The sequence below is a fragment of the Camelus bactrianus genome, chromosome 2 (assembly GCF_048773025.1).
Source record: "Camelus bactrianus isolate YW-2024 breed Bactrian camel chromosome 2, ASM4877302v1, whole genome shotgun sequence".
Taxonomy (NCBI): domain Eukaryota; kingdom Metazoa; phylum Chordata; class Mammalia; order Artiodactyla; family Camelidae; genus Camelus; species Camelus bactrianus.
The window spans coordinates 58,303,636-58,447,814 of NC_133540.1; the positions used below are offsets into that span (position 1 = coordinate 58,303,636).

Here is a 144,179-nt window from a genome sequence, read left to right on the forward strand (position 1 = left end):
CTGTGCTAGAAAAAATAAAGGATAGGAAGCTAATATTTATTAAGATAAGTGTTCTATTCTCAATACCTCAGTTAATTATGAAAACAAATCTATGAAATAGGTACTGCTATTCCCATTTTACAGATGAGGAAACTGTGTTGCTAAGAGATTAATTAATTTGCCTAAGATCACCTAACTAGGAACCAGTAAAACTGAATTTAAATCTGGGATTGTTTGCCCTCCAAAGATTTTTCTCTTAACCACAATATACTGTGTTTCTACTCATTAACCCAAACCAATATATAATACTACCCAACTCATTCTGTGATGGTTTCAACTCAGAAACAACCACCTCTAAGTAACACAGATGTGCTAACTACTACATACAGAATGATACTATGTCAGTAGAAAGCTTAAAATATATAAGAAGAGATAAGTCATGTAAGCATATAACTGGAACCTAAGTTAGAAGTCAGTCAGCACCTTAGGAGTCTTATAAAGTACCTGGGACTTTCAGAAAAGAGTGAGCATACTTCTGGTTAGGAGGATTAAGACATCACGTTTGAGATTCCTTTTGATTTTGACTTTGAAAGATGGGCAGGGTTTTAAGAGAAGTGAAGGGAGAGCATTTCAGGCAGAGCAAAAAGCACAACAAAGACTTAATAGTAGCTGTGTGAGTTTGGTGAACCAAGAAAAATCCAGTCTGGGGAAGTGGTGAAAGATAAGGCTGGCAAACGGAACTGTGGCTAGAATGTGGCAGTCATTGAAAGCTAGACTAAAAAGTTTGGAGTTCATTGTGTAGGCCCTGAGCAGATGGAAGTGAGGTTTTTGAGTAGCATAGTAAATGGATAGATGCTGTGCTTTAGTGACTTAATGTGGTGAGGATGTGTAACCAAATTGCCACAAGAATTAAACTAAAAGTTTTAAATTGGTGCATGATAGAGAGAAAAGAGGAAATAGAGCTGAGAAAGTTGGGAAAAAAAAAAAACTACACTGGATGAGTTTAGGGAAAGGGCAAATTCATACAAACTTCAAGTTTTTGAATAATAAACTTCCGTTATTCTGACTGAATGATGCGGCCATTAGCAGAAATATGGAAATGCTATTCATTTTGAAGAGTAATTTCTTAAATTGGGTGAACAAGAAAAGGAATCACGGCAAGAAAGACAGTGAGAAATACAGTTTTGGAATTGCAACATCGGCAAGGCCAGATTTTCCAGATACAAAATTCCCCCATTGATGCGTTCAACCAAGACTGATTTTACTGAGAGGGCAAGTTGATGGCAACCTGTTATGATTTGTAAGGCAGCCCAAAGTTTGTCAAAACTTTTATTTGTTAGCCGTATCAGAAAATCCGCACCATAAGATGTCTTAAGATGGATTCAGGCATCAACAACAAAAGGTTCCTAAGTATCATTAGATTGCCCAACTTCTTTAAGAAAAAAAAAGTCAAACTTTCATAGAGATTGAAAAAGATTCCCGTCTTGGAATGCTGGGGGCAGGCTTTGGTGGGGTATTGGTACAGGCAAGAGGAGCTGGGTACCAAGAAACTTGGGGGGGGGGGGAAATTCATGATCTCTCAATAATTTAGTAAACAATTCACCCATTAAAAATATTTTTGAAGGATCAACCAGGCATAGGGCATCTTGCTAAGTCCAATGGGAGAAAACAACAGCAATGACAAAAAAAACAAAAACAAAAACAAAAACAAAAAACCTGTTTCTATTCTTATGTGGTTCGGTGAGCAAAGATAATGAATTTATCTTATCTCATAATTTGGTTACTGGCTGATATTTTGTGTACAGCCCTAGCAAATAAGTTACATGTTTCCAGATTAGAAAATTCAAAGCATTATAACCTTTTGTACTCATTTGTGAGGGTTTTGTCTGTCTAATTCATCCGTCTTTCAAAATGCACTAGAGTTCCTGGTAAAGTTGGAGCTGCCCATTGTTCAGTGCACTATATCATCATGGTGCGTGGGAGAACTGGACTCTTATTTATGTTGGACAGAAAATTAACTTAATGTATGTGCTATTTCTGTAATGGTGCAGGTGAGGATATATGTACTTACTTTATCAACTTTAAATGTATAAATAGACCTAGAGACACAAGTGTATAGCAAGATTTTTATCAACACATTGCATTTTTAAAATTCCATAGCATAGCATACTTATCAACAATTCAAAGCTGGGGAGTATTGTTGATATGAGAGTTAAAATTCAAAAACATCTGAATAGGTTGAAATAAAGAATTGAAACTACAATTGGAATTTAATGTTCAATATGGGTAATTTTTATGTTTAAAAAAATCAGTAAATACCAAAAGTGATGAAGTTGGCTTAATAGATTAAAATTAAATTATCAGGGATTTTAGTGGATGTAGTAGCCAGCCTTCACGATTTATTCCAGGTTCCTATAATTCACATCTTGTAGCCCCCTTTCACGATGAATAAGTTTGATCTATGTCACTAATAGGCTTTGTGGAAATAATGATGTGTGCTTCCAAGGCTGGGGCATAAAAGATATGGCAGCTTCTGCTGTACTTCTTTTGGATCACTTTCTCTGGGGGAGAAGTAGCTGCCATGAGGACACTCAGGCTGCCCTATGAAGAAATCCATGTGGTAAGGAACTGAGGCTGCCTGCCAACAGCCAGTAGGAACTTTCCAGCCATGTGAAAGAACATCTCTGAAGCAGAACCTACAGCTTCAGTTAAACTTTCAGATGGCTACAACCTCAGCCACTCTCCTGAATCCAACCTCATGAAAGACCTTGAACTAGGACCACTCAGTTAAGCTGCCCCCAAATTCCTGACTCTGAGAAACTGAGATACTAAATGTTTATTGATGTTTTGAGGCACTAAATTTTGCAGTAATTTTATTGACACATTAGTAGATAATATATTTGGAAGTGGGCTGCTGCCATAACAAATCCTAAAAATGTGGGTAAGGCATTGGAATTAGGCAGTGGCAGAAACTAAAAGAATGTTGAAGACAGTATTAGTGGAAGTTGAAAATGTCTTGAACAGACTAATTATAAGCCTCATAGTCTCTGAAGAGGCTGCTGGTGAGGAAAACGTTACTGGAAACCGAGAAAAGGAGAACAGTTTTATGATGTTGGCAGAAGGTTGAGCAACACTGTCACCTGCAGTGATGTGGGACCTGAAAAATGTATCTAATAACATGAATGATCTAGTTAAGAGATTTTCAGTTAGAGTGTTAACGTTGCTGCTTGCTTTCTTCTTTCTGCTTATGGTCAAATGAGAAAGAGGTAAGATAAGCTAAAGGAAGGATTGTTAAACCAAAAAAAGCCAAGACTTGTTAGTCTTGGAAACTGCCAGCCTCTCGAGATGGGATACAATGCAAAAACAAAGAAATGGCTTCTGAGCAAAGATTAAATCCAGGTACTGTGAGACAAACATAGTATAAAAATGAAGCTGACACTATGACTGTACAGTCCTTTGTTAAGATTTGCTAAGGTTACAACTCAAGAGAGCTATTCAGTCGACATTAGGGCTTCTAGGAAGCTTAAGTGTACTGTCCTTCAGTCATCTTAGCAGAAATCCTACATAAATAAGGAATTATCTCAAACAGATTTGTAGGTGTGGCTTTTGTATAATGGAGTAAACCTTAGTAAGATTCACAGGAGACCCACAAAATTTTAAAGATTATTTTATTGTTAGAAACATCAGCAGCTTGGACTGAAAGGAACAGATATAGAACAAAAGGAAAAGAGGCCTTTGGACCTAAAGACTTCTATAGGCAGGAACCAGACTGAGAAAACTACACAGCTTTAAACCTAGACTACCTTCATGGAAAAATAAATTGACTCACAATGCAGACCAGGAGCTTAGAGGTCACAGTGAAGAGTCATGGAAAGCCATCCCCAAGAAGCAGCAGGAATAAGTTCCAGTGAAAGAACTTCCAGTATGTGCCTACCTGGACTACAGAATTACTATGGACCAGTGATTCCAGTATTCCTCTTGTTTTCTGCCCTTTGAAGAGGAACATCCATAGTGGTCATCCAATTCCTGCTCCACCATTGTCTGTTGAGTGTGTGTGGGGGTGGGGGGTGGGGGGTAGGCTGGGTTGGCAGTGAACAGATATCTTATCTCTAAAGAGATAAGGTCTTCACAGGTCTTCAGATTAAAGAACTATTCTCAAGGAGCTGTGCTCAAGGAACCACTCCCAGAAAGCTTCATCCACATCTAGGTCTGGTTGAGATGACAAGATTCTAGACTTTGAGATGGTGCTGTAATGGGATAAGATTTTTGGTGGCCTTGAGGCGGTATTAGTATAATTTACCTGTGGGAGGGAGACTAGTCAATGGTGGGGGTGGGTAGAGGATGGACTCCAGGGCCAACCTCCAACATGCCCCCAAATTATTCTTGCTTCCTGGGACTTACGCCCCTGTGTGGACCCTTCCCTCCCACACTGGATAGGGCTGACTAGTGCAGCCAACAGTATATTATGGAAATGACAATATATGGATTCCAAAACTAGGACGTAAAAGATTGTGGCTTCTGCCTTGCTCTCTCTTGGATCACTCACTCTGGGGGAAGTGAAGTATCATGTCATTTCATGAGGACACTCCAGCAGCCCTAAGGACAGGTCCATATGGTAAGGAACTGAGCCAGCATGAACTTGACTGCCATAAAAATGGACCAAAGTAGAAGCAGATCCTCCAGCCCCAGTCAAGCTTTCAGAGGACTGTAGATCTAGCTGAGATTTTAACTGTAACCTCCTGAGAGACACTAAACCGGGACTACCCAGCTAGGCTGCTCTCAAATTCCCAAGCCACAGAAATTTTGAAAAATAATAAATATTGTTGTTTTCAGCCACTAAATTTTGGGGTAATTTTTATGCAGCAACAGATAACTAAAACAATGGACTACAATCTCATTATGAGGCAATAGAATGAAATGCCTGCTTAAAAATATTATGTGCTTTTCGACTGTATCAGTGGAACAAAGTTCCACATCAACTACGGTAATAGTTTGTTTCTAGATATATCAATTTAAGATACTGTACACAGTTTGAGTAACATACTTTGAAAGGCATTGAAAACACACTGAGAGCACTAAAAGACTATCAGGATAGTAAAGACTTAACAAAATACAACATGGAGAGTACCTGAGAACAGCTGGTGATTTGTGCATGAGAACACCTGGTAATACACTGAGTAGACGTAGGGGTGATGTGACATCTGTACATGTATTTAGGGCATTAGCACGAGAAATATGTAATAGACATATCCTGCATGTTCTGTGTTCCTTCCAAGGGGAGAAAAAGAATGAAAGGCTAAAAGTCATAGAACAATAGACTTCAACACAGAGAAGCATTTTTTTGATGCTTCCAATTCTCTAAAAAAAGAAAAAGAAAAACTACACAGGAGGTACAAACTGCTATGTATAAAGTAAATAAGCTACAAGGATATGTTGTACAGCACAGGGAGTATAGCTAATATTTTATAAAGCTTAAATTTATAAACTTTACAACATCTATAAAAATATTGAATCACTGTGTTGTATAACTGAAACCAATATAATATTGTAAATCAACTATACTTCAATAAAACAAAACATAAATATACAAAGAAGATGAGTTGATGTCCTCATTCTTAAAAAATATCTCAGGAATTACTGCTAGGAAAATATTTACAATTATGAAAACAACATGCCTGTAATACTTTTATTTATTAGATAATTTTGTCCAATGTAATAATATTTCTTTAAACAGAAGTGTGAGAAGAAACTATACTCGTTTCCAATTGCCTCTGAAGTTATTAAAGAATCTTTTCTCAGTTTTACCATCTATAAATTACGATTAATATTTATATAAAACATATATGAATGTTATGCAAACATTGGCTTGTTATCTATTGTGCTTTGAAGATGAAGATTCTGATAATTGTGGAATACTTTAAAATATAGTTTCATTTCTCAAATTTATTAAGACAGGGATCATATGTTCACTGAATAATTCATATTAAGATACCAACCTTAAGTATGAAGTAAACATTTTTTTTGATGTTACACAGGCTCAGGGTCCGGTAAAAGCCCATTCTTAGCTTGCTGTTTAGGAAAATCTCATGTTCAAGATCTTTTCTTATCATTGATCCTCAAGGCTAAGCCTCCCAAGTTATTTTTCCATCATCGTTATTTTTATTTTATATTACCAGTATAGATTAAGTAGAAAAATATATAAGGCAAAGTGCTCATAAATATATCAACATTTGAACATGGATACTTGCCTTTCAAAATCTTAGTTAATATGCCAAGATTTTTAGATTGGAGTTCAAAGTTCTTAAGTTCTTTGCTTTATAACTGAGGGGGAATGTCTGCTTTTTTCACTTCTTACAAAATGTTTCTAGCCTATGAGCCTTACCAGTCCCTGGGATCCACTGGGATTAACATTTATGAACTGCAAATACACAAAAAGCAAAGGGCCAAGGCTTTCCAAATAGGTATAAATTTGCTTTTCTTGTGTAGTAAATGAGGTAATCTTAATTATCGTTAAGGAGAATGGAGCACACTCATTTTCTACATATATTGCAATTAAATTGTTTCTTTAAAAACTGAATTGGTTTGGGTTTAGAATCTGGAAAATGTGTTAGAAAGTATATTTCTGATAATTACAGGAGTTTCCACTTTTCATATTGGATGGCTATTTATGTGTGACAATGTTAAATATTTAAAATACTGAAAAATTAATGTATTTAGTTTCCATCTTTGAAAGGCTGAGGGCTTTTTAATTCTAAAGGCACTGTTAAGCTATGTTTGAAGATTTAGTTTTAAGGACATTATAGTCTAAACTAACTAAAATGTTGAATGTCTCTGAATATGGAGCATAATGTTTTACTGCTATGTACTTATTTCCTATAATGGAAGCTAACTTCATATAATTTTAAAAGAAAATAAAATTTAGAATGTAGAATAAATGGATTTCTATTTTCTCAATCATCTCTATAAATCATATGCCAGTATCAAAATATATTATTCTTATTGATATATAGAATATTTATGAAAGTTCAATATTCCTTTAAGTCATAGCTTAAAGTGAGTTTTCAGCATTTGACTTCAAAGAAAATTAATTTACCCTCAACTTACATAATCCTTGGCCCTAATATATTAATTATAGTTCTTCCTTTGTGGCTCTGATGTTTACACTTTAATTCACAGCAAGATAACATGTGAAATGACACTATCAGTGCAACAAAGGATATGCATCTTCATATTTTAGAATACAATTTCATGGAGACTTTGATACATTATTATAGTTCATTTCATCCTATGATTAACTTGGTGCATTATAACACTGTAGAAATAAATATACACTACTTAAATAGTGTAATGGGAAAAAGAGAGATTCAGTGTGGAATATACTGACCATTACCAGGGATTCATGGGTCACCTATCCTCTTTATTCATCTTTAAGTAAAAACAAGACCAAAACCATCAATTCAATAGCACAAGTGTTCAGATTACATTTCTTTAAAAAGGATTTTAGGGAAGAGTTTGGGGAATATCATTTGGAGAACATGTGGCCCATCCACATACAAATGAATAATAGTAACTACTTGACTTGGAGTTGCCAGAATTGACCATTCGTATACTGAACATGTCTCATATATTGGAAGACTCTAAAACTTTTCTTTAGCTCTGAGCTTTTCTGATGATTTCCTAGTGATTAAAAAAAGAAGAAGAAGAAATGCTACTCCTTTTAGTAAAGGATTTGAGAAAACTTTTTAAGTGCATAGGTTTTTTTAAACATAAATGTAATTAAATTATTGGGGAAATTTTATTTTTAAAACATCATTAAATTGTGAGCTAAATTGGATATCACTTCTTTGTATCCTCAGATCCTAACAGTATCCAACACCAGGTAGAAATTCACTAAGTATGTATTGAATGAATTATTTTACAAATAAAATAAAACTATCATTTAAAAACATTAGCACCTTGGTATTATTAAGTTTGGAATTAATTCAATAGTAACAACTCAGTTTATTTTGTTTTCAAAGGCCAAATCTATATCATTCAACATTAACATTTTATAGGTAACCAAAACTTAATATAGTTAGGCACAATTGTATAAATATCACTTATTAATTCCACATTCATTTTAAACTAATATGGAATTAATAAGTGTCTTTCTGGCTAAAAGCCCAAGTATGAAAAATAGGATGAATTGTTGAGGGTAAGTGACAAACAGGTAAAAAATAGAGATGTATAACAGAAATGTGAATAGGTCTGAACATCTCACATATTGCTAACTAGAATAAGCATCTTTACTTAATTGAATCTGGAGTTTATTTGCATTTGTACCAGACACTTGGAAACTAGCTACTGTTACTGTTACTGTTACTGGCTATTGTTGAACTTTTAATGGATCAGATGCTATGCCAATTTTAATAGGCGTAATTATTTTGTCTAAAAGTACGTGAAAATTAAAACAAAAAGGAAATGCTGACAGATGTTCAGCTAAATTATTACTACCTTGGACTTCATCTTGTGTTTTCAAGTTCTCTTTTCTCCTCAAAAGCTTTAAGAAAACCTCTAAACATCTTCACTGAGATCTGTTTCTTGAATTCTGCATACTTTTATTCTCAGATTATGTTACATGTCCAGATTCACTCTAGGACTGCTAAATATAGATAAGTAATACTAATTTACTAAAAAGAACTGCTCCCTCTAGTGAATTCATAGTATTACTTCACTTTTTGGCACTGCTGCGCTAAGTAATTTAATAAATGATACAAATAATGATGACTATTAGGTTGATGATAGTGGTCTGGCCTACTTTTGTGGTGTTAAATACTAATGTTTTCTGTGCTTGAATACAGGGAAGTTTCATAATGACTGATAAGAGCTGCTTGCTGGATATTTTAGAACACTACATTAAAAAACTCTGCATTTTAAAAATAATTTATTTCTAAAACTCTTTGGATTACTTTTGAAACACATTTGGTGCCAAGTCATTTTGAGGGCTATGATCGTTAAGCAAAGTAAAAAGAGGAAATTAAAACAATTGCCCTAATAGTCAAATTACGGTTGAAAGAAGTTTAACTGGAAATCTAATTCTATTAACTGGAAATCTAAATGCCTGTCTTTGCTCTGGTTACCATATACCTCAGACAAATTAGACATTATTAACATTATTCCACTCTACTAGTCAAAAATACTGAGCAACAAATGATATAGATACAAAAATATTTGAAATTCTTTGCAGTTATACTTAAATTTCTATTACAATACCTGCATATAAAGTAAAACAGTGGGACTGCTGTGAAAGGAAGAGCATGATTTCTCAATTTGTTAATGCAAGACCTAGCCTTCAGATGACTCATTCTAAATCACAGGAAGGAGAAATTAATATTGAGAAGTTGTCCAGGTGATTACATTTATACATCTAATTAATTTAAATGGGACAATAATAATAGAGCAAAACAAAAGGAAATCAGTCTGGAGACTCACTTTTCTTTTAAAGCACGATTCCATTTTCTGGGGAATTTGAATTATTTCTGTATTCGACTACTTTCCCGCAATAGGCAAAGCCTTTTTATAATGTAATTTCAGTTATTAAAGCAGATGGTATGGGTTACCAATCCTATCGAGTTAGCTTTTCTGAATCAGTAATAATAGAGTAACTCCAGCAAGTTTACGTAGCTTTCACCTTCCAAGTGCTTAGCAAATATTAATTCATCATTGCTGCACTCTCATGAGGAGGTAGGAATTTTTAATAAATAAAATATAATAAAATATATTCTAGATTAATTTATTTGAAGGCACCTGTGAAAGACAAGCAGAAAAACTAAAAAATTAAATGATTATATTAATTAGATGAAAGAAGGTAATATTGTTTTATGATTCACTCTCCCTTGGAGTCATTTCAGGAGGAGCTCGTGGGAGTAAGGGGCCTGTCAAGGTTTTAAAATTTTTGTTTCCACCCTCCTTTCTCAAATGAAGGAACAATTAGCAGCCTTGCCAGGGAGATGTGACTGAGTCCAGGCAAGGTGAGCCCAGGTCTCGCGAACCCGCGCGTCCAGCCCTTCCCCACTTCACGGGACCCCAACGAACAGAAGCCCCGCCCCCAACGCCGGGAGGCGCCCGCGGCCCCCTTGGTCGCTCACCTGCCAGGCGAGGCGGGGATCCCGGTCCGGCGAGCCCAGTTAGGTAGGTCCTGCCCAGGGTATCAGTCACCTCTGCCTTTTCCAGCGGCTTCCTTCGTTCCCTCCATGACCAAGCGCGCCACGTACTTGAGAAGCCCGGAGCTTCGTCCTGGACCTGCCGGCCTCTCTGCGCGCGCCTCTTGCTCCTTGCTTGGAGGTGGAGCGGGGCTCTGGCCTGGAGGAGGCCTGGGCCGGAGCCCGAGGCCCGCAGTCCTGCGGCGCGGGCTGGTGGACGGCGGACGGTGGGCAATGGAGGGGGTCCCGGCGGGCCGAGGTGCGGGGTCCGGGCCGGGTGTGCAGGCGCCGTGCGCGGGTCCGGCCTCACCTGCCTGCGCTCCTTGCGCGTCGCGACCCCCGCGCGGCCCGGCCGAGGAAGGAGCGGAGAAGGCGGGCGGCTGGGCCCCTGAGAGCAAGGAGGGTGTTCACACACCGGGAAGGCGCGCGAGGTTTGCGGCCTTCGCCACCCCACGCGCTCCCTCACGGTGGGGCCTGATTACAGGTCGAGGGAGGCGACGGTGTGTCAAAGGGCGCTTGGCCTCTCTCACAGAGTGACTTAGGTCTTACCCAGAGTCCGCACTTTGTGTCACAGCTCTCAGCGACTTTCCCAGTTCCCTGGCTCTGTCCTTTGTGGAAACTTTAAAACTGTCTGTTCCTGGACGTTGGTAAAGCTTTCTGGTTGTCTCTGCTGAGCGTTCTTTGCACCAGAGCAGCAGAGCTATCATTATAGGCAAACCTCACATCCCAGCACCACTCGATGAGTTTTATCCAAAGGTAACATCAGTGTTTTTGTGGCAATAATTGATGAAGAACATTTTACTTACTTACTTACTCACTCACTCACTCATTTAATTAATTTTCATAAGTAGTGAAAAATCAAGATTTTGGATGAATGTATTAGAATTTAGAGGAAGGAGAAAGACAGTGGTATAAAATCAGGATATGTTTATTCGGTATATTCCCAGCCTTTTTCTTGCACTGTCCATGAAAAGGGCCCCCTTTGAAAAGATGAAATGAGATTCAGGAAAGTTCACTGTTCCTTAGATGGAGAAGATATTTCGACTTTTCCTCAGAGTATTTCTGCTTTTCGTCACCCTTGATTTAGGGAGATAGAAAGGCTAAGTAAGAGTTGGACTTCATTTCATCAAACCTATCTGTCTTCATTTAGGTTTTGTCAGTCCTTTTATGACTTGCAATTAAACACTGCACCCCCATCTCTGGCCATGGTTCAGATAATAGCCCATTCAGCTATTAGCCTATCTCTGTCAACAAAGAATTTGAGATGGTTTTAAAAACTACGCATATAGAAAAGAATACAAATAAAATATAACTATTAAGAACCCTCAAGGTGGGGTGAAATTGTGCACAATTGCTAAAATTGATTAGCCAATTTGGCTCTAAGCTTCCCCAGGTTCCTTGAATGAAATGTACTTTCTGCTCAGAGCAAATAGTAAAAGAGCTAGAAGGCATTTTGGTTTCTACAAGGCCACTCTGTAAAATCCTTAACCTGCCACTAGAGGCTGCTCTTAATTCTCGATATGTGAGGTCTAATCTAGTGAAAAGAGCTCTTTTTCCAAACCAGTAAGGAACAGGAAATTACTTTGGAAATTGCATTGCTTTGCTATTCACATATTGATGTCTTTTTCCCACTAATAGTTCTTTCTTTTTTTAAAAAAATTATCATTATATATTTTTGGGTTCATATCAATTCTGTTTGATGTTTGGTTATTGGTATCCAAATAGAAGATAAAGGCACTCTTACCTTTGGCTTAAACGTTTGTATTTCAGCATGGTATGTAGGCCTGGGATGCTTTTGGTTGCTGTTACTGAATTTCTTTTTTTGCAGTTAGAAAGAAGACTCACTTTTTATTAAGACACAATTCATGACCAAAAATGCATTGTGTCTATCACTTGTCTTATTAACTGTTACAATGAATTAAATAGTTGTTCTCTTTTACCTGCTCTCTTTTTTAATAAAATAAGGAATATTCAGAAAGGGCTTTTCAGATAACCGAGATATAATTAAACTTCAAATAAGCAAAGGCTGAATGAGTACAAGGTGAAGATTTATGAAAAGTTCTAACAGCTGAGAGAGGCTTTATCCCTCATCAAAGGCATACTGTATTCAAAATATTTTAATTTCTGACAAGTGATATCTACCTCTTAAGTGTTGGATGGCAAAGTATTAATCTGCAACATGAGACTTAAAGTAAACATTCAGCTTTCTGCATAATGTGCAAGACCTGCCCTCTTTGACTTCCAGGTCTCATTGCAACTTGTAGAGGGTACAAATTTTAGCATCTGTTGAGCTCCTGCTATGTACCAATTACTGTGCGAGGTGTTTTATGTACAATTATCTCATTTTGTCCTAACAACAGTCTTATGAAGCAGGTATTAACACCTTTTAAAATGAGGAAATAGGCTTAGTGAGGTTAAAAGTAACTTGTTCAGGATCCAACAGCTATTAGGGGGTGAAGCTGAGATCAGATCTGGTCTGGCTGATGGCAAAGCCCATCCGCTTTCTAATTTATGAAACACTAAGTTTAGCGAAACAAGGGTACTATTAAGGAATAATTCATACATTTGATAAATAGTTCTTGAATGTTACTTTCATCAGCTAAATTCCATACTTATTCAGATTTCCTTAGTTTTTATCTATTGCCTTTTTTTATTAGTTTCAGGATCCCAACCAGAATACCATATTGCATTTAATCATTATATGTCCTTGAGGCTCCTCTTGGTTGTAATAAACTTCTCAGACTTCTGTTGTATTTGATGACTTTGACAGTTTTGAGTACTGGTCAGCTATTTTGTAGAATGTCCCTCAGTTGCAGTTTGCCTGATGTTTTTCTCATGATTAGACTGGGGTTATGGATTTAAGGGAGAGTGACCACAGAGGTGAAGTGCCATCTCATCACATCATACCACCATTATGATTTATCACTGATGTTGACGTGGAACACCTAGCTGAGGTAGTGTTTGTCAGGTTCTCTGCTTTAAAGTTGCTTTTTTTTTTTTCGCTCTTTCCATGCTGTACTCTTTGGAAGGAAGTCATTGTGCATAGCCCACACTTACGAAGGGGGAAGCTATGCTCCATGGCAAACAAGGTGGCTTAAACAACAGAAATTTGTTGTCTTGCAGTTTTGAAGGCTAAAGTCTGAAATCAAGGTGTCTGCAGGTTTGTCTGCTTCTGAGGGCTGTGGAGGAAAGATCTGTTCCAAGGCTCTCTCAGTGGCTTAGGTGGCTATCTTCACTTGACACTGTCCCTGGATTTGGGCCCACCCTGAAGATCTCACTTTAACTTGATTACCTCTCTAAAGACCCTGTCTCCAAAGAAAGTCACATCCTGAGAAGTGAGGGGCTAGGATTTCAATATATGAATTTTCCGGCGGACACAGTTCAACCCTCAGCACCCTCCTTCTTGGCATTCTCCTTCCCTGGCTTCCTTAGAGCTCTTTCTCTCATACATCTCTGACCACTCTTTCTCATCCTCTTTTTCTGGTTTCTCTTCCTTCATCTGCCCCTTCAGCGTTGCTGTTTCCCAGTATTCTGTGCTCCTTATTCCTGTTTTTCATTCCACATGCTACCCTTGGGGCTCCATGCTTGCACAAGTTTAACTGTCATAGATAGAGAGATGCCTCCAAAATCTATAGCTGAAAAACCTGTATCTCTTACATTTGTCAAAACTCATAGAATGTTATAGCACAAAAAATAAACATTAACATGTGCAAATTAGAAAGAAAATTATTTAGGATTTAGGATTTGTAATAAATTATATTTTGGGGATCACATTCTGTATTCGATCCAAGAGGAGCCTCAAGGACATCAAATGATTAAATGCAATATGGTATCCTAGAGGGGATCCTGAAACAAATTTAAAAAAAAAAGTCAATAGGCAAAAACTAAGGAAATCTGAATAAGCATGGAATTTAGCTGATGAAAGTAACATTCAAGAACTATTTATCAAATGTATGAATTATTCCTTAATAGTACCCTTGTTTCGCTAAACTTAGTGTTTCATAAATTAGAAAGCGGATGGGGTTTGCCATCAGCCAGACCAGAAATGATCTCAGCTTCACCCCCTAATAGCTGTTGGATCCTGAACAAGTTACTTTTAACCTCACTAAGCCTATTTCCTCATTTTAAAAGGTGTTAATACCTGCTTCATAAGACTGTTGTTAGGACAAAATGAGATAATTGTACATAAAACACCTCGCACAGTAATTGGCACATAGCAGGAGCTCAACAGATGCTAAAATTCATAACCTCTGCAAGTTTAGCTAAACTCTCAACAGTTTCCTTAATTGCCCATGGGATAAAGGCCTCAGGTTAACTTACCAGACTTCACAAATTCTGGACCCTATGACATCAGTTCAGGTTTGCCTTTCAGCATTGTGATCCTAGTCCCTTCCTCTTTTCTACATTATATCAACTTTATTAAAAATGCCAACCTTTTTTCCACCTTTGTTGTGTCCTTCTAACTACATGTTACTCATTCTTCAAGATAAAGTTTAACCCCTAATTCAGTTAGGACTTGGCCAACTCTTTAAATTACTGTTTAAGGCCAACTTTTACTATTAAAGTATCAATTGAAAACTAGTAATTTATTTCTGTTTACTAATATACATTTAAAGATGTATCTTCAGAGGCAAATAGTAGACAATTGGGAGTATTTCTAAATAATACTAGTCAGACAATCCTATTTTTATCTAAAAACTCCACTTAGTATGTGAGTTATCTGATGTGATTGAGTAAATATAGTTTTGTGCAGCCCTGGAGGGATTCCATATTGGTGTTGAGTTTCAGTCTATCAACAGTTTATATGCCTCCTTCCTCCTAGCTGAATTCTCAGCCAACTGGGAAACAAATAAATAGTTATTATGGATAAAGACTAGGCTGGAGGACATAGCTTAGGTGGGCAGTAATAATAATGAACCCAGAGAATTTGGTAGACTCACCACTCTGCCACAGCCCCCTGGGCAACTTCATGCCCCATGGGGAGCCTTTATTGCTATTTGCTTTATTTCTGAAAACAGATCAGAACATACACTCTCTGAACAGGTGGACTCCTAGAAGAGGAAAGTAGTGTGAATTGACCCAAGTATGCCCAGTTCCTGTTCCTAAATTTGAGGGGAGACATGAGTAAAGGGGCAGAGAAGGGTCAGTACTTTTGCTCTATTGGAAGGTAACTCCGCATTGAAGGACACATTTGAAGTTGGAGATAAATTCATTCCTAACATTTGGGGAGGAAGGAAAGGGATTCTTTCCAGAGACGTTTCCTGGGGACTCATCGCACTGCATCAGTATTCCGGAGAACTTCAAGAAAGAAACTTTCTCTTCTACCATCTCTAAACTAACCCAAAGATCACCCTAATTCTTGAATTACATTGTGGATAGCTACACTCTTGACTTAGTATTTATAATCTCCTGTTATTGACAATATTTGGTTTGAAAAAGACAGTATACTAAAACTAAGGCTGTATCTGTGAGGTGTATGAAATCAGAGCATCCACATTTGATCTTGTGTACTTAAATCTTATTCCTGTCGCTTCAAAATAGAGACCCTCTTTCCCCAACACCAAATGAAATTTGAAAATAAAAGTGTCCATGTAAGAAATCTAAGCATTGTAGTCAGAACCAGAATTTAGGATAGATTCTGGGACACAGTTACATGAAGCGTGAATTTAGTGAGTGAGATTAGAAGATTCCAGTTGACCACCAGGACTCCTCAGCTTTATAAATCAAGGCCAACTGCTCTAAATGTTGTAAATCTTATGTTGCTCTGTTTTATTCTCAATTTATGACTGCACATGTGATTTAAAAGTTTAAGCTAAACTTCGATAATTTATGTATAGTCATTAACTAATCTTAGCTGGATCTGGAGGGTAGCCTATCACTTTATATTTAAAAGAAAAAAAGCACAGCCCTTTACTCCTTTACTTACCCCAACTTATGCATGTGTTAACTTACCAAGGATTTTGTCTTAATTTTTTATAGCTTCCTTCTTAGTAAAATTCAAGTTTGGATTTTTCTGAAAAATCAGAGCATTGAATCTCCTTATTATCATGTTGTGGATTGATCTTTTAGGAAAAGCATACATTTATTTGAGTTTTCATTAATACTTAGACCTTTAATTCCGTGGGTAAGAATCAGTTACCACTCAGGGATAATCACTGTTACAATGTTGACATAGATGCTTCCAATTATAAATATGTCTTGAAGTGTTAATTACAAAGATGTATTAAATAAAGGTATAGATCTTATGATACTTTATCAAGAGTTCTTTTATTTTTTCCACTAAGAAGAGATGGCTAAGGAGGAAGCTTGGCAATGTTTTCTTTAAATCTTTTACAGGCTAAAACAACTGGAACTGTGCTCTACATCCTATAATTTTTGGACCTTAATAATCAGCCTATGTGTTAGGTAGATACAAAATTATTTTTATGGGAAAATCTTACCTTTGCACGATGGTTCTACTTTTGTAGTAGACTTCTATTCAGACACCTGCTTCCCAACTTTCATAAGAATATGTCAACATTTCCCTGAGTCAACCTAACTATTAAAGTAGCAAGAGAGAAAATCTGAACTCAGACTTACTACTATTTTGGTAAAACACCGAAACTCAGTTGAAAATAGTATTTTTGAGAGGTTATCTGGAGAATATAAACTCCATATCATTTCTCTAGAAATCCTAAAATTTAACATTAGATTAAGCCAGATGTCAATTAGCTGTATACTTGGACACTATTATTTTGGCTTTCTGTAGAATTGTTTTAATTGAGAATTGACTAGAATTTAGCAAGTCCTGACCTCAATAAGCACAGTTTTAGTGGAACAGTGGAGATTGAAAGCCCAATTAGAATGAGCTCAAGGGAGAAATTTTAGATGAGCCTAGACAATACTTTGTTTTGTTTTGCTTGTTTTTGTCTTTTATTCTCTGATAAAAATAACTGTGCCAGTTTCTAGCACAGATCTTGGACATAAATTCTCTATAATATTGGTTGAATGAATAAGTGAATATCTCTAGGTGTGTATAAGGATTTATTCAGGTACGTGCATAAGGATTTATCTAAAAGGGAGCCCTAATAGTGGAATTGCTAGATCTGATGGCATACACATTTAAAATCTGATAGTTTCTGTTAAATTCTCCTCTAAAAAAGCATAGACAACGCTTTAGAAAAATTTTGTGGTAACTAGAAGGAGAGATCTAGAAGGAGAAATAGGGTTGAGAGATTTTGGTTTTTTTTTTTTTTTAACTTTTTGAGAAATAATAGCATGAGTCTCTACTGATGCACAGAATCTAATAGAGAGAGGGTGTAGATTTTCTAGTACAGTGCTTTGCAAAGTTGAATAAAGATGAGACCTAGTGCGCTGGCCGTAGGAAGGAGCTCAGCCATAATGGTAGAGAAGGTAGAACATATGGGAATGAATGCTGGTATCTTACTCCTGTGTATGGGAACATCATCATTTATCTGACAAGTTTAGTAACTGGCAAAGGTTTTTCACTTTCAGGAGCTGTGCAGTGAAAATCCTTTCATCTTTGTACAGCATGTGAATGTTTTTATATAGTATCTACAGGATAAATCTCTAGAAATTGTATTGCTGGGTATAAGGAAAAGCAAATGTAAAATTGTAAAAAATGTTGCCAAATTCCCACTCAAAACACTATTTCAGTCCACACAGCTACCACCAGTGGTGAGAGGGCCATTCCCCCATCCCCTCACCAGTGGTGAATTTCACCAGTCTCTTGTGTTTTGGTTGATTTGGTAGGTGAAAAATTGTATCTCTATTTTGATTTTGTGTATTTTGGGGTATTCTCTTTCTCTCTCGTTTTTCAATTTCTGAGTGATTTTAAAAAAACATATTATTGAGGAGGGAGGATATAGCTCAAGTGGTAGAGCACATGCTTAGCATTCACAATGTCCTGGGTTCAATCCCCAGTACCCTCTCTAAAAATAAATAAATAAATAAACCTAATTACTTCCCCCTGGCAAAAAAAAAAAAAAAAAAAAAAAAGTAAACCAATTTAAAAAAAATCTTATTGACACATGATATACATACCATAACACTTACCCATTTAAAGTATACAGTTAATGATTTTCAAGATTCATCTATGTTTTATCATATATCAGAACTTCATTCCTTTTCCGTAATATTCCATTACAGGTATATACCACATTATAAAATCCATTCATAAATTGGTTTATTTCATTTTTGACTATTATGCATAATGCTGCTATCAACATTTGGATACAAGTTTTTGTGTGGTATATATTTTCATTTCTCTTGGATATATACCTAAGAGTAAAATTGCTGGGTCATACAGTAACTCTATGTCTAATATTTTGAAGAACTGCCAAACTATTTTCCAAAGCAGCTGCAGCATTTTAAATTCCCACTAGCAATGTATGAAGTTTCCAATTTCTCCATATCCTTGCCAACAGTTGTTATTGTCTGTCTTTTTTTATTATTACCATCCTGGTGGGTGTGAAGTGGTATCACATCATGGTTTTAATTTGCATTTCATAATGGCTTAAGATGTTGAGCATCTTTTCATGTGCTTATTGTGTATTTATGTATCTTTGGAGGGATGTCTTTAAATCATTTGCCCGTTTTTTTTAATGGGGTCATTTGTTTTTTTATTATTGAGTTGTCAGAGTTCTTTATATATTCTGCATGCCAGTCCCTAATCGTATATTTGATTTACAGATATTTTCTTCCGTATCATGGGTTGTCTTATCACTTTATTAATAGTATCATTTGTAACACTAAAGTTTTAAATTTTGACGTAGTCTAATTTATCTTATTTTTTCTTTTGTTGATTATGCTTTTAGTGTCATGTCTAAGAAATCATTGCTTAATCCAAGATCACAAAGACTTACTTGCATATTTTTTCCCTAGCAGTTTTGAAGTTTTAGCTTCTAGATCTGTGATGCTTTTTGAGTTAAATTTGTATATGGCATAAGAAAATGGTTCTTTTTTTTTTTTTGCTTGTGGAGCTCCACTTATCCTAGCACCATTTATTGAAAAGACTTTTTCTCCATTGAATTCTCTTGTCAAAAATCAAATGACCATATATGTAGGTATTTATTTCTGCACTCTCAGTTCTATCCCATTGATCTGTATGTCTATCTGTATGACAGTAACATTGTATTGATTACGGTCACTGTGTAGTAAGTTTTAAATTTGAGAAGTGTGAGTTCTATAACTTTGTTCTTATTTTGAAGATTCTTTTGGTTATTCTGTGTTACTTTCATTTCAGTATGAATTTTACGATCAGATTGTCGATTTCTGCAAAAGAAGCAAGGCGAGATTTCAAAGGCATCACGCTGAATCTGTAGATCAGTTTGAGGAGTATTGCCATTTTCACAATATTAAGTCCTCTAGTCTATGAACTGGAGATGTCCATCTATTTAGATCTTTAAATTTTTCCAACAGTGTTTTATAGTTTTAGGTCTATGAGTCTTAGACTTCTTTTAATTTCACTTCCTTATTTTTCATTACTAGTATATAAAAGTACAATTAATTTTTGTATATTGACCTTGTATCCTGCAACCTTGCTGAACTCATTTAGTGGTAATTGTGTGTGTGTGTGTGTGTGTGTGTGTGCGCATGTGTGTATATTTAGGATTTTCTATATGCAAGGTCATGTCATTTGATAATGGAGATCATTTTACTTTTTCCCTTTTCCAATCTGGTTGTCTTCTATTTCTTTTTCTTACCCAATTACCATTACAAGAAGCTGCACCTCAATGTTAAGTAAAGTTGCAAATGAGAACATTCTTGTCCTGTTGCTATTCTCAGGGGGAAGGCATTCAGTCTTTTACCTATACCTGTGATGTTAGCTGCTGGTGTTTCCTAGGTGCCCTTTATCAGGTTGAGGAAGTTCCCTTCTCTTCCTAAGCTTGTTGAATGTTTTATCATGAAAAGGTGCTGGATTTTGTCAAATGCTTCTTCTGCACTATAGGGATGACCATGTGGTTTTTGTCCTTATTCTGCCAACATGGTATGTCACAATGATTGATTTTCCACATATCAAAACATCCTTGTGTTCTTAGATAAATTCCACTTAGCACCTGGTCATTGTGTTTAATGATTTTTCTTTGTTGCTAGATTTGGTTTGCTAGTATTTTGTTGGGGATCTTTGTGTATATGTTCAAAAGGGAGGTTGACCTGTACTTTTGGGGATTTTTTTTCTTGTGATATCTTTGCCTGGTTTTGGTGTTTGAGTACTAATGACCTCACAGAATGAATTGAGAAGTATTCCCTTGTCTTCTATTTTTGCAAGTTTGTGAAGGATTGGTGCTTATTTTTCTTTAAATGTTTGGTAGAATTCACTAAGGAGCCATCTGCTCCTGGGCTTGGCTTTTTGGGAAGTTTTTTTTATTATTAAATCAACCTTTTTATTTGCTATAGGTCTATTCAGATTGTCTGTTTCTTCTTGAGTCAGTTTGATAGCTTGTTTTTTCTTGGAATTTGTTCATTTCATCTAACTCATTTAATTTGTTGACATATGGTTATGCATAGAGTTCTCTTTAATTCTTTTTTGTCTCTATAAGAGTGGTAGTGATGCCCCCTCATTCATTCCTGATTTTAGTTATTTAAGTCTGCTCACTTTTTTCTTGGTCAGTGTAGCTAAAGGTTTGTTAATTTTGTTGTTCTCTTCAAAGAACTAAGTTTTGTTTTATTGATTTCTTCTATTATTTTTCTATACTTCCTTTCATGTATTTCTTCTCTAACCTTTACTATTTCCTTTCCTCTAGTTGCTTTGCATTTAGTTCTTTTCCTAGTTTCTCAAAGTGGAAACTTAGGCTTGATTTGACAGCTTTCTTCTTTTTAATACACATGATCATATCTATGGATTTCCCTCTGAGAACTATTTTTGCTGCTTCTCATAACTTTTAGCCTGTTGTGTGTTTGCTTTCATTCATTTCAAGGTGTTTTCTAATTTCTCTTGTGATTTCTCATTTGATTCATTGGTTATTTAGGAATATGTTGTTTAATTTCTGTTTTCTTATGAATTCCCCAAATTTCCTTTTGTTTTTGATTTCTAATGTAATCACACTGTAGTTGGAGAACAAACTTTGAATGATTTCAATTCCTTTAAAATTACTGAGGCTTGTTTTATGTCTTAACATATGGTCAGTCCTGGAAAATCATTGCTTATTTATTTGAGAAAAATGTGTATTAAACCGTTATTGGATGTAGTGTTCTATACATTTGTTAGGAGCATTCTCTTTTAATAATGGTCATTTTTGATATAGGAAAGGAAATATTAGACTAAGAAAAATAAAAAGAGCAACACTTTGAGAGGAACACTGACTATGTAAATTACATGTATAGGAAATAAGGAAAGAATGAGTACTCCCTAAAAACTGTGTTGCTTTCATCCCTGCCTCTGGACCTTATCCCTTCTTAGATTATAAAATCATATTATTATAATTAGATAAGTATGTATCATTACAGAAAAATGCAAGCATTCAGGGGTACAGAATGAGGCTTTGGAGCTGGCAACCTTTTTCCTTCTCATAGAAAAGTAACACACTATAAATTTTTTCTTAATTAAATTGATACCTGTCATAAAAATTAAAACTCTCCCTGGGCATTTTAAAATACATAATATAATATGATATATGGTTGAGTTAACAAACTAATATACTTTAGACTAGGTGCTTTATTCTGTTTCATTAAAAAATATTTTTTTCTTCATGTAGTTTAGCTTCTTCCCTCAGTGTCTAGACTCAGTTTATCTGGGATGGGGGAGAAAACAGGGTTCTTTTAGTTGTTTTTCACACAATCTTGGAAGTTCAATGGTTGATTGCCTTTGTTTTGATGATAGTGAATATAACATTGCTCTCAGTTACTAGGGCTATCATTTAATTTTTTATCTCTCAGTTTTCAAATGAAGAAAAACAAATTGTCTGTTTTCCCCCATGGGAATATTAGAAAACAAATTAGAAAATTCCTTTCATTTACATGCTGATATGTGATGATAATTATGACAATTTTCTTATTGTCCCTTCCTTTTCAACTAAAGTGCACCCTTCCTTTTTCCTCCCCTCCCTTCTTCCTTCCCATTTCTCTTCCTTCTTCTGTCCTTGTTTCCTTTCTTCCATAATTTTTCCTTTTTTCTTCTATCCAGTAGCACTTTTTGACCCTTTCTATTAGTCTTAATTTATTTTTTGTAACATTCTCCGCTAGCTATAAAATTATTCCTGGGGGAAAGTGAAGGAACACTGTACTGAGGTTATTTTCATTGAAAGTGAGAGAAACTCAATATAAACCAGGTCAAATGTAGAGAATATTTATAGGCTCTTTTTTACTGTATCTCATAAGTTTTAGTGTGTTGTATTTTTGCTTTCATTCATCTCAAGGTATTTTCTAATTTTTCTTGTGATTTCTCCATTGACCTATTGGTTATGTAAGAGATGTTGTTTAATTTCTGCCTAACTATGAATTTCCCAAATTTCTTTTTTTTTTTTTTTATTCCTAACATAATTTTATTATGGTTGGAGAACACATCTCATATGATTTCAATTCCTTTAAATTTATTGAATTTAGATCTTGGAGATATCTATATACAGGCAGCTAGATTCAGGGGCTCAAATAATGTAGTTAGGATTCTGTATCCTTCTTTGCTCTACTTATTCCTGTTTGGCTTCTCTCCCTGTTGTAGTAAAATGGCCAAGAACAGCCCCAGGAATCTCCTAGCTTACACCTCCAGCAGGAAGGGACTTCTTTTCTCTAATATCCATGTGTCATAATCCCAGAATACATTAGTTCACTCTTCTTGGGTCAAGTGGTCACTCCTGAGCTGTGATCATGGGGATGGGGCACTATGGTGAAAAGGGTGGAAGGTGGGGGAAATGGCACTGTGATTTTTAGTTCTATCAAGATCACATGGAGTCCTAAAGACAAAAAAAAAAAATGTACTTTAAGAACCAATTTCATCTGTGAGTGAAAATATAAGGATCTTTTGGAATTAGTACTGCAAATTCTTGAATCTCGAAATAGAAGCAATTTTAAGGAGAGAAACGTCCTTGGCACCGTGGCAGAAAGAAAATTGCCGCCGTCTATTGCAGAGAACACAGGCTTCCTCATGAACCAGTACTAGTCTGTGATTTAGTTTAGTGAGGCTCCAAAGAGAGAAGACAACTTATACCTTTATTGAGATATGGTTCACATACCATAAATTTCACCATTTTAAAGTATTGCAATTCAGTGGGTTTTAGTACAGTCACAAAGTTGTGCAACCATCACCATTATCCAATTTTAGAACTTTCTTATCACTTCAAAAATAAATCATTAACAGTCACTTTTCATACCCCCTTCCCAAGCCCCTGGCAACCACTTATTTACTTCCTATCTCTATAGATTTGCCTATTCAGGACATTTTATATAAAAAGAATTATACAATGTGTGGCTTTTTGTGACTCACTTCTTTCATTTAATATAATGTTTTCAAGGTTCCTCTGTGTTAAAATACACATCATTACATCATTCCTTTTTATGATCAAATAATATTCCATCGTGCTGTTTTACAGCCTTTTGTTTATCCATTCATCAGTTAATGGACATTTGGGTTATTTCTACTTTTTGGTTGTTATGAATAATGATTCTATGAACATTCATGTATAAGTTTTGTGTAAAATTTATCTTCAGTTCTCTTGGATGTATTACTAGGAGTGGAATTGCTGAATCATTTGGTAACTGTACATTTGAGGCACTGGAGAAGTCAATTTGGATGGTTTATCAATAGTGCATTCTAATATGCCTGCGTATTTCAACACAAAGGAAAACACACTGCTCCAGCTTTTTTTTTTCCCATTTACCATGGGGAATAATCTGTTCTAAATGCTTGCTTATTATAATTTCTCCCATATTCTAAAAATTGTGAGGGCTGGGGTGGACTCTCTGAGGGCCAATCCAGTCTGTCAGTCTGTACCAAGCAAAGGACCAGCTTTGAGCTTTTTTATGAGGACAATGGGCAGAAAGGAATGCAAATGGAAATACAAGTCAAAACAAAATCAGTAGTTTCACTCTGTATCATTCAGGGGTCAGTTCAGGAAATGCAGTAGATATTTCAAGTAGAAAAAGATTTAACACAGGGAATTAGGCACTTAGATATCATTTGAAGGGCTGGAGGAATAGCAATTAGAGAGTCAGTGCAGGGCTTCTGGTTTTAGGTTGCATATCGTCACCTTTCTGATCTAAAGATCAGACTCTGCTAATATCATCCAGAAGTGAGGAAACTGTAAGTGTCACAGGAGAGCTTCCCTGCACCACAGAGATGGTAAAAACAGGGTTGTGGAGTTCAGAAGCTGCCAACTCATATCTACCCTAGAAGCTGCTTTCCTCTGCATTGAAAAGGAAGAACAGTCTCTTCTCTCTTTTCCTTCCAATGCACATCTTTTTGAAGTACATATCGTTGGCAGAACCTAAATGGTGTGGACGCCAGGAAGTGCAGTTTTTTAGCATCCCAGCCCTGCAATATCAGAGGGTTGGGACAGAGAAGATGGTAGAAATGGTGGCCCAGTGACAATAAACAGTGTCTAGCACATCTTTAAATCAGACAATCTAAGTTACCATTTGACAATAAACATTTCATTTATGTTAAGTGGCAAATAATATGTAAGAGCTCTTGGCTTAAAATATAGTCAGTTGCTGAAGTTACCTTCTCACATTTTCCTTGCCCCACTTGTCTCATGCTACTCCATTACCTCCTTGACTCAATTTTTCTTCCAATTGTCTTCTAAATCCATTCTTGAATCTAGGACAACCAATACCTAAACAAGGTTTGTCATAAAACACATACTTTGTAAATATTAGTTATTTAAATGTATGCATGAATGAGTACCTTATCCAGTCTTCTCTGCATTATTACTCCTTTCCCCAAACTTCTTTTCTCTCTCAAAGGTCCTTCAATTTCTGTAATTTCAAATGGAATTGCTTTAAGTCAGCAGCATTCTCCTCACCTATTTTTTAGGGTGGCTGAAGAGTGCCTGCAGTATCTATTCGCATTTAAGGAGAGGCATTGATTCTCAACTGTCCTCCTAGAGGACATTTGGCCATGTGTGGAGACATTTGCAGTTGGGGAAGTACACTGGCAACTAGAGAAGAGAGGCCAGGGATACTGCTGAACATTCTACCATGTGCAGGCTCTCCCTCCACAAAAAGTATTAACAGGCCCCAAAAATTAATAGTGCTGAGGTTGAGAAACCCTGAGTTAGGGTACAGGAGAAGGAGGGAAAAGGGAAAAGAAATTGAATGCAAAAGGAGGGCAGGAGTAAAGTTGAGATCCAACAAGGTTTGGCAAACTTTTTCTGTAAAGGACCCAGAAAGTAAATATTTTAGACTTTGAGGGCCATAAGACCTCTATTGCAACCACTCAATGCTGCTGTTGTAGCTTCAAAGTAGCTATAATCAACGTGTAAATGAATGTGAGTGTCGCTGTTCCAATATAATTTTCTTTAATTGGAGACACTGACTTTGGATTTTATGTAATTTTCACATGCCATGAACTATTGTTCTTTTGATTTTTTTTCCAACCATTTAAAATTATAAAAAGTATTTTTAGCTGCAAGTCTTACAAAGATAAGCAGGGAGAATTTCACTGGCCCCTGATAGATAAAGAAGGAAGGGAAAGAACTGGAAATAAATAACTGCAGTAGAGCACCACGTTAGTTTGGTGTTTATATTACACAGGTTAGGCTAGATCATGCTGAAGTAACAGACAGCCTCAAAATCTCGGTGATACAATAACAAAGGACATTTCTCACTCACAGTGCAGGCGCAGTGTATGCTGGCTACATTCTCCTCCATGTTGTTTTCATTCTGGAATTCTGGCTAATAGAGCAGCCCCTATCTGGAACATTGCTGGATCCAATGGCAGAAGAAAAGTGGAGAACATTGCAACCCACGTGCTGACTCTGCACATTTCTGCCTGAAATCGACACACATCACTTCACTCATGTTTCACCAGCCAAAGGAAGTCACATACTCATGCTAGACTTCAGTGTGGTGAGATAATGGAATTCTTTCCAGGAAGGGGCAGTGACTATTTAGGAACAATAACATAGTCTAAAACATTGCCTGTCCTTAGTGGTTTCAATAGCTTAAGTTTGGTTATTCCTGAACCCAACTTTATTTTATTCTCCAAACTGGTGGCTACTAGGAGATATCATAATGGTAAAAATAATAACATCTAATGTTTATTGAGTGACTATTATTTCCCATATATGCATCCTTTACATTCATTTTTTGCGTTTAATCCTCATAACAACCCATTAAGGTAGTGATTATTTTTATCCCCATCTAATAGATGAGGAAACTGAACAATAGAGAGATTAAAGGCAAGTAGTTGAAATTCAAACCCAGATCACTTTAATTTTAAAACACATTTCTGCTCTAATACAGTAGTTGAAAACATAGGTTCTGGTGACAAGCTGGTTAGGTTCAAGTCCTGGCTTATGCCAGATGCTATTTTTATGGCTTTGGCAAGTTCTGTGACTTCTCTGTCTCAGTTTCTCCGTCTGTAAAATAGAGATAATAACAGTACCTGCCTCATGGGGTTTTTGTAAAGTTTAAGTACCGAAATTGATATATGTGGAGTGCTTGTGTTTAGTACAGGGCTTGGTATAAAAAGGGGGTTGCTATTATTATTGTTTGGCAATGTTTTAGAAAACTCCATTGGTAATCCTGCTCTCCTCCCTTCTGCTCCTTGTTTATTCTCAACTCCATTTGAGAATTACTGTTCTAGATTTTTGTTTCCACCTTATGTTTATCTATTTTTGGACTAACACTTCACCAACATGGAGGGTAAACTGTAGGAATACCATTGCCTTCAACCCGGTTGTGTATCTGTGCTTCCCAGAACTTCCCTGCCTGTCACTTTTATGTTCATAGTTTATTATTTAAACTCCTAGTTTATATTGATGTAGATGCATAGCAATGATCTGGAATACAGGAATAGACTGCCTAGAGGGAAGGCATTAATTATTTTGGCCCTGCTTCTTGCTACATGACTTTACTGATCATTTCTTCCAGTTAATTCTTTAAAGGTGATGGTTTACTGTGGTTTAATTCTGGAGACAGCATGCTGAATTTTTTCCCTTAAAAATCATGACACAACCAAGCATGCACAGTAGTAAACTGTTCTTGGCATAGATCTATCTATTGGTCATCAGCCTTTTAAACACCAGATACTGTTTGAAAGGGCCTGATAGGCTAGTGGAGTTATAACAAAGTGTGCACAGCTCTTTTTCACATTCATTCCCAGTTTTAGTGCTAAAGTGGAATGAAATGGAGTGACTTGTAGGCAAGTTGAAATCTGTTTTATTTACCATCCCCCTCAAACTTACATTTTTCTTTTAAGAATTTATTTATTACAAAAAGCAGGAGGATAAGCCATCCCACTTCCTTATTTGTCCACTTGAAACAATACATAGACTTCAAGTGCTGGTTTTGATTGTGGTTAATTTGAAGTTAGGGTATTAAAACCCATGAGGATAGTGGGTTTTCCTGATGATTTATGGTGTTAATGTATATTTTCTTCTGAAGTAATTCAAAAATAACATTTTAAAAGCTTTAGTCTGAAAATTTCTTCTTTTTAAAATCTTTTTTCCCCTCGGTCTACATTTAAATTTGCCTTTTTGGCTATGTGGATTGAGAAGTGATTAAGAGACAGCATTAGGAAAGTTTACAAAATTTTGGAGTCCTTGATTAGGGCACATTTTTTGTAAAGTCAAAGCTAAGATTTTGATTGTTCCCATGTGCTTTAATTATTTTCAAACCAATCTTAAATTATCTTATACTTCTGAAAGTCCCAAATAATTTTAGATTTTCTAGAGACAGCGGATTGGAGCATAGTTTCATTTATCATCTTTTATTCCTACTGGACTCATATTGTGGATCCACTAGGCGTCAAGTGCCATATTAAACATACTCTTGCCACCAGCTTCTACAGAATTGATGTCTTTAATCAAGTCACGAATATAAATTTGACCAGTGCTTTTCTGCCTGGATTAGGATCTAAGGGTTTATACAAAAAGTTATATATAAGAAGATATATCCTCAGGTATGCAGAGTCATGTTGGCGACATCCATAGGTTTCCTCATTTTCACACTTAGATGTCTCTGTTAGTTCATAGCTAAATTCTAATTCCATTTAGTTTTATGGAATAATCAGCTTTCTCCCTTTCCTGACCAGTTTCCAATTATTTAGCCTTTTTCCTCTAAAATCCATGGAGCAGAGTTAAGCACTATCTTCTCCCTAATTTCATAGCTTATTTGAAGGAGCTTTGTAGGGAATGGAGCACCATGACAGAGTACCAACCATGAAAAAGGCTAGGTTCTTGAATCTTATTTGCTTCCTGCTAAATTATTTGGAGAATGCTACAGTCATTATTTTTCGAGAGTAAAGTGACACTGGGAAACAATGTGGTTTTTTTAAGGTAATCATTCAGATTTATTTTAAAAAGGAGAGGAGAATTCTTTTGTTGGTTTTTATAAGAACAAAGGCAACAGTCAGGCATTTCTTTGGCTAATTCATGCAATCCTTGAGTAAAATTTAAGCCCAGGTTACTTTGATAGGATTTAAAGGAGTAAAATATATGTGAATGCAATGATATTAAATCTTTGTAATTCTGAATAATAAAATAAAGATTAAGATGGTAATATTGGTCCCTCAAGTACTGGTATTTAAACTTTAAAAATCAATCAAGAGAGAAGATTAAGTGGTGTTTCTTTGGTACTAAAAATGTAAAGCTAAGACCAAATTGTTCTATTTTCACAGATTTAAGATACAAAGAATGATATTTAAAGACATTAAAATGGCTATTAAATTCTCTTCAGTTTGTAAAGAATTTCCTATGAAGTACATTTAGAAGAAATCCCTGAGTACATTAACTACTCAATTGGTATCTTCCTTCATAAACAAAGAGGAACAATTTAACAGCTTTGCAAGACATATAAACATAGTACTTAGCAAAAGCAGTGTCTATGGATAAGACTTTCTTCATAGTGCTTGTGAATTAGGCCACCACATATTTAATAGGAGAAACAATAGATTCACAAAATTAAAATATGACATTTGAAACACATTAACCATTCAAGATAAATCAAAAAACCAATCTCTTATGGTGTCTCTGTTTTGCTTTAGCCACTCGATATTGTTTTTCACTGTTTCCAGCACTTGCTCCCTAGGTTTTTCTCCTGCTCCAGCTTCTGGATATCTTTCAAAAAAGCTCTTTATCTGTAAAAGAGAAGGAAATAATTAAGAATGTAATTTTAAGCCCAATTATTCTTCAAGAATTTTATTTACGCTCTGGATTTGTTTCCTTCTTCCCAGGAAATTCAGTATCACGGCACAACATGGAGATATATCTTCTGGTGCATCATTTAGCCCATCTCTCAGATTAGCAATCATCACTCACAGCTTTTGGCCACCTGGCAGCACGCTAATCAAGCAAAAGAGGCCCTGACATATTGGGGAAGGAGAGCAGCACACTGGTGGCCAGTATGCCCTGTCTGCTTCTGTTGTTTTCTCCGTTTTCTGCATGTTCCCCAATGTGTTCCCTGGAAACTCTGGTCTGTGGAATGAAGGCTTTGCTTAGCCTTTCACTTCATGAGTCTGCAGTATTTTCATATATTTTCAGTTCACTTATTAAGGACTCATGAAAAAAACCTCTGTTAAACTTGGTTCTGTTTTAGCTCTTCCCTCCGCAACCCTCCCCCAAACTCAACTATAGTAGCATTTGCTTTTTACAAAAATAAGATTTTGTTTCTTAACACACAGAAGAATGTTAATATTCCAATATCTAATACACAGATGTTGAAAATTCATGCAGTATCTATTTGTCCAACATTAATGAACATTCTCCCATTCCCTTGGGAATTGAGATATTAGAAATCTGAAAGATTTGGGTTTAGTTTTGAAATTCCAAAATTATGAATTCTGAAAGGAATTAAACCTTGACTAGCCTATTCTGGAGTTACATTTACCAGAAAAGGGGAGACTTAAGCATTCATATTTTGGTAAACTGAATGGTCTTGTGGCCTCACCTTTCTCAGCTTTTGAACTTTGTTTCTTGGTTATTTGAGTTTTTTTTCAGTTTAGAAAAAAAATAGGTGTACATTTCATTAGGGATAAGAATTATTTCTTTCTCCTTGTCTTCTGGGATCTTAATAGAGACAATACCATTTCTATTTGAAAAAAAATTCTCTTCCTTCCTAGACAAGCATAGAGGAATTTATGTTCATACCTGCCAGAGCTGTAGTTCAGTGTTGAATGGCTCTGCTATCGTGACAATCCGGCCAAGGTTTCTGTCATTGATTGTATATCTGAAGAGAAATTTAGGGGAGTAAAAGGGAATATAAGTGCCCAGAACTTTAAATCATTTTTCTAGATGCAGACATTCCTTTTTATTGCGCAGGGTTTTTGTTTGTTTGTTTGTTTTTAAGTAATTTTCAAAGAAAGGAAAACACAGGAAGTAAAGTATCTAATTTAATTCTATTCAGGAGAAATTCTCAGCAAATTCTACACTTATTTTTGTAGACAGATCCACACCACTTTCCCAGATATGGTAGACTGCTTATTGTATTCCTCAAATCTGTTCTCCTTTTTCTCCTGCACACATGAGAACCCCACTCAGATTACATTTCTCAGCCTTCCTCATAGCTAGATGCAGCCAGGTGACCCAGTTACTATCAGTGGAACATGAACAGAAGTGAGTTCTGCCTCTTGCTTAAATAAAGGGAAATTGCTTGGCTTGGACTTCTTGTTTTCTTTCTCCCCTTCCTCCAAGCTTCAACCTCACAGATAGAATACAATCCTAGGCCGCATGGAGCAGAATTACCCTAACAGCTTAGAATGTTCACTTCAGGAGACTAACCTGAGTGAAGAAATAATTACATATGTCCTTTAAGCTGCTGCATTTCTTTCTTTCTGTTACAGCAGAATAGCTTCATCACCTTTATTGTAAAGGTACAGAAATTTGAATATAGGGTATTTATTCTGTTTTCAAAAAGCTTTATTAGCTACCTGCATTTTTGGAGTTATACTATGTGAGCCTGGCAAGCAAAGACACTTGAAGCTAAGTGCAAAGATAGCACTTTAGAGATGATATTCTATTCCTGTCCCTTTTGGATTTTCTCTCTTAAAGAGCAAGAATCAGAAATTTCCATATAGACCAAAATACAAATGATTGTAATACAGACAAAAACTTCATCCTGACTAATCACAGTGTAAGGAAAACAACCACAAGAATTACGTATAAACCTTACTGTTGGAATGTTGGAGAAGGATAAAAGAAAATATATCAGTATATAAAGAGGTAAACAAAACAGTAGGAGAAATTTTACATTTAAAACTTATTACATAAAAGCAGAAATCATGAAGATAAAACCCAATAAAGTCTGTTGCAGACACATTAAAAATTTTATTCTAAAAACAGTGCCATAAAATTAAAAGTCAAAATTTATTATTTTGTTGTAAAAAGAGCAAATATGTTCCCTATATAAAGAACCCTTATAGATTGGCAACAGGGAGAAATATGCCAACATGAAGTTAGCAAAGGAATGAATCAGCAGTTTGCAAAAGAAATACAAAGAGAAAATGTACCAGTTGAAACAGGAAATGTTCTAATAGTTATCCATGATTTCAGTGTTCTAGATGCAATACTTACTCTTATCACACATACCATTGAATTTAAATCCATTTTGTTTTTTATCTTTCTTCTCTTGGAAGTCTAAGGCAAGCTGTTACCCTTTACTTACTGGCATCAGTCATTATCCACAATATAATTCTCTCAGGCATCTATACTCAACACTGCCTCTGTAATGTCTGTACCTCCTTACCTCTGACTTAGCCATCTAAAGCTCCCCAACCTCTCAGGCCCTCCACCCAGCCCTCTGGAACTACTCCTTTACAGGGAATACTCCTACTCATTTGGAGAATGTTTATTTCCCCACATCCTCCATAGCATCAGGTCAGAAAGGGAGGTGGTGTGGTCATGCTCCTCATTGTGGATTCCAAATCATTATTCCTCCACTCTCTTTAAGAACCTCTGTTCCTTCAGGTTATTTCCCCTCACCTCATTTATGATACATGTTGGCACTTGGCTCCTGGTGGTCTGCTCTACTCCAGGCCATGATTTCAAGGTCCACATTGGTGGTGATATATACAGCTTAACTTCTTAGTTTCTTGACCTCCTCAATTCCAATGATATTTCTCCATTCTACCTCAGCCACCAATTCCCATGGTCATACCTTGTGATTATCCATAAATACTCTGCCTCTAAGATGATTAATTTGTGCATGCTCCATGATATAATTTCCCTTTCAGTTTCCACTATGGCCATTTTTTGACTTTATCTGGATTTCTGGCCCCCTTACCATCCCTACCCCTACTTTTTCCGGAATCATCAGCTCTTCCCTTTTCGTTCACTTACTTCTTTCTATAGTTTAGATTCCATGGTCTGTCATTGTCAGTAACATTTTTTCCTAAGCCCTAAAAACTCCTTTATATTTTAATAATTTGTGTCTCACAAAACTCCAGCTCAGAATTAAATCAACTGCCCATTTCCACTGTTTGTACCAGGTGGACTCGTTCTGTCAAGGGAGGTCACCCAACTTTCCCCATATTGTTTCACTATCAGTTTATGGATATCAGTCATAAAAGGGCCCTCTGCATTGACAAGCCTACAGTACCCTAGCGAACTCACTCTCTTCCTCTTTGAATGCTTTTTAAAAATGTTTTCACTCTCTTACAGCTTCCAAACATTCCCCCTCTTCCCTCCATCCCTACAAAAATAACCCTGCCTTCTAATTCAGAGAGAAAATGTATAGTAGCTCCTACATCTTTTAGCTTACAGACATACACATGTACCTGTTTTCCTCCTATCGTCTGTGCTTTGGTTCCTGTTTCTCCCCTGCTTTCTCAAAAATTTTGTTTTTTAAAAAATCTTTTTTTCTGTCTTACACATTAAATCTCTCATTCATCACTGGATCTTTTTCATCAGCTTCTAAGTATATTAAACATATTAAAATATCTTCCATAAAGAAATGGAAAAATAATCCTCTGCCTTGATCTGGCATCACTCTTAATATTCTTCTTCTCACTTCCTCATCCATAGTGAAACTCTTCAAGAGACTTCTCTATTTTTCTTGTTTCCATCGTCTCACTGCTTACTGATATATTGATTTGCTTAAATTTGAGTTCTGCTTCCCATCACTCCACTGAAAAACTCTTTTTAGAGTTACCAGTAGTTGTTATGCTGATAAATTTTTTAAATGGGCATTTTTTTAAGTCTTGGATTTAATCAAAACTTAAGCAGCATTTGACAGGGGACTGTAACTTCCTTGAAACCATCTCCATTTTAACATCTCAAAAGAGACTCAAAGGCATCCTATGTAGCAAACTGGACTCATTGTTCTCTTTCTATAAACCTTATGTTTTCTAGAAATCTAGATATTAGAAGTCACTTTGCTTGTCTCCCATTTCTAATCTACCAGGTTCTGAATGTTGCTCTTATCTCTTCATCTTCACCATCACATCCATAGTCCAATCTACCACTGTTTTGTGGGACTACTCCAATAGCTCTCTAATTGCTTTCCCCAGATTCACTCTGGCCATCATCTAAGTTTGTACTTTACCACCAGAGCTTTCTTTTTGATGTAAAATTGATTATTTTACTTTATTACTTAAATCCTGTAGTGACTAATAATTGCTCTTAGAACAAAAGCCCAAATCTTGATGTGACCCTGAAAAGCTTGGTCCTTATCTTTCCTCTTTTCTGATAGTAGGCATTCAGCCAGGAATGTTTCACCTACTGTTCATCTAATTCACTCCTGCCTGTCCTTCAGAATTCAGCTCAGTCATCACTCGCTTAGGGACGCCCTTAACCTCCAACTTCTCTTGACTTGGTTAGTTTCTGCATTACTCTTTCAGTGCCCTGAACCTCTTCTATGTGTAGTTATTATAGCTTTAAGTATACATGTATTTGTGTGACTATTTACTTAATATTGATGTCCATAACTAAACACTAAGGACACTGAGGACAGAGAATCAGATCTGATTTACCTTGAATACTATTGTATGTTCACTGCCAAGTGCTGTGCCCAGCACATAGTAGATGCTCCACAATATTTACTGGATGAAAGAATTATAATTTAAAATGACATATCAGTTTTCATGTAAGGATGTTTTTTAAATGACAGCACCGAGTATTGGCAAGGGGTGGAAAAATAGGCAAAATTAACAGCAAATTTTTTTTCTGGGTGATAGTTTTGCAACATTTATCAGAAAAAATGAACACATCCTTTAACATAGCTGTATTTTAGTATTATTTGTATCCTAAGGAAATTGTCAAGGTCATTCAAAGAGATTCAGTTTCAAAGTTATTCATCAATACATTATTTATGCAGTGGAAAGTTTGAAACAATTTTATTATCCAACAGATGGAGATCAGCTAAATAAAGTAAGATATATCTATACATCGAAATATGACTGAGCATTAAAAATAACATTGAAGAAGTATACTTAAAGATATGAAAAGATATCCACAAGATACAATACAGGATGACGTGGAAAAAAAAAACCAGTTATAAAAACATATGCCTAATATGATTGCATTTCTGTAAATAAATAAACAGCCATAGAAAAATAACCCAAGGGAAAACAGCAGTGAGACAATAGGAATTATTTTTAGGTTGTGGAATTATAGGTGACTTTTGTATCCTTATTTTTGCTTATCTGCATTTTGTACAAAACAGTACATACCCATTTTATAATAAGAAAATGGAGGCTTTAAAGAAGGAAATCATACTAAGTTTCTGTAATGATACTCTATAGATTCAAAGAAAATCTGTTGTAACAGGTAAGAAAGCAATTTTTCCAGTGACTTTCTATAATTCCTATAATATTCCTCCTCTATTTTGTTCTTTGTGACTAAAAATTAAAGAATATATGTAGAAACTAGCAATGAATATACTGAACACAAACTACAACTGCCTGTATAAATACTAGAAATATAAAAACAAAATATATTCATCCCAAGAAACCAATATCATATAAAGTATACCATTTAAGAGGAAATATGCTGTATATTTATCAGACTGATTACTTCTAAAACTAAAATAAGGATTTAATTATATCTTAAATATTTTGAAAAGTAATTATATAAAATTATCTTCTTGAACTTAGTATTTACCTACTATTATGTTATCCAAAAGAAATGATTTTGATGCACACAAAACTTTTAAGTTCTCATTAAATTATTTTGTTTATGAGGTAGTGTTAAATGATTTCAATCGTATCCCATTGACTTAATTTTTCATTCATAGTCATAAATTAAAATCAGACTTTATCACACCACACTATACTGGCTTATCAAGTTCACAGTTTCATGGAAGAGTTTACCGGAATAAATAAAAGCAAATAATAATTTCTGAAGTATCTTTGGAGCTTTGTGGTGAAGTCTCAAACTAGAAAGGACATTAGTGGTGTGGCCATCTGCTATCATAAAAATCACATAACAAAAGCTTTATATAAAATCATGCTTACTTATTTTAGGATGACAATAAATTTTTCAGAAACAGAGGCAGTAAAACCACTCATTCTGAAGTCTGGAAAATGTTTAAGAGTGTGGAAATATTTGGAAAGTGCTTGGCTCATTTCTGTTTAATTTGTCATATCCAATTTTAATGGGGAAATGATATTTGTTCAAACTGACCATAATAGTGGGCGTTTTTTTGTGTCTGATATGTGGTTAGTATGTCATTTTATGTTTGAGTCTATTTGAAATGATACCTCATGAGAATTAGATCATTAGGCTCTGAAGAAATATTAAAAGCCTTGGGAGAGGGTTTTGGAACTAGTACTTGAAATAGCTTATCAATTATTTTTCTTGAAAAAAATTTAGTATTCGTTCTAATAGGTTAATTTAAGGCCAGCAATTCATGACTTTCATGACAATGTAACATCTGTTTTTCCTAATTCTTAATTTTTTAAAAAGTATAACAATGAACTAATTTTTAAAAATGAAACGTGAATTGTTTGAAGTAAATCACACCAGGGTTACTCAAGTAGGCCTTGAGAAGTATTCTGTTTAATAAACAATAAGGAAATGCTCATTTTATTACACAAAACAGAACATTATTTACTTATATTTTCACAATAATTTTGTAGTAAGCATTGTTATTCATCTATATAGGTTTCTTGCTGCATATACTAAAAAAGTTTTATAGTCTTCAATTAAAACAAAATATACAGTACATAACATTAGACATACATCTTTCAAAATCTTTCGTACTACCTTGCATAATGCGAACTATTATCTCCAAATAACAACATGTTCTCAATAGGTAGATTTAATTCTAAACTAAACATTTTATTGAAACAATTATAAACAGATGAACAAAACAACATATATATACACCACACACACACACACACACACACACACACACAAGCATGCCAATCAATCTTCATAGATTGACTCAATCATTGCAAGAATAGAAGAGGCAAAAATTTATCACAAATAAGAAAAAGCAATGTAGGGTGTCTTGGTTGAGAGTTAGAGATATAATCTGGATCTCAGAAGGATAAGAAATGTGAATGAACATAAAGGCACACTGGTGAATTGTAGGGTAGAAAATAGAGTAGAAATAAAAGTTTTCTTTGCAGTTAGTATTTCTGATAAGGTGGTCATTATCTAGTAGGCAGTGCTGATGGGGAGATAGGAGAGATGAGAAGGAGATGACAGAAGCCATTTCCTGGTGTGTGGATTACAGGTGGTATAGGTCTTTGGTCAATGTTTACACATTTATTTGGGACATATAATTTATATTCTATTTTATACTTTGTCAAAGAAATACCTTTTTAATGGAAATAAGCAGTAAATTTAGAGGATCAGGGCCAAGAGTAGCAATATTTCTTCTGTACGGGGCTGAAGAAGTAAGAAATTTAGGAAAGCATCTCTTAAGCTAATTTGCTCATCTCTTGTCCTTGCTATTTCTCATTTTAAAACTGCCATTGCCTGGGAAATACAATTCCCTTTAAAGAAAGTTTCAGAATATTTAAAGTTTAATTATCTGGTTAAGGGAAGTAAAAGTTATTATCTATATAAACTCAGTAAGATATAGGGTTCTAATGTGAATCCAGGTCCAGAAGTTCTTATTTAATTTTCATTAAAAATTAATTGAGAATGAAACATGTACCTGGTATTATGCTAGGTGCTAGCACATTAAACAGAATTATATTAATTTGTTTTAACCAAATGAAAAATAATGTGATTTAGGCATCTTTCCAGATTTCAGAATTCTATAGGTCAGTTGGAAACATTACTTTCCAGAAAAGGAATTATGCCTAAAATTAACTAGTGTATTGCTTCCCTGGAAGGATAATACCCTGATCCTTTACCTCTGGTAATATGCCATTTCAAATATTGTAAAGATGTCAGAGAAAGTACAGAAAAGAGAAAAAGGAAGAATTTATAGATGATATCAAGGAGAATAACAAACCATTATTTGATCATCCCACCTGTTGACTAGATATTCCCAGTTGAGCTGTATCCAATTCCAAGCCATAGTCTTCCCATAGCTGTTGTATGAGATATATCGAATGACTGTAAACACATCCTGAGTTTTAATAAGATTTGAGTCCTTGAGCAAATCCAAATACCTAAGAGAAGCCAATCAGAAAAATAATTCAAAATAAACTTTTAATGTTCACCCTTTGCTAAATTCCAATAGGACACAGCTTTCATTTCAGTAATTCAATTCTTGAGTCACCAACTGACAAAATTAAGACAAATGATAGACCACAATTTAATATTTTCTAAAATATTTAACTTTTTTTAAAGAACAACCTATGATTTTGAGGACTAGTGAAATGTAAACTATAGAAACATTAAAAATTAAATTATTTTGGAAGTACTAAAGACAATTTAAAACCTACAATTTTAACTATTAATTTTCAAAAAATTATTTGTATTTATTGCATAGAAGTAGTTCATCCATTTACCTGTGATCCCATTAAACTAAAAAAAAGGAACCAGTAAATTAAAGGAAAGTACTTATACTCATATTTATATGGGGTAACAGTTAAGTTTTATTTGCTGTTCCCTAGATTGGAAAAAACAACTTTCTAATGTAGTCTATATGATTAGATTAATTGGCTAAAATTATAGTATAATGCAAATAAGTCCAAGATAAATTAAGTAATAAAATCAATAGATTTTTATTAAATTTATGGCATGGCTGTACCAAGAGGGAATATCTCAATATACTCTAGACCATTAGACTTTCAGAAACTGCACTAGAGTGGGCTCCTGAATTTTGTACAATTTATCTTTTATCCTCTAGTTCACAAGAATCTTAGTAAGGCATCTCAGTACTGGCTAATTTTCTCACCATATACAATCAGCACAGTGCCATCAAAGTAATGGATCAATTATGATGTTTTGTGGAATGTTGAGATGATCAAATTCTTTACAGACTATCTTAGGGCAGAGAGGAGAATTGGAATATAGCTCTGAGGCAAGATGGTGAAAGTGTATTGTTGACCCTGCTAAGTAAAAGCAAATTGCTTCTGGTAGTTCTTTCAAACTGGTTACTGCATTGTAATTTACTATTTATATTCTGCCTTTCCCATAAACCTATAAGTTTCTCAAAGATATATATCATTATTACTTATTTTTATTCCTACAATCGATAGACATAGAAAGGACATCATAAGTTTTGGTTAAATGAATGAAGTAAGTAACTCAGATACCATAACTAAGCAAAAAATGCATAAGGCAAAAGCTAGTTGATTTGGGGCATAGTTGTGGAGTGGGAGAAGATTCATAGATAGGCTTCAAGCAGTCTTTGTACCTTCTGAGTGGAATGTAAATACCTTTGTGTGTGTGTGTGTATGCATGTTGTGACAGATACTCCTTCTCTGCTGACAGAGACTAGTTTTGTTCTGGGCTTGGATCAAGATATTCTTGATCCTAGGGAAGGGAGACTCTTACCCCCGCCTCAGAGTATCATGATTGGCTCAAATCAGTCAAAGGAATTCAAGTTCACCCTAGTTGGCAAATGATCAAGTGGTCAGCCCAGACTATAACCCAGAATGATCCAGGGTGACCCAGTTCTGGATTATGAGAGGAAGTGGAGATAACTGACCTCTTAGCATGAAAGGCAGAACCTTATGAGGAGGAACTCTTTTGCTCCAGTCCTTCCATTGAACATATTTATGTGAAGACAAGATGTTTGGAGCTCTGGAAGACCTAAGACATCCAAGCATGTTGAGGATGGCAGAAAAGAAAGAGAAAGAGCCTAGGTCCTAGAAGAAAATGTGAACCATTGTGCACAACTGGAAACTACCTACTTCCAGAATTTTTTCATTTGCAATTATATGTCTTTATTGTTTAAGCCACTCTTACATGCATATTTTGTTTCTTGCTAGACAAATAATTTTAAAATAGATTTTATTGGAAACATATCATACTTTAATTAGCATCTTAAAGAGACTGAGACCTATAATCAAATACCATTCATATAATTTTTTAAAAAGCTCCAACTTACCTTGACAAAAGAGTAACATTCTTCACGGATGCTAATCCATATAGTAGCTTTTCTTTTTCTTGAGCTAATGAAGTTTTCTCGTATTGCTCAAGAGTGTAGTTCCATGAAGTCTCATTGCCAGAGTTCTGCATTCCATACCGATATACCAGAAGCCTGAGGTTTACAGGAAGACTAGAAGAAGAAGTGGTGTTTCAGAGATTTTAACTCCTCATTTCTCAGTTTAAAGTCTTCTAGAAATGAAAAAATGATGAACAGTCACCTTAAAGTCCCAGTTAGCCACTTCTGAAATAACTGGGAAGCATTGTTCAAGGCATCACTGTCTCCCATCTTGCATGCAAGCCCTAACACAGAGGCACGGAGTAACCTAAGATAACAAACAGAGAGCTGGGGCCTTAAGCACTTTTCAACATGTCTTAACACAAACACTAAATGAATATTAATTTTAAAAAGGTAAAAAATAACTTTGTGATATGGTCTCCAGTGTCATCCCATCCCAGAGAATCTGCAGTGGGCTTCACTTGATCTCGGAAGTATTTCTGAAATAAAAGCACCATGCACAATGAGTAATAATATACTATTTATTAAGTCTCCTGTTTATTATAATCTATAGCTCACCGTTGTAATATTTTCCCCTACAAGTTTAGAGAACTTTGGGCCTGTCCTTAGGCAAGGGATGTATTCAGTTCTTATCACATTGCAATTTTACTTTATTTCTAAAGATAAAAACATCCTGGATCACTCCCTAATGGTTTATAGAGCTTTGGGTAAGCCCCTTTTAACCTCCACTTCTTAGTTAACATTTGTAATAAACAGAAAAACATCTGACATACTTGCTGCACTAAGGAAGATTGCTCAGGTATTGATGAAATAATACTAACTAGTATTTGTATATTGCCTTTGGACTTACAGAGGACATTTATATTATATGATCCTCACTATCACATTACCATAGGCAGCCAAGTGCTGATGTTATGTACAAAGGAAATAAAGACTCACAAATATGAAACCATTTGTCCCAAATTCTTTTGTAAAGAAAGTGGAAGAACTAGAAATTGGAATCCAGAATTTGTTTAAAATTACAAATGTCCTGCCAAAGTGCTACAGAAGTCACAAAGCCAAGAAAAATATTTAGGATGACTATCTTATAATAAAATCTCAATGTACAATTAACAGCAGTAAGAATACAGAAAAATGGTGTTACATTTTGATAAGAATAAATTCATTTTAACAGATAAATCAATTTAAAATAGGATCTAGTTCATATCTGTGGTCTAAAATGTTATCTATTTTAAGTAAAATATGAGTTAATTGTATTCTTTCGAACACTAAAATACACCTTAAAGTGGTATATTGAACCAGAAATACTGATACATTTTAAGTTGAAAAAAAATAGCATCTCTTTGGTTTAATGAGTCAAGTCATTGTAATTTCCTTTTAATTCACTTGGAAGGCAAGATATGCTTTTGTATCTCCCAGGAGCTCCCTTTCAGAAAACTTTCCTGCTAATGGCTAAACATCTACTTTCATAAGATATGGCATTAACCGTACCTCAATCATAGGGTATATCTCTCTATCATCTTCAAACATGCTAATGATATAGGTTACAGCTGAAATGACTCGCTCCCATGGTAAAAAGTCTTCTTCCATTTTGAGATACTTGGTCAAGTTCAGAGCCTCCTTATAATTTAGAAGTTGAGCTCTAAGAAATTAAAAAAAAAAAAAAAAAAGCCCACAGTTAATTAAAAACCATAGACTAGTTTCCTTTGACTGTAAGTACTAATATAGGGATTGTAGACTTCAGTGTTAATGAGAATCCTCCCATTAAACAATTAAGAAAACACATTACTGTTGAGGCCCAATCAAAGAGGTCTGTTCACAATGATGTATTAGTGCTTTTGTACATTCAGTAGTAAAAGGGAAGACAGAACATTAAGGTGTGCATTTGAAAAATTGCTAAGGCAAAATTTCAGATAAAAGCCATTTAGCTGTATGGTTAGTATTGACAAGTAGAAACTTAAATTTTAGGTTCACAAGCTCATTATAATATACAAATGCACCATTATAAGTGTATCTTACTGATTTTTTTACATTTGATATGAATAAGAAATATAAAGTTTTCATGAATGCTTAAAACATTCGAATTGAACTTGTGTTCCCCATGAAAACATCTTTTTTATACATTTCCCAGTAATATTGATAAATAAAAATGGATTTTGTTCCTCAAAAATGAAGTTACTACTAACACTTCAAAGTTTAAAGAATCCAATTTCTTCTTCCTTAGAAAAGATTCTAGAACCTTTTGAAATGATGTTCTCAGAAAAATCTGCTATTCCTCAGAATTGAGCCGGGGTTTCGGAAAGAATCTTAGATGGGAATCTTGTCTTTCCAAATTACATTTTGAAAGTTTGAAATAAAGTAAGACCTTTAAGTTACTGAATTAGCAATACTGATGCATTGAGTGCTGTTCTGTTTGAAGTCATTTTGTGAATGAAGAATGATGTAATTATATCTTGACTTCTCTCCCAGCAATTGATTAGAGGATGAACTGGTATTGGAGAGAGAAATAAGAATAAACACCTTTGGCATCATATGATTTGTACTAATGTGACATGATACAGAGTTTGTTTTTAGTTCAGAGAGCTGATTTCTTCTATTTTCTCAATTCCTGATCTTATTTAGAAGGATTTCTATTTTGGAGCATTCGGCCTCCCTTAATAAGAATATAAATAATATATTGAGAAATGTAGTGTCTTATTCAGAGTGTTTATTGAGTGAAAAATTATAGAATTTTGTGCTGGCATTTGAAACTTGAGAATTTTCTAATTTTAATGATTCTCTATTTTCCTGGATGGATAGAACAGCAACTGTCCAGTCAGTGTTTTCTTAGGATACTTATGAAGAATAGCTGTTGCTCTGAAGATCAGATTAGTGAAGAGGCTAATGAAAGTTTAGAAAGAATGACAGATAATTTGGTCAGAACCCAAGTGGGCTGCACATTTATGGTAGGTGAAAAGATTAGAAGGAACAGGTATTGGTTATAAGGGACAAAGAATTGGCTAAGTGAGGTAGCATAAGTAGAAGTAAGGAAGTAATCCAGTGATCCAAAGGTTAGGGTACCTGATGAACCACTATGTATTTAACTGTTGAAAGATCAGTATCCTACCCTTCTTTTTCCAACACACTTGATGGTTATGTAATCGTTCCACTTTGGTACCACTTGTTTTCTTTAAGTCTGAGTCACATGATCAGAATACTGGACTGGGAGTGAATTTTTGCTGGTTATTATAGAGACAATATTTTGAGAATTAAGTGGATGCACTTTTCATTTCCCACAAATAGTGTTACTCTGTAGCCCCAACCCACTGCTCAGTGGTACTGGACACTTCTGAGGAAGAGCAGTATCGTTTAGAATCATGATTCTCAAGTTTGAGCATAAATCAGCAACACCTGGAAAGTCTGTTAATCACATAACCTTGAACCCCATCCTTAGAGATTCCGTGTCAGCAGGTCTGGAATAGGACCTAAGAATTTGCATTTCTCTCAAGTTACTAAGCAGAACAAAGACATCTATAGTGCCCTTCCCAGATCCCCTTGCCATGCTGTGTTGGCTCACAGCTGCGCCTTCTTCAGAGAGTAGCCCTTGACCAAATACATCCATCTTGCTTAAAAGGTTATGCAACCTCCACCCCTGGCCGTTAGTTGTCTGATTAAGGAACGCGATTGCCAGCCTACTTCCCTCAAGTTCCGTGGATGGCTTCCTAGTGGAATCTGGCAATGCTGGACTCCAGCTGAGACCATGTTGTTGCTCAGCTTTTTCCTTCTGTTCCATGTCCCATCCTGCTTCTCACACTTCCTGTCTCATGAGAGTACTCTCTCAACAAACCACACATACAGCAACCTCCATTTTGGACTCTGCTTAGATGGAACTCAACCTAAGACAGTATTCTTTCTCAGCTTTGAGTCCCGAACTCCATTTGTTAAGTCCATAGACAAATATCTGCTCTGAAAGCGAGGCTTGGTTGAGAATTTTCCTTATTCAGAAATCTTCCATTTATAGTAACAGTCCAGCTGGAGGGACTTAAATCCTAGAATTGTCCTATAATCCATAGTGTAGAGAGGATGGAGGCTATAACTTAAAGCAAGTTCCCACAAAACTCTATGAAGAAGAAAACAAAAGAGGTCCTATGTGGGAATTCTTGCTCCCCTATCTTGAGCTGAGACATCCAAAAAGTTAGCGCATCTTAAAGCAAAAGGGTTATTTTTGCTTTCCTGGTGTGACCTGGAAAGACTGCACAGTCCTTATCAAAGAAGCCTGAGTTAAGCATAGTGTCTTATCAAACATGGCTTTTGAATGGGACATTAGAAATGGTTGAGAGAGGCGGCTAGGTGGATGGAACTGACCCCATGGTCTCACGTTCTTCAGCAAAGCCTCCAGGTGGTATGGAGAGTGTTGAAAAGTTCCCTTGTGTCTGGTTTCTTGATGTTAAGTTGCTAATTAAATTCAGATTTCTGGCTTAAAACAGTCTCCTTGCAATGAACTAGGTCCATTTTGGAGTCTTCTCCCATTCCTCTACTTCTCCCTTCTTTTAAAAGGCAGTCCACAAGGGGATAGGAAAAGTTGCTTATTCAGTTCTGCATCGTGCTCTGGTCAGATCCATAAACACCTATAAAATGGTAAATCTGGTGTGCCTAGAGGTCTATGATCGTGGTGTGGCTGATGTTCACTTGCTGCTCTTTATTCCAGCCCTGGCCCTCACCTTCGGTATCACTGGAGCTACTGCTCCTTGAAGCCTTGCCGATGGTCTGTTTGGACAGTTAGCATAGGTGACCTTTTAAGCCATCTTCTCTGCCATTCCCCCCTCACTCAGAGACTCCTGCCCCTATCCATAGGCTTGCTAGCCAGCACTCTCTGCTTTCCTTTATGTTATTCCTCACCCTTCTCCTGGCTTTGGCACACAGTGGGCTGCAGAGCACAATATAAGCTATTGAAAAGGAGAAAAACTACTGTAACAGGTGAACAAAAAGGTTTTTTTCAGTCTTAGTTCTGGCGAGGCCCCCAAACCAGGAGCCTTGGCAAACACTCCAAAGTGCAGGCCCTCCAACCAAATCAGGACTAACATGGTCAGGAACAGGATTTTGTGGCCCCTGGCTGATAACCCACCACCAGCCTATTAAAAAGATTGGAGAGGCTGACGGGGAGAGGAAGACATTTTAGAAGAGGGCTTTTGGAGACCACTGTCAGGGTACTGTGACAGCTCTCCTCTCGTGGGACAGTGGGTGGAGGGGTGTAGGATGCTTTTTCTTTCACATCAAGCCTAGAAAGGGGGCTTTAATGGGACCACTTGAAGAGTTTTGTCTGTGTTGTATCCTGGAGCTTGGGGGCACAATGGTCTGGCGTCTGATACCCCAAGAAATCTAAAGGATGAAAGACTATGGCTGGCTGCTGCCCTGACCTCAGAATAAAGAGACAGGACTGCATGAGGTAGTCCATCCTTCCAGACTTTATCAGGGAAAGAATATATGAATACTTCCTATGGACCAGATATGGTTCAAAGGTTTTCACTTCCTCACTTCAAAGAGACTGCAGGAGAAAGATCCTTGGCAATGGAATGGGTGATGGCCCATAAACCGTGAAAGCATCACACAAGGAAAAGAATCCGTGCTAAACATCTACAAAGTTCAGAGAGGGCCAAAAGTAGACAGCATGTCAGGATCTTTCTTCCCCTCACCTGCCCTCCTGGCCTTAACACTCTGGAGGAATCAGAGGCAGCACAGCAAGAAGTACAAGTTCCACACAGCAAAAGGGAAAGGAAATCAAGCACTTTGCTCCCCTTGCAGGTGGCTGGCCTGAAACTAGCCTGAGCCAGGGGCTGGGAGAAACTTTAAAGGAAGCTGTAAACTTTGAGGGTTTTACCAGGGAGGGCATATAATTGAACTGAGACTGCTTGGGGGACTCAAAATGACTGGATGAATTTTTACTCCTTATCTTCAACAAATGTGCCCAGCTGGATACTCCATCCCGGGCAGTAAGAGTACCATCTCCTCAAGTTTGGGGACAGGGGAATCAAGAATATATTTATTTTTAGATCTGTCCTTTTAGTCTTGCTGATGAAACATAATAGTTACATTTCTTTTTGAATAACAGAGTAGAACTGTGTAAATTCTGATTCAACCACAGGCACTTACCTATCTAACTACATTTCTGCTTTGTTTCCCCCCCAACTAACACAGGTGAGGTCTGTTTCTCTCTGAGTCCCTTTCCCCCAACTTAAGAAGTTGCTGAAGGGAACTAGGTGATAACTTAATAGCTCAGGTGATACTGCAGGTGACAGCTCAGGTATTTTCTGGATTGGTTGCTGTGTGATGTTACATGTGCTTTGGTTTTCGGATTTGTTGCATTTTCTTCCTTTCTGAAGCTCTTCAAAATTTTATAAGTCTATGACCAACGGGCTGAGCAAATGCGAGCAAGTCATTAAATTGTGTGAGTTATCTGCTGTATACACAGTTCCTCAGAGAAAGCTTTTCAAGAGGTTTTCACTTCTTAAAGCAAAAGAACTGTCTGCCATTGTGTTTTGATGGAAATTAAACTATAAAAATATTACAGCTCTGTGTAATTTCTAACATCCAAGATGCTAATCTTTGGAAAAGGTCATGATGCATTCGCAGGAGATTTTCCCACCCCCTGCCCCCAAATCTAAATGGTCCTTTTATGCTTTAAAATTATTGATCATCTTATTTTACCACTTAATTTCCCGTATCTACACAGTTCCAGGTACAGAGTAGGTGCTCAGTAAATATTTCTTAAATGAATGATTGATAAACTAATATAATGAAATAAAATCTGTTATATATGCAGGAGATTAAATTTGGAGATTCGCTAAAAAGAATCAGGTTGTCTATTACCTACAAGGGGAATCTAGATTACAAACTCAGAAGAGCTTTTCTAAATGGTTCTTTGATGCTACTAATCAATGGTAGCATGCATTCTGGACAATTAATACAATCTATTGAGCACTTCCTAATGCCAGACAATGTTTTGAGTCCTCTATGTGCATTGTCTCAGTTGTTCCTCACAAGAGTCTTATAAGGTCATCTCCATTTTCCTAATAAGGAAATTGAAGCAGAGAGAGGTTAAGACACTTTCTCAAGGTTATACAGAACCAGGATTTTAACCTGGTTCAGGAGCCTGTCTTTTAACCCTATACATTCTCTCCTTAAAAAAATGTCACAAAGGTTTTCTGACTTCCCGTATAGTATGCAGGGAGTCTTTGTAAAAGGGTTCTCCCATGCCACTAGTGCTGTCAAACCATCCCTCCAGCCATGTATTCAGCTCATGTTTAGTGAGCGTCTACTGGGGGCCAAGCACAGTTAGGAGCTGGGGATAAAGGGAATAGGAACACGATCTGGGTGTCTGCCCTCACAAACTTTACAGTTTGGTGGGTGAGATGCATAGTTAATAAGCAATGACAATATGGTGTTTATGAAAAATACTGGGGTTCATACAAGGGACACCTAACCCAGACAGAGGGGCCATGAGGCTTCCTGAGGAAGAAGCATCTCATTCTTGGTACTTTACTTGTGTCTAACGTGAGGCCACTACAAAGCCAGCAGAGCAAGTCAGCTGTGTCCTTAGCTCCTACAAAGGTGCCAGAAATTCAGAAAATACCTGTTGAATTACTGGTGTTAGACTACTGGGGAAAAAAAGGGAAACTCAAAGGCCTATGGTTACTACTCTTACGTTACCCCAATTTGTGTTGATTATTTTTTCAAAGTGCAGGTTATGTTTTTGTTTTTGTTTTGTTTTTTTCCTAAGTGTAGGTTACCTTCAGGCCATGAGGAAAGAAGTCAAATTTCCTAAAGGGTACCTTAATTCTTGATCAGTCCTAGAATGCCGTGTCTCATTTTTCTTACCCCAATGATCTGAACCAGATTTGACAACTCTAGCTGTAAAATCTTAGAATGGGCTTGGATTCACAGAACTGAGTTAATGAAACATATAGTTTGTTTTTTTATTAAATCAAATTATGAAGGTGTACTTTTGAGCATTTGCCAGTGCCACTCTTAATTAGTTCAAGGACTGATTAGACAAACCCTACTAAAAGTCAGTCCCTAGAGTAGGTGAGTTTTTGTGCATGTTAAGAACTGGTATCAGTGTTTTAGCTATGAGGCTCATATTAGTTTTAAGAAAGTTAATGGAAAGAATAATGTCATAAATTGAGGCTTTGGCTATTTCAAACTATAATAGTTAAACTTTGTTGTAACTCATTTTAAAAAACGACTTATTACAAAATCCACAGTATTTTGAACGACGTAATCTCATTCCAAAACCCACCTTGCCAAGGCAAAAGCATCATCAATAAGACCTGCACGATCAGCAGAAGAAAATTCCTGGAAAGAGGGAGAAAAAGAGGTAAGAAACAAAACGTGTTGAAAATTAATATCATTAAGATTCTGTTCCTAAAACAAAAATAAAACAACTCACAACCATTGCTACTCTTACCTGGTGGTTGTTGGAAAGATTGATAGCTATCCGTTCCCAAGTTGGTACTTCATAATTTACACGATAAAACCCAATATGATCTGGGTTTATTTTGAGAAAAGCGTTTCTACTAGGATTAGGAGAGTTCAAAGCGATTCCTGTGGTAGTAAATAAACACTAATGAGAAACATGTTTGCACATACTGTAAGCACAGAGAAATTAGACCCAGAGGGTAAGGAAAGAAAGAATAGAAAAGAAATATTAGCTCAAGGAGTCAAGTTTGATTTGGATCCAAAGCTCCAAAGCCTAATTCTTATTTAGTTGCCTAACTTTAACATGTCACTGAGAAAGCAATAAGTAATGTAAATAAGTGTCCTTTAATTTGTGACTTATACTTCTTACTGGCAGAAGCTTGTCCTATGGATGAAATAATTCTGTGCTTGTCAGTCCTTCAATAAATAAAAGAAAACAATGCTTAAATACAGAGAAGTCCGTGCCTTCTGGGGTTAATCCATATATTCTTAATCATGATGGATTAATTACCCAAAGAATGTTCACTGGGGCAGCCTGGGGAGGGGATAAAAATGTAAACATTTAAAAGAATACTTTGTTTATTAAAATCAACATTCAAATTGATGGAAATGGCGATTGCTAAGCAGAACAATGATTTGAGAGTCAGTAACCCTTTTAAAATGTCAAGAAGGCTTGCAATAGAACTAAAATCCAAACACAACATTCTTGATTTTGTAGTCCATTTCATCCTTGTTCCCCCAAATTTATCTTTGTAAAGTTTTTTATTTCCTTATTTCAACTGATTGCATCAATGTTTTTTTCATCAGTGGATTTACCAAATTAGCTTTCTTTCTAAAGAGGCATTCAGAATGTACATAGGACTCTAGTACATAGATTTTGGAAGCTCATCATTAAAGGAACAAAGACTTATGTTTTAAGTAAAAGCTACTCCCTTAAAATAACAGCTATTCTCTGATATGACCAGTATTTGTTGGCATTACTCCTGTACTTTTTAACTCATATACTCTTTTGTTTGCGTGGACAATGTACAATTTGAATAATGGTATGGGAAAACTTAGTGTATTAAAATAATTCCAAATAGTTTAATGTAATGACAGTGTGGGAAGTGATATTGGTAAATAGGAGATGAGGCTGGAATTAAAAATGGGGCTTCAGTGTGAAGAGCCACATGCTGTGTTAAGAAGTCCATCTTCTATAGGCACATGAAAAAGTGCTCAACATCACTAATTATCAGAGAAATGCAAATCAAAACTACAATGAATTATCACCTCATACCAGTCAGAATGACTATCATTCAAAAGTCTGCAAACAATAAATGCTGGAGACGGTAGAGAAAAGGGAACCTTCCTACACTGCTGGTGGGGATGTAGTTTGGTGAAGCTGTTGTGGAAAACAGTATGGAGATTCCTCAAAAAACTAAAAATAGACTTACCATATGATCCAGCAATCCCACTCCTGGGCATATATCCAAAGGGAACTTTAATTCAAAAAGATACACGCACCCCAGTGTTCACAACAGCACTATTTGTGATAGCCAACACATGGAAACAATCTAAATGTCAATCTGCAGATGACTGGATAAAGAAGTTGTGGTATATTTATACAATGGAATACTACTCAGCCATAAAAAATAATAAAATAATGCCATTTGCAGCATGGATGGACCTGGAGATTGTCATTCTAAGTGAAGTAAGTCAGAAAGAGAAATAAAAATATCATATGATATCACTTATATGTGGAATCAAAAAAAGACAAATGAACTTATTTACAAAACAGAAACAGACTCACAGACATAGAAAACAAACATGGTTACAGGGGTGGAGGGGAAAAGGGATGGAAAGGGATAAATTGGGAGTTCAAGATTTGCAGATACTAACTGCTATATATAAAATAGATAAGCATCAAGTTTATGCTGTACAGCACAGGGAACTATATTCACTATCTTGTAGTAACCTATAATGGAAAGATATGAAAACAAATATATGTATGTATATGTATGTCTAAACTATTGTGCTGTACACTAGAAATTGACACAACATTGTAAACTGACTATACTTCAATAAAAAAAAAAAAGAAGTCTATCTTCTGAGAGATGGTAGAAATAGAGGAGATTTTTAAGCAGAGAAATACTATTCTCAAGCCTGTTTCTAGAAAGATAATTTTGATGGTGGTGTGGGGGATATATTAGAAGGAGATTGTAGAGAGTGCTGTAATAATCTAGGGCAAGAGAGAATGAGGATTTACACTAATGTGGAGAAGATGAAAATAGAAAGAAAGTGATATATTCAAGAGACACATCACCAGTAAAATCAACACCATCCTTTTTCTGACTTGATGTGAACGGTTAGAGGAGGGGAACATAGCTTGCATGATTGGATGAGTAATGGTGTTGCCATTGCAGAATAGAGGAAGATGATTCAGTTTGGGAGGAAAGATGATTTAAATTTTGGAAGTGTTCACAAGGTTTGGAAGATATCCAGGACACAGTAGTTTTTCATAATATATGAGTAAACTCTTCAACAAGACAATAAGTTTCTTTAGGAACTTTCAGAGTAGGTTCTTGACAAATTGTAAACCTTTGCCTCACTCATGTAGTATTTATCTTTCTTTGTCATTCTCCCATGGACAAGTTGTTGAAAGGAAGCTAATCTTTTGGCAGCCATACACTTTGAATGTTTGTATCAGGAGGAGAGCCTCTTGCTAAGTACGGAGCCATATGTTACAGGAGAAAGAGCATGAACTTTTGAGTCTGACAGATCTAGGATACAATCCTTGCTCTATGACTTACTAGCTGTGTGATCTTGGCCAAATCACTTGACCTCTCTGTATCGCAGTTCACCATTAGGGAAATAGGGATAAAAATCCCTCACAGGGCTGTTGTGAAGATTAAATAAGATAACATAGGTAAAGTGTTGGTCACATAGTTATGTGTCCAACAGATGGTAGCTATCTCCATTATTATGAAAGGGGATATGCCTTCAGTTCTATAAATAGCAAAGCAAATATAAATAACATTGAGAAGTTCCTGGCAATCCATCTAAATACTGCAGTATTTTAGTGTGCTTTATATATACCTAGTTAAGCCTGTCTAGAGTTACTGTGATTTTTCTCACTTTATAGATAAGGAAGCTGAGATCCAGGAAGTCAGTAGTTACTGGACTTTCCAAGTTCATGCTACTCTCAGAACAGTTGTCAACAACAAAATGCTGTTGGGTTGTTTAGTTACACAGTGAAGTAAGTAGGACTAAAATACTGATGCCTGTTCCAGGTGGCACATAGAAGTAAGGGTGTATGTTGCTTTCTGTTTTTCCATTTACTATTAAGTTTTTTTCAGTTTATAACAGTAGTGTATGTTCTTTATGATTCCAAATATGTATTTGGAATATACAAAAAGAGCATGGTGAAGAATATAAAAATTACTCGCCACCAGTTGATGCTGTTTTTATCTTTCTCTCTGTGTGCGTGTGTGCGTGTATCTTACATATATATGCACATACAAACACACAAAGCATATAGTGGAACCTTAGTGTTTTAATGGTTAGTAATCCTTTTCATTTGAAATTATATTATAAACACCTTGCAATTTCACTATATTTATATATATGAAGATATAGATTTAGTGGCCACATAGTACTCTACCAGTTGATAAATTGTTTTGTGTTTCTTGCTAGTTTTATGCATAAAAGCGGTGAATGAAGAAAGTATTAATTATTGTGTTAGTAATAATCATCGAGTCTTATCTAAATCTCAGCAAGTGGCCTAGAGAATCTCCCTGAAAAAAAGGTGGAAGGTTAATATGTAGTATATAATAAGCAGGAATCTGGGAAAAATGCAGTGTGATTTATGATGGATTATCATTGGCAGTGGTTGAGCTGATAGTGAAGATCTGTCAGTGTGTCCCTAGTCTGCCTAGGGAAGCAGGTGCCCAGCTGAGCTGGTACATGTGTTACAGATGATTTGATAGGTCTACTCTTATAGAGAACAGTGTTATGTGGAGAGACCTGTTGGTTATTTACCATACTGTTCCCTTTTCTTCCTGAGTACACAACTAAACTATATTTACTAGCCTCCCTTGCAGTTAGGTGGCAACATATGATTGACAACTGGACATAAAATGTAGGTAGAAATAGTAGATACACTTCTAGGACTGGTCCTTCCTCTGTCTTCTGGTCAGATGCAAAAGATCCAGTAGAGGAATCCAAGATTGGGGGGGGGGGCAGGGTGAAGCCATAAGAAGGAAGAAGACAGGAATTCTAAGTCATTATTTAGGGGTGAGCTACCTAGGAGAGAAGGCAGGTCAGGAACCCCTGCATTGGATTGTTGCATGAATAAGAAACTTTTATTGCATCTACTACTAATAGCCTCTAAATGGAATCTACTATGAACAGACTCCCCTGGCTAATGCAGTATACAAAGCTATCACAGCTTGATGACATCTCTAAAATAACTGACCTACCTTAACTCTCTCTTTACCCTTATTAAATAAACTTTCTTCCTGGAAGAGATACCTAATTAGCAGAAGTGAGTATTCTGATTCACCTTGGCCAGTATGTTTTTATTTGTGTAAGTTAACCAATTAGCATTCTTAGATGTTTGGTTTGTGTGAATAAGTCTTCCAAGACTTGGTTGACCAGGGATGAACTGATCAAAATGAGCTTCTGAATCTGCAAAACTGAATCCATAATGATCCAATCAAAATCCAAATATTCCATGAGACTCAGGAGACTGAAGAAAGTCTCTCCCTCTCTCTCTTTCTCATTGCTATTAAGTTCAAAAATACTTGCTCATCATTATTTTGATATGAAATATTTAAATATAACTATCATCAAGCTTTAGTAGTATCTTATTTATATGATAGTTAGAATCTGGTTATCTAAACCGTCTAGAATGCATCCTCAAATCTGAAAGAGTTAAAACAGTCATCACATAGTCTATACCACCTCCTAAGCCCTAAACCCTCTTTTCGACCCTATGTGCTTAGAAATTGCTATTTTAAAATATTATGTTTTAGCAACATTGGTTATCTGATAGCATGCAATACTCTACAAGTCTTCTAAATGTTAGAAAGCAGCAGATTAAAAGCAAAAAGGTGGTATACCACTAAATGTAGATGCACTGACAATAGCCAAAATAGTAGCTGGTATTAAAAGATAGAGACATCACTATATACAGGCAACCTCCAGAAGCACAGCAGTCTGCAGGCAGAAAAGCCTTCATTAAGCAAGGACTTAGAACTCTCAGTAAGTCTTAGGATGTACACGGCACCTTGTTGGGAGCAGGGTGAGCAGAGGACAAGGAGACTGATGTACAGTTTGTGTCTTCAAGGGGCTTATAATTTACTTAAAAATAAATATGCATATGCATGAGCATATGAATCTTAAATAACCATGATGCTGCTTAAAGTCTATGGAATTATACTAGGAATAAGGATTGGTGAAACTACTAGCATAAAATATACTATCCAGAGTCTGAGGAGAGATTATCCAGGGTGGGTTAGAATAGCCAGAGAAGCATCTGAGATAGCGGTCCTCTTCTTTTGTTATAAAGTACTTGCTTAATTGTTTTCATGTCTAAAATATCATGTGCAACACAGATGTAAATAAAAGACCTTAGGGGAAGTCCCGCTATTGCCTGGGAAATTTCTAACTGATGAATCACCAAAGAAACAGAGAGAAGGGAGTTAGGGCTGGTAACCTGAGCTGATTGCCCATTCAGTACACTCAGGACGTGCTGGTAATCTGTGCTCTGAGCTAGGAGCTGAAGATCTCCCCAAACAGGAAACAGGAACTTATTGCATAGCCTAAAAATGGAGCAGGCACTTTGAAGTAAGAGGAGATGTCTAGTTTGCTTCTGGCTAAGTGACCAGTCATGAATCTGAAGTTGAAGATAAAGATAGGTTTGTCATCAAAGCTCTGTGGACATTAGAACCTCCTCATTCATTGATTCATTCAGTAAACAGTTACTATGTACTTTCTGGAACTATGGAACAACCACAAAACAACCACAAAATTAAGCCCCATTTCCTCAAGGAATATTCTATGGGGAGGAGAGAGACAGATAAAGTCAATAGTTATAGCAAAAAAAAAAATGTATTAAAAGTGATGACAGAGGGGTAGAGAGTTGCTATGAGAGCCCTCTGCTTCTGAAATCTATTTTACGAAGCACTTGAATAAGCTTTAGTTATCTGGGAAATTTATTTTTATGGAAACATCATTTCATGAAACTGCTGGGTAGATTGTGTTAGTGTACATAAATTGTTCATGCTCTTAAATTTGTAAACAACAAATCAAGCAGCTTTCCAGACATTCCTCCAACCCTCAATTAACCAATGGTGACCAATGGGGAAAATATGTACTAATATTTAAACCAAATCCACTGAAAACCTCTCAAGGGAATCCCAGCCTCATTATGCCTTTTACCAGTACGATTGCACATTTTTAAGTGTCCTTTTTTTTGGTCTTCTCTGTTTTCCTAAGAAAACAACCAGAAGACAGATCACAAAAGATGGAGCTTAATACTCAAACACAAAGTTATCCCATATAAAATATTAAGACAAAAGGGCATTGATCTAGGAATTCTAGAAGAATTCAGGAGAATTGCTGACCACATCAATTAAAGTTAGCATAAATGAGTAAGAGAAAGTTTCGTTGTAAAAGCAACAGAAAGGAGTCTTACCTAGACAATAACAAAGCTGAGAGAGTTTATAGTGAAATTAAAAACCACAAAATAATTTATAATAAAAGTAAAAAAAAAAAACAAAGCTGAAAAAACCCTGCTGGATCCACATAAAAACTTGAACACACTTGAACACAAATATTTATAGCAGCATTATTCATAACAGCCAAAAGGTAGAAACAATCCACATGCCCATCAGCTGATGAATAGATAAACGAAAGGCGGTATGTCAATATGGTGTGAATATCATTTGACAATAAAAAGCAATTAAGTACTGAAACAAGCTATGGCATGGATGAACTTGAAAACACAGCCCAAATGAAGAAGCCAGTCACAAGATGTACATGTATCATTCCATTTATATGAAATGTCCAGAGTAGTCAAATCTTTGCTGACAGAAAGTAGATTAGTGGTTGCTTAGGGCTGGGGGTGTAGGAGAAGAGAGCAGTTGACAGCTAAAGAGGATGGAGTTTCCTTTTGAGGTGATTGAAATGCTCTAAAATTGACTGTGGTGATGGTTACACATATTTGTGAATCTAATAAAAAATCACTGGATTGTACATTTTAATTGGGGGATTTGCATAGTATGCAAGTTATACATCAATAAAGCCATTTTTAGAAAACAATCTACTGGAAATAGAGTAAAAATTTACTTGCCAGAGGAAATTAATTACTATTTTAGAATATTTTGCAGGAGCAAATGAGCATATGTAAATAAAGGATAGGTGATATGCTTTTATCCCTGAGAAGCCACGAGTGAACGTCCATGCCAAGTGCTGTTCTGAAACCAGGTCTTGGTGGGACAGGTCGAAGAAGAGTCTCTTTTGTGTTAGATAAATGATTTTGAAACACAAAACAAAGACAATAGCAAAAGTATAAAAAGCAGGATTCTTCTGAGGCAGTTGCTAAAACCTGCCTTAATAATTATTTTTTCAGTGATCTGTAGTAAAGAGCATGTGATAAAGTCTCCTTCTTTTTATATAACTCTAAAATTTTTCAAGAAAGGAAAAGACAAATCAGTGGAGATGGAATACAGAAATATATTTCCAGTTGATTTAAGTAAGCTGAACAGTCACAGCTGAATTTTAACACAGGCAAGTTACAAGTAATTTGTTCAGGGAAGTGGATGGATGGAAGCCTACAGACATATATAGAGTGCCTTGAGCTCCCAGTGACAACTTACAACTTAGAAAAGGTAATTTGGAGTCATTAAAGTTTCTGATGTCTTGCTGATTTGAAAAATTGATAGCTTTAATTTAATGACAGCTTTTAAAAAACCAGGCTTGTCACATAACATTTTAAGAAATTCAATGGCTTAATTATCTGATATTTAAAAAAAAAGAAAGGAATAAAAAAGGAACAAAAGAAGGGAGGAAAGGGGAAGAGGGGAAAGAAAGGAAAAAAATTTATACATTAATCTTCCAATGATTGGATATATGACTCTTCTCCTATGGATATGGGTATTTATTATTGTGTCAGTCATGGTAAATCACTAAAAAGAGTTTCTTAAGGTAGAAAAGTTCTCATTATATTGTAGATAAAGATTTGGACTCATCAATAAATTATTTAAGAGGTTTCTTTTAGCTGAAATTTACATCATTAGTTAACAGATTTATTGTTGTTTCTTTATGCTTGTATTCGTTTAATGTGGTGCATTAATTCAAAGAAGAAGTAAGTCAATTGATGATATTTACCTCCTGTTTCTGACCTATTATAGAATGTAGTCCTTGATGCATTATCTTCAGTCCATTTAACTGGAATATTCCATGTGTAACTAAAGTTTTTTAGAAAGAAAAATTTTAGCTTTTATTACTAAAAAATGAAAATATTTCCAAAGAAAAAATAATTAAAAAGCAATAGAAAAGCATATTTTTCTCATAAGTGGTTGTCCAGTGTATAGTATATAACTAATACAATTAATACAGTATTCTTTTGTGATAAAGTAGGGTACATAATTGCTTTCAATTTCTATAAATCTCTAAAATTTGGAAATTTGTATCAAAAAATTAGCTAAGGATGAAAAAGATTATTTCAATAAAATGCCTCGAAGCTTTGGAATAAAGATACTGCACAAATATAACACATTATAAAATAAAATCGAGCAGTTACACACATGCTTGCACACACTCTAATATGCTGTAGTTTCTGTCAAAAAACAAAGCATTTTTAGAATTCAGAAGACAATCTTAAAATGCTGTGAAGGACATAACACATTTAGAAATCATGTTGAAATGACACTACCACCATCATCCCTTAAATCTCGTGCTCTTTAAAAATCTCCTATTTAGGACCATGTGAACTAGCGTGGTGTAAAGAAAATTCATCAGGCAAGCAGGTTTCAGGGGCTTCTAGTGTTCACTTCAGCCGCTTAGTATTTTCTTGTGGTGCAGGGGGAGGAGTTTGGCTTTGTGTCTTGATACAATATATACTTAACATTGTAGTCTTAAAAGCTCATAAAAGAGGTCTTAAATGTCTTTTTGATTGTTCTCACATCGTAGCTCATCAGTCAGAAAATACAGGAGATCTAAAGAGAGGATGAATCTGTGTTTGGGTTTCAACTCAAAGCTGGCCTTGTTTTTCTTCATCTGTGACCATTCAAGTCCCTAACAGAATGGGAGAATAATATTTCTCCTTTTCAAGATATAATAAAATTGATGTAATTCAGGAAGAATATATATTTGCCATCTACATGAAAGAAGTAATCCTTTGTTTTATAACTACTAAAATGTTTTTATAAATTGAGCTTTTACTAGCTCTCTTGGAGGATTTTATTGCAGTGGAATGTTTTTGGCTGTAAGTTTCATAGACCCAATACATAAACTGTTCATTGGCTCCTATAGGAGACATTCTCAGTACTCCATCCTTATCTGCTTGAATCTCTGTCATTTCTGTGCATCCCAGATTCCAATGTGCTTTCCCTGCCAACAGCCAGCACCTTGGTCTTTTTATCAGAGGACTGCCCTCTGGCTGCCTGAGTAAGGAAATCCAGAAGTTTATGGAAATTTGTATCCTTGGGTGCAGCCCTCGGCCAGTGATAGGTGAGCATGAGAATGTTCTTTGCCCCATCTCCCAAGACCTCTGTGTAGCACTGTCTCCCTTCCCTTCAGGGTAGTTAACCCCAGACAGGACCTGCTTGGTGTTGCACCTTGGCTGCTTGATGTCCCACTGCCCAACCCCCTACCAGCCTTTCCGAGAAGCACCTCCTAATGAGTCATTTTCACTTGAATGATCACCTCAGGGTCTGCTTATAGTGAAGCCAACCTAAGAACCATCATCCCTTGTAGCTTCTCAACAGACAGAAAAACAAGCTTTTTTTTTTTTTTTTGTAAGTCACATCCTACCTACAGGTTTCATTCTCTTACTGCTCTGCTGATTTGGTGTCACCGTGTAGACTAGCATCTCACTCCTCCTCATCTTTCCCCAGTGTCCACCTGGCTGAAGCAGCAGAGCATGCAGTGTCTGGATGCCCTATGTGCACAGTCAGGATTTCACATTTCCACTGTCTCCTCTGATGCCTGGTCTCCGGGACTAGGCTGTGCCTGAAAGTAGGCATAAGATATACTACTAAGGTTGTGTGAAAAATACTACTCTGACATCTGTAAGAGTATGGTGAGATGAAAACAGATAGAGGGTTGAGGCTATTTCACTTGACAGTTTTGGAATCACTTACAGGAGCTAATCTAATCTGAGCAAAATAATAGATCTGAGAGTACAAAAGAAATGGAAATTATGTAAATGAAATGATAGAGTTTCTTATATGTTATCAAAAATTCAAGAGTATCAGATTCATTTTTTAAAGGTATAATTCACTTTTTAAATATCTTACCATATAACAGTTTGTGGCAGTATAAATATGGCCAATCTAATTTTCACTAAGGAAACTGACTTTGGTTGCCCCAAGATAACACAGCTACTCCCATTCTTCACCCTTTTATTTTGAGTGGACTGCCAAAGACATGCAAGATTGTCCCATAGAGAATTCCCCCTGATGGAGATGTCAGACTGGCCCATTTCTAAGAGGTGGTTGAGGCCATACTGTTAAAACAGTAGTTTACACATGTGTGGGCCATTTAGATTATAAAAAGTTTTTGGTCAGTAAAAATTTCCTAATCATGGAATATTTAAGCAGTGAGAAAAGAAGAGGCCATTCAGTTTACCGTACAATTGAACCTTGTGTACCAGACAGGAATATATCTGAACAGACAGCAGGTGAACACTGAGATTGGAGAAAAAGCTAATTCCTTACTGGGGGCATTAAGGCATATATTATGATCTAACTTTTTAATCAATTGAAAAATAAGGAGGTGTCACTTTTGATATAATGTCTTTTTCTCTCTTATTTGTTCAGGATCTACTATAGATTTTTATGAAATGTTCTCAACAGAAAAGCCCATGTTTTCTGGGTTTATTTTCCTATGCATATATAATGTGTAACTTTTTTTTACCAAAAAATGGAACAAGTAGATTGAAAATGATAAATGATCACTAAAAATCATGCATCTATGAATCTAAATTTTAGAAAAACTATCTGAAGGTTGAAACTAAAAAAATTAGAGAAAAGTGTAAATATTAATATAGTACCATGTTCTGAATCTTAATTAATGCACTTTAAAGATTTATTATAATTTTAAAAGTGATTTTAGATCTGATGATATGTTTAAGTTCCCTTGGTAATAAAATCTTTTGTTTGTGTGGAAAGGAATCCATAACCAAGGAACAGTTCTTAAAAATCCAATCAAACCAGTTTAAAAATGGTGTTGGTTGTGTCTTTGGTTTAAGTCAGTGCATATGTATGACAGAAGGGAAAACCACTGTGAAGCTTTCTTAATGGAAGTTTGTTTCTCAAGGAGGAAATATATTTTTTAAAATTGCAGTGTCCAAAGACTATTAAATAGCAGTATTAAATATGGCCAATCTGATTTACTAGATCATAAGAGTAACTGTAAAAAAAAAGTTTAACAGAATGATCTCAGAAATTACTATGTGATTTTTGTAATTGAATTATCACCTGATAACGAATCAGTTCCATGTTTCAAATCACATACTATGAAAAGCAAAGAGTGAAAAACAAAGAAGTTTTCTCCATCATAATCTTTCCTCTCCAAAATAAAGAAAAGATAAAGAAGGATATACAGATACTCCCTGATTGATCTCATTTGATCTAAGAACTCAAGTTTTCTTTTGTTTTGGCAAGAACTATTAATTTTCAGAACTTGCCTCACAGCAAGATTCCCAGTTTCTCTGAATTTTATTTACTGTGGGAGAGCTGAGTGTCTAAGGTTTCCAGGAGGAGAAACTGGTCACGGTTTCAACAAGGTGAGCACCACGGGCTTTCTTGATGCTTCTCCAGTTCAGGTGCCCACTAGTATCTTGGAAGCAGCCAATTTAATAATTCTGAGTGCTCTTCATTTTTGATACCTTCGACAGAAAGTGTTTTGGCAGTCCGAATTTTTGTTAGTGTGAGTGTGTTCCCAAAGCCCTGAATTGGAAGCCAGAAAAGAGGTTCTATTCCTGCAGCATGGAGTACGTGTCGTAAAATGGGTTTATAAATCTATAAAGATCTTTCAGGTCTCTAGAAGTATTGCTATGATCCCTATAGAACAAGATGAGAACCATACTCTGAAAGGAGATGGTCCTCTGCAAATTCGTCCTATTGTATTCCCAGCACATTATTATTTAATTGGAAATTTTAGCTCCACCCAATCTTTGGAATATTGAACACCTGCCTCCAGCCCACAGTCACTCTCCTAGTGCAGACCCCCATCAACTCCACCATCTCTCACATGCGCCACTTGCTACAGTAGCATCCTAACTGTCCTCCCAGCTTCCACTCTTGTCCCACCTGATCTGTCTGCCATAGTGCAGCCAGAGGGGAACTTGGAAAAATGCATACTGATCCTGCCAGTTCTCTCCTTAACATCCTTGAATTTGCACACACAGTTGTTCAAAGTCTTTAGCATGGTCTTCATGCCTGGCCCCTGCCTTCCTCTCTGAGTTCATCTCCCGTCACTTTCCCCAGTGCTCTCTGTTATCCAGTTCATGGAGCCAGATTGCCTGCATTCAAACCAAGGATTCATCACTTACACTCTGTGCCTTGAATAAGTGACTTAATCATTTTCTGCCTAAATTTCTCCATTATAATAAAATACTCTAAAGTACTTAAAATAGTGCTAGCTACTTAATAAATGCTCAATAAGTATTGCCTATTATATGTAGAATGCTTCTTTTAAACTTTAGGGCCTTCATACCTGCTGCCGTTTCTGTTTCGACAATCCGGACAGTCATCCCCTACATCAGTTTATTCAGCTTAAATATCACTTCCTCAAGTAAGAAAGTCTTCCTCCCTACTCTGCGCACCTCCTGCCCTACCAATTAATTCAGGCTCAGCCTATCAGTGGACACATATAGCAGGACAGAATAATTACTCTGAAACTTCCAAATGGAAACTTGTTTTGCAAGAGAACAATGTTTTTAAACTTTAATATCCAAAGGCTCTAGTGGTATTAAAATTAGCCAGTCTGATTTGCTAGCACGTAAGACAATAACCATAAAAGAACCCATTTGTGGTTATTAAACACTTCCTGAGGTACCTTTTCCACAGCCTATGAGTCTCCTTCCTCACGTTACTCTAATTGATACTGAATAATTGATCTTGTGATGATTTATATATAAGTGACTACGAGGTAAATGAGACAATGAGACCATTGAAAAAGAGAGAAAGAGGGTGAAGGGTCTTTTCAGTGGAAATCAGGAGGCAGAAATTAGATGCTGGAGTGTGGTAGGTACAAAATCCTCTCCAACCGAACCAAGTGTTAAGAAGTTGAAAGACAATAAAAATCGGTATGAGTGACACCAGAATGATGTCCAGGGGACCAGTGATGCACTATGTTTCTCCCGTTTAGCCAGGATGCAGTCTAGGAGCGGGGCTGAGCTGTGTAACAGGGGTCTGAGATGACATCCACCCAGGTTACTGTGGCCAAGCCCAGGGGCCAGGAGTCCTGAGATCCTGATTTTGTTCTCTTCATTTGGGAGCAGCTGACATGCCAGGAATGTGTACAAAAACAACAGTTTAGTTATAGGGATGGTGATAGTATTAATACTCCTGTACAAGGGTATTCATACAGTGTGATAACACTGGCTATGTTGCACATGTTTTGCCAGTTTTTACAATATTTGAAATGCTCTTTAAAATCTGGCAAATTAGGGGAAATGACATTGGATTTGTAATTTCAATTGAAATTCTTAGAGTCCCTTAACTCAGTAGTCATGTTCAAATGTCTACAAAAGCCTGAATTTGTGAAGTTAAAGGTTTGAATGTGTTGAAAATGCCCAAGAAATTTGACATGCTGTATTTATGAATTTTAATTTGTTAGATTCATACAAACGTATAAGAAAGTATTTTTAAAAATTAGATTTGTGAATCTGTGTATTTAGGTGTTTGTATTTTGAAATTATAAATGGAATTTAATTAAGTTTTAAGTAGTGATGTTCTTAATGATATATGCAAAAGAATTTGATTGAGTTTGTAATTGATGTTTAAAAGTTCAGGAGAATTTCATTTGAGCATTGCAAATAAAAACATGGTTAATCAAAAACCTGAAAAACTGCTGTTGAAAAGCCACAGTCCCCTCCACCCTTCCCACAGGCCAGCTTCTCTCTCAAAATATCCCCTTTTAAATGCTTCTGGTTTTAGTTCTTCTGATGTCTAATTCTGTAACTCTAATATACCGCTGTATTTTTTTAGATAGTATTTCTAAACTCAACCATGAGAGGGTGATTTAGTTTATTAACACTATTTTCTCTTCCATTCCCCCTTTAAAAATCAAATTTTGATATAGTACTATTAGACTTTCTATAGGTTACAATTATTCCTTCGAATAATATACTCATACTATCATTTCTTGCTTTATAAATTTTAGTATTGCTAGTCTCTCCTAACTGTAAAATGAGGGTATCCTGTGCAGTGCTGGTAAATGCTTAACAGCTGGCTCTCAGGGAGGGTAGGGGTGGGAGGTGGAACGTAGTATTTGCTGATTCCCATTAAGTCACATCGTAACCAATTTCAAACTACCAGCATGATGTCACTGAGTTGGGATTAGAGCCGCTGAATCAGTATCCTGACACTTGTCTTCCACCTTTTCTTCCTCTTCTACGTCCTTTCTTCTGTCAGCTATTTTTTCTTGATAAGACTGTTTATGTTTACAATCTACTCGGCCACCATAACAGAAGTTTTACATATGTTATCCATTGGTTGATTATAAAAGGTAAAAGACAGTAAGTAACATTTACAAAATTATACTATATACATATTGTTGGCTAAGAAGTGTGTTGGAGTTATTTCCTTCTCTATGGTCTGATTTCATGGCCCTTACGTCACTTAAATAAAATTTTGCAATAACACACTAACATAAGGGTCAAATGGACTCCTTTTTCTTATACTTTATCAATGACATAAAATCACTCTACCTGCTTCCTATCTTTGGATCACAGTTTTTTATAAACAGCTTTAATTTTGTTTTTTTCGTATTTTCTTCTGTGTAGTTGACCAAACTTCACCACCTCCTCAAGTTTTCCCATCTTCCCAGTCATACTCTCTTCCTCACGGCACCGTGAGCCCGCTGGATCGCTTTTGGTCTGTGTTTCCTTTCAGGCTCTCCTAGGTTGGATGCACTGTTTTCCTGGATCTCATGTCTTCCTCTTTTTTGATTTACTCCTATTTTTTCTCTTCCTCCTGCAGTCCCCTTGGAGTGCAGCCTCAGTAACTTTCTAAGCACTGCTGTGTGGAATGCATATTCTGGAGCTGCGTATCAGAAAATGTCTTTACTGTGCTTTTGTATTTGGTTTAGGGAACTGGGTAGAGAATTGGAGACTGAAAATATGCTTTGCATCTACATTCTAGATGATTGCTCCATTTTCTTCTTGTGTTCAGGGTTGTTGTGGAGAAATCTAATGCCACACTAACTCCTGTGTGCTTGTTTTCTGAAATGTCATGAGGATGTAGCTCGGTATGTGGGGTTTTTTTCCTTTTTGTACTGTGTAGTCAGTGAGCCTTTTAATCCGAATCCTTATGTCCTTTATTCTTTGATATATTTTACTCCTTAAGTTTCTCTGTTTTCTTTTCTGAGAGACTTCTATTAGTTGGGTGCTAGATCTTCCACATTTGTCTTCTTTCATATTTACCAGTTTTGTGTGTTTTTGTCCTGTATTTTTAGAGAATTTCCCAAATTTATTTCTTGTTGGTCTATTAATTTTTTTGACAACCAAAAATTTAACCTTTTAGGGCTCTTTTACATTTTCAGTTTGTCCTTTCAGAGACATTCTGCTCTTCGTTAATGAGTATAATAGCTTCTTTGACCTCTGAATATATTTCATAAATTTATTTTTATTTCAATTATTTTTCTTATAGAGACAAGTTTTTTGTTTGTTCATGTGAGATTTTGCTTTTTATGCTTTTAGATTTTTTCATGTGTCTTGTGATCCCTGACTGTTCATTCGCATATGAGAAAGAAGGACTGAATTGATTATTCTTGTTGTCTTGTATGTAACCTCTGTACTGTTGAGAAGGGAAGCATATTTTTGAAACCGACTTCTCTGCTGAACAGGAAGTCTGACTAGGGGCTCTGTGCCTGTGTGAGGGGAGCTGGCAGCTCCAGCCCATCCATCCTACAAACGCCATAAGGAGGAAAGCTGTACTCTGGGTGTCCCAACCAAATGGAAATCCTTAGCTCTTCTCCACTGTTTCAGTCGATTTCTTTAGGAAAAAAAGCCCTCTGGATTTTTGCCTTGAGTCATTGCCAGACTTCTGAGAGCTCTGTGCAGAGGAAAGAATGGCTGTTGATGAAGGGAAGTGGGGAGTGAGGGGTCTGCCTGCCACAACTGTCCTGAGTCCAGACTTCAAATTAATTGCCCTGTTTCCCCCCTCACTTCTCGCTCCTGCCTTCTACTCTGAGTGCTGACACCGAGCCCAGAGCCTGTCTAGGAATAGGGAAAATCAGCTTCCACCTCTGCTTAAGTTCCTTTCTAACTGACTGCATGTTCCTCAGTTTGTTTTCTGTCTATCTTCCTCCCTCTGCTTTTCATCTTCTAGAATTCTATGATGCATGTAGCCCTTTCTCTCTATTTTCTTTACTTTTATGAGTTTCTTTCTTTTAGTACTTCTATTTCCTTATTTGGTGATTTCTGGGAAGGATAGGACTGGCGTGTATGTGCTCCATCCACCATTTGGAACCTGGAGAAAACTGAGTTATTTCTGGATGCCTTTGTTTCTCTAAAGACACTATGCTTTTTAGTCAGGTGCTAAAGGGCAAGGTATAAGTGAATGGCCAGTATTTCCGTAAAATTTCTGCCTTTCTCTTGAAATGCATTATAGATCCTTACCCAAAAACTGAATATGGCTCGGAAGCATTGGCTTTTGAGTCCAACAGAAAGCGTTTCTGTGTGATAGTCCTCGTGTTTTCCACATTAAGTACAGGATAACCCATCTGATTGGTCCAGGTGTCCATTACTTCTTTCACTGGTAGGTTACTTGCCTAAGATTTTTTTAATGGATAATGATTAAACAACAAATAAGGGGGAAATAAAAGGATAGAATAATCAGATAAAGAAATGATTGGTAAGTCATTTGTTAATTAAAGAAACATTTTGAGGATATACTCCTCCTTACCTCTTCAAGTGCTTCCCAAAAATCTGAAGTTCTTGCATTCTTAAATTCGTGTTTTTTCAAATAATTCTGTATGTGAAAGATAACAAGTATTTCAGAAGTCAGTGTTTGTTTTTCCCATACTTCCACAACATGAGCTGAACCTTTCAACATATTTCGCTATATTAATGTATAATATAGCGACTGTAGGTAGAAAGAAAATCAAATGATACACTGTATGCAAAACATTTTATAACCTACAAAAACACTGTACAAACAATGATTTATTTGGAAAGCATAAGGACATTTTTTCTTATTAATGAGATACTTTATTCTTTTTTAAGTAATGGAATTATAAACAGAAGACTTTATAATTTATGAGTTTAATTTTTTCAGGACAGGCAATGTAAGATACTTAAGTACAGTCAAATGATTAGCAAACAGCCAACAGTCCATAACACTTTTGATCCACTAGGAGAAGAGACTGTAATTCCATGATTCTCAATTTGTGGTGTTAACCTGTCCACCACTGGCTCATCCCCTACCTTCATTTAGACCAGTGGTGTTTCCTTATCTCAGACATCAGATGACCCCATCGCACAGGAGCGATTGAGGTGATATGTAAAGATAAAACCCGTGAGCGTGGCTCTAAGCCAGGGCTTAGCAACCTTTTTCTGTAAAAAGCTGTACAGTAAAGATCTGAAGTGTCGTGGGCCATGTAGTCTCTGTCGTAGCTACTCAGCTGCCCCTCCATAGCACAAACGCAGCCAAATGAATCAGCGTGTCTGTCTTCCAATCAAGGGTTACTTCTGCACACTGCTATTTGAATTCCATACAACTTTCACCTGTCATAAAATCTTCTTTTGATTTTTTTCCAACTGTTCAAAAATGTAGAAGCGATTTTGTTTGCAGGCCTTAGGATAATGGGTGGTGGGTGGGATTTGACCCTCAAGCATGAGTAGTTTCAGACTCCTGCTCTAAATAAATGAATATACAGCCTTTTGAATAACAGTAATCATGATCATGATGATGATGATAGATAAATTGGGGAAATTATTCACTTTAAAGAGTAAGTCTTCATTCTTCAAATATTTTAGAAATATAAAATTTTAACAAGAAGTCTCCCCCTTTTGTCAAGTCTGGTCACAAAATGTCTCTATATAGGAGTTTTCAGGTATAATGTGATATATATCTCCAGAGAAAATTCTCAGTCTTCTCCTAATCTCTTAAGTGCACACTACTTGGGGTTCTCCAGGAAAACTACCAAAATTCCTGCTGTACATTCCTCTGTTATGCTCCAGAATTGTCCTACTTAAAATGTGGAGGTCTTTAATAGAAATAGAACCTTCTTATGTGTTCTTTGAACCTTCAAAGAAAGTAACCAGTGGTTGACTTTGCACATATCATTTTCACTGTAAGTTGCTATAATTTTCAGGAGGTGCTGTACCTAAGTTACACTATTTTCTAAATTCCTCTTCTTTTCAGGCATAGAGAGATAAAACAATATTAGCAGGAGTGCTCCAAGATGCCTGGGAGAGGGTTGAGGCCAGTTTGTAATGCTGCCTTCATATTTGTTCTTTTGTTGGGTTCACTGCTCAGCGCTGCCACTGGAGGGCAGGCGAAGGAAGGGAGAAGAGATGAAAGGCACATGTTCTATGTCAAATCTAGACATTCATTCCAGAGTTTTGCACAGATCATTCATTCCATCTCAGTAAAATAATTGGATTCTTGGAATAGTAATAATTTTAATCATAGCTACTTGTTAGTGATAATTTCTAATTAATGTATCTTCTTAAAATTAATTTAGAGGTTTCCTTGTATATTCACAATATCTTGTACTTACAAACATGCAATCTTGGAACTGGAAGGGAACTTAAATACTATTTTATACAACCCCCACATTTTAGGGGTGAAGGAAACTGGTGCCTAAAGAGGGTAAGAGATTTGCCTGAGATTACTGTGAAGAGACTTCTGAATCCAGGATCAGTTTGTGTGGTTTTCCACACTGTTATTATTGTTACTGTTTTTTAAATTACAGCTTCTTGCTTCTCCTGAGGTAGAGGCTCATATAAACAGTATATTCAAAGGTACTATTTTTATTTTGTCTATATTAGTGCATTTGAATATTCTGTATTAAGAAATTTCCTTCTTCACCTTGAATAATCACAATGTAGTCACTCCAGTCAAAAGTTCATGATAACCTAGGTCCCCCAGTAATAGTCCCTCATTAGTTGGTATCAGTGAGGACAAATGGAAAAGAACAATGCTTCTATTACTAGTATCTCAGGAAGGGAAAGGACATTTTCCAGCCTAGCCATTCCTGTCTTTTCAGGAATACTACTGATACTAGGAGAAAAAGAAAGGATGGATATATTTCTCAGCTTCTATTTCGTGGCCAGCATTGTTATCAATACGCCATTTTCTAATATGCTTTTTAAGTACAATCACAGACTGAAAGATTTTCTAATTGATGGGTTTGCTCTTATTTCCCTACATTCTGCACCTACTTGGCTGCCTGAGGTTTGGGGGAAGGTGATGAACATGAAAGGGAACAGACAATTGGCCACCCCCAGAGTTAATGCCACACCACTTGAGCTAACTGTCACTTTTGATAGAAAGTTAGTATTTACAAGGGAAAATATCTTGAACAATGTCACACATTGTGGGATTTAGGGGAGCAATCATTGCATGATGATGAATCAAGGAGGGGTATATTGTATTCATTTGCAAATATATGAAGGAATGCTCCACTTGGTGTGAGAGCTTATTGAGTGTGCCCTATGTGCCCTATGATCATATGCTATTTGCAGATATTAGCTAGTGTTTGAAGTTTGGAGGCAAATAATGAGAGTTTCAGTGTCTTTTTGTGAATGAATTCCATAGCACTGTAATGGTATGAAAATTAATATCTATTCATTCTAATTCAGTTTCTAGCACCATCTGTAGTCACAGTTAGGTTGAAGGAAGACAGTTTAACTTGAGAAATGTTAGTTTTAGACAGGACTGGGTTTTTAATTAATTATACCACAGATACTGGGCTAAATGAAATGGGAGAGTATTACTGAATTATTAGAATAGATATTCATTTTTAAAGACTCTTTTGGTACTTCTCAAAAAAAGTTCATATGAAAAATGATTTAATCTGAAGTCAGCTTTGAAGACTCCAAGAATGTATTATTCATCAGTTTAACTTAGAATGAAAACTGTGAAAAGGATATTTTAACTTAATTTTTAAAAAGGAATTGTCTTTGTTTATTTTTGTATTCTGTGTTATTTATTGTAAACTATTCACTCACTCATTCTTTCACTGCAGAAGTATTTTATAGCTCTTCTAACATCTGTAACGCATGCTACTAGGCACTAGAGTATATGCAAAGATACAGAAGGCACAGTTCCTCACTAAAGGTGCTTTCATTTAGAGAAGATATGACATTTGAGTTTGAAGCTGATGGAAAGTTTACAGGATATTCTAATGTACATGTAAGAGCAAGCACATAGCTTCTTCCTTTCTACCTAATGTCAACACAGAATATTTTATTAATGGACAAAAGGAGTAAAATGGACTGATATGTTCCCTGAATATTTCCTAAATCCTGGTCTTATTTCTTACTTTAATAGTCGCCTAGGAATTTAAGTATTTGGTAAAAGGGGACTGTTCCCTTTTAAAGGTATCACAGAGAGTACTAATTGCCACATAAGAAGACCTGATGGTCATTAGAGCTTTAGGAATGATGGGCAGGCATTGTCTCGGGGAAATCACATCCAAAGAAAGTACTGGTACCCTTTGGGAAAGCTAGCAGGGCACTGCTCTGACCTGCTTTCTATTTTATGGGCTGGACACTATCAACACTACTTTGCCTACCTACCTGTCACAGCAGGGAGGATGGAGATGGAAGGGAAAGAGTAGGAAGACAGTTCCATCTTTAGGCTGCAAAAGGGCCAACCTGCAGGCAGGACAGTTACAGGGACACAAGGTAGCAATGGTGCTAATATAAAACCCTGAGAGAATTGGCTTAGGTTTTGCTAGAAGGACAACAGTGGAGCTGCAACATCCACTGGAGGAATAAGCTTAAGTCGGCTGTGTGAAATGCTTTAAGAAATTGATTGTTATTCTGTCCCCAAAAGGAAGCAGGCCCTCTTTACTACTGACTTTATCATAATAGAAATGTTTATAGTAACCATTTTCAAATCCAATAATATAGAAAAAGTCATTTTACAAACTGTAAGGGAAAACCTTTATGGATAAATTTGAATTTTATATTATAGTGCTATGGACTGAATTGCATTCCCCTGAAATTCACACATTGGAGTCCTAACCCCCAGTGTGATGGTGTTTGGAGATGAGGCCTTTGGGAGGCATTTAGGTTCAGATGAGGTCAGGAGGGTGGGAACCTCACAGTGGGATCAGTGCCTTTATGAAAAGAGGCACCAAAAGGTTCTCTCTCTCTCTGTCTCTCTCTCTCTGCCGTGTGAGGACACAGCAAAAAGGGGGCGAACCTGCCAGCACATTGGTCTCAGACTCCTCAGCCTCCAGGACACTGAGAAAATTTCTTTCTGTTGTGTATGCTACTGAGTCTGTAGTATCTTGTTATGGCAGCCCGAGCTAATATAAATGTAAAGGGCATCCTAAAATAAGTAATGTTGACCTTCTCCATGAAACTTCTGCTAAATGGCAATTACAGATACAGTGTAGGTACTAGGCTGGATGTGAAATCACCTTTTTGTGCCTTGCTGTATTGTCTATTCCTGAGTAAGGAAAGTAAAAGTAAAAAGGGAATTGGCCTTAATTGATCACATATCTTAACATTCATGAGCCACATATCAGTGTAGTTTACTTCCAATACCATTAAAAGTAGTAAATCATACCTGACATCCTTTCTGAAATTTCTCTGGTGTTATCCAGTCTTCAAGCATTCTCAGAATGGAAGCTCCCTGTGATGGAAAAGTATGGCAAGTTAAACTAAAAGGATGCATAAGAAACAAATAACAGTGATCACTATTGTGGCTAGGTTTTCATGATCGTATTTCTGGGATAATTTTTTCAAGATGATTCTGCTAAGTTACACAGTATTGCTCGTGATTTTAGGATGAAAATACCACTTGGCATACTCCCTGTATCTATGCTCCTAAAATAACTAAAAGATAAGGAGAAATTGATAAAATGGCCATCATTTCCGTAACTTGAGGTTCAAATGATTACTGCACTTCACAAAACTAACCAGTAGATGGAGCCTTCCTAATGAAAGAGAAACGAAAAAGTTTTAGAAAAATCATGTTCTTTGATGAACGAGGAAAGCAATTTCAGGATAAAATTCTGTCTACTTCTTAAGTATATTTCAATACTTTTGAAAAAGAATTATATTTAACAATGGGAAATAGACAACTGAGGAATTAATCTGGGCAAATAGTTTAATATAGATACACAATTTAGACATAAAATCTTTTTGTTCAAACGTGGTTTATCTCATTTGGTTTTATTTAGTCTGAAGAACCTGATGAATATCTCTGCTCTCTATTGGCTTTTCACATGTTATAATTCTAAAATGCACTGTTTATAAATTTTAAAATCAACTTTCAAGTTACTGACCACAAAAACATTGCTTCCCCATTTAAGGTCACAATTTTTACTGTAATTTATTAAGTATAAGTTTTTTTCTTGTTCCGAGTAGAAGGCTAAAGGTTGAGAAACATGTATTTATTTCTGACCTAATGCCTGAAACCCAGAAAGGAAGACACTGATTTAATAAATATAAATGTCTCCATGTGAATTATTAGAATATACTATAAGTAGATTAGACATTTTCATTTTAACAGGAAGATAAAAAGAATCATTAACAATGTAAAAGAAAAATGAATAAAGGAATCCTGGAAAGCCAAAAATATGATACTATTAATGTCAAATACTAATATATAGAAGGCCTTTTTACTCAAGCCAATTTTATCTAGTATTCATTTTAATAATTATAATATTTCATCTTAAATAAAACTTAGGTAACATCCACATCAACAAAATGTATTAGTTTGCAGTTTGAACAACTTAACGTAGTGGGTAAATCATGAGGGGCTGAGGTGGAAAATTGACTAAAATATGTTGCATACAGGTGTGGAATAAATATGTTTAGAGGAGAAACTACAGGAGAAGTTGTGGGAGAAAATGGGTAACATAAAGCTTTGGGCCACTATGGATTTTCAGCAACTTTTCATAAAATTTTAATGTATTAAAAATGCCCCATCACAAGATGCTAACAAAATCATCTTTAAATCTTAAATAAAAATGGATGAAAGTAATTCCTTCAAACAGAGTTGCATTCAAATGCTTGCTGGAAGCATTCTGCTAGAAAAGGTGGCCATATGTATGGTATTTCTTATTGACGACAGGGCATAAAAAGATTTACTGTCTTTTAAAAAAAATCAAGTAATTTTAAATTGGATGCTTAACATGTAAATGTTCAGTTGTCAGAATGAGAGCCGTTATAAACAAAAGTGAAAAGACAGATTTTTAGAAATCCGATTCAGAATTCTGTGACAAACTATTGAATACTCAGCACTTGGAATAAGTTCTACACTGTCTCTCTAAGTCCATTAGCATAGTCTAGCTGTTCTTACCATTTTTAGGCATTTACTGAGAGAAAAGCCACCAAACAGGAAGAATTCAAAACAGTGTCATATTTCCCCCACCTTGCTATAAGAAATCCCATCAAAAACAGATGTGATTTCAGCAGGAGTTGACACAGTGACAACAACTGGGTGTGAAGATATCAAAGAGTCATCCTCTTGTACAGGTAATACATCTTCAAGTAACATCTGGTCACGCTGAAATGACAGAATGAACCCAAGAGATTCAGCACTTACTTTATACTGGTGTATATGTCAAATTATCATTTTTATAATACAAACTGGTGGGAAAATAAACATAAATGACTCATATTAGTTAAAACAAGGATTTAGATGTTAAAATCAATCCTATTTTGCACTGATTGGACTACACTGATTCTGTTCTCTTCTATCTGGCAGGCCAAGAAGACACAAGCATGTATAAATTCTGTTTCTGCTAATTCTATGTGACTTTCAAACATGTGCCAAACTTTCCAAGCCCTGTTTCCATATCTATGCAACAGGCATGATTGTGCCACCTCACAGATTTGTCTGAGAATTAAGTGAGGAGGCATGTTGATTTGCCAAAAATTGATGCTTTAGTGGTCTTTTTCTGTCAACTAATCATTAGAATTTGGATAATTCATAATTGACTGAAGAAAACATTAGCTTTTGCTTTAGTTCTAACAATTACCTTCTAATTCCAGTCCTAAGTTTTCTCGGCAAAATGGTGTGGTGGAGAGGTTTAGCTCTCTAGTCAGACTTCCTAGATCCAAAGCTCATTTTCTCCACTTTCTAGACATGCAAGTTTAAGTAATTTCCCTCACTCATTAAATAGGTGTAATGATGGCATCTACTTTCTAAAAATGTGCAGAGGATTTAATGAGATGATGCATGATAAGCATTTGACATAGTACCTGGCATAGAGGGAAAACCTAACACAGTAGCTGCTATTAGTTTGATTCTTGATCAGTTAGATTCTGAAATCTAGCTCTATTAAATCACTACTAATAAAAAATCAAAAGCTTTATTGGTCTTACTTAATCAAAAATATTTCCAAGAAGTAGCATGCTGTATTAGTTTACAGTTTCCAATGTTGTGAATTGGAAAGTACAGTAAGCAAGGTACTATTGACAGGTGATGACTGTCAATCAAGGTAATTTTCACTTGGATTTTAATTTTGGGGCCCCTGAAATGTTTAGGTAAGAAGAAAGAATCTTGTTCTCAATGTCAGGAAATTTGACTCTCATCTTGGTTGTGCTTCCAATTGTCTATGTGACTATGGAAAATCATATTACCTTCCTGGGCATCAGATTTTTCACCTGAAAAAAATTTTCACACCACTAGTGTGGTACTTATCCAGCTTTCTTGCAATGTATGTTTGTTTCTCTGTCCCCTCCACCACTAGACCCTAAATTGGGAACTTCTGTAAGGACAGGAAGTGTGTTTTATTCAGTTTTGGGTCCTCCGTAATGTTCACTGAATGAAGAATGAATGAACGGATGGAGAATGAATGAGTTGGATCATGTGATTAAATTTCACTTAAGATCTGAAAGCTAAATTCTTCTGATATTTAATTGGTGTTTTTGAAACACTAAAAATTGAATGTCAAAATATTACATATTATATTATGTATAATATAACAATATTGAAGTGTTATAACTTCTTATAATATCGATATAAGAAGGGTTACTTTATGGAAAATAAAGGACAAAATAATTTTCATTTATATGAATTTAATTTCAGAAATTATGAAGTCAGCAATTTTCAACATAGATGAATAGTCCTCAACTAGGGGAAGCTTTGTGCCGCAGGTAACATCTGGAAATATGTGGAGACATTATTGGTTTCACAACTGGGATGGAGGGTTACTGGCCTCTAGTAGACAGAGGCCAGAGATGCTGCTAAGTGTCCTACCATGCACAGGGCAGCCCCCACAGCAAAGAATTAGCTGGCCCAAATAATAGTTCCATCCTTGAAAAACCCTGAAACATTTATTTTCTGCTTTTTTTTTTCCTGGTTTTTAAATGATCTTAAATTCTCCTTGGTTTATTACCTTTGTTTAGGTATTACTGGGGATATTTAAAGTTTTAGGAAGGCCTCATGTAGATTACTTTTTAAAGAAGCAATTTTTGCAAATTAAATTTTTCACTTTTTGAAGCAGGTTGTGAAAACTACAAGGGCTTCAAGCATCTAATATTCTTCTCTTTTTTAAGTTTTTTTGTTTGTTTAGGAAAGTAATTTTTTATTTGGAAAGGATTGCAGTGATTGACATAGGAATGTATTGTTTTAAAAATATTAAGTATTTGATTCTCCCTCCCCTATATATCTTCAAGAGCTAGAATTTTAAAAATTAAATATATATATATAAAATCTTTTTTAAAAGAAGACATTTGGATTGTTAGCTCTTGAAGCTGCTAACACTCTTCTTATTCTGTCCAGTAGAGGGCAGTACTCTGTATAGTACACGACCTTCTGTAAGACTGCTTAACATATCCACACACTTATTTTATATAAACACACTAATGAGAATACTTAAAAAATCTAAATACAAATAAAAACAGATGTAGCTTTGGGGAAAAATGTCTGTAGAGTTCATAGAAGCCTCTGTTCTAGGCCCCTCAGGGACACATGCTATAATAATAGAAATTACATGTACGTTTTGGGAGCTTTTAAGCTTACAGGGTGGAGAATAATATTCTTCTTTCATAGAGGAGAGGACTGACTCAGAGAGGATATGCAACTTGCTCAAGGTCACATTTCCTGTAAAGCATCTCAGAAATGATGTGTCCAGGATCTGAACCTGAGTCTAACTACTGAATTTGTGTGCTAACCTCTTTACCAAATCATTTCAGCAACCTGTCTAAGGTAAGTCATCTGTAAAATTAGGCTTAGACATTTTTCAAAGGCTTAGCACTACAGGTACTTTCTTGAACACAGAGTTGGCATTATCTAAGCTAGATATTTTTCTGCCTTGGCACATGTTCTTGAATGACTCTACCCACGGTATTTTCAGATCCTGGTGGTCAGTTGCCCTCTAGGGCCTGAGCAGAGGCTCTAAGCAAGATGTAGTTCAGCAGAGCCAGCTGGCTCCACCTTGTTCTCCCAGTGGAATTCCCAATTCATCACTGCATTTGGCCCTGACCTCAGGGCCATTGTCATAGTCCAAAGGCTTCAACCTGCTTGGCATGAGGAAAACAGATTTGGAACTTATATGTTTAGGGCTCACCATTTGCCACTCTTTTTCTGCATGTTCTACTCCCAGGAACTCAAAGAAGGAAGCAAATCCTTCATTTAGCCACAAGTCGTCCCACCATTCCATGGTCACAATATTTCCAAACCACTGAAATTATAAGCAATAAAGAGATAGTTAAATTCTCATGCCTTTGGTAGAGAGACCTAAATAATTTCAGAAGATTCATTTGTTCATATAAATTTTGTCACTTGACCCAGAAGAGGCAGGCTTCATACTTAGCATTTATTTCTTGTTTTATATCCCTAGTTTTTAAAGGATCTTAAATTCTCCTTAGTTTACTGCCTTTATTTAGGCATTTCTGGGAATATTTAAAGTTCTAGGAAGGCCTCATGTATTTACTAAAGGCAAAACAATGTGTCTTAAAAGTTTCTTTAAGACGAAGTGTTTATTAATTTCAATTATTCCTTTGGTCTTAAGCCACTTTTTAAAACAAGCTAAGTTGATGCTAAGGTTCTATACCTGATGCACAAGTTCATGGGCAACAACAGTGGCCACCCTCTGTTGGTTTGATGAGGCTGATTCCTCAGGGTCATAGAGCAGGTTCGTTTCTCTGTATGTGATGAGTCCCCAGTTCTCCATAGCTCCAGTGCCAAAATCTGGAATAGCGATTTTATCTATGGAAAAAGAGAGTCCGGTGAGAAACATTCTTTCCATGTGTTCATAATGTTTCTTACCAAATTAAGTTCTTTGGATGAATGTATTTTAAAAAGGCTAAAAATAATTTCTTAGAGTAAAAAACAATCATCTATTTGTGTAAACTTTTCAGTCTTAATGAACTCAAAATTTCCATGGAACTTTTCCTGTTGGCTCCAGGTATCAATGTGTCTTTTATTTTTTAAGAAGGATATTAATGGCAATGCTCTTTTCAAGTCCTCTATAGTTCTATGTCTTTTGTTCCTTTATGTATTTCATTTTTATTTGCTTTTTCCCCCATGACTTTCACTTTGATAACACCGAGCTTCTGTTTGGGGGGATATGCTGTAAAAAGGACTGAGAAAATGGAACACTTAGAAGTGTAGAGTTTCCAAGCATATGGAAATATATTTCGATCCAAGGATACAGATTACTAGAGAATACAAAATTCCACTTTTCCCTAATTCTGTACAATTTGAGGTCAACCTGATTCCCTACTAATTAAATACTTACCATCCACCGTATGTCTGTATTAAATTAGCTGGATCAACGTGGAATTGACTATATTCTCTCTAAATTCCCTTTCATTTCTGAAGTGTTGAATTCTATCTAGACATTCTATTCCTTATTTTTGCTGGGACCTATAATCTTACACAGAGTATCTGACAGGAAGAGGCAGTGCTGATCAGTTCTGTATTAAATCCCCAGACAGAAAAGGTTGAGATTGATCAGTGGGCACAACACAGCTTCTCCAGTTAATGAACTATGATAAGGATGGAATTACTTTAATTACATACAATTTAAATGAGGCACATATATGAAAATAAATTAAATTTTCATCTAAAATTTAAGAAAAGATCCTTTCTCGTTAAAATAAAAATTCTTAAAGCTTTTTATAAAAGAACGAAAATGGATACATCTTAAATGGAGGTAAAAATTACAGCAGTTTCCTTTTAGTGTTATTTTCATTCTTAGATTTGGTTATTTTGTCATGAGAATACCACTTAAAGGTTGGAGAACTATTCTCCCGAAGGGCCAGTATTTTCCATAATGTTACAGTGTCACATGTACCTAACTCATGAACAAAAGGAATTTTTTGTAACCTCATTTCCCTGTGAGTATTGACATTATAATTAATTAGCTCTAGTGCTTTTAATTTTGGGGCGGTGTAATATATACAGAAGTCAATTGTCAGGATAGTCTAAGATAAAGTCAATTCTGAAAGGGTTGAAAATGTAGATGAAAGTATAAAGAAAAAGAAGGAATGGGGAGAAAGAGGAAGAAAAGAGAAGAGAGAAATACATTTGTGAGATTTCCACATCCCAGGTTATCCTGAGTGGTACAAGAGAAATAAAGAGAAAAAAAGACTTTCTAATTAATGCGCTCAACATTTTATTAAATTATTCCGACTTTGGTGAAAAGTTGTTTCCCCTCCTGTCTCCTTCCCAAGTATGTGTTAAGCAATTTTTTTTTTTTTAAATGTAGCATCCAGAAAGTTACCTGGTCACAGCCATTGCCATGTAGAGAGTTTGGTATTCCAGTTGCTTTGCACTGGTAATTTATTAAAGTAAGGAGAGAAACAGAAATAGAGAAGTCAACTATTGTTTGGTTTGTTTTCTGGTTGCCTTCATTTCATCCCTACAGACATCTCTTTGGGCTTTACATTTAAAGTCTTTGCTAAAACCACTTTTGCTAATGATAGGAGTATTGTATCCACACCATTGTGATTATAGCACTATTTTTATTTTAAAAAGAAAACATGTTCCACTCCCTCCTCAATGTTGGAAGAAATATTTATGGAAGGAGCACCAGTGTTTCATTTTAACTGCTGGAGAATCTAGAATTTGTGTGCAATAGTGGAAAGACTGGAAATACATGGCACTCTGACAGCATTATTTATCAGCTCACTGATGGTAGGGAGGCAGTGTAAGCTATTGGGATGGGTACTGATTTTGAAATCAACTGATTCTAGGTTGCTGTTTATGGCTCCATCATTACTGATGTCTGCAGTTTTACATATATACTTACATCTTTATTTGAAAGTAAAATACTATACATTTATTGGGTAAAAACAGAGTATAGATGTTATTTTTGGAGGAATCCAGAATGGATCTTTCAGCATCTAATAAGTATTAGGCACATAGTACAGGCATATAATAAAAAGAATAAGAGATGACCATTAACTAAGGATGCTAAAACTGGAGAAAGTGAGTTAACCTGGATGAAAACAAAGGCAATATTAAATATAAGAAAATTAAAAAATGGTTCTCACCTAATTTAGGAAGAGAATATTCCATAGCAAAGTAGTCTTCAAAATAATCAAACACACTTTTAGTTATATTTGCAGCATATTCAGCTGTGTGTTTTTGCTCTGGCTGGACATATATAGTGAGCTATTTAAAAAAAACACACACACACAAAAATCCAGTGAAAATTCTTCATCTGATAAAACACAAAAAATATGACACATGACATAGTGGAAAGAAGGTGGACTTTGGAGCCAGATAAGTCTAATTGGAATTCCAGTTCTACGTGGTCTTGGACAAATTGCTTCGCATCTCTGAGACTCATGTGTAAAGGAAAAGAATACTGCATAACTCACTGAGTAATTTCAATGACTAGAAATAATGTAAGACATAATGGCTGGCATAGTGTCTGATATATTTTTAAGTGTTATTACCTTTTTTTCTATTTAGAACATATATTGTCTTCTTAATATTTATGTTTCTATCTACATATCTATCTCTGTGTAATTTATCTTTGAGGAAATAAAGCATGTGATTTTTCACATCTAAAAGGGCCCTTAGACACATGTTTTCCACTTGTGCTTTTTTATCCATTGCTACCCAAAGTACCCTTTTGATATGAAACTATTCTACTTCAGAGTCTAAAATACAATGATTCAAAATTTTCCTGAGAGGGAAGCATCTTGATAAGCTACACCTTGATAACCTACAGCTCCAAGTCTCTAGGATTTATTTTATGCCATGACATAATTTATAAATCAAAGCAAGTACAGACTTTTTACCTCCCAATTCTAAGCATGTACAACCCAGAATAACCAACACAACAATGAAGGAGAAAAATAAAGTTGGAGGACTGATACTACTTGACTTCAAGACCTACTGAAAGCTAGAGTAATTAAGACAATGTGATATTAACAGAAGAATAAGCAAATAGGTCAATTCAAGACAATAGGAAGCCCAGAAATGGACCCACATAGAGTCACTGATCTTTGACAAAGGAGTAAAGGCAATACAGTGGAGCAAAGATAGTCTTTTCAACAAATGGTGCTAGAACAACTGAACATCCATGTGTAAAAATAATGAATCTAGACCCAGAGCTCACACCCTTCAGAAAAATTAACTCAAAATTGATCACATATCTAAATGTAAAACACAAACCTACAAAACTTCTAGGAGATAGCATAGAAGAAAACCTAGTCAGCTTTGTGAAAGATGATGTCAAGAGAATGAAAAGACAAGCTGCACACTGGAAGAAAATAGTTGCAAAATGCCCATCTGATAAATGACTGTTATTCAAAATATACAAAGAGCTCTTAAAACTCAACAAGAGGAAAAGAAACAACCTGATTAAAAAATGGACCACACACCTTATTAGACAGCTCACCAAAGAAGATACGCAGAGAGCGAACAAGTATATGAAAAGACACTCCACATCATATGTCGTCAAGAAGATGCAAATTAAAATGGCACACTCACTAGAAAGGCGAAATCCCAAACACTGACAACACCAAATGTTGGTGAGGATGTGAAGCTGTAGGAACTCTGATACTTTGCTGGTGGGAATGCAAAATGGTACAGCCACTTTGTAAGACAGCTTGGCAGTTTCTTACAAAACTAAACATACTCTTACCATATGACCCAACAATTGTGCTCCTTCATATTTACCCAAAAGAGTTTAAAACGTCCAGCACGAGCATGTTTATAGCAGCTGTATTCATAATTGCCAAAACTTGGAGGCAATCAAGATGTCTTTCATATACCACATCAACTGTGGACAATGGAATATTATACGGTGCTAGAAAGAAATGAGCTATGAAACTGAAAAAATAAGGAGGAATCTTAAATGCATATTACTAAGTGAAAGAAGCCTATCTGAAAAGGCAACATAGTATATGATTCCAACTATGTGACATTTTGCAAGCATCAAAACTATGGAGACAGTAAGGAGATCAGTGGTTGCCCTGCCAAGGGGTGAGGGATGGAGAGATGATTAGGTAGAGCACAGAGGATTTTTAGAACAGTGAAAATACTTTGATACAGTAATGATGGATATCTATCATTATACATTTATCCAAATGCATAGAACATACAACACTGAGAGTGAACCCTAAGGTAAGCTATGGGCTTTGGGTATTACAGTGCGTTGATGTAGATTCATCCTTGTACTCTTTGGAGGAGTGATACTGATAATGGGGAAGGCTATGCATGTGTGAGAGCAGGAGGTTTGTGTGAAATATTTGTACCTTCCCCTCAATTTAGTTGTAAATCTAAAACTGCCCTAGGAAAAAAAAAAAGAAGTGTTTTTTAAAGAAGTGTGTGAGGAATTCAAATAAAGTATATTTGTTGAATCTAAGGCCTGATTCAAAACTCTCAAGTAAAGCAAAAGATGCAGCCATCTGGTAAGTTCAGTCCCACCTACCTAAACAGGACAGGTGACTCATCATTTGAAAATAGGAAAAAATAAAGAGAAACTATGCCTGCCTTCCTCCTTTATTATTATTTCAAATGCATTGTTAGTTTTGATCTTCTTTTTTAGACACACAGCTTTTCTTAGACATGGTGAACTGAGAGAAGATCCAATAATTTCAAGGATGAGTTTCTAAAAAGCATCCCTTAAACCACCAGCGCTGGCTCACTGTTCCCACACCTACTGGGTAGTTGACATTCGTCCTTTATTGATATAAGTAGAGACGTGTTCATCTTCATCTTCAGGGCTACAAAACTGACTCATTCATCAGCCCATCATTCTTTTAAGTTTTGTTTTTTTTAATTAATTAATCTATTTATTTATTTGCTTTCCAGAAGAGGTGATACATTTCCTCACTGACCTCCTGTTCTCTTTGTGAACAACCGCATGCCTCTTCTAAGAAGTTAAGTGAAACCAAGGATCCAGTTGGCGGCCACTGAACAGAGCAAAGGTAATTGCCCCCTATGAAATCAAAACCGTCACATGCATATAGGATTGCCGTGTTGTAAACTGAGATGCTCAGAATTTTTCATCTGTGAACTGATTAGTATGTCAGTACTTCCTCAGAATTTCTACCACATCTCTTCCCTTCTGTTAAAACCTTCAGAAAGGGTAGTTCCTCTTGACCCACTCCACTGTGGTCTACACACTCTGTACTTTTGTGTGGTACATATTTGGAGAGTGAAAGAGGGTTGAGAAAGAGGAAGAAGAGGTAACAGTGAGGTCCCCCACCTTCAGTGGAGCAACGGGGAGGAGAAAGACCTTGTGCTTTTTCTACCAGTTCCTTCTCATTGCCTGTGCTGGTAGATGGACTCCCTTCCATCAGAATGCTTCTGAGATTGTCTGGGTTTCTTACTCTCCATGTTTCTGTTGCCAGCAGCAATGCTGGCATGCAGTGTCCTTCAACAAGATTGATGTTAATGTAAATTCAATCAAAATAAAAGTAGTCCCTTCCTCTTTTGTTTCTGAGAAGCTCAACACCACACAGAAGTATGTTTTGCTCTACAGTCTGGCCAGTCTGCAGGTCACCTATGATCTATGACCCTTATTTTGAAGCATCATCAATCATATTTTATGACCACTGCTTTGATCAACTGAGTTAAGCAGTCACAGAATATATAGATACAGCCCATTAACGTTGTGATGTCCTTAGCCAAAGCATATTTATGTGTCCTATCTGCCATATATCACAAACATTTTTATTTTAAAGATTCCTTTCTGTGGGCTTTGGTAGAAGTGGCTGACTCTCCTCTATCGTCTGCTAAGCCTCAGCACTCTGTCCATGACGAAGTTCAGTAAATTGCTCCTGAGTTGTCATTCCTCAGTAATAATTGCTGTCTTTCTAGTTTACATGCTTGTTTTACTGAGATAATTTTTTTAAGCATGTAGCTAACCATATTGAAATAGCATGGGGTGAAAAGGGAGATATCCATGTATATTCTTTCTTCTTCTTAACTTCTAAGAAGTCACATATACCTTTATCATTAAGGACTCTATTAAAGGTTAAATATAAAGGTTTTGTATAAATTTTATACATATATACACATATGTATGCATATATATATGAAGTTTGTACAGCTTCAAGAACCTACCATGAATTCATATATTTACTTTTTAAAGATAGTAAAATCCCTAAGTCAATTAAATTTTCTAGATATACCACTGGTGGATAGTGTTGGTCATGGCTCAAAGCACTGAATCTGCTGGGCTAGTGTTGGATGTGGAATCTATGCCTTCTGAAGCCTATATGCTGCTGATTATTCTGTAATACATCTGCTTTATCACTGTTGTTGCTTTTCTCTTATCCTGTGGAAATCTACGGTAAAGAAGGCTTTTAGAGTTGTTAATATTGTCCTTTTAATTAAGGGTCTCCAGGAATTTGAGAGAGAATTTAAGCTGTGAGAATTGATTCTAATTGGTTACTGTCATTTCTTTTATGTGCAATCATTATGATTACTTATTAGTCTGAGTACTTAAAAATTTCCAGATAATGTGATAAGCACTTACTATGCGATGTTCCACTCTACATATCAGTTTTATGAATCTGACACTATTAATAATAAAATAAAATATTTTGCATCACTGATGATAACTTCCAATCCTTTCATTAGTCCAGTTTCCACAACTGTAAAATCCAACAAGTTCTGAAAATCTAAAGTTCTTCATATGTTCTAAGCAAACTAATATGGTAGTATCATCTAACCTGAACTGATAGGAGTTTTTTAAAATAATTCTTATTGTTCTCAGTACAAAAATACTGCTGCAGAAATATTACTGTTTGATATATAAGGTGCTGCCCCAGATCCCGCTGTTTTTACTCAATAGTACCTTTCACAAATCTGAAAATTTCTGAATTCCAGTGTACAAGTCACAAAGGTTTTAGATAAGGATCGTAGACCTTTATTTCAAATTTTAGAGTTTGAAGTGTTTTAAAAATAAACTTCCTCATTGTGTACATGAGAAAAATGAAGATAAAACTGACACTAGACTTCAGCGCAGCTCGTTTTACTATATCATTCTACTACTTTTTTCTGTGCCTAAGAATGAAACCTGACTTTCTCTAGCTACAAAATAGAAATAATAATACCTACCTCATAGTTAATGTGAGCATTAAATAAGCTAATCTAATAGTTTTATGTGTCCATCGAGAACATTTGTATCATTAGAGATAATATATTGAATGATTAACCTCTAATTTTCTTTGGACTTCCTTATGTGTGGGTGAAAATTGCATTGTGGTATCCACATTACCATTAGGAATACTATTAGAATGAAGGGGGGGAGGAAACTAAAAGTTAATTTTTTGACTCCAGAATAGGCTTTTCATGCCCACACAATAAATTTGAAAGCCAAAACCTTTTGATTCGCAAGAGCCTGGTTGGAAAGGCTTTTAATAATAAAAACAGAAGGTGAGGAAAAAGAAAACCACAGAGTTTATGCTTTAACAATAGTGTGGAAGAGAATGGAGGGAGGCCCAGCCGGCTCTGTCTCAATAAACTAGATGAAATTTTTGTGAACCAGGAGAGGGGTACTGAGGTTGATGGGGCAAGACTCTGGAAGGGCATGTTAGGGTCTAAGATGAAAGGCACTGAACTTGGAAAGACTATGTGAACAGAGGGGATTAGGCTGAACAGATGGCAGCCACCACTGCTACCACCACCCTGGTCAGAAGCCCAGCCAGTGCCTGCAGGTTTGCCACCACCATCTGGGGGCCCTGCAGATCTACTGTGCCCTGTTGTCCTTGTCTGCTGAGTGTCTTCCACTGACAAAGGTGGCCAAACATCCAGTTTGCCCAGGAATATCCCAGGAAGGTAAATCTACTGATTATCTGTTCACACCTCTCATCTCAGCATAGTTAATAACACCTCTATTATTTATATTTTATAAATGATAAAATGTATGGTCACTCTACCCATCAACAACAGCCTGCCTTTCCACTGCCGATCATCAAGCAGACTTAGCATCTGTTCATTTCTTGAGGTTTGTCCCTCTTATCTGAACTGTTCCAAAAGACACATCACTTTATATGGCCCAAGACTCTTGCAGGGCCTCCTAAAACAGAAGGTGAGATCTTTGGCACTCAAAGAGATGGTATATCAGCAAAGAACTGAAAACACACTCGGATGACACAGGACATAGGTGACTGTCCCTGTTGCACATCTCAGTTGAAGTGTAGTTATCTTAGCATATTTTACTCCCTTCAGGGCTTAGCATACTCCTTGTGCACGCAGTAGGTGCTCAATAAAGACTGATAAAACATTCTGATTGGAGGAACCCTAAATTTTATTATCGATGCTGACATAGCCAGGATGAAAAAGAGAAAAGAATTCTATATTGTTTTTAATTCTATAAATGCATGTTTAAGGTACATAGTTAGTATTACTGAATGTCATCAAATGTGCTTAATTTTATAAGTTTATGTCCTTGTAATGTTCTTCAAGCAGTAGGCAGGCATTTGGGGAGGAGGAATACTTAGCAGAAAGGAACAGTGATACTTTGGGATTTTTTTCAAGTTTTGTTTGTGACTACTTTATCACAGGGATGTGATATATTCTTCCTAAATCTTAGTTTGCCTCTTATCCATAGGTGATTACAAATACACAAAATTTTGGCTTGAAATTTGGGTGACTAAGGACTGTTTTTTTTCTGTGGCTTTGAAGGTTCAAAATGTGTTCAGAACTTTGAGTTCCAGAGCTCAGCTGCTATGAGGTACTGTTTGAGAAGAAACCCAGATCATTACTTAGGTTACAGAAAACATTTGTTTGCAGCTGACTTCTCATTTAAGTCAAAATTTAAGTTGTTTGACGCTTGGTGATAATCATTACTACAGTAGCATTTTTTTTAAACAAACATTTAAGAAATCTACCTTACCTCATAGAATTTTATTTTATTTTTTATTAATATTATTTTATGAATTTGAATAAAGAATAAGAATCATTAGCAGTCTTCTATGGCTTCTTGAATTAAATACATTTCTTTAGAGAAGATTAAGAGCCCTTAATGTAAAATAGCCCTTCTAGGAAAGAAAGAAAAATTTTGTAATTTATTAAAATGCTATAAAAATCAAACTCATTCTGAAAAGTTAGCATCAAGAAGACCACAAATAACAAATCTTAGTGAGGATGTGGAGAAAAGGGAAACTTTGTACACTGTTGGTGGGAATGTAAATTGCTCCAGCCACTATGGAAAACAGTATGGAATTTCCTCAAAAAACTAAAAACAGAACTACCATATGATCCAACAATTCCATTTCTGGGTAGATAGTCGAAGAAAATGAAAAAATTAATTCAAAAAGAAATATGCACACAATGTTCACAGGAGCATTATTTACAATAGCCAAGATATGGAAGCAACCTAAGTGTCCATCAACACATGAATGGATAAAGAATATGTGATTTATACACACACACACACACACACACACACACACACACAATGGAATACTACTCAGCCATAAAAAAGAATAAAATTTTGCCATTTGCAACAACATGGATGGACTTGGAGGGCATTATGCTTAGTGAAATAAGTCAGAAAAAGACAAATACTGTATGATGTCACTTATTTTCAGAATCTAAAACATACAACAATCTAGTGAATATAATAAAAAAGAAGCAGACTCAGATACAGAGAACAAACTAGTAAGGAGAGGGGAGGGGGAAAGGCAAAATACAGGTAGGCAATTATAAGGTACAAACTACTATGTATAAAATAAATAAGCTACAAAGATATATTGTACAGCACAGGGAATATAGCCAAATATTTTATAATAACTGTCAATGGAGTATAACCTTTAAAAATTGTGAATCACTGTGTCATACACTTGAACCTTATATAACATTGTAAACCAACTATACCTCAATAAAAAATGTAAGGCAACTAACATTCAGAAAAGAAAATATGCAGAGTTAAGTCTTTTGAGCTACCTTCCAAACCTGGTTATCTTTTTTCCTAACAGTTTTTTAGGATTAGGTCCTCTAATCTGAATTTTCTCATGAGCATCAAGGACATTTTAAGCATAGTGAATGGTTCAGGTACTAATATCTACTACTACAGGTAAAAAATTAAGAAGAACATAGGCCTCAATTCAATATTTATTGATATAAAGAGATTCTTTCCAGAATGGTGAGTGTAATCAGGATATTACAGATTCTTGAATTGCACAGTATAATCTCATTATGAATAGCAGGTGATAAATGTACCAGAATAATACTGACAGAAGCAGAGTAGATAAGAATGGTCTTTTGAGTCATGAAATTTCTACTAAAAATATATTACACAAAAACTAACTAGTTTCTTTTCTTTTCTTTTCTTTTCTTTTTTTTTTTTTTACTGAAAAAGTAATATAGACACTTTGGCTCTAGATCATGTAGTAAATTGATGCTTTGATATACCCGTATTGTTTCTAACTTACAGAAATGACAGATGCAATATAAAAGTGGAAAACCCACAAGACATATGAGGGCTTCTAACAATATATGCATCTCTGTGGAGTTAGTAAAAATACAAAGCAGTGTGTAGGAACTAAAGCTATCAGTTTATTGAGCTCTAGTTTTAGAAGGAATTAGCAACAGGTTCCTGGGGGTCAGATTGAGGTCATACTTTGGAAATCATGTTTTTAAACTTTTTCTGCTATTTCTCATTGTTTTCCCATAGCTTTCTGTTCTTATCTTATGATGATCATATCTTCTTGAATCTCTGAGTATAATAATTGAAGGATTTATTTGTGAGAATTCTAATTTTTATGGCTTTTTTTGGTTTCCCTAGCTGTTACTATTTACTCACTCTGTGCTTTTCTGTTTATTTGTCTTGGATTTTCTCTTTTATGTTGCTTATTTTCCTCATATGCCTGTTTGTCTTATGTTGTCTTTTCAGCTCTAAGAATGTAGTACTGTGAGGCTGGTGTGGGTTCCTGCTGATGTTACATTTAAGTGGATTTAAGTAGGGTGGTTTTCTGGGGTAGGAAATTGTACTGGAACATTTGTACTTGGGTGTTAAGTGCTAGATTCCAAGTTAGAGTGAGTGGGTAGGGGGCCAGTCAGGCAACCTCTCAAATGCCCAAGAGGTGAAGTTTATCTTGAATTGACATTCACACTGCCTTAAAGTCTTCCTGTAAGATCCTGTTCAACTTTTGAAGGAAAGAGCTCTACAGGCTTTTGCAGGAGGGAAAACTCTGGTTTTCTATCTTCTGTATGTGGGGTAGAGGGAGGAGCATCTCTTCCCTCCAGTGACTGGTGAAGAGGTAAAGATATTTTTCAGAATATCACATTTCAGAAGGTGGAGCAGGGTACATTGTTTGAAAAGAATTTGGAATTTGAGATTCCACCAGTTGCCACTTGGGTGATCTTGAGCAAATTACCTAAGCTCATTGTTTCAGTTTTCTCCTCTGTAAAGTGAGAATGATGGTTTCTTTCTTATAGAATTATATAGCATTTTGTTTTATGTATATAATATGTAGCACAGAGGTGGACTAACCATTAGACAGCCTAGCAAGTGTTCACGGCCTGAGCAAAATAGGGGCCTCCAAACTGAGGAAAATAATTAGGTAAAAGTATTTAGCTTTTCTGAAGAAAATTATTAAGTTCATCATCTTGATTTTTAAAAAGCTTATTTATATCTTCTCATACTTTTAAGAAACGCTTTTTGACACACTATTTAGAATTACATATCAGAATCAGACATTTCAGTGCTTAGTTACTTGAAGAATATTTTTCTACCTCTGGTTTCTTATTCTCCCTCTGGTCTCCATCTGGGACCCCAAACATATACACCCAACCGTTTTACTAAATTGGGCATACTGAAATGTTTAATACGTTTGTGCTGATATACTTAGGAGCTAGCTTTGGATTTATAGTGAATTTTCCCCTTAAAATAATTCAAGGCTATGTATTCCTATGGCTATTTTGTTGGTTCATTTTCCACCTGGGCCCTTTTGGCTTACATTTCTCTATATTGTTCAGTGTATCATTAGGATCACAGATCCTGGTGACCAGTGGGCTTTTCTAGTCTGTTGTGTGAAAAAAAACTATTCAAAAAAAGTAGAAAATCACAAATGCATAGGTGGTAAAGTTTAAAAAATACAGTGGTACTCACAGGTATTCCCCTTTTTGACATTCTTGTTACGGAGTCAAACTGATGTACAGCAAAGCACACCAAGTAAGTGCTCATGGGGACAGACTTCTGGAAAGTTGTTCGATTCCATTTATCATCCACCGACTCTTCTTTCTATCGAAAACAAGAGATAATCTTTTGTTTATAAAAAGATCAATCATGCACAAGACAAATAGTTGCTCCAAATCTGGCTTTCTAGTCAGACATCTTTTGTCAAAGCTTATGGGTAAAAAGCAATTTTACCCTAAAATGGTGATGTTTAAAAAACTAAAGAAAAATGCATTTTATTTTTAGTGCTGTGACAGAGTGACAGCACTATATACTGGACTAAGTTTCTCAAAGAGAAATACAACTTTGTGATATAAACTGGACAGGAGTTTATTTCTCTTTCTACATTAAACACACAATCCTGACCATAATATTTGAGCGGATACCATGACCCCTTAATGAAGAATAGGCTAGTGCTCAGTTCCTTGCACACAGGAAGAACTAAGCAGGTATCTGCTGACTGACTATGTGCAGGAGAGCAATGGCTGTACCAGGCATAGCAGGATGTCTGATTTTCTTTTCCAAGCCTGGTGGTCTCCATCAGAGACCCAAGGTATGGTCACTAAAGTCACTGCTATGGATGGAGAGAAGGATTTTATTACTTGAATCAACTACCAACCCCACCTGTCTGGTTTTCTATCCATGCCAACTTTGCTTTCCTCAATGCCAATCACCAGATCTAAATACTTCATCCATGAATACTTGCCTAATTCCTGCTACCCATTGTTTAAACATTTCCATATGCCCTGCAGCCACACAGTAAGTCACACTGCAGTGGGAAGCTTTCAAAAAGAATTAAGAGAAGGAGGCTGGACCAGAACTTAATGCGTCATTGACAAAGCAAGCATGTTATATGCATGTGCTTGTAGAGTAGTATTGGAGCCCCAGCAAAGTTACTCTACAATACAAACCTAGTAGTTTTAACCTCCTAAGGACCCAGAATATTCACCCTCTTCCAGGACTATTTTCTGGAACTAGGTGAAGGTGAAGGAGTATACTCTGCAGAATGAAAATGTCACGTAGGGAAATCTTAAGCAGAGGTTAGTAAAGTTTGCACTTTTTCTCCTCCAACCTTCATTTTCTCCCTTCCATCCCAAAAGATTCTGATGGCATTTTACTCTGATCCAGGCTTCTGCGTTAGTATGTCATACTTTAAGTTCATCTTTTCCTCTTTCTTCTCCAATCAAAACTCAATTGTCCAGGTGTCTGACACTAGAAGAAAAGTTGATAACCTGACTGACGTTGAGGCATGGATGGCTGGTGATGGTTTACTTTTTGACACTCTTAAAGCTTTTGTTTGCTTTTTCAAGGGATATCTGTAATTAAAACAGATGAATTTCAATGATGATATTTCAGATAGTAGGACAGAAAGATGCAAGATATAACGTAGGCAGAGTACTTTTCTGGTATCAGGTAGGTGACAATTATATCTAAGGGTGAACTTGATCCTTTTACATGTCAAAGATATAAGGTATAATAAACCTCAACCTTGAAGTAATGACACTCTAGTTAACTGTGTTGCCCATTATGGGGTGGAGGAGCAGTAACAGAGGAAAGAGTCATGTTAATAATTATTCAAACAGAACTTATTGTAGCCTATTTTTTTTTTAACATTTAATGAGTACTTCTTGTTCGCTGGAATACCTATGGGTATGGTGCTCTCTGGAGCTGGTGTCTATACTTCAAGATTTAAGTGATGATTTTTTGCAGTAGCTCTATCTTGAAAACTGGGTGTATATTCAACTGAAAACAAAGAGTATTTTTATGTCTGTAATTCCATTAGTTTGCTTTTGATTTGTCATGACTAGGAGATTCTCTCACTTAAGCAGAGCCCAGCTGATGTATGTCTACTGTATTCACTCTTGCTTAGAAAGCCCAATGTGGTGTTTTTGACTGGACTGTGATATCTTAGGGTAAAGACTTCTAGTGCTCAAAGAAAAGAGATTGACCAAGTGTATTTTCAAGCCTCTAAATAAGCTAGTAGAGCATATTTAATTTGAGACTTCAGTGGGTTCTCTCACAACAAATCAGTTAATTTATCTGATACTGTAAACAGTCTAGCTGCATAAATAAAACAAAAATACTCACCTCCACTGGCATATTTGAAAGTGCCTTATACTCTTTGAGGTGGATGATAGACACTGTGTAAGTTGCCTTTTTGTTGGGCTCATCAAAACAAGGAAAGGATTTCCTGGCATCTGTTGGTTCATGATCAGTGGCTGCTATGCTCCTTGGAAACAAACACAAACAAACAAAATATATATTGCCTCTTCTGACAGCCCTTATGTTTCTAATTCTATAGAGAAGAATCAATTTTGTAATTATAACTACTGCATTTCTTAAAATTAGTTTCCATCCAGAAAACTATCAAAGAGTTGTCAAAGTCTTTCCTGGGATTTTCAGGTTAACAAATAAGTGAAAATCCAGAAACTGCTTCAGATGTTTTATATGAAAAGATATTTTGAGGCCATAACTAAAATCTGTGAACTCTAAATGAGCAAAAATTAATCCAGTTATGAATGATCACTTTTTCCACCCCAAAGCCATCAAGCAACAAGTAGATGAACACAAAGCCAAACTCGATGGCTTGCTTGTAACTGTCCTTGTAAGTGTGAACAGCTGTGTTCTGTCTCAGAGTAAAGGAGTATATTCCAGAGTCCACAGCTCCTGTCCCACAGGAGCTGTCCCTAATGGCACATTTTTTCTTACTTGTGTTACCCCAGGGAAAAAAATCCAGTTTCATTTCCATGAAAGGCAGTGCCTTGAACAGTCTCCCAGTGAAGCAACCTTTGGCCAGGTTTAAAGCCCACATTTGGAAAGAGACAGTATTCTTTTATGGCTCTAACTAGATACATGCTTTTGTAAGCTAAAATGTTAATATTTAATGTTTCCATCACTTCAAAGTAGAAATATTTTTTTCTGAGTAATTGCTCCAAAAAACCCCAATGAATATATACTTTTTACATGTAGTTATATCATAGTAAGATATTATACATTTGCTCATTAGAAGAGTAAGCAAAGTAAAAAGTATAAAAGAAAGAAAAAGTAAGGAAATACTGATTTATATTCATTAATAATTTGTGTAAGAAAAATATTTTGTCCTTCCGGATTCTCAGAGACTAAGGAAGGTATTTAATAAAGAGTAACAATTGAAATTATGACATTTTCATTCATCCAATAAATATTTATTGAACCCCTTCCTTCACACACACACACACACACACACACACACGCACACATACATTTACCACACATTATTCTAAGTGCTGAGGGAATAACAAAGAATGAATAAGTAAGTTCATAAATAGAGTGATAAGAGCTATGTAGAAAATAAAGCAGGGGAAGTGACAGAGAATGACTCAGGAAAAGTGATGAGCAACATTAGGCAGAGTAGTTAGGAACAATCTCTTGGAGTAGATGATGGTTTGCTAAGATTTGAATGATGAGAAATGGTCAGATAATTGGAGATTAAGCAAAATGTGTTCTAGCAGAGGGAACAACTAATTCACAGTCTCCAAAGTGGAAAATAATTTGATGTGGTTGAGGACCTGAAAGATGTCCAGTGTGGCTGAAGTATAGTGAGCCAGACTGAGGGTAGGGGGTGGTCAGTAGAGGCTGTGTTAAGAGCCTGCATTTCATTTGGGTTCAAGATGTATTATATTCATTAATTTATCTAAAACAGAATATACCATAGGTCAACATCCATCTACAAGAAATTAAAATATTCTAAAATTTCTTTTAAGAATCCGCTATTTACAAAAATTAATTGTTAAATACTCAGCCAAGAAACCTAATCTTTAAAAAAATAAAACCATAAAAGTGGCTTTCTTTTGGGACACTGTTGGCTGAGTGAGAGGACTTTCTGGGACGACTGTAAATATTTGTACCTTATTATGAGTGTGGGTAACAACAATGTGTGCATTTGTCAAAATTTATTGAATTGTTCCTATTAGATCTTGTGCATTTAATGTATTTAAATTTTACCTAAAAATAACTGTAAATGAATATTGAGCTCCAATAAGTAGGTTTGTATTGTTGCAGTGGAATGGGTTAGCAATTTAGAAACAACCTTTTTGGTATCCTAGGCTTGAGCAAATTAAAAAAAAAATGAGGATAGTGCAAGGCAGGTTTCTCACTGTTGGTGAATAGTTATAAGTTTGTAAAAGGGGAAGACTAGAACTTGTTATTGAATTGTAATTGCAGGTTCAGTATAAACTCACTTTTTCATAAGTATATATAGATAAATGGATATAAAAATACACACAGAGACATGTCTTTTCTAGTTCTTTCTGCTTAGCAGGACTAAAAGGAAATGACATGCTTGTAGCAATGAGCACAACTATAGTTCCTACTAAATACCACTCTCCACTAAAAGAAACCAGAACTTTTTATAAAAACAACTGATCCCAGTGCTGGTTCAGGAAGATACAAGATGATCCTGGAACACCTTGCTTTGACAAAAAAAATAAGGAAGTTCTCAAAGAATTATAGGAATAAGTCAAAAGGACATAAAGCCAGTTTGAGCGGACTTCCACTGGCTAGAGTAGAGGAAATGGGAACATCAAAATAGGTAGTGGGATTATAACCTACTGAATAAAGTAAGAATCCATGATGGAAATTATGAATAGGTAGGTAGGAGAGAGGGAAAGCTCTTCTTTACAATAGATTGCCTACTAATAAATTTAGAATGAATGGTGGCTTTAGAAAGTCATCAGTGGATGTCAAAACAAAGGGGCAAAGGTGTGATGAGGAAAGGGATATCTGAATAGTTGCAGAAACTTTCTCTGAAAATTACTTACAGAGAGAAAAACTGTAATTTTACAATGGAGAAAACCACTAGATACCACTGTAAGCAAGTGCTCAAATACAGTATCACTAATAATTGTACAAACCGACATGATGTGATTTCCTGAGAGAGGCACTGCATCTCTTTTGTGAAATTCCTGATAAAAATGCTTAACTTGTGTTTTTAAATTGTGAGGAAAGTCAGACAAACTAAAATTGAGGGACATTCTCAAAATAGCTAGCCTGTACTCTTCAAAAGTAACAAGGTTATCAAAGACAAAGAAAGACTAGGGGGAGGGGCTTCAGGATGGTGGAGAGGGACATGGAGCTCACCTTCTTCCACAAAAACATCAAGAATACATCTACATGTGGAACAGTTCTCACAAAAAACCCACTGATCTGTCAGAAGATCTTATACTAGCAAAGCTACAAGAAAAATCTCCACATAACTGGGTAGGAAAAAAAGAAGAATCGGTATGTGACCTGTGCCCCAGGAGGGAGCGGTGAAAGAGGAAAAGTTCCCTCACCCTAGGGAGCCCATTACCAGTGGAGAGATCAGCTGGGACAAAAAGGGAACTTCAAAGGCTTGGAGGAGAGCACAGCTGCTGGTTCACTGCAAGCCAAACAGGGAGAAACTGGTGAGCGGGATGCAGGCCACCTGCTGCCCTCCCCAGCCCAAGACACAAGCCTGCTGGTATGTGTGGGGGCTGGGCCCTGAAGGTCAGGCTCCAGAGGATAGATCCAGGGAGAGGACTGGGAGGACAAGGGTTGGCTGCACGGAGACAGCCTGAAGGGGCTGGAGTGTGGGTCGAGCTGATTGGGAGTATGTGCAAGGAAGCCCAGGTCCACCATAAAAAGCCCCATTGTTAGCACATGCAAAAGAAGGGGCGGGGCCCTGCCATATTGGTCCTCTTCTTGGCTTGTTCTCTATCAGGATGGCTCTGCCTCTGGGAATTTAGAAAGGTGCAGTCACTGGTGGGTTGCCCCCAGGTGGAGGCAGGGCTGAGGTCTGAGCCCAGCACAAGGGGCCATGAGACTCTGGAGGTGAAGCTGAGTTCTGAGCCTTGTCCCAGGGGGCTAAGGCAGCTTTGCCCCACTGAGAGCTGGTGCACAGCTGAGCCAGGTCCAGCGTTAACAGGGGGCATGCACACATCAAGGTGAGGCTGGTATTTGGACTGACCCTTTAGCCCATGGTGGATCCAGGTGCACAGCTACGCATGACTACAGCGGGTCCTGGTGACCAACTTCAATGGATCTGCCCTAGGTTAGTGGAGCACATAACGAGCACCAGGGCAGACTGCTTGCATTCCCACGGCTGATGTGGGGCTGAGGGCAGAGCCAACAAAAGTGTACATTGGGAGCCTGCACAACAGGTGACAGGTGACACCACAGAGGGCACTTCTTGGTGGACATCTGCAGAGAAATACTCAGTGGCTCCTCTCCCAGTGGGAGTGCTCCAGTCATGCCTACCTCACACAGCAGCTCAGAAACGGATCTGGGGGCTTCTACTCCAACAACTGGGGAGCAGACCCAGCCCCCAAGAGGGCTGTGACAACCACAGAGCGAAGAGTAGACCCCACTCTGGTCACCACAATACGAATCACACCCTCTATCCAGGGGGTAACGGCTAGCACACAGGGAGGAAAGGTGAGGAAGCCATCTATACTAAAAACAGCCCTCACAACAAAAATATTAGAAGCATGAAGGCTACACAGGACACTCCCACATAAAAACAGCCCTTCAAGACCAGAGCAGGTAACTGTTACTCTCAAATTCATAGAATCAGAGAAATACAAGTTAAATGAAAAAGCAGAGGAACCACTCCCAATTAAAAGAACAAGAGAAATTCCCTGAAAGGACAAATAATGAAATAGACCTCTCCAGTCTCCCAGCTCTCAAGTTCAAAAGGAAATAATAAAAATACTGAACAAACTAAGAAAGACTATCAATAGAAATATGGAAGACTGTAAAAAGGAACTAGGAACTATAAAGAGAAAACAATTAAGATCAGAAAACTCATTTGCTGAGGTGATATCCCACATCAACAAAAGAAAGGACAAAATCACATGATTATCTCAATAGATGCAAAAAAAATTATTTGATAAAATTCAACATCCATTCATGATAAAAAAAACTCTTACCAAAGTGGGTATAAAGGGAACATACCTCAACATATTAAAAGCTGTTTATGACAAACACACAGCCAACATAATATTCAACAGTGAAAAGTTGACAGCCTTCCTGCTAAAATCTGAAACAGTACAAAGATGCCACTCTCACAACTTCTATTTAACATAGCATTGACAGTCCTAGTCATAACGGCCAGACAAAAAAAAAGAAAGAAAGAAAGAAAGAGGATTCAAATTGAAAGGGAAAAGGTAAAACGGTCACTAAATGCGGGTGACATATTATTTAAAGAAAACCCTAAAGACTCCACACAAAAACTACTACAGCTAATAAACAAATTCAGCAAAATAGCAGAATTCAAGATTAACATACAGAAGCCTGTTGCATTTGTTTGCACTAATAATGAAATATCAGAAGAAGAAAGTAAAAAAAAAACTTTTTAAAATTGCTTCAAAAAAATAAAATACTTAGGAATGAACCTGACCAAGGAGGTGAAAGACTTATATGCAGAGAACTACAAAACATTGGTTAAGGAAATTAAAGATGATTTAAATAAGTGGAATTATATCCCATGCCCTTGGATTGGAAGAGTTAATATTGTTAAAATTGCCATACTACCCAAAGTAATCTACAGATTTAGTGCAATCCCTATCAAATTACCCAGGACATTTTTCACAAAACTAGAACAAATTATCCTAAAATTTATATGGAATCCTCAAAGACCCAGAATTGCTAAAGCAAGCCTGAAGAAAATGAATGAAGCTGGAGGCATAACCCTCCCAAACTTCAGACTACAGAGCTACAGTAATCAAAACAGCATGGTATTGGCACAAAAACATACATACAGATCATGGAACAGAATAGAGAGCACAAAAATAAGCCCACACACTTACAGTCAATCTACAATAAAGAAGGCAAGAATACACAAGGGAAAGGACAATCTCTTCAATAAATGGTGCTGGGAAAACTGGACATGTAAAAGAATGAAATGGGAACATTTTCTCACACCATATACAGAAATAAACTCAAAATGGATTAAACACCTAAATGTAAGACCAGAAACCATAAAACTACTAAAAGAAAACATAGCAAAACATTCTTTGACATAAATTGTAGCAGTATTTTTTTCGACCTGCTCCTAAGGCAAAGGAAACAAAAGCAAAAATAAACAAATGGGACCTAGTTAAACTTAAAAACTTTTGTACAGCAAAGAAAATCATAAAAAGACAAAAACACAACCTACTGAATAGAAGAAAATATTAGTAAATGATATGACCAATAAGGGGTTGATACCCAACTCAGTACCAAAACAAAAAACAAACAAACAAACAAATAACCCAATTCAAAAATGGACAGAGGATCTTAATGGACATTTTTCCAAAGAAGACATACCAGATGGCCAACAGGCACATGAAATGTGTTCAATATCACTAATCATCAGAGAAATGCAAATCAAATCACAATGAGATATAACCTCACAGCTGTTAGAATGGCTATCATCAAAAAGACCACAAATCACAAATGTTGGTGAAGATGCGGAGAAAGGGGAGCCCTTGTGCACTGTTGGTGGGATGTAAATTGGTACAGCCACTATAGAAAATAGCATGGAGGTTCTTCAAACAACTAAAAATAGAACTACCTACCATATGCTTCAGCAATTCTACTTCTGGGTATCTATCCAAAGAAAATGAAAATAATAATTCAAAAAGATATATGCACACCAATATTCATAGCAGCATTATTTACAATAGCCAATATGTGGAAGCAACCTAAATGCACATCAATGGATGAGTGGATAAAGAAGATGTTATATATATATGTTATGGAATGGAATTCTTTACATAAAAAAGAATGAAACTCATTTTCAACAATATAGTTAGACCTGGAGGATATTATGCTTAGTGATGTTAAGTCAAACAGAGAAAGACAAAAATATTGTATGCTATCACTTATAATATGGAATCTAAAAAATAAACAAACAATTGAATATAACAAAACAGAAACAGACTCACAGATACAGAGAACAAACTAGTGGGGAGAGGAAAGGGAGAGGGACTAGATAAGAGTGGGGGATTAAGATATACAAGCTACTATTTATAAAATAAATAAATAAACTACAAGGAAATATTACACAACACACAGAATATAGCCAATATTTAATAATAACTTTAAATGAAGTATAATCTATAAAAATATTCAGTGTGTTATATACCTGAAACTAATACACTGTTGAAAATCAACTATAATCTTTTAAAAAGCCCCTATTTATATATGCTAAATTCCATCCAAAGTTGCTAAAGTTTTCTAAATACATGCAAATTTGAAAACAAGGTATGTGAGATAACAATAGAAAATATTTTTTTTATTTTACTGAATTATAGTTGGTTTACAATGTTGTGTTAATTTCTGGTGTACAGAATAGTGATTCAGTTATATATATATTCCTTTTCATATTCTTTTTCATTATAGGCTATTACAAGGTATTGAATATGGTTCCCCATGCTATACAGTAGGACCTTGTTTATGTATTTTATATACAGTAGTATGTATCTGCAATCCTGAGCTCCCACTTTGTCCCACTACCCTACAAAACAATTTTAGACCACAACTTCTTTGGGGAGGTTTTATTTAGTGATTAAAATGTCTTCTTTTATAATCAGAATCAGATGAATTGATTTGCAAATTAGTGGGAAAAGCCTGGCAAATCTCACAGTATGTTCAGGAGTAACTCGTGGGTATGTCCTGAATAATTATAATAATTATAATTGTAATTCCAGGCAGATGTGCTGAGGTGAACCATTTTTCCTTAGGGGCCTCTCTATGTTATGTTAATAAGTCACTTACTAGACCCAGCGCATTAAAAATATAATTCTATGTAGCTTGTTAATTTACAAAAGAGAAGAAATCCCTGTGACTTCTCTGAGTCCATCAGACCTTAGAGAAAGCTAAAGAGAGAGGAACTGATGATGCAAGTCAATGACCAGTTCACTTGAATCAACTTAAAAAAAACCAACTACTTGATTACCTCGTAAATCATCTAGCATGTTGTTTCCAGTGAAGACTCTCAAGCTATGTTCAGCAGTGTAATAACTTGAGCCAGCAAAATAAACAGCAGAGTCTGGGTGAAAAACTTAAACGAAGGACTTCTGATGCAGATGAGGCAGGCACAACTACTCAGTGTCTGTGCAGACTAAGTAAAGGGTTCCAGAATGAAGTAGGGGAGCAGATCAGTGCAAGACTAGATTATTCAGACTCCAACCTATTTTTATGGTGGTTTGAACCAGTTTGTTTTTTAGCTTTTTTCCAACTGATTTTTTTCTATGTAGAAGATATTCAAAGTCAAGTAAAATTTCTTTTTGTTTCCTTGCTTCCAAAATAAAAGGAATTACTAAACTCCTGCAACAAGTAAACAAGAGCCCCTCAATCTATTATTTATTGATAATGGGTATACTGATAGCTCAACATATCAATCTAAGCATATAATGAATAAACGGACATACAACTAAATTTTCAAGATCAAAACTGCAAATGAGTATACATATCCATGTATGTGAGGATACACCACACACACACACACACATACACACAAACACACACACACAATTAAATCCATCTCACTGATTTCTCTTCTGCCATGGTTCTACTTAACTCTTAAATTTTTATCACTAAACCTTATGCATCAGGTTTATTTATCCAAATGCCTACCAGACATCTCTTCCTAGATGTCTGACAGGCATTCAACCCGTCTGCCACTGAGCTCAACCTTCCCTTCTAAACCTGGTTTTTCTGTTCTATTCCTAGTATCAGTGAAAGGTGTGGGCTATCAGTCAGATTTCTGGGGCATCCTTGACCCATAGCTTCAGCTCAGCCCTTCCCCAAAGCCAGTCAGTCTGCAAAATGCTGACCACGTTACCTCCAAACTATTTTCTTCATTGTGTTCTCTTCTGTCTGTCCCGAAATCACTGTCCTACCTGATTTTCATCTTCTCTTTCCTGGATCATTGCATATCTGGATCTCTCATATACCCATGTACAGATTCAGTTCTTTTTTCCTTCATAATGCCTGTTATTAACTATCCTTACTTTTTTCTTCCTATGGGTTTTCCAGAGTTATCTGTAGCTAGCCTCTTCATATAAACGTCTCCTACAGACATATTTCTTCTCCTCATTCTGCTTTTTTGACTACATGCCTTTCCTTTTTGCCTGCTTTTACCTTCTTGTTTGCCTCTGCCTATTGAAATCCCACCATTAAATCCCAACAATGCTGTAAATATCCAGAAAACCCAAACTGGAAACCATTTGTCCCTCTTTTAAGTTCCTGTTGTAATTCTTGTCAATTCTAATGATTCTCAGTCCTGAAGTATGAAGATCGCATTCCTAAGTCAAAAAAAAAAAAAAAAAAAGATTTTTACCAACTTCTCTTGCTTTGATGAGATGGGGAGAAAAAGAACCAGGGTAAGTTTTCCATCCTGAGTGCGAAAGTGGAATGTCATTGGTGGGAACTGGACTCCTTTACAGGAAAGGGCCGTGGCCATTTAGCACGTCCCAGCATGTGCCAGAGGACACTAGTTATGTGAGAGCCTGTATGAAAATGCTTCTCTATATTCATTCAGTGATATTGAAGTTCTCTCTGTGTGCTAGGTAGTGAACAAGAGAGACACAGCCCTACTCTCAGGGACCCACAGAAGTTTCCACAGTCTCATAACGGTTGGGAAACTGCATTTAAACTGCACTCGGTGACAGCTTCTACAGGTTCCCAGTGGACACTATTATATAAAAGCCTCTGAAAAGTCCCACCATTAGGAGAAAACACATCACTTTCTATTTAGTGCTATTGCCTAAACTAATTTGGCCACAGAATCCTTCCTCTGCTTTTTTTCTGGCAGTATCTATTAATACCCCATGCATCTAGAACTCTGTGGAAGAGATACATGGGGAATGCTGTATAAGAGCAACCCAAATGCAGACCAGGAAATTCTGAACCTTTGAGAGAAGAGAATGTTCTTATATACTTGGGAGATATGCGTGGAGGGGAACTCTGAGAACAACTGAAAATCCTACATAACTCATTGAGAATGAGTGTTGAGGGGTTTTAGTGGTGTGGGCAGGAAAACATTCCAAAGGTTCCTTCCAGTCCTTTGAAGTGGTTTTCCTCAAACCCTGAGGGACAGACCAGACAGTAGGAAAAGTGACTGTTAAGTTTCTCAAACTTTCGCCTCCTAAGCCTCACTAGAACTCTGTCCCCAGTGAGAAGGTACGGTTCTTGTTGCTAAGGAACTCTAAACTGACTCTGCCGTCTTCTCCAACTCTCCATTTGCCTCTGAATTTTGCAGGAAAGACACTCTGATAGTCGTCTCCTCTCTGTGAAGTTCAAATCTTGGTTGTATTTGCAGAAATCAAGTAATTTTTGTTACTGCTGAGTGCACTCACATTTAGTTTGCTTGGTATATCCCATACTGCATATACTCAATCCTGGAGTTAATTTTACAGTAAGGCAGAAGAGTTGGAAAACTATAATCTTGATTGTATATATGAAATGTATTACTATGGTGGCATTTGGAATTGCATGAGCATCAAATATTATGAAGTTCACTCTAAAATACGAGAAAATGGTGCTGCTCCCTGTGAACTCAGCTCTTGTGGCCTTTGTCTGCACTCTGTAGATGAGAGCCCCCCCAGAGGCCTACATTGTCAAAATGTTATTCACAGGCTTGAAAGAAAACAATGCACTTTTCTCATCTGCTTGAAATATTTCATAACAAGGAAAACAAAAAGTATTCCATTGAGCCTAAGTGAGGTTATTGAGTACGTGCCAGAACCGTTCCAAAACCGTGCGTGCAGAACTGGCTGTGCACCCTGTGTAATGTGAGAGCCTCAACTGCCAGCAATGAAAACAGACAAACTCGGGGACACCAGTCCGCCATGAGAGCCTGACTGAGCGGTGGCCTTCCCTGCCAGTCTTGTTGTCACTCAGTATTTCTGAGTATTTTCTCAACCAAGACATCTAAGTTTCAGAATGTCAGCTCTCAAGTATTTATTTTACTGTAAAATTAACTCATACGGCAAAATAATCCAAAGAATTGGAATAAATACTATATATTTCAGTATGTAGTAAATTTTATACTTATAAAATATATACCAGAAACTTATTAATGGAACCACATTCCATAGTTTTTGGCCTTCCTGTAGAGTACAGAATTTTTATAAAATATTTTGATAGCTTTACTCAGATGCAGTTTCTATAGTTTTCACAACCCAAGAAGCAGTTTTAAACTCTTAGCAATAATCATTTAAAAGTTTTGACTTGTTTTCACTTTATACTAACAGATTTTTAGAATCTCTTGACGTTAGGTATTCTTCAGAGTATTATGCCTTTTCCTCTACCAAATTGCAAACACCTTTACAAATCCTCTTATTGTTAGTGAGGCTCAGAGAAATAGATGCTTTCATTCATTGTTTGTGGAAACATAATTTGGGACATATTTCTGACAGTCAGTTTGGGCACACACACGTACATATGTGCATGCACATGTGTTAGATATGTGTAGATGTGTGTATGTATCCACATACATGCATGCATTCATACATATGTACTTTGAGCCAATCTCCTAAGAATTTTCCTATAGAAATATTTTAGAAAATAATATATATAGTTTTTTTATAACATTGTTTGTTACATTTTATAGGTGTTTATAGGTAATAAAGTAGAAGCAATTTAAGTGCCCAAATCTAATGAAAAAGTTGAATAAATTATGTTATATTCATACAATGGACCCTCATGTATCCATTAAATAATTTATGGAAGAGTATCAAATGACATGTTAACGTGTTGATATATTGTAAAAACATGTTACACATAATAATGCCACGTTTATCTGTGTCCAGAAGAAAAAAACTAGAATATCTGCCTAAATATTAACAATGACTATACTTGAGTGATGGACTTATAAATGGATTTTTTTCCCTTATAATTTTCTGTTTACTAAGTTTTCTGCAGTGAATGTATCTTATTTAGAAAATACTTAAACAAAATAAATGTTACATGTTTCTTGATATATTCATACCCTTTGACCCAGCAATTCTATTTTTTGGACTACATCCTAACATAAGGAAATAAACAGCTACACACTTACAGATGTACTTACAGCTATGTTCTTTCTGACTTGTTTATAGTAATAAAAACTGGAAGCTACTCAAATGTCCAACATTAGGGAATTGGTTTTTTAAAAATAACAGTGCATTCATTCAGTAGAATATTGCACAATCTTTAAAATCAGATTCTTGAAAGTATTTAAGAATAAATGGAACTGCTTAAAATATATTAAGTTAAGTGGTATATGGATAAAGAGATACATGGGCCTAATATAATTACAATTTTGATTACCCTCCAAAATATTAGAATATACATTAACATGTTGATAGGGGTTACCTGTGGGTGGTAAAATTATTTATAGAACTTTGATTTTCCTTTTTACAATTTTCCATGCTTTCAACAATTGTAATTTTTATAAACAGAAAAAATATGTAAACAATGAAATTTGTTTTATTGCTAGTAATATTAAGGTACAATATATGAATATGATTCCTCCAAATATTTTTTCAAGCTATCATTTCTACTCAATTTATTACTCTACCACACAATGAGATAAGAATGTTTAAATATTTTATTTTAGTCCCTGGGTCTCTCTGGCAAATAATAGAAAGCATTTGACCAAAAGATTTGCTTTGCTCTATAAGATTCTTAAAACAACACAGGAAAGGGATATTCAGAGAGCTGGCCCCAGACTCTGAACAGTGACATAAGGTTTCTTAATCATTTACTTGTTCTGAATGTAAGTAGGCAAAGGTCAAAGCAGTTTCAAGTTCATTGGTACCTCAAGTGTAGCCTTGCTCTCTGATCCAAGGACCACACTCAAGGAATGAAGGTTTTTTGAGTTCATTAAGAGAGTTTTTGCCTTTAACATAGCTCTAGTGATAGCCTCTGACTAACTGACAAGGCAAGTAACCATTTGGCTAGACTCAGGAAATGCAGGTATGTATATACATATATACTTGGAGGACTGTGTGTGTGTGGGGGGAGATATTTTTCTGTCCTTAATTACTTAATATATCTTTTATCTCACAAAAGGCTTAGTGTAACCATTGTATATTGCGTGATAGACAATAAGCCCAAAGACTTATCCATGTGCTACCACTGATGCATAGACCCAATGAGTATTTATTGAAAGCCTATCTGTAAAACATAGTTCTGGCCACATGAGATACAGACACAGTCCTGCCTTCCTTTCTAAGTGAAGACACAAAGACAATTCCATGGATTTTACATACTCTTTCAATGTCTCCTCTCCAATAAAACAGACAAAATCATAATTAATATTTACTGATTTTCACTTAAATTTAGTATAATATCATTCTAAACATTCAGTTTAAAATCATTGCCATGTAGCCCAAGAATACACCAGTAAAATTTACCAAACACATCCATTTTAAAAATTTGAGATAGCTTATGTAAATATTAAGGATAGAATGCAGTACATTATGGTTTTTCCTGATGGAATTAAAGACTTACACTGATTTTTTTGGACTCCATGCAGCTCATTCAATACTTTCAAGTTTTGTGACAGACTTTGAAAGTACAGCAGGGCAAAAATTTTTGCTTCCCAACGTGAACAGGCTGAACTGAAACCGAGTTGAGATAAAGATCAGACCGTCGAAATAATTGAACGGTGGAAAGTAAAAAGGAAAGGAAAAGAAACGGAAAGCACATATATGAACTTAGGAGAAACAAAGCAAAAATTAATATTTACTTGACTTGTCCTTTCTCCACGTATGTCGTTCTATAAAACCCCACGAGCGAGCCGTTCAGCGAGCCAGCGAACTCCATGGTCAGATGGTAGAGACCCTCGGCACTGCTGGGTGCAAGCTCTCCTTCTGCCTCCACCACCACATACTCCTGCTTTTTGTATTCAAAGCACCGCCGGACTTGGACTTGCTCCCCAGAGTGCCTCCTCAGCACTGGGAGCTGGGTGATCCTTGTCTCCCGGATATGCAGCCATAGGTGCTGGGTGGGCGAGCTCACATTGATGGAGATATGCACGCTGCCCGTGTACTTGTCCTCCTCCAACAGGGGCTTCACCTCCAGGTCGTAGTGCACTGGATTGATGAAGTCTGGCAGCCTGAAATCTTTCCAGCCTCCACTTTCATCTTCACTGGCAGGGCAGACCTCCTCCTGGTCCTGTGGAGGGCTCGGAGTGGAAGGAAGGTGGGAAGGAGGTTGGGTTGTGCCCTGTCCTCCGTCGGTAGAGTCACACGATCTGGTCAAGCCCACGGAAAGCCCTACTATTAATCCGACAGCCACCACCACTGCACAGATGATGGCCACATGTTTTGTTTTAATGCAGTATCTCTTGGAGCTTTCTCCCTCTTCAAAGTTCATTTTTTGTTTCCAAAGTCAAATGTTACACATAAAAGGATGTTAAATTTAACTAACTAACGTCAGCAGTCTTCCTTTTTAAATTGGAAGGAATTCCCTGGTTTGGCAGCCTGCTTCTGCTTTCCCACACCTCTCTCTGGCTTCTTGCGTCTTTTCCTCTCCCTGCACGTTCCCACCAGCCACTTAAGGATGAATGTGGAAACAAGGGGGTGGGGTAAGGACTCCAGAAGAGGAGCTGAGCTGGAGGAGGAGGACTGAAGAGAATATTGTCGTGGCTCCCCTTATAAACAGCGCATCCCCCACTCCACCCCTCCTGCACCGGCGTGAGTTAAATATAAAACAGGGCTTAGCTTATCAGCCAACAGGAGGGTAATCCTTTGCCAAAGCTCCGTCAGCAGCTTTCAGGGAGAAAGCATTTGGGGAAGAGGTGTGCTTGTGATAGAAAAACTCAACCTTTGCCACTGAGTCTATGGCTTCTTCCTGTTGTGCTTACAACCTCTCTCTCTCCTAATCAAAGGGCTTCTTGAATTTCAGCTATTTTTTCAGGTAGCTTGCCAAAGAAGTTGTTTTTTCTTTTCGTTCTTTTTCCTCATATAAGGTAAACATTCAGATTCTGCCTTTTGCCATAGTCAGGTCCTGGAGTTCGATGCTCAGAGTTGACACATATACTCAGGGACCACTTAGGTACTCAGTAAATATCTGTTGAGTTGGTGGATTAGTAAAGTGTAGCCAGGTCACCCTAAAGCAGCTCAGTTGACGCTGGATGAAAGAGAGAAGGGAACATAAAGAAATTAGACAAAGCAGTACTGGAGCTGAAAAGTGTAAGAAGAAAAAAAAAAAGAATCAGAAAAGGAAAGGATTGAAAAGACAGAAGGGCAAGGAAGATAAACTTGATATACTTGTTAAGTTAGATAACTAAATTCTGTTAGAGAAACTTGTCTCTGCCGAAATGAGATTAAATTCTTTAGCCTTGGATATGGTAGATGATGTTTGGAACAGATTCCAGATACAAAAGTTGGCCTGTTGAAAGATCCATTATCTGCCCACACATATGGCCTCTGAATAAAAAGGTCAAGATGGAAATCACAATAATAACCTCCATGTTTATGAGTAGCTAAGATGTAGACACCCAAGCCACTTTTCATAGTAGCAGTGCAATAATAAATATAAAAAAATGTGAGAGCTTTCTATATGTCAGGCATTATTCTAGGCACTTTATAGAAGTTATCATGTAAGTCTTCTCAACAACTCTATAAGATTAGTAGTAGTAGTAGTATTCCCATTTTAGAGATGGGAAGATTGACATTCAAAGAAGTTAAGTCATTTGCTAAAGGTCACAGAATTGGGGTTTGAAACAGGTTGTCTGAGTCTAAAATCTGTATATCTAACTACACAGCCTCTGTTCTCTGAAGAAGAGAAATGTTTAAGGGTGAAGTTACTAAGAAAAACTTAGTCACTGTTTCTCAAAGTGCAATCCATGGGTATTAATAGATATACTTGCAGAGCAGACAATGCTGGGGTAAAGGTAAGAACGTTCTTTCACTGCCTTCCATTCTTTCAGATGGCATCTTACTGTGAATCTCCCAGACAGGATATACTATTGAGTGATTTCTACATTTAGTTGATGAGAGAGCTTTGTTTGAGGAAGTATCTTTTGAGTCTTGTGTTGCGTGGAACACACTGTGAGAAATGCTACTTTAAACTGTTTCAAATTATAAACTAAACAGAAAAAAGAGAAGACTTCAAGATCAAAAAGGGTCCATTTTGCTCTGAATATTTCTATTGTTTTCTCATAAAATAGTAGTAAGAGAAATAGAATTAAAGGAAAGAAGTGTATATTTTATAAATTATAGGTTCATCTTATATTTATTAATTTCACATTCTGAAGCAATCCTAAACTATTAAAATCATTGTATGTTTAATTTTGGCAAATCAACTTCCTGAATTTTAGCCCTTGAAATCCCTTTTTTATCAGAAAGATCATTTGATGTTTCACTAAACGTTTTATGGGTCAAATGTTTTGATGTGTTCTCCACAAATGAAAGGGAAAATATGGATCAAATTTATATAAATATAATGTCTAGAAAATGAAAAGTAAAAGCATTTGGAAGAATGTACATAAGAATGTATGTAGAACTGTTAAACTGGAAGCATTTTTTAAAAAGCTCAGCTAAAGAAAACATAAAACCCTTAGACTCAGTCTCATCTAGAAAAACAGCAATCTTATCACGAGGCCCCATGTTTGGGCTTAACCGAACAAAGGAGATAATAGACCTTTGGTATAAGGTACACTTACCTGGGACTGAGGATATCCACCAGCTGTAAAATATCTCTCCTATTTTCCTGAAATTCTACCATAAGGCATTCATTATTTCAATGAAACGTTATGTTTATGTCTTCTCTGGTTTTTTTGTTGTTGTTATTGTTTCCAGATTGATCTGGGAATCCTTCTGTAGGGTTTTCTGGGACACACAGACTGTGCTTATGATTTTCCCTACCCACATCATCCCTTGGGCACCAGGGTTTCATAAGCCACAAGCAAGAATTACATTCCTGTTACTCATTTGGATCGCCCTGGGGAAAATCAGTGCACTTTACCTACCTCTCAAAAAGGGTCTATGGGCCACCATTCATTCCTCTGTCAGTCACTCAACAAATACATATTGACGTCTTCTTTCAATCACTCAACAAATATATATTAACTCAATAAACATTTACTTTTCAACAAATATTTACCAGAAGAGGAATTCTAGAATAAACTTTAAAATGTGGACATTAAAAGAAATGTTAATAAATACTCCTAAAGACAAGTGGGTAAACCCCTGCTTTGTCCTTAGAATGTAGAAGTTTTGAAAATATTCAGAAAAGCAAAGAAAATAAAATGAAAGGATTCTATTATTCCTATCATTTTAAACTGCTTTTATATTGGGCTCCCTAATGTGCAATAATACATTGGGAGACGGTGGCAGGACATAGAAACAGTAAGAGGAAAATAATAGTGATAATATAGTCTAGATTTTTGTTCTAAGAATTTCTAAATTATCATTGTCAGTTTTTTCAATGCACTAAGTTATATCTCTATATTCTGAGTTTTAAAACTTCTTGATGTGCTTAATTTACTCAACATTCCCTGCCAGCCTTTGCAGTGTCAAAATTCTTGGCAATAGTCTCTTCTCTCTCTTCTCTCCTATCCAGAATTCTGCAAAAATCATGTTGGTGTAGGGAAAGTATCTCACCCAATGTTCTTTTATTCCATAAAGAATCCAAGTTAATTATACTAGTAATGATGATTTTTGGATCATGTTCCCCATAAAAATTCTTATCGATCATTCCTCACCATAGGTAATATTAATTATTTCTTTCAGAGGGGAGGTCTGTAATTTTCCAGTTTTTATTTATTAGCACTGATTGTTTGGTTTGAATTTTATTTATTACCACACTAATTTTAAGGAATGACGTTGTCTTCAATTTTGGGGTTTTTGGAAGTAAAGATTTTAACTGCATTAAGATGATCAAAGTCATCTACATGAGCAACAGAAGTGTTATTTCTCCTGTTGGCACTCTGTCTTCTTGCATCTCTTCTGTTTTTCGTTTATCACTTTCTAAGTATTCTTTTGTTTTAAGCTGAAAAATCATCCCCCTGAAAGTTACCTACATCCTAATCCCTGGAACCTGTGAACATTATCTTATGTGGTTAGAAAAGTCTTTGCAGATGTGATTAAATTAAGAATCTTGAGATGGAGAATTATCAGGCATTAGGGTGGGTTTTAACATTGCAATCTGATGTGTACTTATAAAAGGGAGGCAGAGGGAAATTTTACACACAGACATACATACGGGTGATGTGAAAACTGGCAGCTGTGAGAAGCTGGAAATGGCAAGAAACAGATTCTCCTCTACAGTTTCTGGATGAGGCATAGCCCTCTGACACCTTGATTTTGGCCCAGTGATACTGATTTTGGACTTCTTGCCTCCAAAAATGTGAGAGAATAAATTTATGTTATTTTAAGCTACTAAGCTTGTGATAATTTGTTACAGCCACAAGGGAATTAATATGACAGTCTTTAGGTATTCATTCAACAAACATTTGTTGAGAACCACAATGTGCCAGGTATTCAACTGATGGAAAAGCACTAAGTAAGAACATATGAAAACAGTCTCAGAGCAGAAGAGTTTTTCTCAAGTAGAAAGAGGATCAGAATAAGATAGAATATTGGCTTTTTGGACAATGGCATACTCTTTCTTTCCTTCACTTTTGATTTTCTTCAGAACTCTGTTTTTGTTCTTCAAAACATATACAGATCTTACTCAAGGCTCTAAAGGATTTTTATGCATTCATTTTCCAGTTGCCTTTACCATGGAATATTTATTAAGAGGGCTGATAAATGGTTTCTTCAGTGAACAGGATGTATGCGTTTCTGTATAAACATTATGACTCCCACTGAATTTATTTGAATCACGTATTAAATTTACATCTGGGGAAAATTTTATATTCACTTTTGATTTGGAAGCTTTAATTCTAGATGCTTTTTTTGATCAATGATGTTGCAAATCCAGGGCAAAATAATGCTATTTCTTGTGGATATGGTAATTTCCTTCTATCTTCTGCATACTTTGCATCATTAATTTTTACTCTTGTCGTTGATGGTAATCTGGTGAATTATTTACTTCTGCATTTAGATACTTTCCTTTGATGTTGATTTTTATTAGCTTTTAAAGAGTTTTCAGGTGACTCTTTTATTCTTGGTTTAACTGATGTCTTTTGCATCTGTGCCTAAGATATTTATATGCATATATTGCAAGGGTTAGCTTAATTACTTAAAATCTCTACTCAGGATTCAGACACATCTCCAAGAGTAGAATCATCAGGTACAGCCTACCATGGGTTAGAGCATATGAAAATTTTAGATACATTTGGAGAAATAATTTCTTTTGGAGTTTACAAGTCAGGGATGCTTTAGCTCCAAGTCAAGAAAACTTAGCTAACTGTGGCTAAACCTATAAAGACATCTAATGACCTCCCATAACAGGAAGTCTGGAGGTAGGGAATAGCATCATGGTTTGGCAGCTCAATCATGTCATCAAGAAACGAACATGTGCCTATCTGTCCATTCCACCACCTCTCCTGTGTGGTCTCAAGCTGGTTGTCACAGCTCCAGCTATGACAATCTTTCAAAAGCCAGAAGTGAAGGATGGGAGGTAGAGTAAAAGTTTTTCTCCCTTAAGAGCTCTTTCCTTTTATCCACACAATGTGGATAAAAGACAGTGGAGAAAATAACTTCCCAGAAGTCCTCAGCAGGCTTCCCTGACATTTCACTCAGGAGTCCTGACTCACTTGGCTCTGCTGTGGCTTCACCTGGTGGAGAGGAATGTGATGGGAATGACTTAATGTGAAACAACGCCAGTTTCTCTCTAGAACAGCACACATGGCTGGTACAAACAAACTCAGGGTATTTGTCAGCAAATAAGAAGGGGGAATGGCTGTCAGCTAGACAAAAAGACTGTGGCCACAGGTCAAGGAGTGCGAGCATGGCCCAAGTAGACCTTCTGTGTGGAGAGGGAAAGGAGAGATCCCGCTGTTCTCTACCTGCTGCCTCCAGCCCTCCCCGCATCTTCACTGTTTCCTTTCTTGGCTCTCCTATCTCCTCACTTCTTCCTAAAGTCATCTTTCATGCTGCCCTAGCAGTATGCAGAAATCTTCAGTGAGTCCCACTCACTGACAAGATCAGGTTCACGGCATGGTATCCGAAGCCCCAGTTCCCTTAACTCCAGAAGGTTATTTATCTCTCAAAGTCCTTTTTCAAATTTATTCCCATGCCACATTGGGCTATTGATTGTCTTGCAGAAGCATTCTACCCATTGCTGTCATGATGCATTGGCTTGTGCTGAGGCTTCTGCTTGGGTTTTCTTTTTTCCTTCCTCTTCTTCTCTTTTTAATCATTCTCAGGACCCAGCTTACCTCTCTTCTCAAGTAAACAAACCTTCTCTGATCCAGATGGACCAAAATGGTCAATCCTGCTTTAACCTCCTATAAATATACTTGATATCATTCATTTGTCATTTATTTTCAGTCCAGTCCCCAAATGGCCAATTATTCCGTGTATTAGTGAATGTAGTCTAACTGCGCAGACAAGCGGTACCAATATATCTGCTATGTCATTTATTTCTCACTCAGGGCATACCCAAAGTGGACAGTTTTGTTAGTGAACTTTCTGGGACAGCACTCCTCCAGGCTGTAACTGGGGGATTCAGGCCCCTTCCATCCTGTGGGGCTGCCGTCTTCAATATATGGCTCCAGGGTTGCCACGGGAAGAGAAGGAAACATGAGGAATTCATACTGGATTTTTAATCACCTTGGCCTGGAAGTCACCCTCATTACTTTCACTCACAGCCATTGGTCAGAACTAGTCACATGAGTCCTCATAAAAGCCGAGGGACTGGGACAGACAGGCAGCAACAACTCTGCTCTTCAGGAGAGGAGCATGTGTCTTTGGTGGTCACCTAGCCATGAGTGCCCCATGCCGGCCTCCCCTCATTATAGGATGAATTTTGCTGAGACAGTGCAGTGAGCCAGACAAAGAAGGTCATACATAGAAGACAAATACTGTGCCAGTTGCTAGTATTTTTTATAGAGGCCTAAGGCCATATCCAAAGCAAAGTGCCTTCTCGTCACATATGTATAAAAATTATTCACCTACATGCTCACAGTTTATGCTAATTTCCACCTCCATTGCTCTAAATGGTTATCTTAACTAGACTTTTTCACCTGAGCAGACTTGTACTGTGAGAGGGATACACACAAAGTGATTTACTCCTGGTCTCACACTGCTTCTAGGGATGGCTTAGGTACAGCAACTCCCTGTTCTATTTTCCAAAGGTCATTTTATTGGCACTTCAGAATAGCATAGAAACAAATGTTAAGTAAGGGTAATTGCATTCAGGTGGAAGGAAAGAGGAAGGAAATGGAATGAAAAAGAACCAACGTTAGTGGTGCACACTTGGTACCAGATGTCTTTTATTTTCCGTCTTTTTAATGCATCCAGTAATGCTGTAAGTTAGTTATTATGGGTCCCAGCTGCTACTTACCATACTGTGCAGCCTCCAAATCTAAGAGAAGGAATTTAGTACTATTTATGAGTTAGTCCAGACTTCTCCATGAATCATTTGTATTTAGGTACATTATGGACTATCTAAATCTTTGCAGCTAGCCTAAGCAACAAATCATGTTTATAATAGTGTTTATAAGTAAAAAGGTTCTACAACATCCAACACATAAGACCTACTTATCTGATTGTCAAGCCTGTCAGGACCCTGGGAGAGTCTCTTCCCCAACATGCACTGAGCAGAGTGGCCATTGCATTAGTTTTTGCCCTGTAGCACCCCCATAGTATTCCTATCGGCTTGGGGTGTTCAGAATTTAGTTTTGTAATCTATGAAGTGTAAGTACTGCTAAGCTTATGAGATAAACGATGACAAACATTAGGATAGTGGAAGAACAAAGAAAATAAATGTGATGCCCTAATGCTGTTTAACTGCTATTCTATTTTTCAAACAAGTCATAGATTTGAGAAGCTGACTTATTAATTCAGATGACTGTTATGAAGCCTGTTTCATTTTCTTGATGATTGATGATTGATATGTTACCACAACGCATTATAGACCTGAAGTACCCATATCCACATCCAAAGAGTGAGCCATGTCACTTTTCTGAGATAACTCTGCTATGAGTTCAGGTGCCCAGCCAATTTGTGATTTTAATCATAACACTTAATACTCTGTTCTGCAGTCTCTCTGAAGGCCGGTATTGTTCATTTCCCCCAGCTGCTTATAAAGCTGTTTGCATAATGAGCCTGTGACATTCAGCACAGAATCCCTTATTGATTTTGTTGCTTTTCTTTAGCAACTGAAACTCAATACTGCCAACTCTAATGCAACAGGTCTGTATGTGGCAGTAAGATACATGGAGATCTAACAATTTTATAAATCAATTTGATTCATTTAGACATTCAAATCTGACAATTAAGGATAAAATTATTTTTGAGGTTCAAGGTAATCTGGGCTCATTGGCAGTGAGTAGCTAATTGTTCTTGAGACATATCTCCCTGTCCTCCTGGGTTCACAGTGGGGCAACGTTTCTCAGCCTTCTTTGCGGTGGAAATGTGACTCCATCTTAGCTAAGGGAATATGGAGAGAAGTGACACACTCTCTTCAGGCCTGGCCTATAAGAACCACCTGTGTGATCCTACATACTGTCTCCCTTGAACTGCCAGCTCCTTGTTGACACCCAGGTAAATCTGGAAATTCACATGTTGAAGATGGAAGAGTCACAAGATGGAAGGAGTCTTGGCTTCCAAATGACCACATCCCCCTGCCCAACTCCACACCACCAGGTATCCTTTTGTATGTAAGAAATTAAATTCTATTTATTAACGCTATGGAGAGTTGAAGAAATTATCCTCTAGCATGATTTTGACTATGATTCTTTACCATGTATAGTAAAGGGTGATAGTTAAAATCACACTAGAAGATAATTCCTTCAGTTAATTGCTGAATTTTTACTTCAGGCTGGTAGTTGTCAATCAGGGCCAATTTTGCCCTCCCCTCAGGGCACACCTGGCAATATAAGGCAACCAGTTTCTCAAGGCTTGTGGAATGGAAGGGGTGGGGATCACTATTGGCATTTGGGAGGTAGAGGCCCTAGATGCCACTAAACATCCTGCAGTGCACAGGCCAGCCCCCGCGTGCAGTATCTAGTCCAAGTGTTGATGGTGCTGAGGTTGAGAAACAGGTTTAGGCTATATCTGTACAGCAAAAATATATATAATTAAATATTTGGTTAACTTCATTATACGCCTTGTTAAGTAATCTGATCCTACCTTTGATTAATTTAGGTTCTTATTTTGGTGCTATGATCTACCAGTGGTTTTGGTCACCAATGGTCATTTGGGAAAAACTCTGTAATCTCTATATTTTTCTTTCTACCTCCATAGCCTCCTCACCCAACCCTCCCTCTACACTGTACTGTTTTCACCACCATATGTTTATTGCTGTCTCCAGCAATGCTCACAATACCCAGCATAGAGTAGGTGTTTAATTAACTTTCAGTGAATGAAGACTCAAATCATGCAAATAAAAGCACAGAGAAAAAAGGGATGATCCATTCCTTGTCCTCAACTCTCCTCTCCCTTAGCTTCCATGACACTACACTGCTTTGGTTCATCTCTCCCCATTTTGTCTTCTCAACGTCTTCTCCTTTTGTCCTTTAAATGTAGTTCTTCATTAATCAGACATACTCTCTTCATTCTCTTCCTTCTTTGGATAACTTAACCAACACATCTTCTAGAGAACCCCTAAATTTCATCACTAACCCAAATTTTTTTTTCTAAGATTCAAGGTCAAAACTATGCCAGTCTGTGTCCACTTGCGTATTTCACCCTCACCTGCAATTCAGTTTGTCTAAAGCTAAGTATTGTCACTCCCCGCAAACACATTGTTATCGCTTCTCTCTTTTCCATGTTTCATTTTTCCATCAGAGTTACAATTCCTCCCTGGCATCAGCCAAGATTCTTCCCTCACTCTCACCCACTGCTAGGGAGATTGTAGGTTTTTGGCAACTACAGAGTCTCTTTCCTCTCTTCTGGCATTTTGTGTAGGTTGTCTTACATGGCTTTAATTTGCCTTTTCTTGTTCCAGTTCTTAAAAATCTAGAGCAGCACCAGTTAATAGAAATATAAAGTGAGCCCTATATGTAACTTTCAACTTTCTAGTAACCACATTAAAAAATGAAAAAGAAATGGAAGAAACTAATTTTAATAATATATTTTAATATATGTCCAAAACATTTTCATTCCATGTACTCAAAATTAGAAAAATGTACTTGATATAAAAATTAATAATATTTTTTCATACTGTCAGATCCCGTGTGCTTTGTGCTTACAGCACATCTCAGTTTAGATTAGCCATGTCTCGGGCCCTCAGTACTCAACGTGGGCTAGTGGCTACCTTGGTGGATAGTGCAGCTCTAGAGCTTCAGGACCTTATCTCTTGCTTGTTTGTGTTCATAGTATTTGGTACAATGTCTGGCACACAAGTGTGTTTGGGCAAAGAAACTAACTTCAACTTCATGAAAGTGGCTTTTCTTTGTTCTAAAGTGCTGCAGAGCGTATGCTGGACACTGTCTTAAGTTATTTATTTGCTGCTTTGAATTGTTTTCTACTTGCTTGACCTAATATATGCCTTTTCCCCCCATTCAATGTTTTGGGGTTAGGGTCACTCATTATGTTTTCTAATTCCTTTTTATTCCCAACACTGCACTCACTGCATGTTGCCAAATTCATAGATGATATACAGATAGAATAAATGGTTAAATGGTAATCAGATAAAATTTAAGTTGAAGGAAAAACTCATTTCCTCTTTTAATTATAAACTTAAAAATTGAACTAAGTTTACATGACAGCTTTCTACCAGCCTGTCTCTCTAAAATATTAACCATTTTTGAGTATGGTACTACATTGTAACTGTTCTACTTAGAATTCAATACAGGTTTATTGTAGAAAAAAGAAAGAAAATGCACAAAATGTGTGTCTTCACATTAAGTGATAAAAGCAGACAATAAAATGGTATGTACAATATGAATCTCTCGTTGGAAAATACATACACATAGAGAAAGACTAGAAAGCATAAAGCAAAGTGTTATAAACTGATTTTCTTTGGTGATACATAAAATTATGAGGTAATTCTTTTCCAGTTTTGTGTTACTATTCTTTTTTTGTTTTACGTATTTTCCTGAAGATACATTATTTAGTATTTAGAAAAACAGTTATGTGGGGTCAAGTCCTTCATGAAAAACTCAGGATGTTTATTTGCATCTGTTATTTCCCTGTAAGAACTGTCCTCCTGTATCTTGATCCATTAAGCTACTTGTGCTAAGAAAGGTATTCATACTGTCTCTGGAAAATACAAATCTATTTCCCATCATCATCATTCCATATTTCTGGTTTATTAGGATAAGTTTAATTATTTATCTGGGGTCACCTTTTTGTACTTTTCCATAAATCATGTTTTCAATTGCTGACCTCCTTTTTGTGCTGAGATTTCCATTCCAGGGATTATCCACTTCCTTCCAATATTCCCCACATCTCACCCACCCTGCCCATCCTGGGGCCCTCTTTTGGACATTATTAAACATTATCCCCTCCCTTGGAGATCGTTTTTACAACATGGATTACAGGACAGACAAATAACAAATATACCTTATTAAGCTTTAATTGAAGAATCTGATATTCAGACACACATGTAGATAAAACAAATGTTTCACATCTGAAAATCTGATTTTATTTTTATTGAAGAAAAGCTGTATGAATTTTCATATAGTTTACTTTTCCCTTTTTCATTCCCAAACAATATGATATACACAGCAGCCATAGTAACTTTTTAAAAGCATAAATTGTATTACTTCCTGCTTAAAACTGTCAATGGCTTCCCAGTGCAATTGAAATAACATTTAGAACTTTTCTGTGGCCTGTAAGTACCTCCAAGATGTCTTTTCTTTTTATACCCTACACTCCATTTTCAAGAACTTCCTTTCTGTTCCTTGAACACTCCGGAGTCCCATTTTTGGGCTATCACCTTACCTAAAACACATCTCCCCAACACCTTTGTGAGACTGCCTCCTTCTCCCCATTTCTGCCCTATCTCAAGTGCCACTTCCTCAGAGAGTGCCTCGCTGACTGCCTTGGCCTTATTATCACTGCCCTTCTCCCTCCTTCATCACACTGTCTATTCCATCAAACTACTTCACATTTCTTATAGCCTTCTTTCCACCTGAAGTTATTTCACTTAGTTTTTTATTAATGGGTATGGTCTGTCTCCCCAGCCAGAATGTAAGCTCCACCGAACAGAAACTTTTTCTTGTATCCTCATTCCTAGAAGTGTGCTAGGCACATAGTAGGCACAAAGTAAATATCTCTTGTTTGGAGATCTAAACAGAAGTTGGATTTGAATAATGCTCAATGCCTGTGCCTTCTTTGCTCCCAAGAATGGCTGCAGGATCTGCTGCTCAGGACTTAAGGAGCACACCTCCCATCTCTGAGCAGAGGAAGTCATCCCTCCTGGTTCCTTCAGCCTCTCTTTGTCACCATTCTCAAACCATCAGTGCCTTTTCAGTCCACCACCAGAAGGGCAGATGTCCTAATTCCACTTTCACCAGCTTCCCAGAGAGTTTCCTTTTAGTTTCTGTAAAGGAAAATCAGCCTAAACCAATGAATTTCACTGTTGCCCTTTGGTCTACAAAGATGAAATTACGTTGCTATCATCAGTAGGGTGCGCGCTTTTAGTTGAATTGTCTTTTATCTATCACACCCATGTGTTACCCATAAATCAGAACATTTTTCTGCAAGGCCAGTCAGTAGGACTTGGTATGAGTCTGTTCTAGAACTTAGATCAAAATGAGAATTATGAGCATGGTTTCATTAGCATCACAGCCTAACCAATTTTTCTACTTTATCTTAAAATTTTGTTCAACAATAAGTTGGCTAAAAATAAAGACAAATTTATCTCTTCTAAGAACATGGGAATTTAGAGCTGCAATATAATTTAGATATGATATAGTTTATAGACAAGAAGATAAAAACCCAGGGTGAGGCTAGATAACCTTTCAAAGGTCCCTGAGCCAGGTGAAGGCAGAGCCACATGTAGACACCCAGCCCAAGGCACTTTCTAGTACATATAATAAAAGTCAGTGTTTATTAGTTACAGGATTAACTATTTTGCAATATTTAATAATTTCTTCTCTGTCACACTGCCTGACACATAGAAGGCAATCAGAAAAATTGGCAATACATGAATGAACCATTAATGTGAAGTTTTAAAAACATTTTTGAGAGATTTGGCTTCCATTTAGAATAGTGATTATAGTGTCTTGGTACTTTTCATTTATCGCTATCTTTTGAGGATATAAACACAAGCATGACCATTATACACAGTGACTTAAACAATATTAATTTACATGGTTATCTGACTCTCACTTGTGTCATTTCACAGTTACTGCTGCCTGATGAATACACCCTAGGATGTGTATCCATCTCTGTATTCAAAGTGCACATTCCCCCCCCCCCCAAATAGGATATACATTCTTTTCAAGTGCACATGAAACATTTTCTAGGATTGACCATGTACTTGGGCACAAAAGAAGCCTCAACAATTAGGAAGATAGAAATTATCTCAAGTATCTTTACTGACCACAATGCCACGAAACTAGAAATCAACTACAAAGAAACAAACGAGAGAAAAAGGAAAGTGTGGAGATTAAACAGCATGCTATTAAAAAACCAACAGGTCAATGATGAAATCAAAGTTGAAATTAAAAAATACCTTGAGACAAATGAAAATGAAAACATAACCACACAAAATTTATGGGACGCAGCAAAGGCAGTGCTAAGAGGGAAGTTTATGGCAATACAGGCCTTCCTCAAAAAACAAGAACAATCTCAAATAAACAATCTAACCCACCAGCTAAAAGAATTAGAAAAAGAAGAGCAAAAAAATACCCAAAAGGCAGCAGAAGGAAGGAAATAATAAAGATCAGGGATGAAACAACTAAAATAGAGACTGAAAAAAACCGTAGAAAAAATCAATCAAACCAGAAGCTGGTTTTTTGAAAAAGTAAATAAAATCAACAAACCTCTGGCCAAACTCACAAAGAAGAAAAAAAGAGCACAAATAAGCAAAATAAGAAAGGAAAATGGAGAAATTACAACAAATAACATAGAAATACAGAATTTCATATGAGAATATTATGAAAAACTATATGGAACCAAACTGGATAACCTAGAGGAGATAGACAAGTTTCTGGAAACATACAGTCCACCAAGACTGAATCAAGAAGAAACTGACCACTTGAACAAACTGATCACTAGAAATGAAATCGAATTAGCAATAAAAAAAACCTCCCTACAAATAAAAGACCAGGACTGGATGGCTTCACCAGGGAATTCTACCAAACATACAAAGAAGAACTCATACCAGTCCTTCTCAAACTCTTCCAGAAGATTGAAAAGGAGGGAATACTCCCAAACTCATTCTATGAAGCCACCATCACCCTGATACCAAAACCAGGCAAAGACACCACCAAAAAAGAGAATTACAGGCCAATATCACTGATGAAGATAGACGCCAAAATCAAAGTGCACATGTATAATTCCACTCCTGATGTGAATAATATAGAAATGTTATTTATTTATTGGTAGTTATTTCTAGAAGGAAAATAAATTAAGGTGGAATTCCTGGATTTAATTATCAATACTTATTCTTCACGTAGAAATGGCTTTAAAATACTTGGCACTGGAATAATAACAAAGATTTGGCATTATAGCTGGAAAAATATCTTTGACTTCTCTCTTTATGCACTCATAATATTTGAAAATTTCTATGATAATGTCATAGCATGTTGAAAAAAAATTCTGTTTGACATTAAAGGTGAGATGTTGTAGGCAATAGGAAATGAAATAAAGACTTCCTGAAATTTCAATCTGAAGAGTCATGATAATGGTGACTAAAATATTATGAAATAAAATGCCAAACATTATGTAAGAAATTATGCTTTATATTTTGAATATAAATTGAGCCAAGTCAGAAAATGGCCCCATACTCCAAGAGAGTGTTTTGCTTTCACTTATGAGCCATGCACTGGCAGGCTCATATATTATGTTGTAGTTGTAATGAACACTTCACTACTCAACTCCCTGGCTGCATGTCCCTCTCTCTCACTTGCCCCAATGTATCTTTGTGCTGTAGGAGAGCACACAGCATTGTATTTTCCTTCTTCATGGGTTTAATTGTCTTCATTTGTCCAATTTCATGAGCTTTAACTTTCACTAGCTTTATTTAACATTTCTCTTGATATATGTAGAACATTATTGCTTTCCTGTGTCCAAGGAGGGGAGGTAAACAGCATACTACCTCTGCTTCATTGACAAACAGTTCCACATTCAGAAGTTTTCTAGCATCCAGTCTATAAAATACTTCCACAGACAGCAGAAAAATAATGCTACTAACCTTGCTTGAACATGCACAGCAGTATTAAAACAACTTTATCTCATTATCACATTCACTGAATCAGGTAATGATCAGAATGATGGGCAACTCCTTGCACTATTATGTACTCAGTGAAACAGTACTTGCCTTATGAATGGTGTCTCCCACTCCCCACCTTGGAGAAGTAAGTGTTTAGAAGCTGTCCTGTGGGTCCACTACAGCTGGAGAGCCCAGGAGAAGCTGGGATTCAGCTGTCCCCAGGGTAGAACGTTTGAATTTCTACTGTGGGGAATGCTGAATTTTATAATTGTTTACACCTTCCCTTTCTTTAAACTTTTCTTTACCTCTGAAGGTAATTCTGTGAAATGAAAGTTATAATAAAATGAGTCAAAATGAATCTTGTAGAGGAAAAAAATTCAAAATCTGCTCACTGAAATCTTACCAAGCACAAGCCCCATTTCTTCTATGAGGCCTTTTAAAACCAACTCATCTAGTGATTACACATCCCTCTGAACTTACAAATATGAATATTTTCTCTACCAATTATTTGATACCCATGAAATTTATTATATTGCCATTTTATATTGTTACTTACCTCTTATTTACCTTTCCTTCCCTTATTCTATTTTTGATAAATACATGATTTCCCCACTAGATCACAGGCACTTCCTTGTCAGATACTTCTGTATTCCTTGAAGCATCTAAAACTGTCGTTTTGTGAAATTATATTAAAAATTAAAAGATGAATTTATTTCCATGTGGATGAGTGTAGGTTCTTGAAAGATATGATACCTGCTTCAGACAGCAGTCTTTGTAAGAACTCAGTGGGGAACAGGGGTTTCTTGGATTGGTACATCCTCATGCATGGAAGGGAGAATAAGCTATCTTTCTCTGATGGTGTCTCCAAACTCTGGAGACTCACTCAGGCTTCATGTAGGCATCGGCTGGGCTGCTTTGAATCCACTTGAGGATAATGAAATGGATCTGGCAGACGTGACCACGTATTTTCAGCAGTGGTGTTCTAGTTAGTTTTCTCCCATTCCTGACTAGCCTACTCTGTGTTTGTTCCCTTTTGTATTCCATGCCGAAACCACAAGGAAGCAAGTAGACTATGCAAAGTTGCAGTGCAGAAGGACCTGCTATGTTTTTACATTCTGTGAGGCATTCTCCTTCCCATGGGGTGAGTGGTTGAGAAGGATTGGGTAGAATTTTAACTGTATGTGGGTAAACACTTTTCAAATATGGTGTTTAAGCCTGCTGTGGAGATTTAGGACAGATTTACATTAAAATGCTGAGAGCTTTATTGGTAGAAAAGAGATTGAGATTCTCCCAACCTGAAGTTAGCACCAGTCAGGTTTAGCCCCCTCCCCATAGTCTCCCACATACTTTGATAGAATGTGGATTATTTCAATATTATGTAATGCACTATGCAAATACAGCTCTAAGTCCCTTCTTCCAATAAGATTGCTATCTCTAAACCTCTCGTTTAGACATTTTCAAAATACCTCTTCTTCAAATCCTTCCCTACTGAGCAGACTTCAGTAGTTTTCCATTTTTCAAGATGGAAAATTATTGAAGTCTGTCTGATATTCAAATTTTGGTGGACTTTCAGTTATAGTAAGGATTGACTAACAGGGGTCAGATTTATCCTTCCATCTGAAACTACAAAAAATATTGAAAAATATATATATAAAATATATGGTTTTCAGGTAACCAGACATCAGACAGCATAAAACAGTCAGCCTTGAAAGACAGGAAACAAATTAGAGGAGCCCTACTTTTGCTCCAGATTACTGCTTTAAAAGAGTTTCCAGGCTGTAGTGTAAAGAGGAGGAACACAGGACTCCTTGAGTTGAACTGACGGAGCTGAGAATCCAAGGAGACAAACTAAGGAGGAGGGAGAAATCCAGAGACATACAGTGTTCCCCTGACTATGCAACAGTGTGCTCATCAGTGTATGCCTGTGAGGAAACTATCAGAGGCAAGGAAATCCCCTGAAGATATTAGAGGAAACATCATGACCACTCATACAGGGCTGGGTATAGTTCCTGTTCCCAGCAGCCAGATTGGAAAACCTCAGCATGCCCAGGGCATAGGGTAGATTGTTCAGAAGAGTTTAGCCTCAGCAGTGGTGAATTATTACCCAAAGACTAAACATGGCTGTGGTCCCACCTAATAAATCTTACAAGCAAGACCCAAAAGGATAAAAGTGTTTCCTACTATCTTAACTGTATCCCAGAACAAAGCTCAAGAATATTGATAGGAATACAAAATATCCAGCATTCAACAGGACAAAATTCACAGTGTCTGTCATTCAATCAAAGATTGCAAGACATGCAAAGAAGCAGGAAATGAGAATCTCTGAATGGCTGAAAAAAAATCAGTCAAAACCAGAACTGACACACATATTAGAATTAGCAGATAAAAACACTAAAACAAGTATTACCACTGTATTCTATATGTTCAGAAATTAAGTAGACATAGAAAAAATTTAAAATAGCTAAATTGAACTTCTAGAGATGAAAACTACAACGTCTGAGTTGAAAAATACACTGGATGGAATAAATAATAGCTTAGACACTGTGGAAGAAAAAGATTAATGAATTTGAAGGTCTGACAATAGAAACTATCCAAAATTAATGGATCCATGTATTCTGACTAGGTCAAGGAAGGGCATGGAAGCTCCAGGGGGGAGAAAGCTTCCATAAGGGTAGAAAGAGACAGAATTGGTCAGCTGATCCTTGCTCTGAGTGTATAGTCAGGGGGAACTGTGGTGTTGGGTCTGTGGGTTGGCAGACACTAGAACCACTCCCAAATTAGCCATCCAGCTTGGTGGGATGACGGGAAAGGAGCCTTTGTACTTAGAGAGAGTGGTCTGAGTGACATTAAGAACTGTCACATTGGAGGCCAATTTTAATGCTAACATTTATGCTTTGGTTATGACTATCCTATCTTGTGCCTGAAGAACCACTCTGGTGACTGCAGTAATCATCACCATGAGGGCAGCAATAACATGATCCAGTGCAGGCTGTGAGGAATGGAGAATTTCCTTGGACTCTACAGGTTTCAGCTGCTTTAACAGGCAGAAGCAACATAGCATATTCTGGACACCCAGCTTCTCATAGCCTTTGTGGAGTTCATCATTCTCAGACAGGGAACAGTCAGTTCTGGTTCTATCTGCAAGCCAAAGGCAAACATGGCTGGTATTTCACAAAAATTAAGCATTCTGGGAGATTCTGGGATGTATCACAGGAGGGAAAACCTGATGAAGACAATGTGGTCTTCCTTTTAATGTGGGCATGAGTGCTGTACTTCCGATTGCTCCTGAGGGACAGTTATTATGCTCCAAACTGAAACTTGAACACTCCATTACATAGAAGTTGAAGTGTGTTTTTTAGCTCTTTATCTGCTAAAATGTTTCTAGAAAAAAAGTACCAAAATAAATAAGAACAAATAGTCCTAGAATAGAGATTTTTGGAAATTCTTCCCAATTTGCCTTCAAATTCCACTATCCTTCATGTATTGTTTTGCTTTGTTGTGAGTGACAAAGAAGAAAGTTTTTGAGATGAATATGTAACTCTTACGCAATTCTATAACCAATTCTGAATGGTTATAGCTAGTACATATATGGATTTATTATGTGCCAAGCACTACTCTACACATTGATTCAACTCATTAAATGCAGTTTACTTAGGAAGTCTCAAATCTAGCCATCTCTGTTCATTAAAAAAAAACCAAAACATTAGAATGTCAAACATTTCCTGTGGGAAAAATATGGGGTGTAGTAAAAATAAATGCTCTCGGTACAAGACTTAACTTGATGTAGAATAAAAATACTTACTTTCAGATTTCATGTGATGGAACTTTATGTCTTCTGCAAAGACTGTATTATTCAGACATGCTTGCACTTGAATGTAATGATTTAGGGCCTGTTACACAAAAATAGTTGTAACTGTATGTAAAGCCATGTAAAAAATAAGATCTATAAAAATGTTTTCCCCTAAAATGTTCAGGAAAGAAATGAGACTAAGAGGGAGTCATAGGAAGAGTTTGTACTAATTTGAACAGAATTGCCCATACAGGTAAATCTCCAAAATTCCAGTGGTTTGTTATTTTCAAATAAATCTGTTTCCTGATATTCAGAGTGTCTTCTGTTTAATTACAGCAGAAATTGTTTTCAACTATTTGTAAATAATAAAAAGTACTCTGCTCCTTACTTATGATTTGTATAACTATATATAGATAGTCCTCTAGTCCAAAGCAAAACCTGTCAACTGTACCTTCCTTTTATCTGTTTTTTAAAAATACCAATCTCAATGTTTCTTTTGTAATCAAAGAGTAAATTTCTATGTGAATAATTCCAAAAACATGGGAACTAAAAGCACAATAACTTAGAAAATAGACTAATGTTTGAGAATTAATGGGTTTTGATTTTTTTGTAAATTGCATTTTTAAAAGAAATACCTCTTCAATGGGTATTCTTGAACTACTATACTTTCAATGCCAAATGAGTTTTATTATCATAAAACACTGCAAAATTAGAAGTAACTTTTAGAAATATTTTAATTAAGAAATAAAATTATCAGGTAATTATATATTTTATCTGTTGCTAGTCTTTCTAATATACAGATCATGTTTAAAAAATCAGGCAATGTAGTATTTCAGGTTTAAGGAGAAAATGAGTATTCAATTCTGCATGCTTTTCTTATAGTCCTCAATCGGGCCAGAACCTATTAGATAAATTATTCAATGGTTAAAAAATAAATCGTAATATGAGGTATATTCTTTCCTTCAGGCCGCCTACTCAGATTCAACACTAATGTACTAAGTAAAATTTTCTTTGCATGAAAAGTATATATAACATTAGGAAAAATAAAAAACTAACTTTGCCCTGAGAAAATAGCTTATTCACTTATGGAAATATGACCAAAAAAAGAAAACAAAATCCATAATTTTGTCAATCATCTTTACTTTAGAATATTAATATAAACTATTCTAAGAGATTATGCCTTAATCTCCAGGGAAAATGACATATTAAAAATCACACTGAAGCAGGAAATTGTACTAAATAGGTAGTTCCTCAAAATGGACTATTCCAAGTTTCAATACCAAAAGAAATTTTTTAGAATATCAAGGTAGAAGTCAGTCTAGTATTTTTCAGGAAATGTCTTCTTTCCTTGTATATGAAAATATCATTTATCAGAATGAGAATCACCTGGAAAATACTTTTTAAATTTGTTGCTATTTGTATTACATGAATAATAGTGTTTGTTACATGGGAATTTGATGCCAATACATTGTGCCAACACAGTGTGCCAACACTAGTTTCTGAAGATGCCATTATTGTGGGGAGCTCAGCTTAACTTTAACAGAACTTAACAGAGCTTCTTGAACTTATCTCAGTGAGTCAAGAGATTGAGGACCGGTGGTGCAGACCCACCAAGAGTCTATTTACATCCAGACTGAATTACCAACCAGAAGAAAATTTTATCATAAAAGAATGGGCCCTTAAGTGTGATGTAGACCAGTACTCAGTATCAGGAGGAGGAGGACTTCTGAAGACAGCAGTGCCTGCCACTTGGCTCAGCTTGCCCACCTTGACTTTTGACTGAGGCTCTGGAGTGGGAGAGAGACAGAGGCCCGGCTCAGTCCAACACTCCTGGTGGCAGCGTATGACATCTGCCAGAAACAGAGATTTTGCCAGTACTGGCAGCACCGCCCCTGCTGGGTGTCAGTGACTACATCCAAGCTGGCAGCTGCCACATGGCTCAGAGAACCATTCACAGGACGGGGCCAGCAGTGGAGCAGCAACACCATCAACAACCAGTGCTTTCATGAGGACTGGCTGATTTGGGGCCATAACTGTGGGGAACCAGAGTGGAGCTGGGATGTTAAAGAAGATGGTAGATATGACACAGCAACTAAAAGTGCTGTGTGCATGGGACACACACCTGCAAATCCCTAGGTATAACTAGAGGACTTTGAAAGGTCCGGGAGGAACCCAAAAGTGGTTAGTATAGAAAATGCTGTCTGGGATGCAGCACATACTGTAGACACAGATTGTCTGGGTTTAAATCCAACCTGCACTGCTAGTCAGCTATGTCAGCAACTTGATCTCTCAGTTTCCTCATTAGTAGTTTATTCCTGCCTCATCAGGTTTTATGAGGGAGGGTGAATTAGAGTGTTCTCTCTGCACAGCACACTTTCACAATTTTGTCTCATTAGGGCTGTACTATAACCAACTGTGCTAGTGAATCAGAATATAACATTTTAGTGATCATATCCCTTCATAAGCACACTTTTTTCCCCCTCAAGCTGTCTTACTTAAATTTAATTTGTTCACTGCAAAGACTTTGATTGTAAGCTAGATCTAAAACAGAGGCTTTGTTTTCAATAACTCCTTTTACTTCTGTCTCTCTTTAATATGTCTTTCACTTCTCGCTAAGTATTTAGATGAGGATAAGGAAGCTATAATTATCTAAGTGTAATCTATGTCTAGATCCATATCTGTACCCATAGACATATCTCTCTTTTTCATCTCTGTCTACATCTATTATTACTGTACTAGATCGCTGGCATGACATTTACAATAATTCTCCTATCCCTGTATGCTTGCCGCTTAGCATTGTAATATTTTATTATTCTTCCCATCAAGAGGTAAAGCCTATTTCTCTATCCTTGTAATATGGCTAACTTGTGACTTGCTTTGATCAACAGAATGAGGGGGGAAAAAGTAGAATGAGGCAGAAGTGATACTGTGTAGCTTTCAGGTCTAAGTCTTAAAAGGCCTTGTAGGAGGCAGAATTTCCAGAAGGAAGTTTCTCTCTTCTCCAGAGGGAAGCGTAGCACATCCTCATGCCAAAAAGTAGTGATAAAACTGGATAAAAATTTTCAGAAAAAATTTCAAGACTCTGGAAATTGATCAAAGACACACAGCAGTTTAAGAAGTGTTGATTTAAGAAAAAACTACTGACCCGCTATAAGAACAATGGGAGTCTGGAGTTCCAGGCTGGGGCAGCTCCCATTCTGCGTTCCACACCACATCAGCTCCACAGCACAGGGTTCTACCAGGTGGGGCAGCCGATGGGGATAGGTAGCCTCAGGGCCTGAATGGGCTGACTGATTTGGAACAGAATGCAAAAAAATCCCATATACCCAGAGGTACTGATAAAAATAATAATGATCTCTGGCAAATATCCAGGGAAACCAACATTGCAGTTAGACTAAGATTACACTGGTAATCTGTTACAATTGAACAAGTAACAGATTAGCAGATCAGCCAGAAATTTAACAAGGAGATCTGGGAAATGAGATAGCCACAGTAGGTCTTGATAAGCTCCCACATACCCTAGGGCTCAGGAAGCTTGTATGCATGCACAAGGGCACCCATACACACAGAAGAGACTGGAAAGCCTTCTAGCTAATTGCCATTGGCTGAACACGGGATCATGAGACCCTTGTGCGTGCAAAAAGTAAAATAAGGAGCAAATTTCTAAATTGTCTGAAGCTTCAAAATATTCCTCAAGCCACACATAGAGCCAATGGCAAAGGGTAGAAACCTTACTGACTCTAAGCAAAATCTCTGATCAGTCATTAGCTGCCTACTGAATTATGCAAATTCAAAGGAAATCCTAGGAAGCTATATTTAAAATTAAAAAGAATTAAAAAAAAAAAAAAACTAAGCTGAGACATCAATGGCCACACACTGCAGATGAAACAGACTTCAAAGACTTAGTCTAGGGAAGTCACTAAACTAATAAATAAACAGCAACAATACTTCTCAGAGGGAAAATAATCAGAACTGAAAGTTACTACAATATATTCTCTAATGAAACCAATTTTCAACAAAATTAGACACACGCACACACAAAAATAAATCTAGGAAAGCTGTGACCCATTCACAAGGAGAAAGAAAATAAGCCAACAGAAACTGTCTTGAGGAGGACCAGATGCTGGACTTGGAAGATAAAAACTTCAGAGCAAAGCAACTATCGTAAATATATTCAAAGAACCAATGTAAAGTATGATTATGTCAAGGACTTTTCAAGTAGAGAATATAAATAAAAAGAGATAAATTATTTTTTAAAAGAAGCAATGAACAATAGGGTGCATATATCTTTTTGAATTAGTATTTTTATTTTTTTCAGGTATATATCCAGGATTGGAAATGCTGAGTCATACGGTAGTTTTAGTTTTTGAGAAGCTTTTACACTGTTTTCCACAGTAGCTGCACCAATTTACATTCCCACCAACAATGTACAAGGGTTCCATTTTCTTCACATCCTTGCCAACATTTGTTATTTGTAAACTTTTTGATCACAGCCATTCTAACGGGTGTGACGTGATATCTCATTTTGGTATTGATTTGCATTTCCCTGATGATTAGTGATGTAGAGCATCTTTTCATGTGCCTGTTGGCCATCTGCACTTCTTCTTTGGAAAAATGTCTATTCCATTCTGCCCATTTTTTACTGTTTTTTTTTTTTTTTTGATGTTGAGTTATATGAGCTGTTTATATATGTTGGATATTAATCCCTTATTGGTCATTTGATTTGCAAATAATTTCTCCCATTCAGTAGGTTGTCTCCTTGTTTTGTTGATGATTTCCTTTGCTGTGCAAAAGTGTTTAAGTTTAATTAGGTCCCATTTGTTTATTTTTGCTTTTATTTCCTTTATTTTAGGAGATAAATCCAAAAAAAAAAAATATTGCTTAGATTTATGTCCAGGAGTGTTCTGCCTACCTTTTCCTCTAGGAGTTTTACAGTATCTCATCTTACATTTAGGTCTTTAATCCATTTTGAGTCTATTTTGTATACAGTATGAAAGAATGTTCTAATCTCATTCTTTTACATGTAGCTGTCCAGTTTTCCCAGCACCGCTTATTGAAGAGACTGTCTTTTCTCCACTGTATATTCCTGCCTCCTTTGTCATAGATAAATTGGCCATAAGTGCATGGATTTATTTTTGTGCTTTCTATCCTGTTCCATTGATCTATGTGTCTGGTTTTGTGCCAGTATCTTGCTGTTTTGATTACTATATCTTTGTAGTATAGTCTGAAGTCAGGGAGCATGATTCCCCTATCTCTGTTGTTCTTTCTCAAAATTGTTTTGGCTATTTGGGGTCTTTTATGTTTGCATTCAGATTTTTAAATTATTTTGTTCTAGTTCTGTGGCAAATGCCACTGTTATTTTGATAGGGATTGGATTGAATCTGTAGATTGCCTTGGGTAGTATGGTCACTTTAACAATATTGATTCTTCCAATCCAAAAACATGGTATATCTTCTCATATCTTCTCAGTTTGTGTTGTCTTCAGTTTCTTTCATCAATGTCTTATAGTTTTTGGAGTATAGAGCTTTACTGCAGGTCTTTGTGAGGTGCTCTCTATTAAGCTACACATTCTATGCACATTTTCATGAACCAGTTATACTCCCGAGATAAAATCTCAATGATTTTCATAAAGATATTGACTGTGAGGATTAAATGAGAATGTGTGTATCATGCTTAAAGCAAAACCTACTTTATGGGGTGAATATGAGAATGAAATGTAATAACACATTTAAAATATTCAGAACACTTCCTGGCACATAGTACATGTTTGGTAAATAATTAGCTGTTATTATTTTTGGCACAACTGCTGATTTCCCTTCCTCTGTAAAGTCAACTGTGTAAGAAGTAGTGTGCACTTGAACATTAATGGGGGAAGCAGCAAGTTAAGGAGGCAGTGGATTAGCGGTTAAGAGTTCTGGCTATGAAGTCAGGTCTTCTGGGTCCAAAAGCCTAGTTTTGCTAGTTACTGCCTATTACTTGAAGTTATCTGATCCCTCTGTAAGACTGATTTCCTCCTGTGTAAATGAGGAGAATAATACTTCCTATCTAGGTGGTTCTTCTTTGCCGGGGCCTGACACTTGGTCTGCTCTAAAGCAGTGACTAAGGCACCATCATGAGAGGGTTACAGCCTGCACCCTGCACTATCAGGGTAAATCCTGGCCCTTTGATTTCTAGGAATGTGATGGAGCAAGTTATTTAGTCTTTCCTTGCTTCTGTTTCACCTTTACATAATTAATTAATAAATAATAGCTTTGATAATTAGAAAAATGGGAAGGATATTCAAGAAAAGGAGGTTTGGAGAAAATGGGCAAGGCATTTTGTAACAGAAATGAACATCTGTGATGTTTCCTATTCCTGGAAATCCCTTAACCACTTGGTAAGAGTCACTGGAATTTATTTTCAAATCACAATTGTGGCATAATCCACTGTCACTGGGTGTTTTCAGTCTCCTGAAAACAGATCACTTAATGTCTTTGAGTTGCTCTCTAAATAAGATAGATAAGGGACATGTGCCCTGTTTACCTCTCAGGGGTTTTGTTAGCTGATGTAGATTGTGTGTGACTTCAGTGTTAATTCAGTATGCATTGAGCATCATCTTAGATGCTAGGGGAAAGAAGACAAGATTTGTATCCTCCTTGAGCTTATCCAGAAGAGGGAAATAAATACAACAGTAATTATGTGTGATAAAGTGTCAGAGGTGCTCTGATGGAGGTTTGTACAGGGCACAGCTTGGACACAAATGAGAGCAATTGTCTCCACCTGGGGTTGATAAGGAACAGCTCCCTGGAGGGGGTGACCCCAACCTTACATGTGAATGTGCTTGACTTGCCTCAGGGTGGTGCCCAGTTGAAAATGAACTGAAGTCCTAAAGTATCTCAGACACTTTTGGGTGCCATCATCTATCTTTGAATTTGGAGAAACTGAACAGCTGGGATCAGTTTCAGAAGTACTAAGGCCTGGTGATGAAAATTTAAAGTACTGTTTAGTTGATGCAATTTTATAATTTTATTCAGTGTTTATTTAAAGCACACTTTACCCACTAATAAATATAGAAGGACTGGTAGAATGAGAAAAATCACCACTTTGTAACCCACCCCACAATGTAAAAATTGATTCAGATCATCAAGGAAATATGCTTAAATAATAGGTGAAAGATTCTTAGGGAGCAGGATAATCTTTCAGTTTTAAGTTATCAGCCCAAAGATAACTTATTGATTACAAAGGGATGAAATATGCCTTTATAATGGAGTGATCACCACAAAAAGCAAGTAATGGGGCTTGGCACTGCCTCGAGTGGGATGGCCTGAAGTCCTGCCTCCTGACATTATGCAGTGGGAGGTACATAGCATCACTCACAACGTACACTTGCCAGAAATGTTCAATTTGAAACTAAACACAAGGGAATAGACAAACTCAGATTATGGAATTTTCTGCAGGACTCTTCAAATGATTTAATATTATAAACAGATGAAGCATTGGTACAGATCAAAATGGAGGGAGTCTAAACAGGCATAACAGCCAAGTGAAATATATCAACCCTGATTAGATCCTGGACTGAAAAAATAATCTAGCAAAAAGGATAACTGAGGAGATTTGAGTATGGACTGCATGTTGAATGTTGTTACTGAACTGATGACGATTTTTCTTAGGTGCAGTGCCGGTGTTGTAGTTGTGTAGAGGAACCACCTATTCGTGAGAACTGAAGTATTTAGAGGTGAAGCGTTCTGATGTACACTACCTAATTTTTGGATGGTTGAGAAAGGGAGATTTGTATGTGTGTAGAAGGGGAGGAGAGAAGGTGCAGGGGCAAGGAGACCAGGTGTGGCAAAAATGCTACTATTTAATGAACCTTGGTGAGGTTACATGGGTGTTTTTGTATTATTCTTTGACATTGTTCAATAACAAAATAAAACACATTTTTTATTTTAAAACAAGGTTTTAAAATTGTCCTAATATTGTGTTCTGTTTATTAATGTGTACAAGTATGCATATAGACATATTTTCATTTAACAAATCAAATCATTTGCTCTGCATGTTTTTAATACAATGGAATATTTACCTTCTAGGCTTGTTAGTAACAGCATCTAACATTAAGATAGCGCACTACTTGGTACAAAATAATACTCAATAACCGTATAAATGTGTGATCTTGAAAGCTACTTAAATTATTAATCATGTATTAATATAAATGTATAGTTATATTCAATTTTGCATAAATCATATAATACAACTGAAAATGTATGATTAACACCAAGGAGACTGAAACTTTATATGTGTATGCCTAGATGCATACACAATTGTAATATATAACTTTTGGTGATTTTACCATTTTATCATTCCTATTACCCTGCCCTTTTTCACGTGTTATGCAGAACTAGGGGTAATACAATTTCTGAAGCACTTCAACTTGAATAATTGGTTGAATTAGAATATCCTATACTGCAAATAACAGAAACACAGACCACTCCTATGACTATCACATTGTTGGATATTATCTCAACTTACTAATTTAACTGTTATTGTTTCAAAATGTGTAGAGATAGCCTAGATATTTTCTGTACTCTTTTCTTAGACTGATAATCTTAGGATTATCCTATCCTCCTCCCCTTCTACACACATACAAAGGAAATCCTACCTTTCCTATGCCTATTTGTTGCTAGATCACATTGTACTATGCTCTGTATAACATGGACATAATATATTAAGGTAGTAGTAATAGTAGTAGTAGTGATGGTAAGATAGAAAGACATTGTTTATACTCAAAAATTCTGGGAACATCTCAGTAAATGTTTTAACTCCCAGTTTAACAGATGTTGCTTTGCACATGGTAGGCATTGTATATACCTGTTTAATAAGTGTTGTTTAAATTATCTACCTTAGGACTTAAATTTAAGTTGATTTGGTCAATCAGAAACACTTACTGAGAACATTCTGGGTGCCAGGCACTGTATCTGGTGCTAGAGAAAAAAATAAACGAATGTCTCTGTCCTTGAGTAGATCATAACGCAGGATAGGGTACAAGTATATAAGTACGTTATGCAGTACAGTGTGGCAAATGTTGTGAATTTTCAGTGGCTATATGTAAATGCCAAAAGAAAACTCTATTGATTTAGATAGTTTTCCCCTTCATTTTTGAAAGTCATTTTCACCGGATAGACAGCTTTTATCTTTCAGCACCATTTCTAAGATACTGTTCTACTGTCCTTTGATTACACAATTTCTGACAAAAAGTCTGTTGTCAGTCTTCTCTTTGTTATTGTCTATGTAATATTTTTTTCCTGCTGGTTGCATTGAAATTTTTCTCTTTATTTTTTTTTCAGCTGTTTGACTATGACATGCTATGTGTGTGTGTGTGTGTGTGTGTGTGTGTGTGTGTGTGTGTGTGTGTGTGTGTGTGTGTATTTATCCTGCTCAAGGTTCTCTGTGCTTTTTAGGTTTGTAGGTTGTCATTTCAGAAAATTTGGGCATTATCTCTTTAAATAATTCTTCCTTGTTCTCTCTCTTCTTTGTAGAAATCTATTTGTATCCACGTTAGTCTGCTGTCTCACAGCTCTTGGATGCTCTTTTCTGTTTTATCACTCTTTTTGTATATTTGGGTTTAATTTCAGATAATTTCCATTTTCGTATCTTTAAAGTCACCAATTCTTTCCTCAGCTGTGCTTATTAGAGCAATTCTTAATCTCTTATATCACAATTTTTTTCGATTTGGCATTTTTTATAGTTTCCATTTCCTTTCTGAGATTCCCCATCTGTTTGTGCATGTTACCCACCTTTTCCACAATATACTTTTCCAAATTATTCATAGTTATTTTAAAGTCCTTATGTGAAGTCCAACATCTGGGTCATTGCGTCTGATTCTGTTGATTGATTTATCTCTACAATGTATCAATTTTTCCTTGCTATTTTGAGTCTCATAATTTTTTTTAGTACATTAAGTACATTATGTTTTGAAGAACAATAGACCTTGAGGTAAATAGCATCAGATCTAGAAATAGTCCCTCTTCTTCTGTTAGGCTATTAACATGGGATATTGAATCAATCTAGTCAGTATTTAAGCAAGATTTAGGTTTTGTTATTGCTATTGTTACCCTCAGTGAAATGAGAGGCTTCAAATTCTTCCTGCAGTGGCTTGTCATTACCTTGTCCTTTGTGTGGGGCTTGGGGTACTGAGGGTTTTTCTTGGTATTTCTTCTCCACCTTCACTCACTCTTGCTTACCTGCCTCAGTCCATGATCTTGCCCCTTTCCTAGTTGCTGTTGCTTATTACTCAGTGGTGGACTTGTAGTGAGGGCAGGGAAAGTGCTTGGTTTTCCTGGTCCAGCCTCAGTCTCAGGAAGTGTACCTAGACTTCAAAAGTGTGTCCTTCTGGGTAGTCATTCCCTTTTCTTCTGCGGCAGCCAAACCTTGCCTTGAATCTGTGGTGGGGTTTAGGTAGGAGAAATATTCCTTCCCCTCCCCCAACAAGAGCAAACCTCTACTTTTTATTGTTGCAGAATACTGGCCCAAGGGAAGGTATCTTCTGTTTCTGCCCTCCCTACAGAAGCAACGGGTCTGTGCCTAGTTCTTGGGGGCAGGAAGATTTGCTACCCCCTCCCCAAATGTCCTAGGAGTGAGAATGTCTGCTGCCCTTCCTTCAGCAGCTTAAGCTTTTTATGAGAGGAGGATCCATGGAAGCAGGCAGTGTTTTGTGCCTGTCCCTCAGAGTCGCCAGGTCACCAGTGCAGTCCTGTGCCATTGAGGGGGGCTTGTTCTCATCTCCTGCCTGGCCCTTAATCTCCCTTGCAAGCTTCTGGTGGAGGCTTGCCAGGAAAGCATGCAAGTGAATACAACCTTCCCTATGCCTGGCACTTCCTGTTGTTCTGTTGTTCCTGTTGATATGCTGACCGTCAGCCTTTAAGAATTTGTTCATTTTTTTTTTCTGATTTTTTTCTTACTCACTTCTATTGGAACCCCTCTCTACCTCCCTCCCCCTATGCTTTGCCAAAGATGAGTCAGTTTGTGTATCCTTGTCTCTCAGAGAGGCTTTTCCCTCTGGAGTTCATTTCCCTTGGTTGCCTCCTTACCTCAACTCTCAAAGTTATGATTTTGTAGATAATTCTGGTTTTTTATTGTTGTTTTTAGAAACCAAAACATTTGTTATTTTAATATACTCATCAATAAAAATGAGAAAAGGTAATTTTAAAAGTGGACTCCTCTGTAGTTGGCTGACTAAAGTGCAGTTACTGAAATCTGAGAATTTGATTTCAGGATAAATAAATAGCTAAGTCATGTTGGGGACTGGTATCCATAAAGGGGAAGGTTTCTTCAGCTGTGGTTAGAAGAATAGAGCTTGTGAGAGCCACATCGGCATGTCTTTCTGGGATTCATACAGAGAGAATATTGTTGCCCATCCTTCCAGCCTACCTACTTTATATAATCTAAAAGGCTATTTTTTCTTCAAGCATTGTTGTGCTATTTTTGAGAATTACAAAGATGTCCTCTATTTGCTTTATGTGGGTCCCAGCAGACAGAAATGTCACACCGAAACAGGGTAATTTAAGAAGAGGAGTTAATAAAGGGATGCTTTACAAAGGCATAAGCAGCGTGTAGAGAAGTTACCAGGGAGAGTGCTGTACTGCAGTGTCACAACAGTAGGGCTCTGCTACCCTCAAGGGCTGAAAGGGAGAGGAGAGGGACGAGCTGGAGAAAATTTGAAGAAAAAGAGAGCCGTGACCATATGATATCACTTACATGTGGAATGTAAAATATGACACAAATGAACTTATTTAGGAAACAGAAACAGACAGACATAGAAAGCGAACTTATGGTTACCAAAGGGGAAAGGGGGTGGAGGAGGGATAAATTAGGAGTTTGGGATTAGCAGATACAAACTACTATATATAAAAAAGATAAACAAGATTCTACTGTATAACACAGGGAACTACATTAAATATCTTGTAATAAACCAAAATGAAAAAGAATATAGATACATGTATATAACTGAATCACTTTGCTGTACACCAGAAACTAATACAACATTGTAAGCCAACTATACTTCAATTTTAGAAAAAGAAAAAGAAAAAGAAAAAAAGAGCTATGTAGACAGGGCCACCTAACTGGCATTGTGACCTTTGGTTTCTGGGTGCAGCTTGTCCCTGGGGACCCCAAAAGGAGGGATCTAAGGGAACAAATACTTCAACCTCACTGTGCTTCTTTCTGACCTTCTGCCAGTGGTCTCCGTGGGCTGTCTCCATCCAGAAGTAATGATGTGCCCATCCAGATGAGTGTCCCATGGCACAGAGCAGTGGGAAAGGTGGAGAATGTATCTGGAGAGGCATATAAGGTCTCCTGCATATTTGGGGATTCTGGATGGGGCATGGAAACTCTCCCTTGTTCAGTTTTTCTACCTTATTTTGTAGATAATAGTACTTTTCAGCCTCTTTGTTACTTCTTGGAAAGACTTTTAACAAGGTGTATTTGTTTGTTTTGTTGACCAGATAGTGCTGGTTAAAGAAACACCATAACATCGTACCAGAGGACCTTCTTCAAAGAATGAATGAATTATAGGAGACCAACAGTCACTGAATTAGGATGAGCTAGTCAGTCATTAGGGAACATCTGGCTCTTCCTGAACCCTTACTGGATCAGTCTCTAAGCTGGCTGCAGGAGCCTCCATCCTCTCCCCTTGGTGCTTGGGAAATCCTGTAAGGAAGACTGTATGGCACGCAGCTGCCTGAATCAGGTTAAAGTACAGTCAAGGTTTCCCTGTGGGTGACTTTATGTGTCCTGTACCCCATTCTCTCCATCCCGAGTCTCAGGGTGGGGTGATGACCCTTAAGTTTCAGAAAAATCAAAATTAGCTCCTCAACAGAAAAGGCTGGAGACCCTGGGGGAGATTGATCAATATATCTTGCCAAAGTCAGAGGAAATGTAAGTTATTTTAAGCCAAACTTACAGGCAGCCCATGAGGAAAGGAGGCAGTTCTACAAACAGCAGCAGGTCCTGCCTAGAATGACCAAGTAAGGGACAAATCATGAAGGAACCTGCTATGAGCCACAAGGAGATTCCACAGCCTTGCCTGTGCACTGCACAATCAGAAGGAGCTTTTGAATATGAGAGAGAATGATATCAGTCGTGGAGGGGACGGGATACACAAAGATACAAAGTGCTCTCCCAGTGGATATATGCAATCCATCTTAGCAGAATCACCATCTTACCTTTTAACCAATCTGATTATCAGTCACAGAACTGTTATGATCAGTGGACATAAGATTGTGTGCCAGAAAAACCTGAAATAGGAAATGTATATTTGTTTTGCTCCATATACTTCTATATTGTTTGACTCGTTCAATGAAAATTTCATTTAATGTTTGTGTAATTAAGAAGGAATGTTTCTATATCTTTACAAACACTACACAGAATATGGTGGTTCTTAATTCTATTTATGCATCAGACCCACCTGTTCTCATGGACTGAATATCTGTGTTCCCCCCAAATACATATGTTGAAACCCTACCCCTCCTCAAATATGATTGAACGAACTAACTCAAGCCAAACTGCCTGTCGGGTATTGGCTGTGTGATGTTAGGCCAGTTATTTAATCTCTCTGAGCCTCAGATTCTCATGTGTAAAATGAAAAAATACTAGTACCTAACTTATGGAGTTGTTGTAAATGTTAAATGCGTTGTTTTGTGAATTGCTCAGACCAGAGCCTGGCACATAATACAGTGCCATACTAAGTATTTACTATTTTTATTTTTTATTCATTTCAATGGTAGACAAGTCCAGCCTGACAGAGTGAGAGTCTGAGTTATAGAAAGCAGTTAAAGAAGCAAGCATAATTTTATTCTTTACCACAGCTCATTGTATACTGCTGACAAAAGAATTAGGAGCCATTTTAATCTTGGTCTCAGGTAGCAAATTTAAGGTAGATGTGCTAATTCCTTAGGGAGTTTGGCCTTGGTTATGAAAAAATAAACAGCCATGTGCAATTTCTGTTCTACAGATTCTGTTTCAATCTCTTATCCTTGAACACTCATGTTCTTTATTTCTTATTCCTAAGTTCCTTATTTCTACCTGCACCCCAGCTCTGGCCAGGGAATAGAAAAACCATAAGGGATGGAGCAGTACCTCAGGCCATTAGGATGGGGACTCGTTACATTTCTGAGCCTAAAAGGACTGAAGGACATGGGTAGCTGCTGAAACCTGAAGCTATGGGAAAGCACTGCTTTTAAAAAGCTGTGCTCTTTAACAAAGGGAAGGGCTAACTTCTAGTAGCCACTGAGAAAAAGTTGGAGAATAAATACCCCAACCTCACTTCCCTCCCGCTCATCCTCTTCGACCAAATCCAACTTAGTTCCCTGGGGCACTGAACAGGTGGAGGATAGAGAGTGGATGTGGAAGAGCCAAACTGATGCTCCCAAGCATAACAAATTTGTATTGAATGATTCCTACATTAAGATATTCTTCTAAATGGTGAGAAGGCATTCAAAGATAAGTTCAACACAGGCTTGCCCTCCTAGATCTTACAGACCAGTAAGTAAGATACACTACATCCATAAATAACTAAAATGTGAATAGACATTTCTCCAGAGTGACTTCAAGTGCTGTGGGAGTATCAGAGAAGGAGAGTTCAGAGGGGTGATGGTGGGCATTGGACAAACAAAGGCTTCATGGGGAAAACAGAATTTATATTAAGACTTAAAAGATGAGTAGAATTTTGGGATAAGGTGATGAGCACTTTAGATAGAGAAACTATCATGAAGTGAGAAATCTTGGGGCACAGAGTCAAAAGAGCCAATGGGGAGGGAAATCTTGATAAATGAGGTCAGAAATGTTTTGGGGCACAGTTTCAGATGGTAAACTTCTTCAAAACAGGAGATTAGTTCATCTTGAACTTCATGATGGGATTGTAATGCTTATATAAGTGAAAACTAAATAGTTTTTAATTATTTGGATAATCCACTAAGCAAATGATCAACTTTAACCCAAAATCATTCTTACAGCAAAAAGACATGGATTGACAGGGCATTGGTTGAATGAGAACCAGGGCATTGGGTAAATAAGTTTCATTCACATTATATTTGAATAAGGAGTAATTTTCAAAATCTCCTCTTCTCTTATTATGCAAAACTGTGCAATATTTATACTGTAATATGTATATGAAAGAAGACCTGGGTTGTAAGCTTGATCTTTAGTTGGAGCAAATTTTACTACCCTCTTATTATTTCTCAGGATTTCAGGGCAAGATCCATACAGTTAGAAAAAGGGAGCAGAAAATATCTGAAGGAATTTTCTTTTTTTAAATTTGGTTGGACTGAGGGTGGGGGGAGCAGTAGGAAATAGTAAGTTATGTGGAAACTATTTTAGCTTTGGAATCAAAATCCATAAGCCTCAAATTCCATCAACTGTATGGTCTTAGTTCCATAACCTTTCTGAACCTCAGTTTCTTCTATCAACCTATGAAGTGGAGGATTAACAGGGTGCCTGCCTATGGTTGTGCGCACTGAATCCTGCACGCCTTCTGGGGCTGCAATGCCCATCCTGGTTTAGCAGATGTCCTACAGGGATAGCATAATGCCTGCAACAGTTTTCAGAGGATTCATTCTCATGGGGCAGTCTGATCATGATATTCTCAAAAATCTCAAATTCCTCTCCATTTCCTATTAAGAAGATTTTAAACTTGTATTTGTCAATAGTGTCTGAAGATTGAACAAAAACTACTTTCTGGGATATCCTCTCCAATTTGCTTCTTTTCAAGAACACCTGTCTTCAGTTTAATAACATCACTTAGTGTTCCCAATACTCACTATGTTATTTTCTATTTCTGTACCTCTTTTCATGCATTTTCATGCCCCTGGAATTCCCTGCTTTTCCATGTTTTCTTATACCTCAAACTTACTGGTTCTTCAAAGCTCAATCTAAAGTATACCCATTCCTTGAAGTCTTCCCTGATTCTCTTTCCCAGCTGGAAACCATCTCTTTCTATGAATTGCCCAGTCTTGTCCCTACATATGCGCCTGAGAGGTCTGCCTTGAACAATTGTTTTTATTCACATGTCTTATCATGCCTGCGAGATTGGGAGCAGAGTAAGAAGATCCACATGTGAATCATCACTGTGTTCCCCACAACATGGAGCCCCCTGCCTTGCACTTAGTGGGTGTGCCGGTTCATCTGGGCTCAGCTTGGCATCACTGCCACCCCTCTAAGGTCTCCATTGTGAGAGAAGTTGAGAACTACATTTCCCAGAATCCTGTTGCAAAGGGAGGCACTAACACAAGGTTTAGAAGAGAAGAGGCCATTATTTTCTGGAGGCAGTTGCAGGCAGATACCAAGCATTTCTGAGGCTCTAAGCAGCTTCCAGATGAGCTTCCTAAGAATCATCTGCATCAGCCCTGCAGCCTGAGGGGTCAGTGGGACCCTCCTGGAGGTTCTTTAACAGTCAGATAGTCTTTGGTGCAAGCCCATAAGAACCCTGGGGTGCTACAGTTTGAAATATTCACTACCAGCTTCCCTAACCTTGGTTATCTTCCAACCATTGTGTAAGCCTCTAATTCCTGGCATTAAATATGTTCATACTTGGAATATATTGAGTGATATCTGTTTTCATCCCTAAACCCTTACTTGTTCAATAAATATTTGAGGAATGAGTGAAAAAATTCTGTTGCATTGAGAAGTTAGTAAATATTTCACTTAGGTTCATCATTCAAGGGAAAAAGAAGCTAACATCTATTGTGAATTGATTATGTGGCAGGCAATTTCCCCTGCATTATTTACCACCTCCCAGTAATCCTGAGAGATTAGTATCATTGTCCACATTTTATACATGAGGACATGAAGAGAAGAGAGTCAAAAAGATACTCTGACCCACAAGCTAGTTAATTTTCCATTCTACGATGTTGCTTTTGTGTGTATCAACTTAGTGTATAACTGTAGATAATCACAAACAACTTCAAAAACCATTTGAACCCAAAAATCAGCCAAAATTTTTAGGGCAGTTTTTCCTGCTTACAGCAATAAATCTGAATTTCCCCTCAATTATACCATTGAGTAGGCTACCTATAACTAATGGATTTGATTTAAATATTTGAGTCCATTTTCCTTTAATTATTTAAGTAACATATGCTTACATATTGCTAAGAATAAGTACTTTTTATGGCAGGTGAAATAGCAAGGTTAGAATTTGAGGTGAGGTTGGTTTATATGTTCAAAATAGAAGGACACTGTACAATAAAAGGCCAAGCAATATATTTTATTATTTACAGTGTAATTACCCACCAGTATCTGTTGAGATCCTTTGGAGCTCATCCAGTAACTACTTCTTGACCTTATGGGAATGCTGGAGACTTTGATCCTAAATACAATCACCTGAAATGCTTTTCATCAATTTATTGTTCATTGCAAATTATTTAGAATATTTTAGATTGTGCAATTTTATGTGTGCTTATAAACATTATAGTCATACCATAAATAGTTTTCTATGCTTAACAATAATGTTTGTTAATGTGTTAGATTTAAAACAGGAACAGATAATGTTATCAAAATGATAGTGGTAGGAAAATACGTAGTAAGTCAATGAATTTCAGAAAAATCTTATTCAGGAAGAAAGTTAATAAGTTAATACTTAACATTTTGCTAAAATATTGGAAGCCCACAAGGGATTATTTTTTGGCCTTGATTATTCTTTTTGTACTAATTTTGGATAAAGAAAGGATGCTTCCTTGAAACAAGAAAAAGAAGCTGATTTTATTTCACATGACAGAGTTCTTATATTTGCAGATAAACAATTATAGCTCAGATTAGATATGTGACTTTTTAATTTTTAATTCTACTAGAATTAGATGTTTGCTGAGACAAAAATGTCGATTTAAATTTCCAGAGAAATGATAGATTGTTGCTCAAAAGTATATCTTGTTTTATTATCATGACTTCAAATCTATTTTGAGTTTTCATTTGCTTCAACTTTTTAAAAAGTTGATGTGACTTAACAGTAAATTTTGGATGAATAAGCCAGTCTCACATTTAAAAACAATATGGTCAATTAAAATAACTTAATCAGAAAAACATACAATGATTCAGAATTTAAATCTTCAGAAAACAAATGGCTCACCTTGCCTTATCAGGTTCTTTTTGAAGAATAATGACATTTATTAAAAAAAAAGAGAGAACACTAATTCTACGTGCCTGTACTAAAGTAAAATAAGTTCCAGAAGCACTTCAATCATAGTGTTTAGTTAATCGAACATTAACTTGGCCCAGAGTTTGGTGTAACATCCACCTTGAGACCCTTCTAAATTTTGTCATCTTGGACTGAATCATAACTGATTGGTTTATCAACACATACAATTCAGATAGTTCTGAATAAGGTTGGCTCCTTAAAAGACCTAAGATAATTTAATGAAATTAACACGTAACATTCGGGTTTATAGATGAGGCAAAGAACATTATTTATTTAGAAAGAGAAAACTTATCACTTTCTGGTGGAGAAAAAGAAAGATTTAAATAGAAAATGAAATTAGTAATAAAGAAAAACAAAGCCCCTTTTATTAGCTTGATCATGAAAAAGAAGCCTGAGAATGTTGCTGGTAGATGTAACTGGTGTCCAGGCTCTTGTCCCATCCCAGACATAATTCAGAGACAAGACATGGAGGTTAAGAAAGTAAAGTGGGGATTTATTAAGGGGTAGATAGTATACTCTTTTTTTTTTTTTTAATTGTATGCAATTTATTTATTTATTTATTTAATAGACTTTATTCTTTTAGAGCAGTTTCAGGCTCACAACAGAATTATACTCTTAAGGGGAGAGCGGGCAGGCTCAGGTGAGAAGCTGCCCTGAGTTCTTTGGCAAGTTGGTTACATAAGGTGTAAAGATGAATGGGTGGAGTATTCACTGAGAACGGAAGGGTTTGGGGTCATAGTCCCTGATTTTCATCCCAACTCCACCTTCCTGAAGGGAGGAGGGATTTTGTCCTTATTTAGTCTGGATCAGAAGTGTCATGGAGTTGGAGCATGATGAGTACTTCTAATCTGCAAGGCGAATTTTATTGAAATGAGGGCATAATGAGCAAAAGGTTACATTCAGACACTGGAGATTCCTGCCTTTTCCTACCTTTCTCTGTAAGTCTCTGGGCTGCTTTTCATCCCCAAAAGGTGTGACGACTTATCAGCCCAAAGGTTCCTGCTTTTCTTTCTCTGCCCAGGGATCCCTGTGTTTACATGATGTATGGTTTCCTGTATTTGGCCTGTGCCCCTTCTTTCTGCCCAATTCCTGCCATTTGGCTGCGTCCCCATTTCTCTACTCGTATCTAGCTCTCTGCCTGCTCTAACAAGAAGACAGACCTGCTAGAAACACAGTGAACTCTTATGGAGGAAGAAGAATGTGGGAATATAAAAATGTATTTTTCCTCCTCTCTGTTTATAATTCAGCTTATCCTTAAAGGCCACTCTCACAAAAACATAAACTTTACAATATATTTGCATACTGGCACATATACTTGTCTTTTTATAACAATGGTATATGTTTATTACTGCCAAAAAAAAGAAAGAAAAAGGAAAAGCAACTGGAGACAAAAGGGGAAAATAGAGAACATTTATAATTCCACTTACAGATCATTATCTTCAATTCGGTGCACCCACTCTAATGCATTTTCTTTACCTTTTCATAAAAATTTTTAATTCCAAAATACAGATATATTCATTTTCACCACGAATATGATCATATAAAACATAATTTTTTGTAAAATGCTTTCTTCCATATAATCATTATGTGAAGGCAGCAAAAAGTTGAGAGAAGCAGACAGTGCAGTGTGAAGCCACAGACTCTAGAGACAAACTGCCTGTCATTGTGTCCTGGCTCTGCTGTGTGCTAGCTGTGCGATCTGGGACAAGTACTTAACTGCTCTGGGCCTCAGCTTTGTCATCTGTAAAATGGGGGTAATAATATTATTATTATATTAACATTTTATACTGTATTATATTACATAATGTTAAAGGATTAAATGGCTCATAGCTTTTGAAGTGTTTAGAACACTGTACATAATAATCCTACATAAGTATATATAGTTTATTTAATCAAAATATCTTGATAAGCGTTTAAATTAAAACTTTTCTGCTAATACAGCCAATTTTGTAATTGATAGTTTTTTACATGTCTTTGCACATTTGCTCAATTATTCCTTGAGATAAATTCCTAGAAATAGAATTGCTGTGTCGAAAGATGTGCACCTTTTTAATTCTGGTGAAAAAAATTACAAGAAAAAATTGGCACATCATAAAGAATATGCAGATTTTCACTCCCTCTGAGTAGTACTGAATCTAAATGTGGTCATGTGTTTTGAAATCTACTTCTCAAATGTTAATCTTCATAAGAATCCCCTGGGAGCTTATTAAAATAGTAAATTCTCAAAACTCGCCCACAGAGATTCAATAGATCTGGGGTGAATTCTTGGAATCTGCATTTTTAAAACACAAGCTTAGGTTATTCTGATTCAGGTGGCCAACCGATTGAAAAATACTGCAGATTCTCTTTGGCAGCTCTGCTGGCACTGACAGCCACAACCCCACTGAGGTGATAGTCAGGTTCAGCAGAGATAATTCAACAGGAGCTG

At 36.5% G+C, this 144,179-nt stretch overlaps 1 protein-coding gene across 1 annotated transcript; it reads right to left on the reverse strand.

Moving 5' to 3' along the window:
* Nucleotides 1-28,581: 28,581 nt before the first annotated feature.
* On the reverse strand, nucleotides 28,582-104,999 carry ENPEP (glutamyl aminopeptidase). Its single transcript, XM_010953685.3, has 20 exons — nucleotides 104,107-104,999; nucleotides 90,477-90,618; nucleotides 88,323-88,454; nucleotides 78,292-78,412; nucleotides 75,846-76,000; nucleotides 75,360-75,473; nucleotides 72,215-72,349; nucleotides 70,403-70,468; nucleotides 65,561-65,626; nucleotides 65,275-65,426; nucleotides 56,592-56,671; nucleotides 48,211-48,347; nucleotides 48,043-48,098; nucleotides 41,259-41,409; nucleotides 40,173-40,246; nucleotides 39,970-40,074; nucleotides 39,711-39,881; nucleotides 37,681-37,821; nucleotides 30,404-30,482; nucleotides 28,582-29,394 (listed from the first exon to the last, which is right to left on the reverse strand). The coding sequence occupies exons 1-20, from the start codon at nucleotides 104,733-104,735 to the stop codon at nucleotides 29,251-29,253; spliced, it is 2,850 nt and encodes a 949-aa protein (XP_010951987.2). The 5' UTR covers nucleotides 104,736-104,999; the 3' UTR covers nucleotides 28,582-29,250.
* Between the last annotated feature and the right edge of the window lie 39,180 nt (nucleotides 105,000-144,179).

Excerpts from the sequence above, each read along its gene's own strand:
- ENPEP (XM_010953685.3), bottom strand. The coding sequence starts at position 104,735 with ATGAACTTTGAAGAGGGAGAAAGCTCCAAGAGATACTGCATTAAAACA. Across the intron at positions 72,350-75,359 it reads CAGAAAAAGAGTGGCAAATG|CGTGACCAGATGTTACTTGA; the intron begins GTGAGCCCTAAA and ends CTGTCATTTCAG. Across the intron at positions 48,348-56,591 it reads TAATAGGTCAGAAACAGGAG|GAATCGCTTTGAACTCTCCT; the intron begins GTAAATATCATC and ends TTACTACCACAG.